The sequence below is a fragment of the Pan paniscus genome, chromosome 19 (assembly GCF_029289425.2).
Source record: "Pan paniscus chromosome 19, NHGRI_mPanPan1-v2.0_pri, whole genome shotgun sequence".
In the NCBI taxonomy this organism is placed as follows: domain Eukaryota; kingdom Metazoa; phylum Chordata; class Mammalia; order Primates; family Hominidae; genus Pan; species Pan paniscus.
This window is the reverse complement of record NC_073268.2, coordinates 19,909,194-20,048,598: the sequence shown is the minus strand read 5'-3', so window position 1 is coordinate 20,048,598 and position 139,405 is coordinate 19,909,194. Positions and strand designations below refer to the sequence as shown.

Genomic DNA, 139,405 nt, shown 5'->3' with positions numbered 1-139,405 from the left:
GCATGGCCAACATGGCGAAACCCCGTCTCTACTAAAAATACAAAAAAATTAGCCAGGCGTGGTGGTGCGCACCTGTAATCCCAGCTACTCTGGCGGCTGAGGCAGAAGAATCGCTTGAACCCAGGAGGCGGGGGTTGCAGTGAGCCGAGATGGTCCATTGTACTCCAGCCTGGGTGACAGAGCAAGACTCCGTCTCCAAAAAAAAAAAGAAGAAGAAGAAGGCAAGAGACAAGTCAGGCTGATGTTGGCAGGATCAAGGAATTTTAACTTAATCTAGAGTGAGAGACCTAGATTTATCCTGCCCTGAAAGGGGCTCTGGCTCCCAGGAACTTGCTTTAGGCAAAAGAAGATTTCTGTCAATCTTTCCAGAAGATCAGCAGGAGAGAGAAGCAGCTCCAGCCCAAGGCTTCATGCTGAGGAAGATTCTTGAAGACTTTCAGCTGAGCCCAGAAACCCAGTGCCTGCGGCCTAGGCTCTTCAGGCCTTTGGTGTTGAAAGCAAAGGTGGGAAATAAACACCAGTCAGTGGATCATGTCCTCTAAGAGGCCAAAGCCGTTACAACCTGGAGACCACCCCTGGCGACAGCTCCTGAAATGTGCCCTGACAGCCCTTGCCATGCGCAGGAGTCCTTAGGAGGCCTGTTCACCACCGAGACTTCGCCGAGTCCCCATGAGGTTGATGAGGCCATGAAGCCATGCCCTCCACCTCAGTCACAGGTGGCATTCCAAGTCAGCTATCAGGACTAAGTGCCACTTGGCTCCTCAGAATGCTGACAGTGTGGCCAGGCACAGTGGCTCACACCTGTAATTCCAGCACTTTGGGAGGCTGAGGCAGGTGGATCACTTGAGCTCAGGAGCTAGAGAACAGCCTGGCCAACATGGTAAAACCCCGTTTCTACTAAAAATACAAAATTTAGCTGTGCGTGGTGGCTGGTGCCTGTAATCCCAGCTACTCGGGAGGCTGAGACAAGGGGATTGCTTAAACCTGGGAAGGGGAGGTTGCAGTGAGCCAAGATCACGCCGCTGCACTCCAGCCTGGGTGACAGAGGGAGGCTCTGTCTCAAAAAAAAGAACACCCCAATGCAAGAGGCCCAGGGGCCTTCAGAGCGTGGAGAGCAGCAAGGGGTCCCCAACAGACACCTTTGCTTTGCACAAGGCTATTCACGTGGCCCATCTGACTACAGGAGGAGACCAAGCCTGGGCCACCACTGGGTGCAGGGGCTAGGACAGTTATCACTTACACTGGCTCCATATGGCCCCAGGGGCAGCCCAGCCTGAGGTCTCCACTCGCTACACTCAGTCCTCCAGGCCTGGCTACCTCCTTAGGCCACGCTGGTGTTGGACCCCGAAGGGTTAATTGCTGCTGCCCTCACCCCCACAGACCCCTCTGTTCAGCCCTGGCCCTCCGCCACCTGAACCCCTGCCCGCTTGGCAGCCTCAGGCTTCCTGACAAGTGTCTGACCAACTGCCAATCTCCACTCTCCAAGAACCGTCTGCTTCTCTCTGGCAGCCGCGGTGCCCACTTGGGTTTAAAAATAAACTCGCTATCTGCCTTTCCTCCAGCAGAATCCCAGGCACTTCTTCCATGTGGAGCTAGATCCCAGCCGCCCCCGAAAGCACCATGTCGCCGTCATCTCAGCGGCCCCTGCGAGGAACACGTTCTACGACTCCATTGTAGGGACTTTGCTGCAGAAAACTCCATTTTATTGTGGGGCACCTGTCACTTCTCCCATCTGAGGGTCATTTCTGGGTGGAGGATATAAGTGCAGGAGTGGGGTAGAGGCATAGGGCTGCTCTAAGGGGTATGGGGGTTCCAGGATGGCTCAGACAGGTGTCTCTGCAAAACCAGCATCTCCAGCCTCAGTGGGGCACTGTGTGGCCTTCACACCCACAGTGCCCAGGGTTCCCTCCCCTCTTCCTGCCATTTAATTTCTCCTCCTCTGTTCTCTTCAGAACTCACCCTGTCCCACCCCTTTTCTCCCTGATGGCCTCTCCCCTCATGCTCCTAGGAGAAAGGCCAGCTCCCCAGCTCCCAGCTTGCTTCTTCCCAGCACCTTCAGGCTCTTCCCCAAGGGCTAATCCCTCCCACTTTGCTTCGGGCCCCTGCCCCTGGTACCACTTCAGGCCATGGTTCTGCCATTTACCAATCCTCTCCCCCATGTTTCCTGCTCCTTCCCATAACCCAGCCCTTTTCACCCTTAAACACAAACCACCACCCCAACCACCTCCAGCCCCAGCGCCTCCGCAGCCCCACTGCACCGTGGCATTGCCGCTCCCACTGCCACAGTTCCCACTGCTGTCCAGTCCTTGGGGCAAACACTGGGGGCTGCCAACTCCAAACCGGCCTCCTGCTCATGCCACCACCTGCTGCAGTCTTACAGGCTGAGCACCACAGACCCTCCTCCCAGCGTGGCTGTGGCCAGAGCTCTGGCTCACCTGCCCCTTCCCTGCTCGCCTCTCCAGCCCGTTTCAGCCCATCTTCCCCGCTAGGCTCCTGCCTTGGGAATTTCTTTCTGTTCCTGTTCCTTGAAAGCTGTCACCCTTGGACCTTCCCCCGCATTTATGATTTCCTCCCATTTCATTTATTTTTATTTATTTTTGAGATGGAGTCTCACTCTGTCACCTAGGCTGTAGTGCTTTGGCACAATCTCGTCTCACTGCAGCCTTCACCCCCCAGGCTCAAGTGATTCTCCCGCCTCATGTCCCCCGAGTAATTGAGACTACAGGCGTGTGCCACCACACCTGGCTAATTTTTGTATTTTTTGTAGAGATGGGGTTTTGCCATGTTGCCCAGGCTTGTCTTGAACTCCTACATTCAAGCAATTCAGCCTCCCAAAGTGCTGGATTACAGGGGTGAACCACCACTTCTGGCCTCCAGCCCACTTTATATGACTAACTCCTACTCATCTGTTAGGTGGCAATTTATCCATCTCTGCTCCAGAAAGCCAGCCTGGGTGAGATGCCTCTGCCCTGTGCTCCTGGAGCATTTTCTGATCAGTTCCCTGGGTCCAAGCACGCAGCACCCTGAGCCCTGACAGCCTGTCCATCCCCCTCAGCAGCGTCGGCCCCTTGAAGAGTGGGACGGGGTCTGCCTGTTACAGTGTCATAGTTCCAGGATGGAATCTGGTGCCTGCAACATGAGTGGTGCTTAATAAATGCTTGTGGAGTGAACTGCTCAGTGCTACACGAGACTAGAACAAATGGGCAAATGTAAAATGGGACCAGAAAATCCAGACTGGCTCACAACTGTTTTTACTTTTATTGGTTCTTTTATTTTTATTTATTTATTTATTCATTTATTTTTGAGATAGGGTCTTGCTCTGTTGGCCATGCAGTGGCTCCATCATGGCTCACTGCAGCCTCGACCTCCCAGGCTCAAGTGATCCTTCCACCTCAGCTTCCTGAGTAGCTACAACTATAGGCGTGCCACCATACCCAGTTAATTTTAGTTATTTGTTTATCTATTTTATCTTATTTTATTTTATTTATTTAAAGACGGAGTCTCGCTCTATCACCAGGCTGGAGTGCAGTGGTGTGATCTCAGCTCACTGCAACCTCCACCTCTTGGGTTCAAGCAATTCTCCTGCCTCAGCCTCCCGAGTAGCTGGGACTACAGGTGTGAGTCACCACGCCCAGGTAATTTTTGTATTTTTAGTAGAGACAGCAGGGTTTCACCATGTTGGCCTGGATGGTCTTGAACTCCTGACTCAGGTGATCCACCTGCCTCAGCCTCCCAATGTGCTGGGATTACAGGCGCAAGCCACTGCTCCTAGCCCCTATTTTATTTTATTTTATTATTTTTTTGAGACGGAATTTCGCTCTTATTGCCCAGGCTGGAGTGCAATGGTACAATCTTGTCTCACCGCAACCTCTGACTCCCGGGTTCAAGCGATTCTCCTGCCTCAGCCTCCTGAGTAGCCAGGATTACAGGCATGCACCACAACGTCCGGCTAATTTTGTATTTTTAGTAGAGATGGGGTTTCTCCATGTTGGCCAGGCTGGTCTCGAACTTCTGACCTCGTGATTCGCCTGCCTCGGCCTCCCAAAGTGCTGGGATTACAAGCGTAAGCCACTGCACAAGGCCTATTTTTATTTTTTTTGAGACAGAGTCTCATTCTGTCGCCAAGGCTGGAGTGCAGTGGGGCAATCTTGGCTCACTGCAACCTCCATCTCCCGGGTTTAAGCAATTCTCCTGCCTCAGCCTCTTGAATAGCTGGGATTACAGGTGTGTGCCACCACACCCACCTAATTTTTATATTTTTAGTAGAGATGGGGTTTCTCAAACTCCCGACCTCAGGCAATCCGCCTGCCTTGGCCTCCCAAAGTGCTGGGATTACAGGCGTGAGTCACCATGCCCAGCCCCAGTTAATTTTAATTTTAATTTTTGTGCAGACAGGGCCTCAATATTTGCCCAGGCTGGTCTTGAACTCCTGGGCTTAAGCAATCCTCCCTCCTTGGCCTACCAAAATGCTGGGATTACAAGTATGAGCCACCGTGCTTGGCTGACAACTATTCTGCTTAACTGGAGTTTAAACTGAAATTTCAGTTATCTTTGGGATGTGGAGGCAAGACAGTTTCATTTGAGACATACCCCATGGCACATGCACACTGTAGAAATGTCTTTTCTGGCCGGGCGCAGTGGCTCATGCCTGTAATCCCAGCATTCTGGGAGGCTGAGATGGGTGGATCATGAGGTCAGGAGTTTGAAAGCAGCCTGGCCAAAATGGTAAAACCCCATCTCTACTAAAAGTACAAAAATTAGCCAGGCGTGGTGGCATAGGCTTGTAATCCCAGCTACTTGGGAGGCTGAGGCAGGAGAATTGATTGAACCCCAGAGGCTCAGGTTGCAGTGAGCTGAGATTGCACCACTATACTAGCCTGGGCAACAGAGCAAGACTCGTCTCAAAAAAAAAAAAAGAAAAAGAAAACCAAGCCTAATGACCAGTGTTGTTGAAAAGAGGCTGGAGCCAGACGCGGTGGCTCACGCCTGTAATCCCAGCACTTTGGGAGGCCAAGGTGGGAAGATTGCTTGAGCACAGAGTTTGAGATGAGTATGGGTAACATGGCAAGACCTCATCTCCACATAAAATATAAAAAATTAACTGGCTGTGGTGGTGCGCACTTGTGGTCCCAGTTACTTGGGAAGCTGAAGTGGGAGGATCACTTGAGCCCAGGAGGTCGAGCCTGCAGTGAGCTGAGCTCACACCACTGCACTCCAGCCTGGGTAACAGAGCAAGACCCTGACTCAAAAAAAAAAAAATAAGAGGCCTTCATTTTACCTTGATTTGGGCTAAATCTGATAAAGTTACTTGGGCTAAATTTAATATGGCTTTCAGTTTTTCTGAAATTAAAAACCACATACCAATCCTTGTTCAGAGAATTACTATATGAGGACACTTGAAATTACTATCCGTGTTTACAGATGAGTAAGTGCATGTGTGCATTTATTTTTCGTTTTTATTTTTTAGACACAAGATCCCACTCTGTTGCCGAGGCTGAAGTGCGTTGGCGTGATCATAGCTCACTGCAGCCTGACCTCCTGGGCTCAAGCAGTCCTCCTGCTTCAGCCTCCCGAGTAGCTGGGACTACAGGCGCCCGCCACCAGGCCCAGCTAATTTTTTTGTATTTTTGGTAGAGATGGGGTTTCACCGTGTTAGCCAGGATGGTCTTGATCTCCTGACCTCGTGATCCGCCTGCCTCAGCCCCCCAAAGTGCTGGGATTATAGGCATGAGCCACCGCACCTGGCCAATTTTTTGTGTGTATGTGACAAGGTCTTGCTTTATTGCCCAGGCTGGAGTGCAGTGGCGCAGTCTTGGCTCACTGCAACCTGTTTCCTGGGTTCAAGCAATTCTGCTGTCTCAGCCTCCCGAGTAGCCGGGATCACAGGTGTGTGCCACCACGCCCAGCTAATTTTTGTATTTTTAGTAGAGATGGGGTTTCGCCATGTTGGCCAGGCTGGTCTTGAATTCCTGAACTTAGGTGATTCACCCGCCTCAGCCTCCCAAAGTGCTGAGATTATAGGCATGAGCCACCATGCCCGGCCTAAATTTTTTTTTTTTTTTTTGGAGGTGAAGTCTTGCTCTGTCACCCAGGCTGGAGTGCAGTGGCGCGATCTTGGCTCACGGCAAGCTCTGCCTCCCGGGTGCACGCCATTCTCCTGCCTCAGTCTTCCGAGCAGCTGGGACTACAAGCACCCACCACCACACCCAGCTAATTTTTTTTTTTTTTTGTATTTTTAGTAGAGACGGGGTCTCACCGTGTTAGCCAGGATGGTCTCAATCTCCTGACCCCGTGACCCGCCCGTCTTGGCCTCCCAAAGTGCTGGGATTACAGGCATGAGCCACCACGCCTGGCCCGGCCTAAACTGTGTGTGTGTGTGGAAATGGGAGAATTGCTGTGTTGCCCAGGCTGGTCTTGAACTCCTGGCCTTAAACTATCCTCCTGCCTTGGCCTTCCAAAATGTTAGGATTATAAGCATGAGCTGCCGTGCCCGGCCACATATGCTTTTAAAAAGACAATGCTAATAATGCCAATTTTTTTTTTTTTGAGGGATGGAGCAATTATTGATGTCTTTTGGTTTCTCTTTATTTTCTGAATTGTCTCTATTTTAAAATAAGGAACTTGTAGTATCTTCATAACCAGAAAACAATAAGTAATTAAAACAGAATAACCCCCTCAAAAGAAGGCAATGGTATTTACAGTGGAAAAAAAAAAAAGTCAGCTGGGTGCAGTGACTCACACTTGTAATCTCAACACTTTGGGATGCTGAGACAAGAGAATCACTTGAACCCAGGAATTCAAGACCAGCCTGGGCAACACAGTGAGACCCCCATATCCACAGAAAAATTTAAAAATTAGCCGGATGTAGTGGCATGTGCCTGTAGTCCTAGCTGCTTGGGAGGCTGAGGTGGGAGGATCAGTTGAGCCCGGGAGATCCAGGCTGCAGTGAGCTATGATCATGCTACTGCACTTCTGCCTGAGTAACAGAGCAAGACCCTTTCTCAAAAAAAAAAAAAAAAAAAAAAAAAAAAAAACAAAAAACTAATTGAACTCTATGTACTGTAAGCAGGTATATTTATTGTCTGTAAATTATGCCCCCATAAAGTTAATGTTTAGAAGCTAAAAATGCCTTTAGATGGCCTACATTCATTTCAAAATGTGTATTCTGGCACCTAAGTTATAATCTTTATGGAAGTCTAATTCATGTACACTGGCAGTAGGGGTTCCTGGTCAATTTGCAAGTGTTCTCTTCAAGACAAAGTAAGTTCTCTAATTTTGGTGCCACCAATTTAGGATCTGGAGGTCTGTAGCCTGCTTTATCAAAGACAACAATTGTAATTTGGCTGAATAAATGGTTTGCTAAGCAAAGAGTAGACATATGTATATGCTTGTATGTGCACATATTTCTGGGAAGAAACGGTAGACTGAACAGTGGTCACCTATGAGGAGTAAGAAGACTCGGGAGCATGGGGGGGACTTAATTTTCTTTTTTTTTTTTTTTTTGAGATGGAGTCTCCCTCTCTTGCCCAGGTGATCTGTCTCGTGATTCGCCTGCCTCGGCCTCCCAAAGTGCTGGGATGACAGGCGTGAGCCACTGAGCCCGGCCCGTGTTTTTTTTTTTTAAGACAGAATGTTGCCAGGTACAGTGGCTCAAGCCTGTAATTCCAGGATTTTGAGAGGCCCAGGCAGGCGGATCAACTGTGGTCGGGAGTTCGAGACCAGCCTGACCAACATGGAGAAATCCCGTCTCTACTAAAAATACAAAATTAGCTGGGTGTGGTGGCGCGTGCCTGTAATCTCAGCTACTCGGGAAGCTGAGGCAGGAGAATTGCTTGAACCCGGGAGGCGGAGGTTGAGGTGAGCCGAGATCGCGTCATTGCACTCCAGCCTGGGCAACAAGAGCGAAACTCCGTCTCAAAAAAAAAAAAAAAAAAAAAGACAATGTCTCACTCTGTCACTCAGGCTAGAGTGCAGTGGCATGATCTTGGCTCACTGCAACCTCCGCCTCCTGGGTTCAAGCGATTCTCCTGCCTCAGCCTCCCAAGTAGCGGGGACTACAGGCGCCCGCCACCACGCCCACCTAATTTTTGTAGTTTTAGTAGAGACGGGGTTTCACCATGTTGGCCAGGCTGTTCTCAAACTCTTGACCTCAGGTGATCCGCCTGCCTTGGCCTCCCAAAGTGCTGGGATTACAGGCGTGAGCCTCAAAATTCTTTTATTTGTTTGAATACATTTTTTAAATTTTTAAATTGTGGTAAAAAACACATAATACAAAACTTACCTTCTCAATGTTTAAGAGTACAGTTTAGGCCGGGCGCAGTGGCTCACGCCTGTCATCCCAGCACTTTGGGAGGCCAAGGTGGGCAGATCACCTGAGGTCAGGAGTTCAAGACCAGCCTGGCTAACATGGCGAAACCCCGTCTCTACTAAAAAATACAAAAATTAGCTGGACGTTGTGGCAGGCGCCTGTAATCCCAGCTACTCGGGAGGCTGAGGTTGCAGTGAGCCAAGATCGTGCCACTGCGCTCCAGCCTGGGCAAAAGAGCGAGACTCTGTCTCAAAAAGAAAAAAAAAAGAGTACAGTTCAGTGGTGTTAACTATATGCACGTTTGTGTAGCAGATCCCTAGAAGTTTTTCATCTTGCAAAACTAAAACTCTACACCCATTGACAACTGCCTATTCCCCACTCCCTCCAGCCCCTGGCCACCACCAGTCTATGTTGTTTTCATGATTTTGACTATTCTGAGTCTCATATAAGTGGAGTCACACAGTATTTGTCTTTTTGTGGCTGGCTTAATCCACTCAGCATAATGTCTTCAAGTCTCATTCATGTAGCAGATGTGAGGATTTCCTTCTTTCAAGGCTGAATAACTTTCTATTGTATGGAAGGACCACATTTTCTTTTCTTTTCTTTTTTGAGTCGGGGTCTCACTCTGTCATGCAGGCTGGAGTGCAGTGGTGCCATCCCGGCTCACTGCAACCTCCGCCTCCCGGGTTCAAGCAATTCTCATGCCTCAGTCTCCTGAATAGCTGGGATTACAGGCGCCCACCACCACGCCCGGCTAATTTTTGTATTTTTTGTCAAGATGGGTTTTCGCCATGTTGCCCAGGCTCGTCTCGAACTCCTGGGATGAAGTGATCCTCCCACCTCAGGACTCCCAAAGTGCTGGGATTACAGGAGTGTGCCACCACACCCAGCTTTTTAAAAAAATCTTTTATACTGTATATATTTTATCTTTCACTGTACCTTTTGTTTAGATATGTCTAGATATACAAATACCATTGTGTTGCCATTGTCTACAGCATTCAGTATAGACACACACTGGATGTGTTCGTAGCCTAGGAGCAATAGGCTATAGAGCCTGTGTGTGTAGTAGGCTACGCTGTATGGGTTAGTGTGAGTTCTTTCTATATTTGTACAATGACAGAATCACCTGATGTTAAGTGTTGCATGACTGTAACAGTTCCCACTCTGTACCATGTCTCTTCTAGGCCAAAGCCCCCTCCCCAGAGCAGACCCCTAGCACTCCACAGCAGGATCACAAGCTGGTCTCTGGTCCCAGACCCTGCGGATCCTTGTCGACGCTTCCAGTCTCGATCACTTCCCGATGGTTTGAATGTGAAGTCAACAATCCACGGAACAATTTGCACTTACTGTTTCTAGGGCTTTTGCAGTTAAAATGTCTTCAGTTTCCCCGATCTTCCTGCAGATGCCCCTGCAGTCAGAAGCTGAGTCTGTCCCTTCTCCCAGCAGCAGCTGGGTACAGGATCTAACATCAGTCTCTGCCTGCTGGGCAGAAGCCACAGCTGCAACGTGCTTTCAGAAAAATGGGCCAGGCCAAAGGAGCTCCCCGTCAGTGCTTTTCAGTGTTCCCAGCACAAAGATAAAATTACACCTCCATAGGAGTACACAAACTAAAAATAAAATTTAAAGAAAGCGATCTAGTTCTGTATCATTTTCCCCATGGTCGGGTCCCATTCGGGTCACTGGACATGCACTGAAATCGCTTATGAACAGCTGCTTGGTTCTGCCTCGCCTGGAGTTTACGGCTGTCAGCATCCCCAGCCCTCTGTGATGGCCCCAGGAGAGCCAGGCAGACAAAGATACTTGTGGCAGTTTGGCTGAGGGCAAAGACAAAGTCGGCAGTTCTTTCCTCCAGGCATGAGCAGGGGGCTTCCTTAGGTTTTTCTTTCAGAAGCCCCTATCTAGCTTAGAGTAGGCATAGCACGTCAAGGGCAGGGCAAGGAAATGCTGTGCCATTTCCTCAGGATCCAGGGGGCGGGAGAAAAAGTCAATTGACAAAGAATGCTTGTCACCATGTCATGTCAGCAGCTCTTTTTCTGGTGCTTCCCAATCCTGAGTCACTTCCTGTTTCTAAGTTCCTCCAAGATGTCATTAACTGTAGGAAGGAGAAATTTCTAAGTAATGACACCAACTCTTGCTTACATACAAGGTGAGATGATTCTTTTCACATGGGCCTAGTCATAGTCATGATCCAGAAGTGCTAAATGCATATTTTATTTTGAGATAGAGTCTCACTCTGTTACCCAGGCTGGAGTGCAGTGGTGCGATCTTGACTCACTGCAACCTCTGCCCTCCTGCCCCAGATTCAAATAATTCTCTTGCCTCAGCCTCCCGAGTAGCTGGGATTACAGGCGCCTTCCACTGCGCCCAGCTAATTTTTGTATTTTTAGTAGAGACGGGGTTTCACCATCTTGGCCAGGCTGGTCTTGGAACTCCTGACCTCGTGATCCACCCGACTCAGCCTCCTAAAGTGCTGGGATTACTGGCGCGAGTCACCCCTCCCGGCCACTAAATCCATTATTTCATGATGAAACAGGAAAAGTTCCCTTGTCCCCTTGCAGGGTGTGCAATGGGGGAGTGGCTCACTTCTTCAGTGCCCTGCTGCTCAAACCTCAAACTTCTAGGGGAGCATACAGATGGGCAGGCTGTGGGGCTCTGACCCCAAGACAGTGTCCAGGGGTGAATGTTTACAGCTGAAGCCCCAGTGGGCGTATGTTACAGTGTGTGCTTTTAGTTTTGCTCTTTTAGTTTAGCCGTCTATAGGCGGCTTGTGTTAGCTCAATTAGACCTCTGCCTCATTGCAAGGACAGAGGGCTTTCTGTATCCCGAGGTTCTTGCCTTAGTGTACTGGAAGAATCGGATCACACGTGGGCTTGGAGAATGAGTGCAAGGTTTTATTGAGTGGAAGTAGCTCTCAGCAGATGGGGGAGCCAGAAGGGAGATGCTTTTCCCCTGGAGTCCGGCCGCTTGGCGGCCCGGGCTCTCCTCTGACTGCCCAGGCCAAACTCCATGTCATTCTGCTTCTGCAGGTCGGTGGCCTGCCAGCGCACCAGTGCCTGTCAGTGTGTTCTTCCGGACATCCAGCCACCTGCATCTGCCTACTAGGGTCTAGGGAATGGGGGCGAAACATTTGGGCAGGAAATGCCAGTCCTCACCTAGGTCCGTGGGGGTGGAGCCCTAGCCAGGAACCATGCCATCCTCTATGCAGCACTTCCCTTCCCCCCTTCCATATCAATTAAAGGGACCACCTCTTCCCTTCCCAGCACTCCCATATCAATGATATTTTGAAACATGCTTAACATCTAGTCAAGGATGGCACACTCTTCCATCAACCCTGCCCCAACCTCAAAATCACTGATAGATTATTTGGCTGAACCCAGAGGAGTCCCTGGATCCTCTACGTAGGTCTCCCCTCCAGGGAGCCAGCAGTCATTCTGAGCTGACTGATGAGATGAAACTCATGTGCTATGCCAGGTCTAAACCTTCTTGAACAGAGGAGGTAATTCAAAACAATTCTCTTTCCCCTTTTATTTTGGCTACTTCAAACAATTTTTTAAAAATGAGTGGTTTTCAAACTATAATGTACATAAGAATCACCAGGTAATTTGGGGGTAATGCAACTATTATGCATCTTTCTGGTGTGGTTACTTAACTGTATGCATTTCTAACTATGCAACAGTTTTACTCCATGTAAATTATATCTTAATAAAAGATTTAAAAAAATGAATCCCCCAGAGAACTTGTTAGTTCTGATTATGTAGGTCTGCAATGGATCTAAAAAAAACACACACACACACACACGTATATATATAGAGAGAGAGACAGACAGACAGGGTCTCGCTCTTGCTCTGTCATCCAGGGTGGCGTGCAGTGGCGCAACCACGGCTCACTGTAGCCTCCACCTCGGCGGTCAACCGATCTTCCTGCCTCAGCCTCCCAAGGAGCTCGGACTACAGGTGAGTACTACCATGCCTAGCTAATTTTTTGCTTATTTTTTGTAGAGACAGGGTCTCACTATGTTGCCCAGACTAGGAATCTATATATCGCTATCTCTCTCTCTCTCTGTTATATATATTTTTTAATTTTTTTTTTTTTGAGACAGAGTCTAGCTCTGTTGCCCAGGCTGGAGTGCAGTGGCACAATCTTGGCTCACTGCAAGCTTCGCCTCCCGGGTTCACGCCATTCTCCTGCCTCAGCCTCCTGAGTAGCTGGGACTACAGGTGCCCGCCACCATGGCCGGCTAATTTTTTTGTATTTTTAGTAGAGATGGGGTTTCACCATGTTAGCCAGGATGGACTCAATCTCCTGACTTCGTGATCCGCCCGCCTTGGCCCAGGAATCTGTATGTTAATAGCATTCCTGTTACTTCTAACAAGTAGTCCAATGGTCCAATGGTTACATTTTGAAAAAGTACTGTAATAGACAGATGCAAGGTCCACCCAGCAAAGATGCCCCTAAACCCTTGTGAGCACCCGCTAACAGCTGCTTCTGGACCCTCCTCTTGCAAGAACAAAGGATACTGGATTGTACAGACCTGGATTCTGTTCCCAAATTTGCCTCTGCTTCCATATTCTTCATGCCGTTGTGCAACCTGCTTCCAATGGGAGATATCTAAAGGAAACAAACCCTAAAAGTATCATATAAGCCCTTAAAACCTTAAAAACAGTTTTCAAACTCTGTGTAGCAAAGAAAACAGATTTGATGCCACAGGTATTAGTCTCCGTTCTGATGGCAAATCTGCCAAAGAATCTACTTTCAAAACTAACAGATCCAGAGTGATTTAACTGCTCCAATAGCATTCAAATAGCTCACAAATTCATTACCAAATATGGTTGGCTGACCAGTTTACAATCTGTGCTGCTGAGGGTGAGCTGTTCGTGACCTACCAGTCGGCTATCCCGTGTCTGAGGGAACAAGAGGGCATTGCTGCTCCCTTCTCAGGAGGTGGATTAGGCTTTTCAACGACACTGCTGACTCTGCTGCCGCAAAGGGTCCCTTGCAGAAGGCACTCCAGGAAAGGCCTCCAGAACCGAGGGAAGTCAAGGGTGCATTCCCAGCTTTTGAGCTTAGACCCCAGCCTCCCCCGCCAGGCTACCTATATTCCCCAGATTGCGACGCCACGAATATGCTGACCTATTTAGCCACAGTAGTCCCAGAAGAGCTTCAAATCAGCTATGAAAAAAGGCATCTTTTAAGCCCAAACCTTTAGTTGGAAATTTCTCTGCTCAAGTATTCCCACCAAGATCAACTTACAGGTGAAACGTATGAGGAAGAGATCTTCATATTAGCTTTTCTGTGTATATCACTAAGCTCTTGGGTATTATCTTATATAAATAGGGTAAAATCCTCAATATGACATTTCCTGGCAGCTGATTTTCAGTTGGTTTCAAATTCTGAGAAAGGAAACACAAACCACAAATGAATCTTCAAAACTGTATTTGGAATTGACAAAATCTTCCTAGAGACAAGGCCCTGAGCACACAGAGTCCATCTCCACCATGAAAATATTACATAAGCTGTACAGAACAAAATTAGCAATGAGTGATCTTTGGCACTAGAACAGGTGATTCCTTAGCTGTTCATGCAATATCCAAACTGCACACCACATGACATTAGATTGCTGGTTAACCATTTAATTTTACATTTAAATTATCTTAAAAGGCTGGAAGTCCTAGCTAAGTTTTCAATATCAATATGCTACCCATGTCATAACACTTAGTGCCTGAGGTAGAGATTTCTGTAAGAGATTTTTTAAAACACAATTGAGAGTATAATACAGAAAAACATTTTAAATCTTGGAAGCATATAGCCTGATTCAACAAGCCAACTCTGAAATGCAGAACTAGTACCTTTTTTATTTGAGTCTCACTCCATCACCCAAGCTGGAGTGCAGTGGTGCAATCTCAGCTCACTGCAACCTCCGCCTCCTGGGTTCAAGAGATTCTCATCTCATGCCTCAGCCTCCCAAGTAGCTGTAAGTACAGGCGCGTGCCACCATACCTAATTTTTATATTTTTAGTAGAGACAGTTTTGCCATGTTGGCCAGGCTGGTCTCGAACTCCTGACCTCATGTGATCCACCTGCCTTGGCCTCCCAAAGTGTTGGGATTACAGGCATAAGCCACCACACCCAGCCAGAACTATTACTTCTTTTATCTCTGTAGAAACTGCACTGGATAACTTTTTTCCTCTTTTTTGGCGACAGTCTTACTCTGTCACCCAGGCTGGAGTGCAATGGCGCGATCTCGGCTCACAGCAACCTCTGCCTTCCAGATTCAAGGAAATCTCATGCCTCAACATCCCGAGTAGCTGGGATTACAGGTGTGCACCACCATGCCCGGCTAATTTTTGTAGTTTGAGTAGAGAGGGGGTTTTACCATGTTGGCCAGGCTTGTTTCAAACTCCTGACCTCTAGTGATCCACCCACCTCAGCCTCCCAAAGTGCTGGGATTACAGGTGTTAGCCACCACGCACAGCCGAGAACTTTCTTTTATTTGGACTCCTGATTTTAGAATACCATGGTTTCTTTTAAAAAAAAAAAAAGTACGATTATTAACACTGATTAATAACACATGAACCAAACCCACTTAATATCATTATTAAAAACAGGCTGGGCACAGTGGCTTATGCCTGTAATCCCAGCACCTTCGGAGGCTGTGACGGGAGGATTGCTTGGGCCCAGGAGTTTGAGACCAGTCTGGGCAACATAGTGAGAGCTCTGTCTCTACAAAAAATACAAAAATTAGCCAGGTGTGGTGGTGAGCACTTGCAGCCCAGCTACTTGGGAGGCTGAAGTGGGAGGATTGCTTGAGCCGAGGAGGTCCAGGCTGTATTGAGTTGAGATTGTGCCACTGCACTCTAGCCTGGGCTCAAAACAAACCCCAAAAAACAAAACCAAACATCAATAGAACTACATAGAGACAACAGCAAATACAAATCTTTAAACACTTCATGATGTGGCCGGAATGAGTACAAGTATGCAATTCAATGATTCCAACATTTGATGGTGACTGTGAATTATTACATATTTATTACATATAAATGAGTTTAAATTTTATTTCCAAACTGCATGCAGGGACTTTATTATTACTATTAATTTTTTTTTGAGAGTTTCACTCATTGCCCAGGCTGAAGTGCAATGGCACAATCTCGGCTCACTGCAACCTCTACCTCCTGGGATCAAGTGATTCTCATCTCAGCCTCCTGAGTAGCTGGGATTACAGGTACCCACCACCACGCCCGGCTAATTTTTGGTATTTTTAGTAGAGACGGGGTTTCACCATGTTGGCCAGGCTGGTCTCAAACTCCTGACCTTGTGATTCGCCCACCTTGGCCTCCCAAAGTGCTGGGATTACAGGCGTGAGCCACCATGCCTGGCCAAAACCTTTGATTTTTAAAAAGGCGTTTCTTGAAGTACCTTATTAAACATTTGATTTGAAGGAAACTGTGCATGTCTAACATACTTGCCTTTTACAGAAAGCTGGCTAGCCAAAAATGTATCATCAACTATCGATTTTATTTTCAGAAGTGGACTGTCTCTTAAATGAGACAGCATAAAGTATGGACTTGTAGAAGCTGAACGAGTAAATCATGAGTGTAACTGATAACATGTAAGTCCATTCTTCGTATAAACTGCTAGAGAGTGTTTCAGACCATCACTGATGTCTGTGATAAAGAGCACCAAAGCATCACAGTCCAACTTTTTTTTTAAGCGCCAAGTTCAAACAAGTGACCAATAATAATGGTTGGTCCTTGAACGTCTTTTACCAGAGGCCTTTTCTAATCACTTCGTAACACTTCTGAGATGTACATGGCTCCTGAAACTTGAAAACAAAGCCACAAAATGAACATTAACATTTCTTTAGGGGAAAATGCTATCTAATTTTCCCCTCAAGTTTGAATTAACCAAAAAAAAAAAAAAAAAAAAGCCTATTTCTTTTACAAATCTTCTGAATAACGGGTTTTAAGAACAGGCCAGGCGCGGTGGCTCACGCCTGTAATCCCAGCACTTTGGGAAGCTGAGGTGGGTGGATCACGAGGTCAGGAGTTCGAGACCAGCCTGCCAGCCTGGCCAACATGATGAAGCCCTGTCTCTATTAAAAATACAAAAAACATCAGCCTGGTATGGTGGTGGTGCCTGTAATCCCAGCTACTCGGGAGGCTGAGGCAGGAGAATCGCTTGAACCCAGGAGGCGGAGGTTGCAGTGAGCCGAAATCACACCACTGCACTCCAGCCTGAGCGACAAGAGCAAGACTCTGTCTTAAGAAAAAAAAGAGCAAAGGACACACCACATCTGCATAAATCCAAGTGTGTTAAGGAACATAATCATGTTGATTGTATCCTGATTCTAGCAGGTGAAGGACTAAGCACTCAACTTGTATTTGGAGGAGAAGCAAGTGTCATGATGGAGCATGTCTTATATGGCAATTCAAAACAGTATGATTCTGATGCGAGAGAACTAAATGTTGGACAGGCTTTTTATACAAACCCCACCTGCATGATCCAGAACAATATTCTTACAGATTCAATGCAGACTCCACCAATGGGTTAGCTAGATATCAACAGGCTCACTTTCTTTTTTTCTTTTTTTTTTTTTTTTGAGACAAGAGTTTCACTCTGTCTTGCAGGCTGGAGTGCAATGGTATGATCTCAGCTCACTGCAACCTCTGCCTCCTGGGTTCAAGCAATTCTCCTGCCTCAACCTCCCAAGTAGCTGGGATTACAGGCGTCCACCCAGCACTCCTGGCTAATTTTTGTATTTTTAGTAGAGACGGAGTTTCACCATGTTGACCAGTCTGGTCTTGAACTCCTGACCTCAGGTAATCCACCCGCCTGGGCCTCCTAAAGTGCTGGGATTACGGGTGTGAGCCACCGCGCCTGGCCCATTTTCTTAATGTAAGTCCACAATATGTCATTAGGGGAGAATGACTTTGGCAAACTCATATGCTTCAAAGGCAGAAAGACATGTACTAAGAAGGCAGTTAGAGCTGGAAAATTCTTGACATAATTACAACTTTAGCAAGAGAATAAAAATAGACTTTAAAAGTGTGTGCATGTGGGGAGGTGACAGAATATCTTTATATGTACTTTAGGAAGCTGACGCGTTATCCAGACACAAAAGATAACATTCTCATCAAAACAGGCCAAGATGAAACACCAGGGGCACTCTTCACAGAAACTAAGTGGATGCTTCTGGCGCCAAATGTCTTTGCCTGGTTCTTCCTGGCATTTCTGCTTGACTCCTTCCCCCTGTATCATTCTCAAATCCCCAACCTTTCCACTGGGCAAAGCCACTCTCTTCTCCCTCAGGCTCTGAAGAGATAACACAAATGTATGGACACTTTTTGTCCTTCAATTAAAAAACCTGCTGGAAGCTCCAGTGATGTTAAGAATTAACTGGTAGTTCTTTATCTTAGCTAGGCTTATGTATTCAAAATTTTGCCTGTTTTCTTGGAATTATATGAATTTCCTTATTAAACATTTGATTTGAAGGAAACTGTGCATGTCTATTAATTACCCATTATGTACATGTGTATTTCTGAAATTTCTCCTTCAGTCTCACCTGAGTTTAATTTTTGCTTAAGATGTTTAGAGTTCCTGAGGTGCTTCTCTAGGCTAAAATTTAAAGATTTTTTTTTTTAAAAAAGCAAATAAAAGTAAATGAATGGCTAAAAGATAAGGTTAAATTTTCTAGGCTGGGCATGGTGGCTCACGCCTATAATACTAACACTTTGAGAGGCTGAGGCGGGAGGATCACTTGAACCCAAAAGTTCGACACCAAAAGCTGGGTAACATAGTGAGACCTCGTCTCTACAAAAAAAATTTTTTAAAAAGAATTAGCCGAGTATGGTGGCACATGCCTGTAGTCCCAGCTAATCAAGAGGCTGAGGTGGAATGATTGCTTGAGCCTGGGAGGCAGAGGCTGCAGTGAGCTGAGATCATGCTGCTGCACTCCAGCCTGGGTGAAAGAGGGAGACCCTGTCTCAAAAAAAAATTTCCTTAAGTTTCTTTTTTTGGTGGGGGTAGGAATGCAGTAGAGAAACAAAAACACTGCACAAAGGGTGCAGTGTTCTACTATTCATCTAAATAATGGAGAACTGGCATTTTACAATTAAGATATAAAAAATATTCATACTTTCAGAATTTCCAAGTCAGAGGTGGCTTACAACAGCTTTCATTAGAAAAGGGTGAGACACCCAAATAAAATGCTCCCTGGTGGAACAAAGTCCCCTTTAAACCTTTACCAAGCTCTTTCTCAGAAGCTCACAAAACTTAAGACAATGTGAACATGATGAGAAAGCAAAGCTCTCCAACATAAGGCTGAAAATGACAATAAAAGACTGCAATAAAAGACTAGTGGGATGAACATGAATGCTTGTCAGTGACAAACACATTATGCCTACAAAGAATACATACTGCACTTCTCTTTAGGTCTATTTACAGACAGGACCCCATGACCTTTCAGGCATAAACCTCCACTGGCAGAAGTAAGAATTTAATCACAAAACTTCTATGGTAAATTATAAAAAATAAGAAATTTGGATTTAGGCCTTCTGCCGTTTCCAATACAAGTAGCTTTGAGTATTCTTGGTTGACAAGGGAATGTTTGCATTTCTAATGTTAACAAAGAAAATATCCACCACTGGCTTCTTAACCAGACGGAAGCGGGCAGGTTTCTGGATAGAGGCTTAAGGCAAATCAAACAGGTTCACAACTAAGCATCCTATTAGGGATTCCAGGCATGGCTTTGCTTTCTGAGGGACAGCTCCATATCATCTCTAGCCAGGTTTTCCACATTGCTACCAAACTGGGGACACGTTTCTGTATCAGGCTTTTGAAAGAACTTTAAGTTATATACATATACCATCAAAGCATATACTGGTGATGCTTGATATTTAAAGGAATCCAACAGTGAATCATTTATTTCCTTTGAAAATAAGGTTTTCAAAAATTGGCTACAACTCTGATCGCATGAATGAGATTCAAAGATTTCTCACATAAAAGAAAGATCTCAACCTCCTTCTACTGTGAACTTGCTTTCCAAGACTAAAAACTGGTATCTCCTCTTCAGTCTCCTTACACATCTGAAATCGTTCCTGCAATATGAGAGGCACTTTTATTAGGTGTAGCATCTATTAAAAACTCTAAAGCCAGGGTAGAATTTGCTGAACAAAGTAATAGCACTAGCCTAATAGGCATTATTTATAAGGACTTTTTCCCCTTTAATATAAAAGTATAACTACAGCAGTTCAATGTACAAATACAAAAAAAGTTCTCATACTAAAAAAAAAAGTACCATAATACTGTACATACAAAAACTGTTCAACAAGAATGATTTAAATATGTCTGTTCTTCTCCAGATCTGGAAGACACAAATGTAAAGTTCTGCAACTGTATTATTGCTAAGAACATGTGCCTGGGAACACTGTGTTTCCCTTTCTGTCCCTCAGCCCAGCCCCGCCTCCAGAGTCCCCTGAGCTTGGATCATGAGCCAACAGCATCCCTGAAGATAACCAGAGCCAAATGTTTACTCAATGGAAGTCATTATTCAGTGAGCTGCTGCTTACCATAAACTATGAAAAGCACAGGTTTTAAGCCCGCCAGGATTAAATCCAGACGGAGGTCTTCCCATCCCCTGATTTGCTACTGGCAGTGCTTTTGTTGGACCCAGCTTTGGACCCCACTTTGGCCTTCTTCTCCCGGGGACCATGAGGGTTGTTTTGGTGACTGTAGGCCTGAACTGCCAGATCCAAGCGTTCCTGAGCCATCCTGATCTCCCGCTGCAGAGCCTCCAGGTCAGCTGGGAGGTTCTCCTCATGGCTGCCATACTGCTGTTCCTGGGCTGTGTTGGCCTTGTTTTGCTTGTAGGCGATCTTAGCATTGGACAGTTCGGTGTACTGGATTTGATCTGGTTTGACAGCAATGTTATAGCCAGGGGGAGCAGATGGTGTATTCCAAGTGAAAGGATAATTATAAGCACCCGGATCCTCAAGTTCCCTCCTTTTACTGTTTAGTGAGTCTCGAATGGTCCCAAACCCTAAATGAAGCATCTCCCAAATGTTAAGCAAGAGGCAAAGGCCTGTAACACCATACATTATCAGAAGGAAGATGGTCTTTTCAGTGGGTCTAGAAATAAAGCAGTCTATCTTATGAGGACAAGGAAGTCTGCTGCACACATAAAACGGGTGGACTTGGAAGCCATATAGAAAATACTGCCCTATCAGAAAACCCACCTCAAACACGGTCCTTGCCAGCAACTGCAGCACATAGATTTTCATGAGCCCATCTTCCCGAATCCGTCGTCGGCCATCATGCTTAGGTTTGGGTTGGCTCTGCTCTTTATTTTCCTTATCACTTTCTAACTCCATCTCTGGATACATCATAGGATCCTCTTCGTTGTCCTCCTCCGTTTCTTCCAGAGCCCGGTGTTGTTTCCAGCGCATTGCATAGGGCTTGCTCCGAGCTGCCTTCTTGTCTGCTTCACCGTGCTCCATTTTGGCAATCTTGTGGATAGCATAGCCCAGGTACATCACAGAGGGAGTTGCCACCAGGATGATCTGGAACACCCAGAAGCGTACATGGGAGAGAGGTGCAAACGCATCATAACAGACATTCTCACAGCCCGGCTGTTCTGTGTTGCACACAAATTTGCTTTGCTCATCGTAATAGATGGATTCTCCTCCTACAGCTGTAAGGACGATCCGGAAGACAATCAGAACAGTGAGCCAGATCTTCCCCACAAATGTGGAATGGTTGTGAATCTCCTCTAGCAGGCGAGTCAGGAAGCTCCAACTCATGGTGATTGAATTGGTATGCCCTGATAAAAGTGGAAAAATACCAAAATAAAATCAACAAATATTAAATCTTAATTTAATTATTAATTATGATATCTCTAGGAACTACTGCTTTGAATACTTGAAATCTAACCTCAAGGTTCACAGTGGAACAAATGTTAGAATAAACAGCATCTCAGTTGGGTAGGGTGGCTCACGCCTGTAATCCCAGCACTTTGGGAGGCCAAGGCGGGCAGATTACTTGAGGTCAGGAGTTAAAGACCAGCCTGGTCAACATGGTGAAACTCCGTCTCTACAAAAATACAAAAATTACCCGGGCACGGTGGTGTGCACCTGTAATCCCAGCAGCTCAGGAGGTTGAGGCAGGATAATTGCTTGAACAGAGCAAGACTCCATCTCAAAAAAAAGAATAAACAGCATCTCACTCTCTACTATCTTCAAGAAGGTCAATTCACCTCAGTCAACACCTGTTGGCCCCACAAGGTCCCAGAAAGTATGGATTGCTTTCATATCTCCTCTGGTTTAAAAGGTAAACTTGTAGCTACTATTTATTGAGATATTTCTCAGACCTTGGTTCTTCTGTTTTTTTTTTTTTTTTGAGACAGTTTCCCTCTTTCGCTCAGGCTGCAGTGCAGTGGCGTGATCTTGGCTCACTGCAACCTCCGCCTCCCAGGTTCAAGTGATTCTTGTGCCTCAGCCTCCCGAGTATCTGGGATTACAGTCATGCACCACCATTTTTGTATTTTTAGTAGAGATGGGGTTTCACCATGTTGGCCAGGCTGGTCTCGAACTCCTGACCTCAGGTGATCCGCCTGCCTTGGCCTCTCAAAGTGCTGGGATTACAGGCGTGAACCACCATGCCTGGCCAGACCTAGGTTCTTTACATATACTATTATTTCATGAGACCTTCAGAATTTTGTGAGATAGAAATTTAAAAAACACACAGGTATAGTTATTCGGTCCAATCACAGAAAAACCACCACTGAGAACATAAAGGGGACATCTCGGTTGGACTCCACTGTGAAGGGGTGATTTATTAGGAAACTTAAATTTTAGACAAGTGCTAAAAGGGATTAAGAAGATGGTACAGCTACAAACTGCTGGCAATCATTAAGAACTAAAACAAAAGACAGAAGGGAACTAGGAAGATCTTCCCTAGCTAGGCTGCATCGCATACCAGATTTTGGTTTTACTTAGAAGCCCAGTAAATGGTCTTGCAATAAATATTGTACCCCTTTACTATATAACAGAATCTACAAATTATACTTCTGTACCTTATTTATGGTAGACATTAAAAAATGATTGCTAAACTGAACTGTGAGGACATTAAATCCAATCAACAGCAAATCCATTTAAAACAGCATTTTAAAGGACAGTTTCTTTCTGAGATTCCCAGATCTACATCCAGGATCCAGGTAAAAACCACCTAAATGAGGTAATATATGGGAAATCCCCAATAAAGCCCCGACACAAAGTAGACTTAATTTTTAACTTGTCCTCCTCCCTCTCCCAGTTTACTTCTGCAGATTACAGATGATTTGTCAGCACCACCAAAGTTTAAACACACTTTACCTGTTGTCCAGAACTTCGGTTACCCAAAATTTTCTTAGAGAAATGATGTTTTGATTGCAATTTTTCCAGATTCCCTCTGGAAGGGAAAAAGAAAAGAGCAGGTCATAAGCTTTCTCCCACAGAAAACAATGAATCACTAAAATGCCATTTTCAGAAAGAAACAAAGTTTTCTATGTATCATAAAAATCAATGAGAATAAGATAGAAACAGGCTTGAGTTTGAATACCAGTCTTCTCCTCCCCATACAGGTGGCAGGAGAAACCATGTAACAGGTGACCCAAAGATTCTTAAGTCACCACAGTCTAAGAATATACGACAGGAAGATGCGTCAGTAGTAAAAATATGAAGCAGATGAACTCTGGCACCTATAGGAAAAAGCCAAAGCAGAAGAATTGCAGCAAATTGAAAGCAGGTCACTGAAGGCCTTGCAAAAACCTTCACCCCATCTGCTCTATTCCCTGAAGCAGCCAATACACCTCTCAGGGGGATTTGAGCAGCTAACTAGGAGCAAGCTGTTTAGCTAAAACACCCAACAGCTGGCTCTCAGTCACAGGAACACCCGTCTCCATGGGAGGTGATTTACAGATACAACTGCTCACAAAAAGTCACAGAAAGAAAACACCTGCATCTGTACTGGATTAAACAGCAAAACAGAAAAGTTTCCAAGATGAATTATTGCTCATTATTAAGCTCTGGCAACTCTGCATAGCTCTGGCCAAATGTCATCCATAAGGCGCCCACATTTAGCAAATAAATTTAAAACAATTCCTGAATGTTATGTGTTTATAGTAACTTAATTAAAAGGGTGCTTTGTTTTGTTGTTTAAAGATACAGGAAAAAAAAAACTGGAACAATTTCCAAAGGAACAATGGAAAAAAAAAAAGTGAAGGCATGAAGCCACATAAAGATTTGCACATAGGCCCGGGCAACATAGTGAAACCCTATCTTTCCAAATTTTAAAAAAATTAGCCAGGTGTGGTGGCAGTGGTGGCCACTGCAGTCCAACCTGGTAGATAGAACAACACCCTGTCTCTTACACACACACACACACACACACACACACACACGCCCCAGCACAGTGGTTCTGGCTCACACCTGTAATCCCAGCACTTCGGGAGGCCAAGGTGGGGGGAATCACATGAGTTCAGGAGTTTGAGACCAGCCTGGGCAACATGTGAAACCTAGTCTTCACCAAACAACAACAACAACACACACCCCCAAAATTAGCATGGTGACGCACACCTGTGGTCCCAGCTACTTGGGAGGCTCAGGTGAAAGAATCACTTGAGCCCGGGAGGTAGAGGTTGCAGTGAGTTGTGATCGTGCCACTGCACTCCAGCCTAGGTGACAGCGAAACCTCAAAAAATAAAGAAGCAAAAAGATTTACATATGAAGAATCCAGGCCAAGCACGGTGGCTCATGCCTGTAATTCCAGCACTTTGGGAAGCCGAGGTGGGTGGATCACCAGCAGTCGGGAGTTTGAGACCAGCCAGACCAACATGGACTGACCAACTAACTAAAAATACAAAATTAGCCAGGTGTGGTGGTGCATGCCTGTAATCCCAGCTATTTGGGAGGCTGAGGCAGGAGAATTGCTTGAACCTGGGAGGGGGAGGGGGAGGTTGCGGTGAGCTGAGATTGTGCCATTGCACTCTAGCCTGGGCAACAAGAGCAAAACTCCATCTCAAAACAAAACAAAACAAACAAACAAAAGAATCCAGCTGGGCATGGTGGCTCACACCTGTAATCTCAGCACTTTGGAAGGCTGAAGGAGGAGGATCACTTGAACTTGGGAGCTTGAGACTGCAATGAGCTATGATCATACCACTGCACTCCTGCCTGGGCGAGAGAGGGAGACTCTAACACAATAGAATTTCCAGTACAGCTCCCATTTCTAGCCCTGTTTTCCAACTGAGCTCACCACCTCTTTTCTCATTGAATATACAAGTTATAAAACCTCAAAACAAGAAGTAAATAATATAAAATCTTTAAATGGTGATGTAAGCCAGGTTTCCAACATAGAACTCCATGATTCTCATCCACAAATTCTCTGCAGGCTCAGATTTTCCCCAAAGCCTGAAATTTCTATTTGTTCCAATAAGCCAAAATTATGAAAATACAATTAGTTAGAACTAACTCATCTGTTATATCTCCATCCACAAAGATAAATGTGTATCTTTTTTTTTTTTTGAGACGGAGTTTCACTCTTGTTGCCCAGGCTGGAGTGCAATGGCGCGATCTTGGCTCGCCACAACCTCCACCTCCCAGGTTCAAGCAATTCTCCTGCCTCAGCCTCCCGAGTAGCTGGGATTACAGGTATGCACCACCACGCCTGGCTAATTTTGTATTTTTAGTAGAGACGGGGTTTCTCCATGTTGAGGCTGGTCTTGAACTCCTGACCTCAGGTGATCCGCCCGCCTCGGCCTCCCGAAGTGCTGGGATTACAAGCGTGAGCCACTACGCCCAGCCTTTTTTTTTTTTCCAGACAGTCTCGCTTTTTTGGCCAAGCTGGAGTACAGTGGCACGATCTCGGCTCACTGCAAGCTCCGCCTCCCAGGTTCACACCATTCTCCTGCCTCAGCCTCCCGAGCAGCTGGGACAACAGGCACCTGCCACCACGCTTGGCTATTTTTTTTTGTATTTTTTAGTAGAGACTGGGTTTCACCATGTTAGCCAAGATGGTCTCGATCTCCTGACCTCGTGATCCACCCGCCTCGGCCTCCCAAAATCCTGGGATTACAAGCGTGAGCCACCACGCCCAGCTAATTTTGTATTTTTAGTAGAGACGAGGTTTCATGTTGGCCAGGCTGGTCTTGAACTCCTGACCTCAGGTAATCCACCTGCCTCAGCCTCCCAAAGTGCTGGGATTACAGGCATGAGCCATCGCGCCCGGCCAAATGTGTATCTTTTAAGTAATTATTGTTATGAAAGAATTTCTCAACAGTTGAGCTTTTCAATAAAATTTTCTTGGTGGGAAGAATTGGTGATAAATCCTTCAGAGCTTATGTAAGTTCTAAAGCAGCCATTTTAACACATCCATTAGTAAGTATTGTGTACTGATTAAGCTGCAGATGTGGAAAATGCTGAACCCTTACAGTCTGGTTTTCCATAGACAATCCTAAGAGCCACAGAGTATGGGTACTCTATACCCACACTCTGAAGTCTTCAGAATGAGTATCGCTACGGTCTATGCTCTTGACCACAAAATGTTGAGAAGATCCACAACAGCCAGGGGTTTTCTCCACAAAACTCGCTGGAGATCTGCAGACGGACTCCCCCCCATACCCCAGGTCTTCAGCTCTGATCAGTGCATGTGTGGGGAGGAGCGGGGATCTGGATACCTGATCTTCTCTATACTGGATGGACATCAATTAATTCATTTTTTTTTTTTTAAACAGGGTCTCGCTCTGTTGCCCACACTGGAGTGCAGTGGTGCAGACCTGTCACTGCAGCCTCAACCTCTTGTGTCAAGCAATCTTCCCACCTTAGCCCCCTGCAGTAGCTGGGACTACAGGTGAAGGAACACTACCATGCCTGGCTAATTTCTGTATAGATGAGGTTTCGTCATATTGCCCAGGCTGGTCTTGTACCCCAGAGCTCAAGTGATCTGCCCACCTCAGCCTCCCAAAGTGTTGGGATTACAGGTGTGAGCCACCACACGCAGCCAATATAATTTCTTTCTTTTTTTTTTTTGAGATGGAGTTTCGCTCTTGTTGCCCAAGCTGGAGGGAGTGCAATGGCACGATCTCAGCTCACTGCAACCTCCGCCTCCTGGGTTCAAGCGATTCTCCTGCCTCAGCCTCCCAAGTAGCTGGGATTACAGACATGTGCCACCACACCCAGCTAATTTTGTATTTTTAGTAGAGACAGGGTTTCACCCATGTTGGTCAGGCTGGTCTCCAACTCCTGACCCTCAGGTGATCCACCCACCTCGGCCTCCCAAAGTGCTGGGATTACAGGCGTGAGCCACTGCACCTGGCCTTTTTTCTTTTTCTTTTTTTTTTTTTTTGAGACAAAGTCTCTCTTTGTTATCCAGGCTGGAGTGCAGCGGCACCTGGGCTCACTGTAGCCTCAGCCTCCCCAGGTTCAGGTGATCCTCTCACCTCAGCCTCCCAAATACCTGAGACTACAGTTGCACACTACCATGCCTGGCTAATTTTTGTATTTTTTGCAGAGAAGAGGTTTTGCCATGTTGCCCAGGCTGGTCCTGAACTCCTGGGCTCAAGTGATCTGCCTGCCTCGGCCTTCCAAAGTACTAGGATTACAAGCATGAGCCACTATGCCCGGCCTCTTTCTCTTAATATAATTCTGTGGGAAAAAAAATAGGCCGGGCGCGGTGGCTCACGCCTGTAATCCCAGCACTTTGGGAGGCTGAGACAAGTGGATCACCTGAGGTCAGGAGTTCGAGACTGGCCTAGCTAACATGGTGAAACCCCGTCTCTACTAAAAATACAAAATTAGCCGGGCATGGTGGCACGTGCCCGTAATCCCAGCTACTTGGGAGGCTGAGGCAGGAGAATGGCTTAAACCTGGGAGGCAGAGGTTGCAGTGAGCCGAGATCGTCCCATTGCACTCCGGCCTGGGCAAGAACAAAACTCTAAAAAAAAAAAAAAAAAAAAAAAAAAAAAAAAAAAAAAAAAAAAAAAAAAAAAAAAACAAAAAACAAAAAAACCCAGCTGGGAGCAGTGGCTCATGCCTGTAATCCCAGCACTTTGGGAGCCCAAGGCGGATGGATCACGAGGTCAGGAGATCGAGACCATCCTGGCCAACATGATGAAACCCGCCCCTACTAAAAACACAAAAAAATTAGACGGGTGTGGTGGTACACGCTTGTAGTCCCAGCTACTCAGGACTACAAGCTGAGGCTGAGGCAGGAGAATGGCTTGAACCAGGGAGGCAGAGGCTGCAGTGAGTCGAGATTGCGCCACTGCACTCCAGCCTGGCAACAGAGCAAGACTCTGTCTCAAAAATCAAATCAAAACAAAACAAAACAAAAAACCCATAACATTAAAACCCATGTATGCCTATTGTTCCATTACTGGAACGCTACGCATGTGGGAGTTATTTATATCCTACTGTTCAAGATCATTGCCAAGGTCTGATTTTTTCAAATTCAAAAAATTGCAATCTCAGGCATAAATGGGTTAAAACAAACAAACACACACAAAAAAACCCATAATCACAGCTACTTACAAATGTTTTGGTTTTCCTTATGTCCTTCTAGTCTTTATCTAAATGAATACTCTTTCCAAATAACACTAATTTACTAAGGGATCTAGTAGTAAAAATGAACTTTTTTTTTTTTAATTGAGACAGAGTCTCACTGTCGCCCAGGCTGGAGTGCAGTGGCACAATCTCGGCTCTCTGCAACCTCCACCTCCCGGGTTCAAGCGATTCTCCTGCCTCAGCCTCCCGAATAGCTGGGACTACAGGCCCGTGCCACCATGCCCGGCTAATTTTTTGTATTTTTAGTAGAGACAGGGTTTCACCACATTAACCGGGATGGTCTCCATCTCCTGACCTCATGTTCTGCCCACCTCGGCCTCCCAAAGTGCTGGGATTACAGGCGTGAGCCACCACGCCCGGCCAAACTTCTCTTATACTTGTTTACTATTTGCATTTCTTTTTGTGTAAATGTGTTTACCAACTTAACTCCAACATCTCACAAAATGGGTGACGAGCAACTAACCTTCCTTCCTTCTCCTTTCCTCCCTTTCTCTTTTTTTTCTTTGAGACAAGAGTCTCTGTCACCCAGGCTGGAGCGCAGTACCGCAATCTCAGCTGACTGCAGCCTCCGTCTCCTGGGTTCAAGCAATTCTCCTGCCTTAGCCTCCCAAGTAGCTGGGACTACAGGCGCACACCACCACGTCCAACTAATTTTTAGTAGAGATGGGGTTTCACCCCGTTGGCCAGTCTGGTCTCGAACTCCTCACCTCAGGAGATTCACCCGCCTCAGCTTCCCAAAGTGCTGGGATTACAGGTGTGAGCCACCGCACCCAGCTGCAATTTTCTTTCTAAAATAAAGAACCATGAGTTTCCTAAAATGAATGGCAGTATCACCAATGTTTTTACCTATTGAGTCAGTAAGTTTTTCTTTGATACTCTTCCCTTTCCTCTCCTTCCAAGTTACTTTTTTTTTTTTTTTTTTGAGACAAGAGTCTCTCTCTGTCGCCCAGGCTGGAGTGCAGTACCACGATCTCAGCTTACTGCAGCCTCCATCTCCCGGGTTCAAGCAATTCTCCTGCCTTAGCATCCTGAGTAGCTGGGACTACAGGCACACACCACCACGCCCAACTAATTTTTGTATTTTTAGGAGAGATAGCGTTTCACCATGTTGGCCAGGCTGGTCTCCAACACCTGACCTCAGGTGATCTGCTCACCTCGGCCTCCCAAAGTGCTAAGATTACAGGCATGAGCCACCACGCCCGGCCACAAGTTACCCATTCTTACTCTCAGTGAAATGTCAAATAATTCCTGGGAGATGAGTGCAGTCTGGGAAACATTTTGAAAACATTAGTCCTCATTTCTGTAATGGGTCACTCATTCTCTAGGCAAGCCCCCTCCCTGGCAGCTATGTATTAACAAAGCATTAAGGATTGGCTTACAATGTTACAGAGTACAATACTCCTCCAGAGAAATTAAGATCATTTCAAGAAGTAGAATGAGTAGAAGGCAGGTTCTGGAATTAACATTTCTAAGCAGAATATGTCACTGCCAATTGTGGTCTCACTGTGGAGAAAAGTGGGTTCTTGCTCCACTGAAGTTTCCTTTCCCCTGAACCATTATTATTATTTTTTGAGACAGAGTCTTGCTCCGTCACCCAGGCTGGAGTGCAGTGGCCTGATCTTGGCTCACTACAAGCTCCACCTCCCAGGTTCATGCCATTCTCCCGCCTCAGCCTCCCGAGAAGCTGGGACTACAGGTGCCCGCCACCACGCCCGGCTAATTTTTTGCATTTTTAGTAGAGATGGGGTTTCACCATGTTAGCCAGGATGGTCTTGATCTCCTGACCTCGTGATCCACCCACCTCAGCCTCCCAAAGTGCTGGGATTACAGGCGTGAGCCACCACACCCAGCCCTGAACATTTTATCTATTTTTTCTTGAATGGCTTCTTAAATTTTTTTTTTAAAGAATGCTGCAATTCACGGAAGCACATAATTCAAAAGGATTCACTCACTCACACACAAAAAACCCTGGAGATCTGCAGAGGGGCCCCTCAGTCTTCAGAACTGATCAGTGCACATGTGAGGAAATGGTCTACATAAGGGACCTGAAAAGGTGCCTAAAATTCAGGACATAGGGCCGGAGCGATGGCTCACGCCTGTAATCCTAGCACTTTGGGAGGCCAAGGCAGGTGGATCACCTAAGGTCAGAAGTTCGAGACCAGCCTGGCCAACATGGCGAAACCCCATCTCTACTAAAAATACAAAAATTAGCTGGGCGTGGTGGCATGCGCCTGTAATCCCAGATACTTGGAGGCTGAGGCAGGAGAACCACTTGAACCCGGGGGGCGGAGGTTGCAGTGAGACGAGAAGGCACCACTTCACTCAAGCATGGGTGAAAGAGCAAGACTCAGTCTTAGGAAAAAAAAAAAAAAATTTCAGGACATAAGTCTTTTCTGGCTTCCCTGCTTCTGAAAACAAACTTGGTTATAGTGTAGGGGCTGAAAGTCTGAGATTCAGCTGTGAATGGCTCTCATGAATAAAAAATCATGTCTATACTCCATCTACAAATAGAAAACGACATGGAAGCACATGTCCAGTGGTGGAGATGGGTGGAGGCCAAATACCTCAATGTCTTTTGCTAATTAGTAAAGCACCAATTTTTTATTATTTTTTGAGGCTGGGTCTTGCTGTCACCCAGGCTGGAGTGCAGTGGCATGATCTCAGCTCACTGCAACCTCCATCTCTTGGGTTCAAGTGATTCTCCCACCTCAGCCTCCTGAATAGCTGGGGTCCAACTGATTTATATGTACTTTTATACTTAATATCTTCGTGAATATATCCTAAATGCCTTGAGTTTATATCTATAAATTCTAGGAGGTGGTATTATTAGATCACAGGCAATGTAAATCTGCATGGTTTTTGCTTTGTACTGTCATTTGGTTTTCAAAAAAGGCACTAGTAATTTACAGTGCCTGGCAATGAATGTATACTTAAAACAACTTCACCTCCACTTCTTCAGCACTGTCATTATGCTCCTTTACTAGATGCAAAATGGCATTTCAAAATCATGTCAATTTTCATGTTTCTAAGACAGTAGGATACATTCCCCCTCATATATCCAACCCCTTTGTGGGTTATTTCCATTCTTTTACCTATTTGTCTATAAAAGGTAATCTTGATATAGTATAGACATTGATTAATTGACATTTAATATAAACATCTCAGTTTATTTTACTGACTTCCTTCAAATTTTATTATTTTTATAGAATCGTATCAATTCTTTAAAAAATTAAAAGGTTGAAAAAGTTGGCTGGGCGCGGTGGCTCACGACTGTAATCCCAGCATTTTGGGAGGCCGAGGTGGGAGGATCATGAGGTCAGGAGATCGAGACCATCCTGGCTAACAAGGTGAAACCCCATCTCTACTAAAAATACAAAAAATTAGCCAGACGTGGTGGCGGGTGCCTGTAATCCCAGCTACTCGGGAGGCTGAGGCAGGAGAATGGTGTGAACCCGGGAGGTGGAGCTTGCAGTGAGCCGAGATCGTGCCACTGCACTCCAGCCTGGGTGACAGAGCGACACTCCGTCTCAAAAAAAAAAAAAGAAAAAGTTGCTTTTTTCTAGAACGGCTTCTATTTTAAAAGATACTGCAATTCATGGTAGCCCATAATTCAAAAGGATTCACTCACACAAAGAAAACCCAAATACTGAAGAAAATCAAGTTTGCTTATATAACATTTATTAGACAGAAACCAAATGTGCTATTTTTAGTCTATTTTCCAAATAACTTAGACACAAATCTACCTTGTCTTACACTAGAAAACAGAATTTAAAAAAATTAGCTGGCATCAACATGGTAATAAATTATGTAATTCTCTCTCAAATTCTTATCTCAAGAGTTTTCTATAGGTTATATCCAAACAGACTCAAATTAACACTGTTTTTCTGTAAAACATAATTCAGTTTGTTTTGTTTTGGTTTTGGTTTTCTGAGACAGAGTGTCGCTCTGTCGCCCAGGCTGGAGTGCAATGGCGAAGTCTCAGCTCACTGCAACCTCTGCCTCCGGGGTTCAAGCAATTCTCCTGCCTCAGTCAGCTTCTCGAGTAGCTGGGATTACAGGCACTCGCCACCAGGCCTGGCTAATTTTTCTATTTTTAGTAGAGATGAGGTTTCACGTTGTTATCCAGGCTGGTCTCGAACTCCTGACTTAACTGATCCCTCTGCCTCGGCCTCCCAACATGCTGGGATTACAGGTGTGAGCTACCGCGCCCAGCCGAATTAATAGGATTTTTGAAGATCAAATGTAATGAACATTATTTGAATTATTTCAGCAGGTAGATTCTAATAGTAAACTCATTTTAAAGATGAGGAAATCAGGTTTAAAAATTTATAATTTGCCTGCCAGGCGCAGTGGTTCACGTCTGTAATCCCAGCACTTTGGGAGGCCAAGGCGGGCGGATCACCTGAAGTCAGGAGTTCGAGACCAGCCTGACCAAGATGGAGAAACCTGCCTCTACTAAAAATACAAAATTAGCCAGGTGTGGTGGTGCATGCCTGTAATCCCAGCTACTCAGGAGGCTGAGACAGAATTGCTTGAACCCGGGAGGCGGTGGTTGCAGTGAGCTGAGATCGTGCCATTGCACTCCAGCCTGGGCAACAAGAGCAAAAGTCCGTCTCAAAAAAAAAAACCACAAAAAACAAATAACTTTATTATTTGCCTAAAATCATCTACTTATTAAGTAGTGAAGCCAGAATTTGAAGTCAGGCAGTCTTGCACTAGAGTTTGGACTCTTTCTTGACCACTCGCTAGTAAAGAATTACATTACAGATGGAATTATGTACAGGTTCTATGTGACCCTAATCCCAGTCTTTAGGATCAGAACTGCAAAAGAAAAGCACAAGGCCAGGCACGGTGGCTCATGCCTGTAATCCCAGCACTTTGGGAGGCTGAGGCGGGCGGATCACCTGAAGTCAGGAGTTCAAGACCAGCCTGACCAAGATGGAGAAACCCTGTCTCTACTAAAAATACAATATTAGCCAGGCGTGATGGTGCATGCCTGTAATCCTAGTTACTCAGGAGGCTGAGGCAGGAGAATCGCTTGAACTCAGGAGGCGGAGGTTGTGGTGAGCTGAGATTGTGCCATTGCACTCCAGCCTGGGCAACAAGAGTGAAACTCCATCTCAAAAAAACCCAAAAACCAAAAAACTTTATTATTTGCCTAAAATCATCTACTTATTAAGTAGCAAAGCCAGAATTTGAAGTCAGGCAGTCTTGCACTGGAGTTTGGGCTCTTTCTTGACCACTCGCTAGTAAAGAATTACATTACCGATGGAATTATGTACAGGTTCTATGTGACCCTAATCCCAATCTTCAGGATCAGAACAACAAAAGAAAAAGCACAAGGCCAGGCGCGGTGGCTCATGCCTGTAATCCCAGCACTTTGGGAGGCCAAGGTGGGCGGATCAGCTGAAATCAGGAGTTTGAGACCAGCCTGGCCACCATGGTGAAACCCCGTCTCTACTAAAAATAGAAAAATTAGCTGGGCGTGGTGGTGGGCACCTGTAATCCCAGCTACTCGGGAGGCTGAGACTGGAGAATCACTTGAACCCAGGAGGCAGAGGTTGCAGTGAGCTGAAGATTGCGCCATTGCACTCCAGCCTGGGCGACAAGAGCGAAACTCTGTCTCAAAAAAACAAACAAACAAACAAAAAAAAAAACGCACAAACACCAGAAAGAAAATACATTTCAGAGTTTAAGATCTTAAAATGTAAAATGGAATGAAAGTTTAAAAGTAAAATAAAACAGAACAAGCTTTCTTGGTAGCTGGGGAGGAAGGAATAAACGGTATCTTTGACAAAAATGATTTATTTATTTAAGAAGGACAATTTATTTGGGCATTGAGAATAGGGAGACCACAAAACAACTATTAACCCAAGAAATCACTTCCACATATATCTTTGGAAAAGTCTCTAATAGTCTCATGTTAAAAAAAAAAAAAAAAAGGCCAGGCATGGTGGCTCACATCTGTAATCCTAGCACTTTGGGAGGCTGAGGCGGGTGGATCACAAGGTCAGTTCAAGACCAGCCTGGCCAACATGGTGAAACCCAGTCTCTACTAAAAATACAAAAATTAGCCAGGCCTGGGCTACTGTAATCCCAGCTACTCAGGAGGCTGAGGCAGGAGAATTGCTTCAACCCGGAAGGCAGAGGTTGCAGTGAGCCAAGATTGTACCACTGCACTCCAGCCTGGGCAAGAGAGCAAAAGAGCAAAACACCATCTGGGGGTGTGGGGCAGGAAGAAGCTGGCTGGGCGTGGTGGCTTACTCCTGTAATACCAGCACTTTGGGAGGCTGAGATGGGCAGAACACTTCAGCTCAGGAGTTCAAGACCAGCCTAGACAACATGGCGAGACCCCGTCTCTATTTAAAAAAAGAAAACAAAAAAACAAAACCTCTCAAATTTTTCAAATCAAGCACTAAAAAACCCCCCCATTAACTTGTGTCCTGTTAAATTATTTTTATTATTTTACTGTGGTAGAATAGACATAAAATGTACTATCTTAAGTGTACAGTTCAAGTATTAAACACATTCATAGCATTATCAACCATCACCACTACCTCCAGAATTTTTTTCATCTTGTAAAACTGAAACTCTAGACCCAGAAACAGTAACTCCCCATTTCCCCTTCTCCCAGCCCCTGGCAATCACCATTCTACTTTCTCTATGGTTGTGACTACCTAATTATCTCATATAAATGGAATTATATATTTGTCTTTTTGTGTCTGGCTTATTTCACTCAGCATAATGTGTTCAAGGTTTATCCATGTTATACCATGTGTCAGAATTTCCTTCCTTTGGCCGGGCGCGGTGGCTCACGCCTGTAATCCCAGCACTTTGGGAGGCCGAGGCGGGCAGATCATGAGGTCAGGAGATCGAGACCATCCTGGCTAACACTGTGAAACCCCCCTCTCTACTAAAAATATAAAAAATTAGTCGGGTGTGGTGGCAGGCGCCTGTAGTCCCAGCTACTCAGGAGGCTGAGGCAGGAGAACAGCGTGAACCCAGGAGGCAGAGCTTGCAGTGAGCCGAGATCACGCCACTGCACTCCAGCCTGGGCGACAGAGCGAGACTCCGTCTCAAAAATAAATAAATAAATAAATAAATAAATAAAAAGAATTTCCTTCATTTTTAAGGCTGAATAATATATTCCATAGTATGTACATACCATGTTTTGTTTATCCATTCATCTGTTGACAGACACCTGGGTTGTCTACAACTTTGGCCACTGTGAATAATGCTGTTATGAACGTGGGTGTACAAATCATTCAATTCTTTTTTTTTTTTTTTTTTTGAGGCAGAATCTTGCCTCGTCACCCAGGCTGTAGTGCAGTGGCATGATCTCGGCTCAGTGCAACCTCTGCCTCCTAGGTTCAAGTGATTCTCCTGCCTCAGCCTCCCAAGTAGCCAGGATTACAGGCGTGTGCCACCACACCTGGCTAATCATTCAGTTCTTTTGTTTTAATATCCAGAAGTGGAATTGCTCCATCATATGGTAATTTTTAATTGGTTGAGGAACATTATCTTGTTTTCCACAGTGGCTAATTTTTTTACATTTTTAGTAGAAACAGGGTTTCACCTTGTTGGCCAGGCTGGTCTCAAACTCCTGACCTCAGGTTATCCGTCTGCCTCAGCCTCCCAAAGTGCTGGGATTACAGGCGTGAGCCACAGCTCCTGGGCGAAAAGTGATTCTTAACCTTGAATTTTGTGAAACTAAGCAAGCAATGGACTAGAAGGCAAGAGATTCTAATCCCAGAATGTAATCCATGCACTTCAGGAATAAGTTCTTTCCATATCCTAATTTCTGAAATAAATGAAGAATATCAAGTTAGATGATTTCTAAAATCTCTTCCATTTAACATTTGATGAAAACTATCTCAGAGTAAAATTCACCAAACTGACAAATTATGTGGAACTCAAAAGTCTAGGGATAGGAGAAAAGTAAAGTAACAGCAGTAAAATTAAACAATATAACAAGATGTCAAAATTTTAAAAAGGCACTTCCCAAACGATCATTTCAGAAAATTTGCGGTTGGACTAAATTAAAAAATTTCAATATTGACTCACTGTAATTCCAAAGTAGGTATTAACAATCTAGGCATCCCAGCTCATGAGCTGAGCAATCCACTAAGAATCGTGCTAGTGACTCATACCCCTGAACGCGACTGCTTTATGTGCAGAGACCAGGAATCAATTAAAGGGTTTACAATGAAGTGTTGTTTAACTGGAACGTTTTAAGTGGAAGTTAATTCCACATGAGTGATAATAGATGTTTAATAACTAGCTCGTGACAATTTCTAAGCAAAAGCATCACAGCAGCTAAGTAGCACATAGTAATCTATGTGCTACAAACATGAAAACAACTTGTTTTCAAAAGAGCTCTTGGCTATGAATATTTGAAAAACCTAAAATATAATTTGTGGTGAATCAAATTATAAAACCTCATGGAGAGTGAGTAGTTTGAGATCTTGGCTGTATCAACCAATGAGGAAACAAAAGGCACCATTGTGGGTTGAAGTGCCAATTTTCGCTGGCAAAAAGCCATTCTATTTGAATGTAAGAACCTTCAGGAACCAGCTGGAGAAGTATGAGGAACCTGGGATAGGGATAATATATTCATTCACAACATATCCTAAATGGAACTGTCTTCATGCAAACAGGACAATATTGGAACATTTGTCCAAAACAGCCTAAGATTAGGTCAAACCAACTGTTCTGAACAATGCTCAGTCTAGAAAAACGAACATGTCTAAGACAAAAATAAATGTATGATTTTCCAATATGACTACGTTTATGATACAAAATTTCTTTAAAAAAACCCAACCCATACCATCGGCTGGGTGCGGTGGCTCATGCCTGTAATCCCAGCACTTTGGGAGGCTGAGGCAGGCGGATCACCTGAGGTCAGGAGTTCGAGACCAGCCTGACCAATATTGGCGAAATCCTGTCTCTACCAAAAATACAAAATTAGCAGGCGTGGTGGCACACGCCTGTAATCCCAGCTACTCGGGAGGCTGATGCAGGAGAATCACTTGAACTTGGGAGGTGGAGGCTGCAGTGAGCCAAGATCACGCCATTGCACTCCAGCCTGGGCAACAAGAGGGAAACTCCGTCTCAAAAAAAAAAAAAAAAACCAACACCCATACCATCATACACCAATGGTGTCATCATCTGGTACAACTTTTCTGGAAGGCATCTTGGCAATAGTTATCAAGAACTTTAAAGTGCTTATATCCTTTGATCAATAATTCCACATTTAGTAATTTACCCTAAACAAATACAGGGCATTTATTATAAGAAACACATATAATTAGGTTGGGTGCAGTGGCTAACACCCGTAATCCTAGCACTTTGGGAGGCCGAGGCAGGTGGATCACAAGGTCAGGAGATCAAGACCATCCTGGCTAACACTGTGAAATCCTGTCTCTGCTAAAAATACAAAAAATTAGCCGGGCATGGTGGCGGGCGCCTGTAGTCCCAGCTACTTGGGAGGCTGAGGCAGGAGAATGGTGTGAACCTGGGAGGCGGAGCTTGCAGTGAGCCAAGATCGTGCCACTGCACTCCAGCCTGGGAGACAGATCGAGACTCCGTCTCAAAAAAAAAAAAAAAAAAAAGAAACATATATAATTTATGGTATAACCTCCATAATGGAATATTGTACAACCATTATGGGGGGAATAAGGAGGGAGTAACTGCTAACGGGTATCAGGTTTCTTTTTGACGGAATAAAAACATTCTAAAATATTCTAAAATTAGGGTGTGTTGGCTCACGCCTATAATCCCAGCACTTTGGGAGGCCGAGGCGGGTGGATCACCTGAGATCAGGAGTTCGAGACCAACCTGGCCAACATGGTGAAACCCTATCTCTACTAAAAATATAAAAAATTAGCTGGGCGTGGTGGCAGGCGCCTGTAATCTCAGCTACTCGGGAGGCTGAGGCAGGAGAATCGCCTGAAACCGGGAGGCAGAGGTTGCAGTGAACCAAGATCATGCCATTGCACTCCAGCCTGAGCAACAAGAGCGAAACTCCATCTCAAAAAAAAAAAAAAAAAGAGTCCAGCCTCAGTAAATTGTGTGATAGAGCCACTTAATAAAATAGAGTACACTGAAGAAAGTCTAGGTGTGGGGCCAAGATGAAGAGCTCACTTTGGACAACGCAATTCAAATTACCTCCTCTGGGTATCTCTGTGGAGATGTTGAACAGGCAGCCAGGATAAAAAAAGAGGTCTGGCTACAGATAAAAATGTGGCAGTATTCAAAATATATATGGTAACCGAAGCCACAGAATGGATAATTTCAGGAAGGAAAATTTTGAATCCAAATAAACATCTACTCTGGATGGGCAATTAGGAATTCCAAGTCCAAGAATGACTCAAGGGGAATTCCTAAAATAGAGTCCAGCTCTAATTTGAACGTTCCCAAAAGGAATGTTATAACTCATTAGTTAAGTAATAATAAATTAAGCCAAAACTAATAAATACTACAAACATGTGAATGAAAATAATCTCTATAACTATTGGGAGTTGAATATAGTTTAGAGATTAGAGGATAAGAATAGGGGTGTGTGAAGTTTATCCGATTTATATAGAGGAAAAACATCAAAACTTACTCTGAAACCCTATGCATTTCTTTCCTTTTTTTTTTTTTTTTAAGACGGAGTCTTGCTCTGTCACCAGGCTTCAGTGCAGTGGTGTGATCTCAGCTCACTGCAAACTCCGCCTCCCGGGTTCAAGTGATTCTCCTGTCTCAGTCTCGCAAGTAGCTGGGACTACAGGTGTGTGCCACCAGGCCCAGCTAATTTTTGTATTTTTAGTAGAGACGGGGTTTCACCATGTTGGCCAGGATGGTCTTGATCTCTTGACCTCATGATCCCCCCGCCTCAGCCTCCCAAAGTGCTGAGATTACAGGCGTGAGCCACCGTACCTGGCCTCTTTCCTCCTTTTTTTTTTAATTTCTTATTTTTGTAGAGACAGGGTCTCATCATATTGCCCAGGTTGGTCTTGAACTCCTGGACTCAAGCAATCCTCCTGCCATGACCTCCAGAAGAGCTGTGATTACTGGTGTGAGGCACCATGCCTGGCCTTTCTTTCCTTTTCTTTTTTTTTTTTTTTGAGATGGAGTCTTGCTCTGTCGCTTAGCCTGGAGTGCAGTAGCACAATCTTGGCTCACTGCAACCTCTGCCTCCCAGGTTCAAGCGATTCTCCTGCCGCAGCCTCCTAAGTAGCTGGGACTACTGGCGTGTGCCACCACACCTGGCTAATTTTTTGTATTTTTAGTAGAGACGGGGTTTCACGGTGTTAGCCAGGATGGTCTCGATCTCCTGACCTCATGACCTGCCCACCTCGGCCTCCCAAAGTGATGGGATTACAAGGCATGAGTCACTGTGCCTGGCCCTCTTTTCGATTTTTGAGATGGAGTCTTGCTCTGTTGCCAGGCTGGAGTGCAGTGGCACAATCTCAGCTCACTGCAACCTCCACCTCCCGGGTTCAAGCGATTCCCCTGCCTCAGCCTCCAGAGTAGTTGGGATTACAGGCGCGCGCCACCATGCCCGGCTAATTTTTTGTATTTTAGTAGAGATAGGGTTTCACCATGTTGGCCAGGATGGTCTCGAACTCCTGACCTTGTGACCTGCCTGCCTCGGCCTACCAAAGTGCTGGGATTACAGGTGTGAGCCACCGCACCCGGCTTCTTTTCTTTTTTCAAATAGAGACTGTCCCACTCTGTTGACCAGGGTGGAGTGCATGGTGTGATCACAACTCACTGTAGCCTTCAACTTCTGGGCTCAAAAAATCCTCCTGCCTCATCCTCCTGAGTAGCTGAAACCACAGGTGTATGCCACCACATCCAGCTAATTTTCAAATTACTTTTTGCAGAGACAGGGCCCTCACTATGTTGCCCAGGGCGGTCTCAAACTCCTGGGCTCAAGGTATCCTCTAGCCTCAGCCTCCGAAAGTGCTGGGATTACATGTGTGCCACTGCACTCCAGACTGGGTGACACAGTGAGGCTCTGTCTCAAAAATAAAATAAATAAAATAAAATCAGTCAAATTAGCCAGGCGTGGCAGCATGCGCCTGTAGTCCCAATTACTTGGGAGGCTGAGGCAGGAGAATTGCTTGAACCTGGGAGGCAGAGGTTGCAGCGAGCCGAGATCGCACCTCTGCAACTCCAGCCTGGATGACAGAACGAGACTGTCTTTAAAAAAAAAAAAAAATTAGTCAAGTGCAATAGTGAGAAGGGGGGGAAAGAAAGAGTCCAACTATTTTTTTTTTAATCAAGTGCTTATATGTTTTGGGGAAGAAAAAAAAAAAAAAAAAAACGTTGGGATCCAGGTGCCTTGGCCTGTAATCCCCATATTTGAGAGGCCAAGAGGACTGCTTGAGCCCAGGAGTTCAAGACCAGCCTGGGCAACAAAACAAGACCCTGTCTCTTCCAAAAAAATTTTTAAAATTAACTGGGCGTGGTGGCGGTGTGGGCCTGTGGTCCCAGCTACTAGGGATGCTGTGGTGGAAGGATCGCTTGAGAGCACCACTACACTTTAGCCTGGGCTACAGAACAAGACTCTGTCTCAATTACAAAAAAAAAAAAAAAAAAAAGGCTGGGCGCAGTGGCTCACGCCTGTAATCCCAGCACTTTGGGAGACCGAGGCAGGTGGATCACCTGAGGTCAGGAGACCAGCCTGACCAACATGGAGAAACCCCGTCTCTACTAATACAAAATTAGCTGGGCATGGTGGTGCATGCCTGTAATCCCAGCTACTTGGGAGGCTGAGGCAAGAGAATCTTGCCCAGGGGGCAGAGGTTGCGGTGAGCCGAGATTGCGCGACTGCACTCCAGCCTGGGCAACAAGAGCAAAACTCCGTCTCAAAAAAATAAAAAGGGCCAGACACAGTGGTTCGCGCCTGTAATCCCAGCACTTTGAGAGGCTGAGGCAACCTGAGGTCAGGACTTCGAGACCAGCCTAGCCAACATGGTGAAACCCTTTCTCTACTAAAAATACAAAAATTAGCTGGGCGTGGTGGTGGACACCTATAATCCCAGCTTCTCGCGAGGCTGAGGCAAGAGAATTCCTTGAACCCGGGAGACGGAGATTGCAGTGAGCCAAGATCGTGCCACTGCACTCCACCCTGGGTGAAAGAGTGAGACTCAGTCTCAAAAGAAAAAAAAAAAAAAAAGTTGAATGACTTAATGGGCACCAGAATGCTTTTGTCCAAATTGTGCTTGTATTACAAGCATTATAGCCTCAAAGAACAAAGCTTCAACTGAGAGCTGGAGAAGAATTCATTTACCAGAATACTTCATTTCTTTCTTTTTATTTTGAGACAGAGTCTCGCTCTGTCGCCCAGGCTGGAGAGCAGTGATGCGATCTCGGCTAACTGCAACCTCCACCTCCCAGGTTCAAGCCATTCGCCTGCCTCAGCCTCCCGAGTAGCTGGGATTACAGATGACTGCCACCACGCCCAGGTAATTTTTTGTACTTTTAGTAGAAATGGGATTTCACCATGTTGGCTAGGCTGGTCTTGAACTCCTGACCTCAGGTGATCCACCCGCCTTGGCCTCCCAAAGTGCTGGGATTATAAGCATCAGCCACCACTCCTGGCCCCACTTCATTTCTTTAGAAGTAAAATGCTGGCCGGGCACGGTGGCTCACGACTGTAACCCCAACATTTTGGGAGGCCGAGGTGGCCGGATCATGAGATCAGGAGATCGAGACCATCCTGGTTAACACGGTGAAACACTGTCTCTACTAAAAATACAAAAAATTAGCCGGGCATGGTGGTGGACGCCTGTAGTCCCAGCTACACAGGAGGCTGAGGCAGGAGAATGGCATGAACCCGGGAGGTGGAGCTTGTGGTGAGCAGAGATCACGCCACTGCACTCCAGCCTGGGCAATGGAGCGAGACTCCGTCTAAAAAAAAAAAAAGAAGTAAAATGCTATCTGCAAAGAGATCATCATATCCTTGTTTTAGGAAAACTCTTTGGGCAATATATTCCACAGGTCTGAAAGATAAACCTTTATTGCCAAGGAGTGCTCTCAGCCAACTACAGTACTTGTAAAATTCAAGAATGTATAACTGTATGCCAGCCAGTACTGACTAACAGGTCATTCACTCTTTAGAGTTGCAGTAAATAGCAATGCTCAAATGCCCAGCTAGTTTTTTGTATTTAAAATTTTTTGTATTAAATCTTAAAAAATATTTTTAAAAATACATCTTACTAGGTTCTTATTTCAACACAAACTGAACTCATCAGCTGTAGCAGTATGTTGAAAAACAACTGTTGCCATTCAGCTGATATTAACAGCTCAGAACTGTTTTCTATGTCTAAATTTCAGGTTAACGATATCAGCCAAAATCTATCTTCTCATACCTATTCTCAAAGGAATGGTCTTACAAAACTAATAATCTGGTCGAGTGCGGTGGCTCACACCTGTAATTCCAGCACTCTGGAAGGCAGAGGCAGGCGGATCACCTATGTCAAGAGTTGGAGACCAGCCTGACCAACATGGTGAAACCCCGTCTCTACTAAAAAATACAAAATTAGCTGGCATGGTGGGGCGTTCCTGTAATCCCAGCTACTTGGGAGGCTGAGGCATGAGAATCACTTGAAATCGGGAGGCGGAGGTTGCAGTGAGACAAGATAGCACCGTTGCAGTGAGACAAGATAGCACCATTGCACTCTAGCCTGGGCAATAAGAGCTAAACTCCGTCTCAAAAACAAACAAACAAACAAAAAAAATTCCTGCTTTTTCTTTGCCTAAATTTTTATCAAATATTTTGAACAGGAGCCACATGTATTTCTACACTACAAGAAAAGCATAAGTTCAGAAATAAGTAATCATACCCCCTAGTCAAACTTAACTATAGGAAGGAAGGACAGGACAGGACAGGAAAGGAGGGGAAAAAAGAAATTAGCTGGGTATACTCAGGAGGCTGAGGCAGGAGGATGGCTTGAGCCCAGGAATTTGAGGCTGCAGTGTACTATGACAGCCTGGGCATCATAGCAATGTCTTTGAAAAAAAAAAGGATGGCCGGGCGCGGTGGCTCACGCCTGTAATCCCAGCACTCTGGGAGGCCGAGGCGGGAGGATCACAAGGTCAGGAGATCGGGACCATCATGGCTAACATGGTGAAACCCCATCTCTGCTAAAACTACAAAAAAAAATTAGCCGGGCGTGGTGGCGGGTACCTGTAGTCCCAGCCACTGCACTCTAGCCTGGGCGACAGAGCAAGACTCCATCTCAAAAAAAAAGGAAAAGGAAAAAGAAAAAAGAACACACCTCACCAATTTTGAAATGTGAACAAACAGCAAATAAAGCAATAGTTTTTTGGAACTCATCACTTTGCATTGAATTAGGCATGGAACAAACACTAAGCATTTGTTAAGAGAACGATGCTCTGGATTTAAATTATATATCCTGTATTCTAAAATCCTCATTACTCAATTGATAGGCAAGCCTGGACCTGGGGGGAAGTGGACTAATCAGAAACACAACCCTGCATTCCTTCCCTTTGGCTGACTTATACAAATATAAGAATAAAATTTAACTGACAAAGGATAACAGCATTTATAAGTAAGATTGTTATGCTGGAGATATGTTAACTCTGGATTAAAGGCTAAAACTCAATTTTACCTTCATGAATTGATTACAGAGAAAATTACCAGGTCCTTTGCTCCTTTTTAAGAGAACTGTGGTAGAACTTTTTAAGAGAACTGTTTCTGGTAGAAAACAATTCTTAAGTCACACAACCTCAAAAGTTAAAAGTGCTGGCTTTTGAAGAGGTTGTTTGAAATGCTTTGGAAAAATGCACAACAGTTTAAGTAGTAAATAATATTAAGCCATTACAAATCAGGACAAATATTAACAGACCTTCCATACAACTTCTATGTATCTCTTCAATATGCCCTTTGCCTACAGCACTCTGGGCACAAAAATCTGGGGAAAACTAAGATCTGTTTATTGGAGCTTTTCACCTTCTACCCAGAAAAATTAGTTCGTGTTTAATTCTGCCATTACACAGTACTTAAGACATTCAAAGCAACTCCAGTGATACAACTCTATGCTAAGTTTTTTTTAAATCAGTAAACTTAACCCACAACTCACAATATTTTAATCAGGAGCTCTGGAAGTAAGGGTATTTTTCTGTTTTTTTCCATACCCTCTGAGGTTGAAATTTTTTTGCTCTTTTACTCTGAATAATACCTAAACCCTCTCTAGGGAGAGAAATATTTTATTCCTAAATGACATTATTAACGCATTTTTCTACAGATATTAAAGTACTGGAGATATGCTGTTTCCTGCTTATCAGGAAATTAAAATCCCTTTCATTTATGTAGTTTGATTTTTTATAGCGCTTTCACATATATTCACTTGAACGTGTACACGACACAAACATATAACAAATTTAGACTTATCAGGCATACAAGATGACCCTCAGCCTGAACTTATTCAAACTTAACTTACTCGATTTCACATCGTCTTGATGCTAACAAAATTAAGCATGAGCATAATGAAATCGGTATCACTGCCAGTTCTCAATGAACAAAAAGAAAACCAAATTCGCCCATTTCGCAAAGGAAAAGTACTCCCAATCAGACAATCGCAAAAGAAAGAACAAAATCTAAACCATACATTCACGTACATCTTTTCAACTCAGAGCTCCAAACGCAGCCGCCAACCACACAACTGCCCACAATCACAGCGGTAGCGCCTACTCTTAATTTTGAAGCTAGAGACTTAAGGAAACACACACACACACACACACACACACACACACACACACAAACAGTTCTCAAGTTTGACAAAGTGGGGGAAAAGTCATTTTAAGTAAAGACAACGAGTTAATCAGGAGGCGATGAGCCCAGTCCTTCCGCCCCGCTTTCCCGCTTCCAGCCCTCGAACGAACCCTCCTCTAACCCCCGGGAGGCAGGAGTTCCAGCGGGGAGATGCGGAAAGCCTCAGACGAGCCCGCACGCCGCCGGAGACGCAGGGACCGAGGTCGGGGAGACAAAGAGCAGCCCGCGAAGAGCCCGGGCGGCGAGGGGCGGCCCGGCTCCGCCCTGCGCCCCTAACCGCCCGGGTAGTTGTGGGCACCGCCGGGGCGCCGCCGAGTGCGCGCCGCTTCTGCCCGGGCTCCCCGACCGTCCCCCGACACCTCCGCGGCCCAGGACACCCCCGAGCCGTTTCCCTCCCGATTTGGGAGCCGTGCGCCTGGGGACAAAGAGGGAGGGTGCGCCGGGGACAGTGGCAGGACGCGGGCCGGCGACGCCCCTCCGGACTCGGCGGGAACCCCTCGGCGGCGCCCCCCTCCTTCTCCCGCTCCGGCCGCGCTCCTCCCCGGACCTCCGAAGGTTCTCCTCGGCCCCTCCCCGGGCTCCCCAAGAGTTCTCCCGCCTCCCCCTGGGACCCCGCCCCTGGCCCGCTTCTCCTCAGCCGGCCCTGCGGCCGCCCCTCACCCGGCGGCGGGTTCCCCCGGAGCCGCCTCCTCCGCCGGGCCTCGGCCCGTCCCGCCGGTCGCGGCCTCATGTGCCCAGCGTCGCCATCGCCTTCACCCTCGCCTCTCCTCCACCTCCTCCGCCGCTGCCGCCTTCGCCTCAGTCTCCAGCCGAAGCAGAAGCCGCTCCCGCCGCTGCCGCCGCCGCCTCCCGCTCCCGCCGCCGCGACCCGCGGGAAGGCGCCTGCGCACTGCGCGCTGCGGTGGGGGCGGGGGCGTCCCGCCGCCGCCCGGGAGCGGGGGGCGCGCAGCACGTGGCGCTCGAGTGGGAGGGGGCGCCCCAGAACGCGCGGGAAGCGACGCGAGCGCCAACTTTCCGCGGTCGAGTTCTCGCCGCGCTCTCGAATAGTCCGGGACGCGGCGGAGGCGCGGCGCGCGTGGGAGTCACCCGCGTGGAGTCTGGACCCCGGGTGGGCGCAGACTTCGCTCCGGACAGTTCGTTCCTCCAAGCTGATTTTCGGGCGAGAGTCCCCCGCCAGCCGCGCCTCAGTTTGAGCGGGCCGCTAACGGCGCCGTGGGTTCTCGCCTTACCTGGGTATCCTGGGTTGGTTTAGCGGGCCCAGAGTTGTCTTCTGCGCGCTCCGCCGAGGCCTTGGTCCATTGTAGCACGGGATGCTAATGTCTCCTCCTAGGTTCTGCTCTACAATTCCTCGAGGATCTAGCGGGCCCTGCGCGCATCTAGCTAGAGTCGGGGCTCTTAGCAGTGCTCTAGATACTTTTCAGGTCCTGAACTTCTCGGATTAGCAAGACCCTAATAGGCTATTTCCTCTTAACTCTTTGCATTCAGGATCCCATTCAGAGGACTTGGGAAAAATTTTCATGCATAGGAATCCCCAGTTTTAAAATGCCCAGTAGGAAACCGAAAATTCTCCAAATGCTTTAAGTAGAGTGAGACTTTGGGTAATAAAGGAAGGCTCAGTAAAGAGATGGGCGACCTCTGGAATGATCTCATCTGAGCATCAGAATGCCGATGGATAGGCTTTTATTATTTTGCCCTTTTGACCAGAGGGGAAATTAAGCGCTAACAAGTGAGGTTACTTGCTGCAAGTCAAACTCCCCCACCCAAAGCCAAGCCCTAAGGGGTAGCCCCAGAGTGGAAATCTTGAAGGCTAGGCATCTAATGCACTGACCAGTTTTGTGTGGCCAGTATGTTTTCCAAAAATATAAATTAGTTACCAAAATATTAAAATCCAGATTTCTGGCCTCCCTAAAAAGTCAAAACCTGCTTACTTTGAGCTTCTCTTTTCACATGGCAGCTCCTCTTGAGTCACCTTGTCCGGGTAGGCAATGTCCCCACTCAGCTGCTTAAATCATTTCATGACCTGCTTGGCCTCGGAGCATTTAAGTACTTCTCCCTGTGATTGCTGTAGTCTGTCCCCACGCCTTATCACATTGCCTCTCTACAGATGTATTTAAAATGACAAGTGTGGGATGGGCGCGGTGGCTCACACCTGTAATTCCAGCACTTTGGGAGGCCTAGGCAGGCGGATTGCTTGAGCCCTGGGGTTCCAGACCAGCCTGGACAATATGGCAAAACCCCCATCTCTACAAAAAATACAAAAATTAGCCGGGTGTGGTGACGCGCACCTGTGATCCTAGCTACTCCAAGCATGAGGTGGGAGGATCGCTTGAGCCCGGGAGGTCAAGGCTGCAGTAAGCTGAGATCGCGCCACTGCACTCCAGCCTGAGCGACAGAGTGAGACCCTGTCTCAAAAAAATAAATGAAAAAAAAAAATGACCAGGGTGAAAACTCTGAAAATATCTGGAAATAATAAATAACATGTAACTAAAATAACACAGGAAACAACATCATTGTACCTGTTGAATAAAATATTAAAATTCTCACAGCCTGCAACTGTAAACTAGTACAAATAACTTTTTTGTTTTGTTTTGTTTTGTTTTGAGGGAGAGTCTCACTCTGTCGCCAGGCTGGAGTGCAGTGGCGCCATCTAGGCTCACTGCAAGCTCCACCTCCCCGGTTCAAGCAATTCTCCTGCCTCAGCCTCCCGAGTAGCTGGGACTACAGGCGCACGCAACCACGCCCAACTAATTTTTGTATTTTTAGTAGAGACAGGGTTTCACCATGTTGGCCAGGATGGTCTCGATCTCCTGACCTTGTGATCCGCCTGCCTCGGCCTCCCAAAGTGCTGGGATTACAGGCATGAGCCACCGTGCTTGGCCTAAATCACTTTGTTGTTGTTTTTGCAACAGAGTCTCACTCTGTCGCCCACGCTGGAGTGCAGTGGGGTGATCTCGGCTCACTGCGATGTTCGCCTCCCAGGTTCAAAAGATTCTACTACCTCAGCCTCCGGAGTAGCTGGGAATACAGGTGCCCGCCACTATGCCTGGCTAATTTTTGTATTTTTAGTAGAAACGGGGTTTCACCATGTTGGCCAGGCTGGTCTCAAATCCTGACCTCAAGTGATCTGCCCGCCTTGGCCTCCCAAAGAGCTGGGATTATAGACATGAGCCACCGTGCCCAGCGGACTTTGTAAAACTGGCAATATCTACTGTTGAGGCTCAGAAAATGATTTCCCAGGGCGTGGTGGCTGTAGTCCCAGCTACTCAGGAAACTGCAGTGGGCTATGATTATGCCACTACACTCCAGCCTGGAAGACAGAGCGAGACCCCATCTCTTTAAAAAAGAAAGAAAGAAAACAATATCCCAAAGTATGGAGCTTTGGTGTGCTGAGTGCTTTGAACTAAAGGAGACTGGAAGGCCTCAGAAGCAAAGTCTCTCTCTGACCTTCTCCTGCCCTCCTGTCTCCCGCCCCTTTCTCCCCTGAAGCGAGTCATAGAAATAAAAATTCCTCTTCCCCAAGGCGGGTCATAGAAACTAGAACCCCTCTCCCCCAAAGCAAGCCATAAAACCAGAAAGGTCACTCTCCCCCTTCTCTCCTCCCCCTTGAAGACCCTCATTCCAGAGGAACCAGGAAGGAATACCCTGGAGGAAGGAATGTTACACTGGGAAGCCAAGAAGAATTTGAACCGACAAGCCTTGTTGGGTTCCCCGCTCAGTCTGTTAAATTAGATCATACCCCTTTTGTCTGATCACATTCTGCTTGTCCATTCTGCATTGAACCTAAGCATAAAAACAATTGTCCTAGGGTATTGAGGGTTTGTGTGTGTGTGTGTGTGTGTGTGTGAGAGAGAGAGAGAGAGAGAGACCGGGTCTCTCTCCATCACCCAGGCTGGAGTGCAGTGGCGTGATCTCGGCTCACTGCAACCTCCGCCTCCCAGGTTCAACTGATTCTCATGCCTCAGCCTCCCAAGCAGCTGGGACTACAGGCGCACACCACCACGCCTGGCTAATTTTTTTTGTATTTTTAGTAGAGACTGGTTTTCACTATGTTGGTGAGGCTGGTCTTGAACTCCTGACCTCGTGATCCACCCGCCTAGGCCTCCCAAAGTGCTGGGATTACAGGTGTGAGCCACCGCACTCGGCCCTTTGAGGTCTTAATTTCCGAAGTCTCTTGTGTTACATAAAACTGGTTAAATAACTTGGTTATGCCTTTCTCTTGTTAATCTGGGTTTTGTTATAGGAGTGTCAGCTGTGATCCTTATGATGGACGAGGAAAGGTGTCACACCTTTCCGCCATTACACTACTAAAGCTGAACCTATGAATACACTATGCCTTTGGAATTCCATGGCAATTCCACGAAAATGTGTACAAATGTTCACCAAAATACTTGTACTAGAGTATTCATAGCAGCACTATTTATAATAAGTCAAAAAACTAGAAACTACCCAAAATGCCTGTCAACCGTAGAATGGCTAGATAAATTGTGTTACGTACATTATGCTGCAATGAAAATGAACAATCTACATTTACACATAAGATAGATCTCACAAAAGTTTCCATTTACAAAAACTTCAAAAACAGACAAAACTGGCCAGGTGCTGTGGCTCACGCCTGTTATCCCAGCGCTTAGGGAGGCCAAGGTGGGCGGATCACTTGAGCTCAGTAGTTTAAGACCAGCCTTAGCAACATGGCAAAACCTTACCTCTACAAAAAATACAAAAATTAGCCAGGCATGGTGGCACGTGCCTGGAGTCTCAGCTACTCCAGAGGCTGAGGTGGTGAGGTGGGAAGATCACTTGAGCTGGGGAAGTTGAGGCTGCAGTGAGCTGTGATTGCGCCACTGAACCACTGCACCACTGCACTCCAGCCTGGGTTACAGAGCAAGACCACGTTTAAAAAAAAACAAAACAACAACAACAACAACAAAAAAACAAGCAAAACTAATCCATGCCGTTAGAAGTAGGGACAGTTGGCCAGGTGCACTGGCTCACGCCTGTAATCCCAGCACTCTGGGAGGCCGAGGTGAGCAGATCACCTAAGGTCAGGAGTTCAAGACCAACCTGGCTAACATGGTGAAAACCCATTTCTACTAAAAATACAAAAAATTAGATGGGCGTGGTGGCGCATGCCTGTAATCCCAGCTACTCAGGAGGCTGAGGCAGGAGAATTGCTTGAACCTGGGAGGCAGAGGTTGCAGTGAGCTGAGATCGTGCCATTGCACCGCAGCTTGGGGCAACAAGAGCAAAACTCAAAAAAAAAAAAAAAAAGAAGTAGTAAGGTGCAGTGGCTTACGCCTGTAATCCCAGCACTAAACCCCGTCTCTACTAAAAATACAAAAATTAGCTGGGCGTGGTGGCGCATGCCTGTAATCCCAGCTACTCTGGAGGCTGAGACGAGAATTGCTTGAACCAGGGAGTTGGAGGTTACAGTGAGTGGAGATTGTGCCACTGCACTCCAGCCTGGGTATAGAGCAAGGCTCCGTCTCAAAAAAAGAAGAAGTAAGGCCAGTGGGCTGGGCACAGTGGCTCACGCCTATGATCCCAGCACTTTGGGAGGGTGAGGCAGGTGGATCACCTGAGGTCAGAAGTTTGAGACCAGCCTGGCTAACATGGTGAAACCCCATTTCTACTAAAAATACAAAAAATTAGCTGGGCGTGGTGGTGTGAGCCTGTAATCCCTGCTACTTGGGAGGCTGAGTTGGAGGTTGCAGTGAGCTGAGATTGCGCCACTGCACTCCAGCCTGGGGACAGAGCAAGACTTGGTCTCAAAAAAAAAAATTAGAAGTAAGGATAGTGGGCTGGGCACAGTGCCTCATACCTGTAATCCCAGCATTTTGGGAGGATGAGGCAGGTGGATCACCTGAGGTCAGGAGTTCGAGACCAGCCTGACCAATATGATGAAACTCTGTCTCTACTAAAAATACAAAAATTAGCTGGGTGTGGTGGCATGCGTCTGTGAGAACTGCTTGAACCCAGGAGGCAGAGGTTGCAGTGAGCCAAGCTCCCGCCACTGCACTCCAGCCTGGGTGACAGAGTAAGACTGTCTCAAAAAAAAAAAAAAAAAAAAAAGAAAGAAGTAAGGAAGGATAGTGGTTACTTGGCAGGCAGGACAGTTACTGGAAAGGAGCATGAGGGGTTTTTGGGGGGCTGGCCTTGTTCTGTTGAAACTGCCTTTGCAAAAATCATGACAGTGAGAAAAATCTGACACAGGCTGGGGACGGTGGCTCATGCCTGTAATCCCAAGCATTTTGGGAGGCTGAGGTGGTGGATCACCTAAGGTCAGGAGTTCGAGACCAGCCTGGACAACATGGTGAAACCCCGTCTCTACTAAAAATACAAAAAAACCCCGGGTGCGGTGGCTCACGCCTGTAATCCCAGCACTTTGGGAGGCTGAGGCAGGTGGATCACCTGAAGTCAGGAGTTCGAGACCAGCCTGGCCAACATGGTGAAACCCCATCTCTACTAAAAATACAAAAAATTAGCCGGGCGTGGTGGTGGGTGCCTGTAATCTCAGCTACTCGGGAGGCTGAGGCAGGAGAACTGCTTGAACCCAGGAGGTGGAGGTTGCAGTGAGCCAAGATTGCACCATTGCACTCCAGCCTGGGTGACAGAGCAAGACTCTGTCTTAAATAAATAAATACATAAATAAAATAAAATAAAATAAAATACAAAAGAAGTAGCCGGGAGTGGTTGCACATGCCTGCAATCCCAGCTACTTGACACGACAATCGCTTGAACCCAGGAGGCGGAGGTTGCAGTAAGCAAAGATCTCGCCACTGCACTCTAGCCTGGGCAACAGAGAGAGACTGTCTCAAAAAACAACAACAAAAAGAAAAATCTGACACAGGAAAATTACAACAGTGAAAGAGATCTGACCTAACTGACTCCATCTTACTTTTAACCTCCAAGCTGCCCTTGTTCATTCCTGGGAATAGGCTGAGTTCTCCATGGGAGGAATTGACTTTATAATTTAATTTGGAAACAAAGATGATAAGAGTCCCTTCCCAAAATAAATCCCTTCTGCCTGGGGACCAGACTGCCTTTGTAGAACTAGCAAATCAGCTATAAGATTAGAAATTAGGGGCCAGGCCGGTGGCTCACACCTGTAATCGGAGCACTTTGGGAGGCCGAGGCAGGCGGATCACCTGAGGTCAGGAGTTCAAGACCAGCCTGACCAACATGGAGAAACCCTGCCTTTACTGAAAATACAAAAAAATTAGCTGGGCGTGGTGGCGCATGCCTATAATCCCAGCTACCCGGGAGGCTGAGGCAGGAGAATCGATTGAACCCAGGAGGCAGAGGTTGCGGTGAGCCGAGACCGCACCGTTGCACTCCAGCCTGGGCAACAAGAGTGAAACTCCATCTCAAAACAAAAAAAAAAATTAGAAATTAGGGCTCAGGAGTCATGCAGCCAGAGGCCATAAGATTCCTAACCTCAGCCGGGCACGGTGGCTCACGACTGTAATCCTAGAACTTTGGGAGGCCGAGGCGGGTGGATCACGAGGTCAGGAGATCGAGACCATCCTGACTAACAAGGTGAAACCCCGTCTCTACTAAAAATACAAAAAATTAGCCGGGCGTGGTGGCGGGCGCCTGTGGTCCCAGCTACTCGGGAGGCTGAGGCAGGAGAATGGCATGAACCCGGGAGGTGGAGCTTGCAGTGAGCCAAGATGGCGCCACTGCACTCCAGCCTGGGTGACAGAGTGAGACTCTGTCTCAAAAAAAAAAAAAAAAAAAAAGATTCCTAACCTCTCCAATTGCTCCTTTGCTCCTATGGATGACATTACTATTATAAAACCCGATATTGGCCAGCATGGTGGCTCACGACTGTAATCCCAACGCTTTGAGAGGGTAGGGTAAGTGGAGCACATGGGCCCAGGAGTTCGAGACCAGCTTGGGCAATATGGTGAAACCCTGTTTTTACTAAAAAAAAAAAAAAAGAAGTAGCTGGGCGTGGTGGCACACATCTGTAGTCCCAGATACTTGGGAGGCAGAGCAGGGAGAATCTCCTAAGCCCAGGGAGGCTGAGGCTGCAGTGAGCCATGATCACATGCTGTACTCCAGCCTGGGTGATAGAGTGACAGCCTGTCTCAAAAAAAAAAAAAAAAAAAAAAAAAAAAAATCCTGAGATTGGTATGAGATATTTTTTCAGATCCTGCATTCTGAGGCACCAGCTGGTGCCACCCAGATCAGTAAACTGGCTCAACTAGTTCTGGATGCCACCCAGGAATGGAAGACAGCTTCAACCCCCTATGATTTCATCCCCAACCCAACCATCAGCATTCCCCACTCCCTAGCCCCCTGCCCGCCAAATTATCCTTAAAAAACCCTAGTCTCTGAATTTTGGGGGAGACTGATTTGAGTAATAAACTCTAGTCTCTCATGTAGCCACCTCTACATTCATTAAACTCTTTCTCTATTGGGAAAACCTGCTGTTTGCAGTGCATCAGCTTTTCTGGGTAGCGGGCAAGATGAACTCTTCAGGCAGTTCACTGTTCTTGAGCTGGGTGCTGAATACACAGGTGTGTTCAGTTAGTACACTGACCTGCATACTTGGTTGATTTGTTTTCTTTTTCTTCTTCTTTTTTTTTTTTTTTTTTTTGAGATGGAGTCTCATTCTATCGCCCAGGTTGGAGTGCAATGGCGCAATCTCAGCTCACTGCAACCTCCGCCTCCCAGGTTCAAGCTATTATCCTGCTTTGGGCTCCTGAGTAGCTGGGGGCTACAGGTGCGCACCACCACACCTGACTAATTTTTGTATTGTTAGTAGATGAGGTTTCACCATGTTGGCCAGGATGGTCTCAAACTCCTGACCTCAGGTGATCCACCTGCCTCAGCCTCTCAGAGTGATGGGATTACAGGCATGAGCCACCGAGCCTGGCCTGTTTGTTTTCTTGAGACAGAGTCTCACTCTGTCACCCAGGCTGGAGTGCAGTGGCACCATCTCGGATCACTGCAACCTCCATCTCCCGGGTTCAACTGATTCTCCTGTCTTAGTCTCCTGAGTAGCTTGATTACAGGTGTGTGCCACCACACCCGGCTAATTTTTGTATTTTTAGTAAATACACGGTTTCACCATGTTGGCCAGAAGTGATCTTCCCCCTGCCCCACCGCTGCCCCCCCTCCCAAAGTGTTGGGATCACATGCATGAGCCACCACCCCTGGCTGAGCTGCATACTTTTGATGGTGTGCTTTTCTGTGGCATATTAAGACAAATGAAAACCTTTAGGCCGGACGTGGTGGCTCATGACTGTAATCCCAGCACTTTGGGAGGCCAAGGTAGGCAGATCACAAGGTCAGGAGATTGAGACCATCCTGGCTAACACGGTGAAACCCTGTCTCTACTAAAAATACAAAAAAATTAGCCGAGTGTGGTGGCGGACGCCTGTAGTCCCAGCTACTCGGGAGGCTGAGGCAAGAGAATGGCGTGAACCCGGGAGGTGGAGCTTGCAGTGAGCCAGCCTGGGTGGCAGAGCGAGACTCCGTCTCAAAAAAAAAAAAAACCTTTAAGGTCAGGCACAGTGGCTCATGCCTATAATCCCAGCACTTTGGGAGGCCAAGGCGGGTGTATCACATGAGCTCAGGAGTTCAAGACCAGCCTGGCCAACACAGCAAAACCCTGTCTACTAAAAATACAAAAAAGTTAGTCAGGCATGGTGGTGCATGCCTGTAGTCTCAGCTACTTGGGAGGCTGAAGCAGGAAAATGGCTTGAACCCAGGAGGCAGAGGTTGGTTGCAGCGAGCCGAGATCACACCACTGCACTCTAGCCTGGCAAGAGAGGGAGACTCTGTCTAAAAAAAAAACCTTTAAAATGGTATTAAAACATTTGATTATATATATATGTGTGTGTGTGTGTGTGTGTATATATATAAAACTATAAATATATAAATGTATTTTTATATATACAAATGTTCATTAGGTATTATTTTCCTATAGATTCATGAATGAATCTGGAAGGGAAAACTCCCCATCTTTTATTGTTGCCTATTTTTTTTTTCTTTTACTTTTTGTTTTCTTTGAGACAGGGTCTCACTCTGTTGCCCAGGCTGGTTGCAGCAGCGTGATCACAGCTCACCACAGCCTCAACCGCCTAGGCTCAAGTGATCCTCCCACCTCAGCCTTCCGAGTAGCTGGAACTACAGGCATGCGCCACCATGCCGGGCTAATTTTTTTTATTTTTAGTAGAGACAAGGTCTCCCTATGTTGCCCAGGCTGGTCTCGAACTCCTGAGCTCAGTCAATCCTCCTGCCTCCCCCTCCCAAAATGCATTGCCTATTCTTTCTTCCTAGAGATTGGGAACAATACATTCATTTACTTTCCTTTTTTTTTTTTTTTTTGAGACGGAGTCTCACTCTCTTGCCCAGGCTGGAGTGCAGTGGCGCGATCTCGGCTCATTGCAAGCTCCGTCTCCCGGGTTCATGCCATTCTCCTGCCTCAGCCTCCGGAGTAGCTGGGACTACAGGTGCCCGCCACCATGCCTGGCTAATTTTTTGTATTTTTAGTAGAGATGGGGTTTCACCGTGTTAGCCAGGATGGTCTCGATCTCCTGACCTCATGATCCGCCCACCTCGGCCTCCCAAAGTGCTGGGATTACAGGCGTGAGCCACCGCACCGGGCAATACATTTACTTTCTAATTTGTTACCTTATTACCAAGCCACCAAGCCTGCAGCTCTGTCTCCCTTTTGATAGAGCAACGTTTCTTTTTTTGTTTGTTTTGAGACGGAGTTTTGCTCTTGTTGCCCAGGCTGGAGTGCAATAGCGTGATCGCAGCTCACTGCAACCTCCACCTTCTGGGTTTAAGCGATTCTCCTGCCTCAGCCTCCCTAACATCTGGGATTACAGGCACGAGCCACCACGCCCACTAATTTTGTATTTTTAGTAGAGACAGGATTTCGCCATGTTGGCCAGACTGGTTTCGAACTCCTGACCTCAGGTGATCCACCCGCCTCAGCCTCCCAAAGTGTTGGGATTACAGGCGTGAGCCACCATGTCCGGCCACTTGTAGATACTTTAAAAAACAAGTAGGCTGGCCATGGTGGCTCACGCTTATAATCTCAGCACTTTGGGAGGCCAAAGTGGGAGGATTGCTTAAGCCCAGGAGTTTGAGACCAGCCTGGGCAACTTAGTGAAACCCTGTCTCTACAAAAAATGTAAAAATGAACAGGTTTGGTGGCCTGCACCTGTAGTCCCAACTACTTGGGAGGATCGTTTGAGCACAGGAAGATGAGGCTGCACTCTAGCCTGGGGCTGTACTCTAGCCTAGGCAACAGAGCAGAGCAAGGCCCTGTCTCAAAAACAAACAAACAAACAAAAAAAACCCCCCAAAAAACCCCAAAACCTAAAATATAACCTAAGGCTCTTGTCTTCTAGTCAAGACTTCTTTCTCTCCTCTACCACCTTGGCAGCTAGTGATTTCCTTTAATCCCATTACTGGTGGGAAAACTGAGGTCAGAATTCCAGGGTAGAGGCTCTTGGGCCCAGGCATTCGCCAGGATATGGAGCAATCCAGGGTGTCTGCTACAACGTGAGCTCCCCGAAGGCAGGGGCGCTGTGTCCCAGCTCCTGGAACAGAGGCCAGCAAATTGTAGGTACTTAGGAAGTATATGCTGAGTGAATAAGTGAATGAAGGCTCACCATCCCTAGAAGAAGAAAGACCACTGCTGGAGGGAAGGGGAAAAAAGCTGTAAGTTTCAAACAGGGAAATGGATCTCATTTCCAGCCTTTGGCAGAGAGTGGTACAGCTGGGTGCTATGAGAACCACATCATTTTTAATCCACATGGGGCTCAGGCAGGAAAGGATCAAAACCCAATTTGAGAACTTGAGAGTCGCCCTGGGGCTCTGTGGTTTGGGAACAGTAGGGTCAATCTGAAGGCTGCAATGTGTCACTATTTCCATTACACACTTTCCAGGGTCCCCACTTGGCTGGTAAACTCAGAGCAGATTCTTCTGTCTTGGAAGATGGAAAGAGGCCCAGAGAGGTAAATTTTTTTTTTTTTTTGAGATGGAGTCTCGCTGTGTCACCCAGTCTGGAGTGCAATGGCGGATCTCGGCTCACTGCAACCTCTGCCTCCTGGGTTCAAGCGATTCTCCTGCCTCAGACTCCTGAGTAGCTGGGATTACAGGCGCACACTGCCACGCTTGGCTAATTTTTTGTATTTTTAGTAGAGATGGGGTTTCACTGTGTTCTCCAGGCTGGTCTCGAACTCCTGAGCTCAGGCAATCCACCCGCCTCAGCTTCCCAAAGTGCTAGGATAACAGGCGTGAGCCACTGAGCCCGGCCCAGAAAAAGTTTTGAGAATGCTGCTTGTTGGGAACAGGGGAGTCCTGCCTGCCCCAGACTGGCTGGATAGTAAGAACTGTTAAAGAAGTTATTGATTACTCTTGCCGGGCGCGGTGCTTCATGCCTGTAATCCCAGCACTCTGGGAGGCCGAGGTGGGTGGATCACGAGGTCAGGAGTTCGAGACCAGTCTGTCCAATATAGTGAAACCCCATCTCTGCTAAAAATTGAAAAAAATTAGCTGGGTGTGGTGGTATGCACCTGTAATCCCAGCTACTTGGAAGGCTGAGGCAGGAGAATCACGTGAACCCAGGAGGCGGAGGTTGCAGTGAGCTGAGATCACGCCACTGCACTCCCGCCTGGGTGACAGTGTGAGACTCTATCTCAAAAAAAAAAAAAAAAAAAAAAGAGAGAGAGAAGTTATTGATTACTCCTGCTAATGGGAGAGAGGTATTAGTGGGAAACACCACCCTCCCTCTCCACTAATCCCAGCAGTTTCAGTTAACCTGTGGGACACATTATACTGCTTCTCCCTGCCCCTGCCCACAGGGATGTTGACTGAACCAGATTTTTTTGTTGTCAAAAAAGTTCTTTTGGCCAGGTGTGGTGGCTCATGCCTGTAATCCCAGCACTTTGGGAGGCCAAGCCGGGTGGATCACCTGAGATCAGGAGTTCAAGACCACACTGGCCAACATGGTGACCGTCTCTACCCAAAAAGACAAAAACTAGCTGGGTAGTCCCAGCTACTCGGGAGGCTGAGGCAGGAGAATTGCTTGAAGCCGGGAGGCGGAGGTTGCAGTGAGCACCACTGCACTCCAGCCTGGGCGACAGAGTGAGACTCTGTCTCAGAAAAAAAAAAAAATTAAATTAAAAAATATGTGAAGTCTTCTCAGAAAGATTAGTGGATACCAAAGGTACTTTCTGGCTTCAGGCCTGTGGCCCTTGGGGCTGTCCTTGGACAAATGCTAGGAGGTCCTTGGAACTCAATGCCTGTTTATAAAAGGGTGGGGGGTGGGGGTGTTACAGACAGCCTCCACCAGGAAGCGGCCTCAGCCTAGCCATATTATCTAGAAACTTCCACTGCCTGTTCCTGCTACTCCACTCCTTACCCTTCAAGTGCCCCAGACACAACTATATCCCCTAATGTTTTCTCCCCTCTGATTCTCCCAGCCTTTCAACCCCATTTCTTCCCATTCCAACCCCAACTAGGAGCATCCTCTGTCCCCTAGTCTATTCTCCATCATGCCCTCACTTACAGCTCCCATTAGCTCAAGGCAAAAGCTGCTTGTCCCTCCCCTCCCAGTCACTCGCTCCCTTGGGCTATAAATAGCATAGCTGTGCCTTAGATCGTGTTGAGAGCTTTAAGACTTAGTCCCCCTTCCCCCCATCCCTTCCCCTTTAACACAACAGGGAGAACAAGCCTAAAGCTTCCAGTTAGGGTGGGCAAGCCCAAGAAGGAGGGGGTCCGGGGGAAGGGAATGAGAAAAGCTGTGCTGAATTCGGAACCACACAGAATATGGTAACTTTGCCATCTGTTGTCAGGGACTCTCCGCTTTTCCCCCAGCCTGCTACCCATTCCCTGCCACTTGCTCCTGGAGGAAGAGGAGCAGCAGGAGTTAGCAGAATTCTAACAATTCTCTTTTAACCCTTGCGATCATCCTATGGGCAGGTGCTACCTTGATTTTACCAACGAAGCCAAAGACTCTAAGAGATTAAATGGCATAACCCAATATTTAGAGTGGTTGGTCTGTGGGCTAACTGATCCCACGTCTGACTTTTGCCTATGCTAAGTCTGTCCGCATCATTGATTTAGGCCCCTCTAAATCAGAATTTCTATTGATGTGACCTGATTTGGAAGAAAAAGAGGTCTACTAAACAAATTACTAATGTAGCAATGCATAAATGGAAAACATTAAAGACTCGGCATGTTCACAAAAATGATGCTATCATAATTTTATCTTATCTGTTTACTAAAGCAGGACTCTACAAAAATCTGTTCCTTGAAGTTTTTTTTAGTTACTGTATGTTCTCAGAAGTTTTTGAAATACAAAGCAATTTTACTTCTTCTATTTCAAGATTTCCCCTCCACTTTACATTCTCTCAGGTTAGTCCTGAGTAGTGAGTTAGAAGTCTGGTCTTTTTTCTGTCACTTACTGTTGGGCAAAACGCTTAATGGAGCCCCAGTTTTTTGCCTGTGAAGTGCGGATAATAATAGCACCTACCTCATTGCTATCGTGAGAATTAATCTACACAAAGGAGGCCGGGCATGGTGGCTCACGCCTATATTCCCAGCACTTTGGGAGGCCGAGGTGGGTGGATCACTTTGAGGCCAGGAGTTCGACACCAGCCTAGCCAACAGGGTGAAACCCCATCTTTACTAAAAATACAAAAATTAGCCAGGCGTGGTGGCATGTGCCTGTAATCCCAGCTACTCAGGAAGCTGAGGCTGGAGGATCCCTTGAGCCCAGGAGTTCGAGGCTGCAGTGTGCTTTGATTACCACCGCACTCCAGCCTGGGTGACAGAGTGAGACTCTGTCTCAAAACAAAACAAAACAAAAACAAAGCAATTAGCACACTGCTTGGCCCATAGAAGGTGCTCAGTAAATCACAGCAATTATTATTATTTCTCAGCTGTGGGAACATCACCATCATTTCAGTAGGGAGAAGCTGAACTTCACTATCCGTGGTTTGGCTCCTGTTCTTCAAAGGACTTGGAGTTGATCCTGTTTCCTGCCCTGTCTTATCCAGACATTTTCATCCCCCTTTTTCTGGCCTAGACCAGTAAGGGAATATACCGTCCATCTCCTGAGAATTCAGGCCACTGCTGGAACCTGGAGAGGCAGCAAAGGAGGGTGTGTGTGAAAGGCTGGGAGGAGAGTTCCCATGGACACTGGGGACATGTGAAGGCCCTGGGGAGTTGCTGTGACCCTGGGTCTCTGCCTAGAGCAGTGAATGCTGGGGAGAGAAAAGGACATCATCTGCCAAACAAATTTCCAGTGCTGCAGAGCCCCTTTAGGATAAACACACAGGGCTGAGTAATCTAGGGAAGAAACAAAGGCCTGGGATAGAGTGGGATCTCCCTAGCACACCCTATCTTTTTCCATTTGCTTAGCACATACTTTTTCTTCTCCTAAACAAGGGTGCCAGGATATACTAGCATTCCTAAGCTTCAGTATTCATCTGGAAAGGGCTTCCGTTTAACCAGCCCCCTGGAGGTTAGTATTGCAGTTAGGAGTGCAAACGCTTGAGCCAGCCTGACCTGGGTTCAGATGACAAAACTGCCATGTACTAGCTGTGTATCCTCAGGTAAGTCATTAAGCCTCTCTGAAGCTCCATTCCTTTGTGAACAACTGCTACTTACCATATAGAATAGCTGAGAGTTTTGAAATATGCTGAGTACAGGGCTGGGCACGGTGGCTTATGCCTGTAATCCCAGCACTTTGGGAGGCCGAGGTGGGCGGATCACCTGAGGTCAGGAGTTGGAGACCAGCCTGGCCAACAAGACGAAACCCCATCTCTACTAAAAACACAAAAATTAGCTGGGCGTGGTGGCAGGCGCCTGTAATCCCAGCTACTCGGGAGGCTGAAGCAGGACAATCACTTGAACCCGGGAGGCAGAGATTGCAGTGAGCTGAGATCATGCCATTGCACTCCAGCCTGGGCAACAAGAGTGAAACTCCGTCTCAAAAAAAAAAAAAAGAAAGAAAGAAATATACTGAGTACAGAAGAGCCCTAATCCTGATCACTGTCATCCCTGCAACCTGAATGAGCATCACCCCATAGGTAGTATAAAGAGTTCTGGAAGCTGGGCCCTGTAGCTTCCACCTGTAATCCCAGTACTTTGGGAGGCCAGTTCTGAGACCAGCCAGGGTAACATGGTAAAACTGTCTCTACCAAAAATACAAAAATGAGCCAAGTGTGGTGGTATGTGCCCGTGGTCCCAGCTATTTAGGAGGCTGAGATGGGAGGGTTGCTTGAGCCTGGGAGGATGAGGCTGCAGTGAGCCAAGATCACACAGCCTGGGTGACAGAGGGAGACCCCATCTCAAAAACAAAAGAAAACAAAAAACCCCAAAAACTAGCTGGGTGTGGTGGCTCATGCTTGTAATCCCAGCACTTTGGGAGGCTGAGCCGGGTGGATCACAAGGTCAGGATTTCCAGACCAGCCCGGCCAACATGGTGAAACCCCGCCTCTACTAAAAATAAAAAAATTAGCTGGGTATGGTGGCACATGCCTGTAATCCCAGCTACTCGGGAGGCTGAGGCAGGAGAATCACTTGAACCTGGGAGCGGAGGTTACAGTGAGCTGAGATCGTGCCACTGCACTCCAGCCTAGGTGACAGAGCAAGACTCCGTCTCGGAAAAAAAAAAAAAAAATCCCAAACCAAAAGACAGCCTAGAGAGTCTGTCTCTCACAACTAGGGTATTTTATTTACATCCCACATTGTTCATAAGAGTATCCGAGGGAGTGTAACTTGGGGGACCCAGGCTTTCTGCTCATCCTTGTTCCTGTATCTCCATCTCCGTTCTCCTCATCAAGCCTGTCTCTGATCCAGCCACTTAATTCCATGGGAATTAAAAGACTGAATCTAGTTAGGGGCTCCCCTCCATTTGGTCTTTCCTTACTTTCCAGTGCCTGGAGCTTTGGCTTGGGACTCAGCAGATTGGGGGTTAAGACCGATCCCCTGTCCTTTCCCCTCCCCTCTCCATCCCTGACTTCAAAGTTTTCATAAAGCCCAAGTCACTGCTTCCCTGACCCCATAGTGGCAGCTCCATCTCAGCTTTTGGTCGGTTCAAAACAGCAGACGCTGAGCCCTGGCCTGGCCGCCCGTTCTCCTCGTTCTAGCCATCTCCTAGGGTAAGCACCAGCATGCCAACGACCTGGGGGGCCACCAGTCCTTGCTCCTCCAGGAGAGGAGGGCTAACTAGGATAGAAGCTGACTCAAGGGCAGGCACAGTGGTTCATGCCTGTAATCCCAGAACTTTGGGAGGCTGAGGTGGGCAGATCGCCTGAGCCCAGGAGTTCAAGATTGGCTGGGCGGCATGGCAAAACTGTCTCTACAAAAAATACAAAAATTAGCTGAGCATGGTAGCATGCACCTGTAGTCCCAGCTACTTGAGAGGCTGAGGTGGAAGGACTGCTTGAGTCTGGAGGGTCAAGCTTGCAGGGATTGACACTGCACTCCAGCCTGAGTGACAAAGTGAGACCCTGCCTAAAAAAAAAAAAAAGAAGAAAAAGAAAAGAGAGTTTGCCGTATGGTTAGGCTTAGAAGGCATCCCATTGGACAGGGCATGGTGGCTCATACCTGTAATCCCTGCACTTTGGGAAGCCGAGGTGGGCGGATCAAGAGGTCAGGAGTTCAAGACCAGCCTGGCTATCAGGGTGAGACCCCGTCTCTACTAAAAAAATACAAAAAATTAGCTGGGCATGGTGCACACCTGTAATCCCAGCTACTTGGGAGGCTGAGGCAGAATTGCTTCAACCGGGACCTGGGAGGCGGAGGTTGCAGTGAGCCGAGATGGCACCACTGCACTGCAGCCTGGGCTACAGAGCGAAACTCCGTCTCAAAACAAACAAACAAACAAAAAAACAACAAAAAAAGAAGGCATCCCATTGGCAGAACCCTTGTTTCCAGCCCAGGGATGAAGGTAGCCAGTTGGTAATTGTGAAGAACCTGCCTGGAAAGAGATGGACCTGGAAAAACGGAGCAGCTCAGGAACCAGAATGTGTTCCTTAGTACTCATGTGCAAAATATATGCTAAATTACATGCAAATCAATGTCCAATCATTATAATCTCTGGCAATTTGGTAACTAATGCTGTGACACTATCTGGTCTAGGACGTTTCTGGCTCCCTGGGGCCAGATCCTGCTCTGTAGCTCCCACAGGAGAAACCATCACAGACCAAAGGCCAGCGGGGGCCCCAGCACTCAAGGACTGTTTCTCCCACCACCATCTGTGGACTTTTCCAGCTGTTTTTCTTGGCCCAAGGATCACACCCATAGGGATGCAGATGGGGGAAGGGGAAGCTGAGAAAGCAGTGAAGACAGAATGAGCTGGGGAAGAGGCAGATGGTAGGAAATGGAGACGGAGAAATGGCACTAGTGGCCCAGCCACCTGAGATGGGATACCTGGGAGGGACATCTTTTCAAGTAGAGGCTGTGTTGGGGCATGGTGAGAGAGGGTCTTAGCAGGTAACCTTCCTTTCCTCTCCAGACTGAGGAATCAGAGTTCTGATTGTGGAGTGCCTCTCTCTAGGACGGGGCTGCAGCATAGGAGTCTCAGCTGCTTACATCCAGGTCCAGGATTATGTCTGCTAACAGACGCTGGTGGGTACCACCTGACGACGAAGACTGTGTGTCTGAGAAGCTCCTGAGGAAGACTCGGGAATCTCCGCTGGTGCCTATAGGTAAGTGAAGAAAGGAATGGGGTGCCGAGTAGGAGGCCTTCTCTGTCATGTCTCCTGGTACCCTCCAAAGAGAATGAAGCAGAGGTCAGAAAACTCAAGTGGTCCTACTCACGGAACAAGGGAAACAACAGCAAAGGTGCCAAGGGGCAAACCCTTACAATGAAATCAGGACGTCTGGATGGGTGGAGGTGGCAGCCAACTGAGTACATGGGATATGAGGAACCTGGAGCACCAACACCAAAGTGGGAAGGGTCAGAAGAACACCTTGGGGTCCCCCAGGGCTTCCTTCCTTATGGCCCTGGTAGAGTAGGAAAACAGCTGTACCAGGAGGTGGGAGCCAGCAGTGTGGCTCAAGGGCCCAGGGCGGAGCAAATTGGTGGGGAGGGGCTGAGTCGTGGTGATCAGCTATTTGTATCTGGGGGAGGGGCATCACTGGTGGTGATCAGCTATTTGTATATGGGGGAGGGGTGTCACGGGAGGGAGGCAGCCACTTTGAAAATGCCATTGAAGGGCAACAACTCAATATATATATATTTTTTTTGAGATGGAGTTTCACTCGTTGCCCAGGCTGGAGTGCAATGGCACAGTCTCGGTTCACCACAACCCCTGCCTCCTGGGTTCAAGTGGTTCTCCTGCATCAGCCTCCTGAGTAGTTGGGATTATAGGCATGCACCACCACGCCCGGCTAATTTTGTACTTTTAGTAGAGACTGGGTTTCTCCATTTTGGTCAGGCTGGTCTCAAACTCCCAACTTCAGGTGATCCACCTGCCTCAGTCTCCCAAAAGTGCTGGGATTACAGGCATGAGCCACCATGCCCCGGCAACAACTCAATATTCTAATGATCCCCCTAGGTCCCCCGCAACGCCCACCCCCCGCCACCAGATGCTGCATAAAACCAGCTGTTTATCTAGATGCCCAGCCTGCCTGGTAAGGTATCTCTCATCAGGGGAGTGCTGTGCATTGTGGCTGTGGTCCAGGGGCTGTGTTCTCTGCCCACAGGCTTAGGAGGCTGCTTGGTGGTAGCAGCATACAGGATTTACCGGCTGAGGTCTCGTGGTTCCACCAAGATGTCCATACACCTGATTCACACCCGAGTGGCAGCGCAAGCCTGTGCAGTGGGTGCAATCATGCTAGGTGAGTAGCTTTGTGGGGTCGCAGAATGAGGGCAAAACCGATTATGCAGTTTGTAGGTCTTTAAGTCCCAACAATTAAAAGGACTGTGCTTGGCTGGGCGCGGTGGTTCACGCCTGTAATCTCAACACTTTGGGAGGCCAAGGCGGGCAGATCATGAGGTCTGGAGAGCGAGACCATCCTGGCCAACATGGTGAAACCCCGTATCTACTAAAAATACAAAAATTAGCTGGGCGTGGCGGCAGGTGCCTTTAGTCCCAGCTACTCTGGAGGCTGCGGCAGGAGAATTGCTTGAACCTGGGAGGCGGAGGCTGCAGTGGGCTGAGATCCGCCACTGCACTCCAGCCCGGGTGACAGAGTGAGACTCTGTCTCAAAAAAAAAAAAAAAAAAAAAAAAAAAAGGACTGTGACTTAAGTTCTCCTGTTCTGGGCTCCACATCACATGCTTGGTGAAGCCCCTATACTGAGCCATCTTCCCTGTTTAGGCTCCTGTCCCAGGCCTGTGGGGACAGTGTCTCATGACAGTTTGCCCTAGGGGTGAGAAAAATCATGCAACAGAACATATGTTGAATTTCTCTTCCTCTTGAGATTAAAAAGCAGACAGCCACTTGCTAACTGTGTGACAGTGGACAAATCTTTCTCACTGAGCCTCAGTTTCCTGATGTGTAACATGACAATAACCACCCCTGGCTTGCCTACCTTGCAGGCTGCTGTGAGGTTTCTCAGATACACAATACATGTGAAAGTGTTTTGTGAACTGTCAGATAAGCGGTTTCCCCAGGGTGTGTGGTCAGATGCTTGAAGCAGCTGTTGGGACCTGGGGCACAAAGATGAGCGGGAAGCTGGACTCTCAAGGGAGCAGCTAGAGGTGAACCCCTGGGACGCCTGAGAGCCAGAGGACGGGTGAAGGGTTTGATGCCAAGGGGCATTATTTCTTTTCTCTCACACAGGTGCTGTGTACACAATGTACAGCGATTATGTCAAGAGGATGGCACAGGATGCTGGAGAGAAGTAGAACTCCTATAGGAGCCGGGGCTGTCCAACTCCCCTAACTCAATCCCTGGTACATTCCTAATAAAGCAGTTTTGAGGAAAATCAACAGACTCTTTTTCACTGGGGGAGAACAGAGTAAGGGACTGGTGGTAGCTGGGGAGAGGACTTGGAGTAAATGGCTGGAAATCAAAGTGCTCTGGCCCCCTACTCCAGGGCAAGGAAGATTCTTAAGGGAGGCAGCAGTTTCCTGAGGAGGTCGTGGGGTAGACCTCTGATCGCAGGAACCCAACAACTCCCAAGCCATCTTAGGTCCCACCCAGAAGCAGCATGGAGTGGGAGCAAGGGGGCAATAATGGGGCCTTGGCGCTCATGGGAACACTGAATTAAAAGGCAGGCGGCTTCCCTGGGGACCCAGGCAGGAAGGAGGCTGCAGCTGGAAGCAGAGGCAGTGAAGCCTCTTGGGAGATGACATATATTCAGAATGTAAGCACCAGACGGGGCAGGGGAGACGAGGATGAAAGGAGCAGAGCAAGACAGAGGTCAGAATGTTCTGTTCACTTGCAAACCATGGCTAAGGTCAAACTTGTAGAAAATAAAATTCCATGTAAATCCCAAAGATAGGGCCCCTTGGGGTTTCATCCCCTTCTCTTTCTGTGAGCCCAAGCTCCTCTCTTTTCCTTGGGAATGGAGCCCGGCAGAGGCCACAGAAGGAAGCAGGAGGCCAAATGCTCCTCTCTCACTGGGGCTCTGGGTTGGAGGTTGGTGAGTTGTTCAAGATGGCAACAGCAGCTTCCAGACACTCTCTGACAACACGAAGGCCACGTCATACGAGGTCTCAGCTTCAAGTACAGGAGTTGCAGCCCACTGTAGGGAGCAGGAGCTCCCAGGAGTCCATGCACTCACATGGGGTAATTGAGCACAACATCCTGTTTGGCAAGTTCCAGCAACATAGGATCATCGAAGAATTTGCTGATGCTCACATCTTCACTGAGGCCCTGCAGGGAATGGGGCAAATATAAGAAAGCCCGAGGTGGTCGCAGACTAAGCAAGGAGACTATCCAAGACCTGTGTTCAGTGGGGAGGCTAGTGGTGGCTGGAAGGTAGGTGGTGGTGTTTCAGGAGCCCTGCCTTTAGGGTACTATCACATGGGAGGATAAGGCTCTCCTTTCCCAACGAGATTGGGGCCCAGGTTTGGTTGCCTAAGGAGTATACAGATCATATCTCTACATTGGAAAAGTGTCCCTTAGGAAAAGGGGCCAAAAGAAAGAGAGAGATCCTGCTTCTGAGAGTCCTGGGGGGTTGAGGGATGGCAACAGGCCCAAGGGAGACATACCTTCCTACGGCGGGTTTTGATCATGAATTCCCGGGCCAGGTGAGGAGCTGGCTGTGGCTCCAAGGGGCGGATGACAATGCTCTTGTCCAGGGGATCACCAGGCACAATCTAAAAGGCAAAGGAATTTCAGATGGCCCAGGCAGAATTCCCAGAAGATTCAGGCCCAGAAGCAGGACTCTTCTTATTTATTTTATTCCTAAATTTATTACTTATTATTATTATTATTATTTTTTTTTTTTTTTGTAGCCCAGAGGTCCTTTATTTTTTTTTTTTAACACCTATGATGCCATGAATTCATAGGGAATAGGTTCCAGCAGCTCAGGCTCCTTCCCATTGGTTCTCACAAAGTGTGCTTCTCTGGGTGGAGCAGGCTGGCGCTTTAGTTGAACCCAGGTACCTTTCTCTTTGGCTTCTTTCTTTTTCTGATCATTTTCCTTCACACGTTTCAGGAAGCTATCTCGGCTCTTAGAGTGCTTAATGTGCTCAATACGCACATTAATTCTCTTGGCAAGAATCTTGCCCTTAACTTGTTTGTTTACAACAATGCCAACAGCATGCTGGGTAACATTGTAGACTCTTCCAGTTTTGCCATGGTAACACTTGTGGGGCATTCCTTTTTGAACAGTACCCATTCCCTTGATGTCTACAATATCACCTTTCTTATAGATTCGCATATATGTGGCCAAAGGAACAACTCCATGTTTTCTAAAAGGCCTAGAGAACATATATCGGGTGCCTCTCCTCTTTCCCTTTGTGTTCGTCATTTTGGCGAATTACTGGAAGATGGCGGTTCCGGCCGAAAGGCTACTTATTATTTTTTTGAGATGGAGTTTCGCTCTTGTCTCCCAGGCTGGAGTACAATGGCGTGATCTCGGCTCAATGCAACCTCCGCGTCCCGGGTTCAAGCGATTCTCCTACCTCAGCCTCCCAAGTAGCTGGGATTACAGGCATGCACCACCACGCCTAGCTAATTTTATATTTTTAGTACAGATGGGGTTTCTGCATGTTGGTCAAGCTGGTCTCGAACTCCTGACCTCAGGTGACCTGCCCGCCTCAGCCTCCCAAAGTGCTGGGATTACAGGTGTGAACCACCATAGCCGGCCCTATTATTTCTTTTTTTTTTTTAAACTGAGAGACACAGATTCAAGTTGCCCTGAATATATGCTCCCCAGAGGAGGACTCTTCTCCAGGATGCTGTACACCTCACTTAGGGCTTGGAGAGGGATCAGGACAGAAGGGGATGAGGCTTGCAGAGGTGGGAAGCCAAGTCCGCCAGCCTGCTTTGCTTTCTCACCTGCCAGTGGTGGAAGACAGACAGAGAAAAGGCTTGTCCCTGGGTGTGAGTCCGGAGATCAGTCTCAAAGCCAAAAGAGTCAATGGCCGGGATAAAAGCTTTGATGGTGTACAGAGGGGAGCCTGGGATGGGTGCATCCTGAGTCACGTGCCCCCTGAGACAGAAAAACAAAGGCTGAGCCTCTAGTCAAACACAGGCCAAAAGCCAAGAAGCAATCCAGCATTTGCTGTCCCCAAATGCATTCCAGCCCAGAGTTACCATCAAAGAAAGAGTAACCAAGAATGTTCTACAAAAAGCAGAAAAGGCTCAGGGCTCTCAGTATAATTCCCTGTGGAAGTCAAAGTGGCAGCAACCTCTGGGCAGAGGACAGGAGTGGGATGGTGAAGGGACAAGGGCCCAAAGACGTTCCCATCACTGACTTGCCTCAGCACTGCCTCCAACAGCTCTGTGAGGAGGGGATCCCAAAAGAAATATCAATTTTTTTTTTTTTTTGAGACAGAGCCTCGCTCTGTCGCCCAGGCTGGAATGCAGTGGCGCCATCTCGGCTCACTGCAAGCTCCGCCTCCCGGGTTCACGCCATTCTCCTGACTCAGCCTCCCAAGTAGCTGGGACTACAGGCACCCGCCACCACGCCCAGCTAATTTTTTGTATTTTTAGTAGAGATGGGGTTTCACTGTGTTAGCCAGGATGGAGAAATGTCAAATTTTAATCTGCAGAAAAGCGGGGGCTTGCCTCCCTCCGCTCCTACTTCTTTCTGGAAAATCAGCTCACGGGGTTTCCAGAGAGAGGAGGGTAGAGAAGGCCAACCTCTCTTCCCTGTAGGAGCCGAGGTGACTCTTGTTCTGCTCTTGCTCTCAGCACTCTCCCTAATACGCCTGGGGCCGCTCACCTGCGCCTGGCCAGGACGGTATAAACTGCAGAGACGCAATCTGCAGGGGCCTGGACCTCTACAAAGTAGTAAGGCTCCATCAGACGAGGAGTAGCCTGCAGCAGAGCAAGAAGAAAGGCCCCTCAGCTTGGGGAAGGCTGGGGGCCTATAGTCCCACTTGCTCCTTCACTTAGTCCCCTGTCCAGTGAAGCAGATGGTCCCCTACCGCCCCATTCTCTTACCATGAGGAAGGCAGAGTAGACGACTCTCCTGGCTGTGGGGATGATCTGGCCCCCGCCCCGGTGCAGGGGCTCCTGGGCAACCACCGCATCCAGGATCTTAAACTTGACATTCCGAATCACTGTAAAGGAGGTGGAGGGAGTGACTGGGGAGAGGTTCTGGGCCTGTCATGGGGCCATGGCAGAGTAGCAGTCTCCTGCAACACTGCAGCTGTCTTGCAGTCATGAAAGACATGGTACAGAAATCAAATGGGAGGTGGGCGTTCTAACTGAATAAGCAAGGCCCATGGCAGAGGTCAGAAGTTAAGCATATGTTCTTAGTGTTTGCTTCAGACCATGCTCAGACTTAGAGCTTTCCTAGAAGTTTATTTCCTTCTTCTGCACATATTTACATTTTTGTGGATGTAGAATAAATTCCAGAATTGTACATTTGGTCCATGAAGCCCAATCAGGGTCTATAAACCATTCCAATCTCATCATCCTCTTGATATCTCTTCTCAAATACGTCCAACGCCAAACCCTTCTCAGAAATGAGGAGCAAATGACAGTTTAGAAATGACTTAAATTTCCATTTCCAGGCTACACCACCAGGATAAGGAAGGAAAAGGGAAGAAGCTGGCCCAGGACTTGGGATGGTCCTGTGTACCCCAAGCTGCTTCTCCTGCCGAATCCTAAAGATGGTGAGCCCATCCCACTCACATGCCTGGCTGCAAGGACCCTCGAGGACTGGGGTCGGGAGTGCTGGTGGACTTACATTCATCACAGAGGGGGCCCTCCCTGGTTCCCCACTGGAAACCTTGAACGATGCTGTCCTTCACTGAACCAAGAAGAGCCTTGTCCACCTATAGAGAAACATGAGGCCTCCTTAGCAGTCGCCCTGGCAACGGCTGAAGCGTTTAGAGGGAGAAGACAGATGTGCCTGTAAGGGGATACTGTCCTTCACCAGAGGACACAAGATACTTTTGGGAAAAGAACACTTTGTAGTTTCTTCCACTCCAGAGGTAAGAGACCGCCACCCAGTTCCCATCAGTTCTGCTGTACCTCAGAGGGCAGAGTATCATCCACCAGAATGTTGGGGCCGGTCGCATCAGGGCCAAAAGCCCAGATGGAACGGGCAGCCAGCAGATCCCAATCGTACTTGGTCTGGAAGAACTCTCCCAGCTTCTTCCTGGGGAAAGGAGGAGACAATGGAGCTGTCAGCCAGCTCTGTGATTGCCGGTCCTGGAGCCACAGACCCTCCCTTCCTGGAAGACAGTCACTTCATCCTACCCACTGTGCCCAGAACAAGAGCAAAGGCAAAGACATAAATGCTCCCCAGAAAGATGTGTGCTCTTAGAGACCCGGCAGTTAAACTGTGGCATCCCTGCCTCCTTTCGACCCTGGCGTCAGAGCCCTGTTCTCACCTGTTCCACGTAATCTGGACCACCTCATTCTCTATGTCCTCTGCCAGGCCCTTCTCAAGAGGCTCAGCAATCATGGTGATCTTGTTCCTGGTCAGAATGGAAATGGGTGATAAGGACAGCTAACAGAACAGCAGAAGAGGCATTACTAAGAAAAGGGTAACAAGATGGACAGCTGAGGAAGTGACATCAGTGAAAGCCACAGGGGCCAAGCGTGGTGGTTCAGACCTGTAATCCCAGCACTTTGAGAGGCCAAGGCAGGAGGATCACTTAAACCCAGGAATTTGAGGCTGCAGTGAGCTATGGCTCACACCACTGCACTCCAGTCTGGGTGATACAGCAACATATTGCCTCTTAAAAACAAACAGCCAGGCGCGGTGGCTCACCCCTGTAATCCCGGCATTTTGGGAGGCCGAGGTGGGCGGATCACAAGGTCAGAAGATCGAGCCTACCCTGGCCAACATGGTGAAACCCCATCTCTACTAAAATACAAAAAATTAGCTGGGCGTGGTGGCGTGCGCTGGCGCATGCCTGTAATCACAACTACTCAGGTTGAGGCAGGGGAATCACTTGAACCCAGAAGGCGGAGGTTGCAGTGAGCCGAGATTGTGCCACTGCACTCCAGCCTGGCGACCGTGCAAGACTCTGTCTCAAAAACAAAACAGAACAAAAAAAAAACCCCAGACAAACAAACAAACAAACAAACAGAACCTGGGCAACAAAGCAAGAGACCCCATCTCTATAAAAAATTAGCCAGCCGGGTGCGATGGCTGATGCCTGTAATCCCAACACTTTGGGAGGCTGAGGCAGGCAGATCATGAGATCAGGAGTTCGAGACCAGCCTGGCCAACACAGTGAAACCCCATCTCTACTAAAAATACAAAAATTAGCTGGGTGTGGTGACACTCACTCCCTGTAGTCCTAGCTACTCAGGAGGCTGAGGCAGGGGAATTGCTTGGACCCGGGAGGCAGAGGTTCCAGTGAGCTGAGATCGAGCCACTGCACTCCAGCCTGGGCTACAGAGTGAGACTCTGTCTCAAAAGAAAAAAAAAAAAAGAAAAACAAACCCAGGTGTGGTTAGCACACCTGTAGTCCCAGCTACCTGGGAGGCTAACTAAGGTAGGAGGATCGCTTGAGCTCGGGAGGTTGAGGCTGCAGTGACCCATGGTGGCACCACTGTACTCCAGCCTGGGTGATGAAGTGAGACCCTGTCTCAAAAAAAAAAAAAAAAAAAAAAAAAAAAAGCCACAGTATCAGGGGCAAGGTAGAGCAAAAAGGGCAAAGGGCTCATCTTTCTTTCATTTCAATCTACTGGTCTTTATGAAAGTAAGGTTTAAGCTGGGCGTGGTGGCTCATGCCTGTAATCCCAGCATTTTGGGAGGCCGAGGCGGGCGGACTGCCTGAGGTCAGGGGTTCGAGACCAGCCTGGGCAACATGGCGAAACCCCATCTCTACTAAAAATACAAAAAAATTAGCCAGGTGTGGCGGTGCGTGCATGTAATCCCTGCTACTGGGGAAGCTGAAGCACAAGAATTGCTTGAACCTGGGAGGCAGGGGCTACAGTGAGGCGAGATCATGCCACTGTACTCCAGCCTGGGCGACAGAGCGAGACTGTCTTAAAAAAAAGAAAAAAAAAGTAAGGTTTAAGCTGGGCATGGTGGCTCACACCTGTAATCCCAACAATTTGGGAGGCCAAGGTGGGAGGAACACTTGAGCCCAAGAGTCCAAGACCAGTCTGGACAACAAAAAATAAAAAAATTAACAGATGGCCTGGTGTGTGCCCATAGTCCTAGCTGCTTGGGAGGATTGCTTAAGCCCAGAAAGTTGAGGCTGCACTCCAGCCTGTGTCAAAAAAAAACAAAAAAACAAAAAGTGAGTAAGATTTGGAGTAAACTTTTAAGATAGTCATTTTATAGAGACAAAGTGGCAGTTATGAAATTCCTCTTGGGAATACCCAAGGCGAATAATCCCATGTCGTTGTGTTCAAAGGCAGAAGGGCTGAGAGGGCTGGAGTGAAACTCAAGTATTGTAAGCACCCCCCATTCTGAGCTGTAGAGGTCTCTATGTGCATAGTGCTCACGGTGGGGGTGGAGGTGGAAGATAAAGGAGAGAGAGTGTCCAGGAGGCTGCAGTCCCGGGGACACTGTGCTCCCAGCTTACTTCTTATTAGGCGTTTCAGCAAAGCACTTGAGGGAGGATGTTTCCACCACCGTCTCACAAAACGTGACAACTGGGTCAGCCACCTGGGAAACAGAAAATAAATTACTGAAGCGAGGTCTAATTTTGTTGGAAGGGCAACCATTTACCTAAGGGAATTCAGAAGCTCCCTTGACACTACCTCTGTGAAAACCCCAACTGCCTTAATCAGCACAAGTGATAAGTACAACAGCAGGTTAAAAGAGCTGTCCAAACCATCACCAAAAAGCCCAAGAAAACTTACTGTAGTAAAGAAATTAGATTCCTGAGCCAAGAGTAAGTGGGGTATCAAACTAGGGCCTTAATTCTAGTCTTCAAAGGTAGCTCTCAGCATCCATTCAGCCGTCTACCACCATTCACTGAACAACCCCCATGGGTCTGACAGAGCTGGTGCTAGAGACCCACTGGTGTGCACCCATGTCATTCTCAACCCACAGCATCTGAGTGAAGCTCTGCCCTGAAGCCCCAACATGGTCTGCTGCCCAGGAAACCCAGTGTTTTCTATGACACCAATCCTTCCTCCTTCCTAGATACATCAGTAGAGGAGTCTAAGAGGGGTATTGAGGGTCTCCACAGGGCCTTGGAGAAAATACGACTCAACTAGGACAAGGAGGCCAAGCAACACATGGTTTGAGGGGCTACATCAAGGCTTGACAAAGAATCTGGGAGAGACAGTCCCCACCCTCTCCTTGAAACCACCCACTCTGAGACCTAATCACCACCCATGGGTTAATTGTTTAATTGTGCAATTATTTCCCTAACAAAGGACCAAGAATAACTTTGGCTTGGGAGCCTTTATTTTCTTTTTCTTTTTTTTTTTTTTTGAGACAGAGTCTCGCCCTATCACCCAGGCTGGAGTGCAATGGTGCGATCTTGGCTCACTGCAACCTCTGCCACCCGGTTTCAAACAATTATCCTATCTCAGCCTCCTGAGTAGCTGGGATTACAGGTGCCTGCCACCATGTCTGGCTAATTTTTGTATTTTTAGTAGAGACGGAGTTTCACCATGTTGGTCAGGCTGGTCTTGAACTCCTGACCTCAAGCAATCCAACCGCCTTGGACTTTCAAAGTGTTGGGGTTACAGGTGTGAGCCACCGTGCTTGGCCTGTTTTATTATTTTTCAATGCATTTATTTTTTGAGACAGGGTCTTGCTCTGTCACCCATGCTAGGGTGCAGTGGCATGATCGTAGCTCACTGCAGCCTGGAACTGCTGGGCTCAAGCAATCCTCCTGCTTCAGCCTGCGGAGTAGCTGGGACTATAGGTGCAAGCCACCACACCTGACTAATTTTTATTTTTTAGTTTTTTGAGACAGGGTATGACTCCATCTCAAAAAGGAGAGCAATGGCACAATGATTGCTCATTGCAGCCATGACCTCCTAGGCTCAGGTTGGAGAGCGATGGCACAATCACAGTTCATTGCAGCCTTGACAGTCTAGGCTCAGGTGATCCTCCCACCTAAGGCCCCCAGTAGCTGGACTACAGGTACATGCCACTGCACTGGGCTAGTTTGTAGAGACGAGGTTTCACTATGTTGCCCAGATTGGTCTCAAACTGGGCTCAAGCAATCCTCTCACCTCAGTCTCCCAAAGTGCTGCAATTACAGCAATGGACCACCATGCCCAGCCTGGCTATTTTTTTTATTTTAATTTTTGTAGAGGCAGTGTCTCACTTTGTTGCTCAGGTTGGTCTTGAATTCCTGGCTACAAGCAATCCTCCCACCTCGGCCTCCCAAAGTGCTGGGAGTGAGCCACCAAGCACGGCTGAGCCTTGATTTTAAACGTATGACACAGCAGAAGGGAGCAAACCAGTTCTCAAAAACCTTCCCATATAAGGAGCAACAGATCATGGTTTTCACAAACACATGTACTCTCTCTTCCCTTGGAGCTTCCCAGGAATTCAAGGATTTGGTCACTTGTGAAAGTCTGGACCGTGAACCCAGCTCCCGGCAGATACTGCTGTACCTTGATGTCTATCTCTGAGTACATCTTCCGCAAATCATGCATCACACAGTCCAGGTAGAGCTCCCCGGTGCCCAGGATCACATGCTCGCCAGACTCCTCCACCTGAAACACAACAGGCAGTCACAGCCTGGATTCTCTTATGCCAGCAAAGGCACACACAAACAAAATCAAGGCCAGAGCAGACAAGAAGGTGCCTATCAGAAACAGCTACTACTTAGCATCTGTTCCAGCCTCTTCAAGAAGGTTCAGTGAGGAGCATCTGCCTATGAGTGGGTCCTCAAGACACCAGGACCACTCAGCATGGTGCTACTAGGTGTGAAGTCAATGATTTAATTCCCATCTTAATGATTTAGGTCAAACTCTACCCTATACCCATGGACATAAGCTAGCCCTTTAGCCCTCCTGGCCTGCTACCTGGAAAGGTACACTGGCAGGCTCATAGTGTACAAGGATCAGAGTAACAACTCACTTTTCCTTCTCTTCTCGAGAAAATCAATTCAAAGTATACTCATTAAGAAATGTATTTTTTTCTAGATAAAGACATCTGGGGAACACAAATACGCGCACACACACACACACACACACACACACAACCTTGTCCTATACCCCCCATCACTGCCCCCTCCTACACAGGTCTTGTTTTAACACACACACACACACACACACGGGTCTTGTCCTGCCTTGACATGACAGCCATAGGCTGGGCTTGCTCCTGACACAGCTTCCTGGAAGCAGCAGATCATGAACACCTGATGGATGGGAAGCGGTGTGCAGCTCTGCCCATTCAGCTGGGGATAGTGGGGCTTGGCGGCTGCTGCAGGCCATGGGCATACCTTGGTGGTGAGGGATGGATAGCTCTTGTTGACCTTGCGCAGGCCATCAAGCATCTTGGGCAGCTCTGAGGGGTTGACTGGCTCCACAGCAATCTTGATAACAGATGTGGTATTGAACTTCAAGGGTCGGAAAATCTGAGCCTGAGATCCAAAGCACAAAGGACTGAGGGCAACTGGCATGAGCAGGCACAGAAAGTGCAGAGGTATGAGAAGAGAAGAGGACTTGCTTAGGATCAGACTATGTATTCCCCAACCAGGAGCCTGGTGCTGAGTGGGGGTAACCTGAAGGGCCATTTCTTCCCAGGTATTCTGGCAGAACAAAGAGAGGAGGAAAATAATAAAAGGCACCCGTCCTAATTCCTCGCATCTGAACTGAGTACAGGGAGAATCCAGCAGGGTCATATCTAGAAGGCTAAGCCTGAAACCAGGACATGGCAATGACTGTGGATTAGTCCCGTTTGTGCTCATGTGTGTCCCTGGGACCATCTAGCTTAAGCCAACCCAGTTGGTCTCTTCAGAAACTCTACCTCCTCATTGCCTCGGGGTTCGGTTATGGTTGCTGTCTTCACAATTGGTTGATCAACACCTTCAATCAGAACCCAGTTGCCAGCAGGAACACGGTTCACCTCGATGTGGTACCTGAAGCAATGTCCAATAAGCAGCAGTGAAACTTAGGCAGAGCATTCCCTAATTTTTTTTTTTTTTTTTTTTGAGACAGGATCTCACTTTGTTACCAGGCTGGAGTGCAGTGGCACAATCTTGGCTCACTGCAGCCTCGAACTTCCAAGGTTCCAGTGATCCTTCTGCGTCAGCCCCCCAAGTAGCTGGGACTACAGGCACACACTAACATGCCCAACTAATTTTTGTATTTTTTGTAGAGACGGGGTTTTTTCATGTTGTCCAGGCTGGTCTTGAACTCCTGAGCTCAAGCAATCCTCCTGCCTCAGCCTTCCAAAGTGCTAGGATTACAGGTGTGAGCCACCATATCCGGCCTATTCCACAAAAATTTACTGAGTACTTGCTGCATGCCAAGAGCAGGGGTGAGCAAAACAGATACATTCTAGCAGGGGAGACATACAGTAAACAATCATTATCCACACATGTATGTGGTTACAAACTGATGGGCATTATGAAAGAAAAGTACAAGGTGTTTCTGTGAGGACATAAGAGGAAAATCTTATTCCAATTGCAGGCTCATGGTAAAAAGCTGCCCAAGGTGTCAACTGTAAGGGGCTAGCAAAAGCATCAAAGAAGGCCGGGTGTGGCGGCTCACGCTTATAATCCCAGTGCTTTGGGAGGCTGAGGTGGGTGGCTGGATCACCTGAGGTCAGGAGTTTGAGACCAGCCTGGCCAACGTGGTGAAAACTATCTCTACTAAAAATACAAAAAATTAGCCAGACATGGTGGTGCACACCTATAACCCTGGCTACTTGGGAGGCTGAGGCAGGAGAATTGCTTGAACCCGGGAGGCAGAGGTTGCAGTGAGCCGCAATCACGCCATTGCACTCCAGCCTGGCTGACAGAGAGAAAAAAAAAAAAGGCTGGGAGCGGTGGCTCATACCTATAATCCCAGCACTTTGGGAGGCTGAGGCAGGTGGATCATGAGGTCAGGAGATCGAGACCATTCTGGCTAATACGGTGAAACCTGTCTCTACTAAAAATACAAAAAAATTAGCTGGGCATGGTGGCGGGCACCTGTAGTCCCAGCTACTTGGGAGGCTGAGGCAGCAGAATGGCATGAACCCAGCAGGTGGAGCTTGCAGTAAGCCGAGATCACAGGCACTGCACTCCAGGTTGGGCGACAGAGTGAGACTCCATCTCAAAAAAAAAAGCATCACAGAAAACTTCCACTTTCCCAGCTCTTCAATATTCCGCCTTTTGGCATTTAGGGTGGATTTAACAAAAGGGGCCACCATTGAGGCAGAGTAGCCACCTTAGGGAACACAAATGCTTTGGTTTAACTTGTCAACTGGGAAATCAAACTCATAAACTGACAAGTAGCCCAGAGGCCCAAGCTAAGTTTGACTGCAGATTGGGATGCTACAAGGGATCCAGTGAAGCCTTCTCTCTTGGTCAAAGAGTAGACAGTGGAGTTGGGGAACAATTTCTTTTGGGAAGAAACACAAAGATTATGACTTAAGGAACACAGGAGAGGAAATGAAAAGAGGATTAAGATGAGTAACAATGGAAATCCTCCTACAAAAGTTCATACAAGCTTCATGCTTTCAAAAGGGCTTTAAGATGGTGTGTGGTGGCTCACACCTGTAATCCAACACTTTTGAGAGGCTGAGGTGGGAGGATCACTTGAGCCCAGGAGTTGGAGACCAGCCTGGGCAATATAGTGAGACACTGTCTCTACAAAAAATTTAAAAATTAGCCAGACATAGTGGTGTGTGCTTGTAGTTCCAGCTACTCGGGAGGCTGAGGTGGAAGGACTGCTTGAGCCCAGGAGGCGGAGGCTGCAGTGAGCTGAGATTGTGCCACTGCACTCTGGCCTAGGAGACAGAGTGAGACCCTGTCTCAAAACAAACAAACAAACAAATAGGGCTAAAAAAAAAAGTTCACACGAGCCACCCAAAGTGCAAAGGCGAAGCTTCTGGCACTATTCCAACAGTAGCTGCCTTTGGCCCCAGCAAACCTGGGACAGGAAGAACTTGAAGTCAATAGCCCTGCGGAGGGAGAGCCACTTTATCCCCTCTTGCACAGAGCCTTGCAACTACTTCCAAGGAGGATCACTCCTTCCAGCTCCTTGGGGGCAGCCCCTGGATAGACACCAAGGCATACTCCTGGGGCTCTGGTTGGCAGTACCTGGCCACAGAGATCCAAAGGCGGCCCACGGTGCATATCTGGGAGTCTTCCTCATCCTCCAGGGTGTAGTTCTCCCCCAGTACCTTCACAGGCTGCCCAGCATGAATGGTGCCACTCAGCACCCGGCCAAAGGCGTGAAACTGGACTCCATCATCTGTGCTGTACATCTTAGTAGTGTGGCACATCAGGGGGCCCTGGAAGAGGGGACAGGGTGCAGCTTCAACCACATCTATGCTCCGGGGAAGTACTACTCCCCGCCATCTTCCTTGACAGCAAGGACATGAGCTCTATGAGGAGCTAGAGAAAGATGAGGTAGTCTCATCTCCAAACCATGTTCTACCCCATCCCTCTGAGAAGGATGAATAGGAGACATGGCAGAGCAAAAATATTCTCCTCTTTTTTTTTTTGGGAGGATAAGGGCATTGAGGAAGAGACACAGATTTAAGATAGCAGACAGGCACTATTGGCAAGATTACTTACTGTCCCAAATTTCCTCTTAAGATGTAACTCAATTCTCAACTGGCTGTGTATTTATGATAAGAAACTAGACGGCCTAAGAAATGGCTGGGAAAGATGTTTTTAAAAGCCAGGACTGACAAGATTAGCTACCATTTGTTGAATCTTTAGTATCTGCCAGGCAACATGCTGAACACAACCGTAACACTTCCTTAATCTTATTTAAATCTCATAACAACCGCTCACATTTTATTATGCTCGTGTTATAGACCAAGGCCTTGAGGCTCAGGAAATGTGAGTAATGTTCCCAAGGTCATAGCACTAGCGGTGGCAACATCAGGCTTTGCATTCAGGCCTGACTGTGCTCATGGGGATGGGGAGGCAAGGGTGGGAAAGTGGGCATTACTCCTGTGACCAGAAATCAGTATCCCCACACAGGAAGGGGAAAAAAAGACCAGAGAACCAGGGAGCCACATGCCCTTACATCAGGGTCACAGTCACTCATAGCCTCGCCGAGGTCGGAGTCCACACCACCGGTGTAGGTGTGCTCAATCTTGGGCTTGGCGCCCACCTTTGGAGAAGGGATATGCTGCACACACATGTCCACAAAGCCTGTAGATGGAGAAGAGAAAGCCATTAATACATGCCTTCCCAGGGAGCACGAGCAGGAGTTACTGAACCATTCACAATGGTCAAAAAGCTTAAAGTGCGGGGACTGATTGTTAGCTCTAAAAGCTCTGGCACTATAGATAGTGATAGCCTGCTTCCTGGGAATGTGCTGCTAGAAGATTTGGAGTCACCCTGATGCCAGAAAAGAGCAAGCAGCAGGTATCAGTGGTACATGGTTCCTTGGAACTCAGCTGACAAAAAGTTTAAAGTACATCGATCTATGAACTTTTATTGGCTATACGCATTTACGTGGAACAAAATAAGCACCCCATCTAACATCTACTTAAAACAATTCCCGACCTGACTCCCATTGAGAAACACTGCATGCATCTCTATTCAATAAGTTACCCCGTTTTCTGAACACATTAATAAACCACATAAGAGGGAACCCCCATGAGCACATTGGGATAGGCCTGTGTGCCTTCAATGGTATCTGGTGTGTCAGATTGATGGGCAGACCAAAATAAGCTATTAAAACTACGCACCTTGGGGGCCCAGACACCTAATTCCCACCGGACTTAGAATCAGAGACTGCTGAGAAGACCCTCAGCCATCACCCTTTCCACTTCCCTGATTTTACAGATAACAAATCAGAGTCATGAAGAATTAGGTGGCTGGCCCAGGGTCATCTCATGGAATGGCCAGGGCAGGATCAAGACAGACTCAGGTGGTTTTTTCAACCAGTCCAGTGTCTTTCTGCTGTATCACGTGCCTTCTGTGTAACTAACCAAGTCTCCCAAGTCCTAGCCTAGTGCTTTTTGCACTATTTCACACTACCCAAGCATCCACCTTCCCGGCTGCCCCCTGGAAAATATACCAGAACCACAGAGCCTGCCTCCCCATCTCATTTACTTGAACACTCCTCCTGGCAGGAAAATGTAATTCCTTTTGTTTCCCAAGATAGAATGTGTGCCATCATCCACTAAGGAAAGCAGCTAGGAAAAACACCAGTGTTCTGCATCTGAATCTGTGGTTTGTTGAAAAGATCCTCAGATTTCTGACCTCCATCGCTGGGTGAGAAAAAATTGCTGTGATACCTGTGGCAGGGCACGAGGATGACAGAGTTAAGGGGCCACGAGCACATTATTACCTGTGAACTCGCCAAAGAACTTTTTGCAGACCAGCCTGAGCAAGGGGCGGATGTTCAGCTTCAGCTCCTCCTTCGTCAGGTGGATGCCAAGCTCGTCTAGGGTCCGTGGGAGGCTGGTGTCCACGTCACCTACAACCTGTGAGAGTATAAGACACCATGTCAGCTGTAGTGAGAGCCTGAGCATGGTGCTAGAGGGAGACAAGGGAAGTCCAAAGAAATATCTGAAGAACTCCTTCACAAGGCTCTCTTCTATGGAGACAAAGCTCTTGGCAAGGACAAAAGTTTGGTTTCAGCGGCATCTCTGCTACCTACCCTTCAAACCACAGGCAAAGCCAACTTGGTTACATCCCCATCCCAGCCAATAAACCAAGCACTCAGATTGATTACTCCCAGTGCTGCCCCCTGGTGTCTGAAAAGCAGCATCTCATCCCACTCAGAAACTCCCTCACCTATTAAATAGAAGTCTATTTACAGACTTCTCAGATTTAGAGGATCATTGTGAACTGGAAGGAACCAAAAAAGGTCACCTCGCTGTGGATCCTGTCAGGGCAGGGCCAAGCTAAATCACCCTCAGTAGACGCAAGGTCTCTACTGAGGCAGGCTCTATAAATTTTTTTTATTAATCCATTCCAGTCTGACATAAGATACTAAGTATTTTTCAGCACTAATAAATTTTAATTGTTATTTTATCTTGTTGCTAGGTTTTGCTGTTTTGTCCACCGGAATGGCCACACACATTTTGTGTATGTGTGTGTCCACTGTGCTTATTAAATACCTGCATGTTTTATTACTGTCTTGGGAGAAAGGTCTGTATGAAAATTCCTATAATTTTTACCCTTTTAGTCCCATCTTTTAGGGAGTACAAATTCATACAAACGTCATGCTATATTCCCTTTTTTAGAGACAGGGTCTCACTCTGTCACCCAGCCTGGAGTGCAGTGGTGTGATCACGGCTCACTGCAACCTCCACCTCCTGGGCTCAAGTGATCCTTCTGCCTCAGCCCCCCAGGTAGTTGGGACCACAGGCACACACCACTACAACAGCTAATTCTATTTTGTGCGGAGATAAAGGGTTTAGCCATGTTGTCCAAGCTGGTCTTGAACTCCTGATCTCAAGCGATCTGCCCACTGGGACCTCCCAAAGTGCTGGAATTACAGGCGTGAGCCACCACATCCGGCCATGTTATATTCTTTGCTTCTCAGCATTCCACATGCTTAATTAAATCCTTACCATCTCCTGACAAATGATTTCAATCTGACAAGCATCACATATTGTGCAAACAGTTAAGAAAGCAAAGTTCATACGAACATGCTTTGTTTTGTTTTTTTCTGAGACAGGGTCTCACTCCATCACTCAGGCTGGAATGCAGTGGTGTGATCATGGATCACTGCAGCTTTGACCACCAGGGTTCAAGCAATCCTCTGCCCTCAGCCTCCTGAGTAGCTGGGACCACAAGTGCACACCACCAGTCCCAGTTGATTTATTTTATTTTATTTTTTTTTGAGACGGAGTCTTGCTCTGTCACCCAGGCTGGAGTGCAGTGGCACAATCTCAGCTCACTGCAGCCTCTGCCTCAAGAGTAGCTGGGATTACAAGCATGAGCCACCACGCCTGGCTAATTTTTGTATTTTTAGTAGAAATGGGGTCTTGCCATGTTGCCCAGGCTGGTCTTCAACTCCTGGACTCAAGTGATCCTCCCGCCTTGGCCTCCCAAAGCGTCTGGATTACAGGCCTGAGCCACTGTGCCCAGCTCAGACATACTTTAAGTGGTTGCAAAGCAGTTCATTTTATGGGATGTATCATCACTCATTTAATCAGATTAAAGAGCATAACTGACAAACATTTAACTTATTTCCAGTTTTTTCCCTTTTCCTGATGTTACAAACAATGCTATAAGCTGAGGTGGTGGACTCCTGCCTGTAATCCCAGCACTTTGGGAGGCCAAGGCAGGAGGATCACTTGAGGCTACAAGTTTGAGACCAGCTTGGGGATAATGGCAAGACCCTGTCTCTACACAAAATTTTTTAAAAGTTAGTCAGGCATGGTAGCTTGCACCTGCAGTCCCAGCTTCTCAGGAGGCTGAGGTGGGAGGATTGCTCAAACCTAGGAGTTTGAAGCTGCAGTGAGCTATGATCGTGCTATTGCACTCCCACCTGGGCGACAGAGTGGGACCCTATCTCTAAAAAACAAAAACAAACAACCAAAAATGCTATAATAAACACTTTGACTTATATGAATAACCAGGAGGACTTTCACAATTATATCTGTAAGTTAAATTTCCGTAACTGAAATGATTAGTTCTAAGTGTCACATTCCTCTCAATAGTCAAGATCTGTTCATAAACCTGCTCTAGGAGAAGTCTTTTCTTTCATACCTTTTCCCTTTCCTTTGATTTTTTTTTTTTTTTTTTGGTGACAGAGTCTCGCTCTGTCGCCCAGGCTGGAGTGCAGTGGTGCAATCTCGGCTCACTGCAACCTCTGCCTCCCGAGTTCAAGCAATTCTCTTGCCTTAGCCTCCCGAGTAGCTGGGACTACAGGCGCCCGCCACCATGCCCAGCTAATTTTTTGTATTTTGGTGGAGACGGGGTTTCATCGTGTTGCCTAGGCTGGTCTCAAGCTCCTGAGCTCAGGCAATCTGCCCACCTCGGCCTCCCAAAGTGCTAGGATTACAGGCATGAGCCACCGGGCCCGGGCCCCTTTCCTTTGATTTTAATAACACTTAGAGTAATGTAGTGTTCTGGATCCAGAAGATTACTTCTGGAACAATTAGTGACCAACAACCACCCTTATACTTGACATAAAACTGAGCAGGTTTAGGGACAGAGGGAAGTGTGAGTTCACCAGCTCTTCCACACTGTGCTTATAAGAGCAGATCTGCCCAGTGTGACCTGACACACTCACCTGGGCGAGGATCTTATAAAGGGGCTCCAAGATAAACTCCACGAAACTTCTCTGGGAGCTGCTAGTTGGGGCCTTTTTGGTGAACTTTCGCCTAAAAGGAAAAATAAGTTCTGAGTGACCCGGGGGAAAAGGCACTATCACTGATCCCAAGAGGCATTGTCTAAGTGCTGAATCTGAACAACAGCCCAGGGGAGGAATGTGTGTGTGACTGTAAAGTTTCCAGAGACAGATTCCTGGAAGGATACATGGTTATGACCCTCCTGGATGCCTGAGCTGGGCTATAAAGACTTCAGGAGAAACAGCTTCTCGCCAGATCAGAGCTTAGGAAGCCAACCCATTTAGGGGAGGAAAGACGGTAGTTTACGTTAAAAAAAAAAAAAAAAAGTAGGTATTTAATCTTTGAACTCAGAGAATTTCACTGTCCTCACTTACTGGGTAAATGATCACCCCTCTGGAAAGTCACGTCCCATACTCTACTTACGTCTTAGGGTTGAAGTAGATGTCACCCCAGAGTCTTTTAGCAAATTCTTGGTAATTAATGTCACCTATGGGAGAAGCCACACAATTATAATCTACCTAGCAAAGTGTTGTTCAAAATTCTGTTTCAGGTGCCACAGGTGGTTCATAGCTGAGAACTTCTAGCACTTTCCTTTCCAGGGTCCAGGCAGTTCCTTCTAACCAGAGAGGAAAACGGGGACACTGAGGCACAAAGAAGGACAAGACTGGTCCAAAGTTGACAAGGCTGTGCTGGAGCCAAAATGAGAACCCAAGCCTCTCCATCTCCACCAAGCACTAGGATTGAACTATGGACAAGAGCATGGGTTACATGTTTTCCTTCGATGGAACAGGGTCACCTACTGTGTGGCATCCTCTATCTGCATCTAAACCCTGTCCCTTCTGGAAGGGGAATTTAATGGTTCTTTCACCCTTTCCTGATGTAGACAAGCTCGACTCTGCTGCCAGTGTGGGCCACCTTCCAACTGCAGTGTCACCATAAGGTTCTGGCTAGCCCTAGGCCTCAGGTAAGCAATTACTCAGCCCTCTCGAGAGAAAACACCAAAGCCAACCTTTGGCTCATCTTTCACCAATTAATATTTTTAATTTGACTATAACTGCTAATCCTGGTCAGACTGTACCAAACAACCATAGCTTTTAAAAGTCAAGACGTTGGGTGACATCCAATTAGATAACTGATAGCACCAACCACCTCCTGGATATTTCTACCCAGATGTCAGACTGTCCCCTCACCTTGTATGGGATAAAGGGAATGCACTGGCTTTTCCCGAAAGTCACATTCCCCTTCAGACTTCTCTGTCTCCATCAGTAAGGTTACCACCAAATTTTCAGCTAAACTCAAAATCTTTTTCTTCCCTACTCTGTTAATTACCAAATTCTCCCCTTCTTTCCCACATTGTTAGTTACTGAAACTTTCCTTCCTCTGAACCACTGAATGTTTATGCCCTCTGTTAATGCACTTACCATGCAGTATAATCACTGAACTTTTTTTCTTTGAGATGGGGTCTTGCTTTGTCATCCACACTGGAGTGCAGTGGCATAACCTTGGCTCCCTGCAGCCTCAACCTTCCTGGCTCATGCAATCCCCCCACCTCTGCCTCCCGAGTAGCTGGGACTACAGGTGTGCACCATCACGGCCAGCTAATTTCTAAAATTTTTTGTAGAGACGAGGTCTTGCCATGTTGCCTAGGCTGGTTTTGAACTCCTGGCCTCAAGTGATCCTCTACTTTGGCCTCCCCAAGTGCTGGGATTACAGGCATGAGCCACTGGACCTGGCCTGAACTTGAACTCTTCTCCTTGGTTAAACATTCCACTGTTACCTGAACAGGCCATGACTAACACCACCTGCCTCTGTGCCTCTTTCTCCAGCCCTGCAAGTCTGGAATTCTTGGCTTTCTACTCTTTATTTGCCCAAGCCCCATCTCCTTCCCTCGGCTTTACCTGACTCCAAGCCATTGAGGCTGACCCCTTCCCCACCCCTAAATTCTCTCAGCTGTATCTGCCTACAGCACTCAGCTCACACTATCACCTCACATTGCCATTCATCACTCTGTGGGATTCTGTCCATCCACTGGATGAAGTTTCTAGAAGTCCGAAGTTGTTCATGATGCCTTATTGTATTATATTCCTAGTGAGAGCACATGGTATCAGTTTTGGTACTAAGGTGTAAATGGATTCTAGTTCCTACTCTATTAGTAATTTCTGTGACCATGGGCATAGTTTCCCCTCACGTAAAATGAAGAGAAGGACTCAATGATCTCTTCAATATTCCCTTCAGTGCTGACTTTACAGAAGTCTACACATGGCTTTCCATGATAACGCTGCTGCAGCCCAGCCCATAGCTAGCTCTGGCATAAACTAACAGTGGGTTCAAAGGATGAACAACAATCTCGCCCAAGGCTGAGGATCATTTTCAATCAAAATTGGAATCATCTCTGCATTATAATTACGAAAGGGTTTTGGATTTTGCTTCACATGCTCATACAATGGACATTTAGAAACACAAACTTCTACTGGAACCCTGTTCAGTTTAATTTCATTTATTGTTTAGCTACCCATTTTTAAAAAAGAGCCATCTGGAAATAACTGATATATACATCTAATAACAAGAAAATGGTCAATGGCCCAATGCTGTTTGAAAAACACAGATTACATATGTATACAGTTGACCCTTGAATAACATGGTTTGAATGTCTCGGTTCCAATTATACATGGATTTTTCTCCTGCCTCTGCCACCTGAGACACCAAGACCAATGCTTCCTCTTCCTTAGCCTGCTCAATGTGAAGATGACGAAGATGAAGACCTTTATGATGATCCACTTCCACTTAATGAACAGTAAATGTGTTTTTTCTCATGATTTTCTTTGTAACATCTTCTTTTCTCCAGCTTACTTTATTATGAGAACATAGTACACAGGCCGGGCACAGTGGCTCATGCCTGTAATCCCAGCACTTTGAGAGGCTGAGGTGGGCGGATCACGAGGTCAGGAGTTCGAGACCAGCCTGACCAACATGGTGAAACCCCATCTCTACTAAAAATACAAAAATTAGCTGGGCATGGTGGCATGTACTTGTAATCCCAGCTACTCAGGAGGCTGAGGCAGGAGAATCACTTAAACCCAGGAGGTGGAGGTTGCAGTGAGCCGAGATCGTGCCATTACACTCCAGCCTAGGCAACAGAGTGAGATTCTGTCTCAAAAAAAAAAGAAAAAGAACCAAATTTTTCTTTTCTTGTTTTTTGAGACAGGGTCTTGCTCTGTTGCCCGGGCTGGAGTGCAATGGTGCAATCACGGCTCACTGTAGCCTCAACCTCCTGGGCTCAAGTGATCCTCCCGAGCTGGGACTACAGGCCAGTGCCATCATGCCCACCTAATTTTTTGTATTTTTTTGTAGAGATGGGGTTTCGCCATGTTGCCCAGGCTGGTCTCAAACTACTGGGCTCAAGTGATCCGCCTGTCTCAGCTTCCCAAAGTCCTGGGATTACAGGCGTGAGCCACTGCACCTGGTCAAAAAAGACTGAACTTCAATTTTTTTTTTTTTGAGATGGAGTCTTGCTCTGTCGCCCAGGCTGGAGTGCAGTGGTGTGATCTCAGCTCACTGCAAGCTCTGCCTCCTGGGTTCACGCCATTTTCCTGCCTCAGACTCCCAGTAGCTGGGACTACACGTGCCCGCCACCACGCCTGGCTAATTTTTTTGCATTTTTAGTAGAGACAGGATTTCACCGTGTTAGCCAGGATGGTCTTGATCTCCCGACCTCGTGACCCGCCTGCCTCAGCCTCCCAGAGTGCTGGGATTACAGGCGTGAGCCACCGCGCCTGGCCAAAAAAGACTGAACTTTAATCCCTCATTTTTTTTCACAAGAGCAAAGGGCTCCATGCTAAGAGTGCGGCAGGACAACTGACTGGCCAGAATAGAAACGCTGATGCTCCACCGCCTACTGGTCATGAGACATCTCACGGAGCCTGTCTGCTCGACTCTAAGAACGGGATAACAGTGACTTCCCTCTAAGGAACTGTAACATTGAACACAGAAAAGACTCTCAGTGCACGATTCCTATTGGAATCTGAGGTAACTGGGGAAGTGCAAAGATGAAGAGCCAGGGAGTCTCTCACAGTGGGAATCTGGTCTCAAGGATCTGGTGTTGAGGCTCCAGGAACCCATGATATGATGCGGCTGGGCATGTTAGCAGAGGCCTGTAGATGCTGGCTGCAAGGTCACCATGAGTTCTCAATTAGACCCATGAAATTGATGTCTGCCTCCATACGGCTGGCTAGAAGCACTAACAGTGAGGGAGACGCCACCTGTGAGAAGGTCTGAACGTGCCTGTGGGCATGGATGATTCCTGTTTTACAAAACCTGTCTCACTCTAGGAGAGACTTTTATTCCTAAAATGACCTCCTTCTTCTCCCATGTCCTCCTATTCACTTTTATTTTTCTATTATTTAGAAACCACTTAGCCTGAAGAAAGGGTCTCAAGGCCAGAAAGACCCCCAAATGTGATAATAACAGGTGATAAAATGTTCCCCCAGCAGGGTGCTGATACGAAGCCAATTTCTGAGTCATTCAGCAGGAAAGGCACACAGGACTCAGGGGAAGCTGGTGAGACAGACTGCCAGCCAGCGCTTACCAAAGGTGTCGGCGTAGATCTTGGCAAAGGAGCCCAGCGTGAAGCAGATGCTGTACTGGGAGCTGGAGAAGCAGACGTTACCCAGGAGTGGGGAAAGGATCAGGTTCTCATCAGTGGAATACATGCTGAAACAGAGACAGTGGTGAACACAGTGCCAGGCTGCAGCAGCCCGGACGCACTGCCAAGGGGAAGGGCAGGAACTCGGTATCACAGCCACTCTCCAGCCCTCAGAAGGGACTTGTGCAAGACACTCAGTTTTGCCAACAGCCTGGTCCAAGAAAGTGACATGATGGAGCTGTTCCCTAATTCCCAATAACAAGTTGATTTCCCAGAGCTGGGAACATTCTGCACAATCTTGGAAAAGTTAACTGCACCAGACAGACAAGGGGAAACCTACAGGACAGAGACAAAAACCTTAGAACACAGGAAATGAATCTAATGTGATAAGACAGAAATACAGAAATACATTTGACGAAAAACCTCAATTTCACAAATACAAGCAGACATAAACATCATTTAAAAAAGAGAAAAGAAAGGAAATGAAGAAAAGCAACTCTGCTCTTTACCCTCACTGCCATACTCTTTATTCTTTTGTGTTTGGCTTTTACAGTGTTAAAACTTTCAATCTTAAAAGCCATGCAGAAACCACGAGCATCTGAGTTCACTAACATTTATAAGAAAACGAGTTGTACAAGGGGATCAAATCCACAACCCTAGCCTTACTGGCACATTATCTTATGGAATGTCCCAATATAGAAATAAAGGTATGGCTTATAAAGAACAGCCCTCTACCCCATTGCACTCTACCCCCAAGTTATCCTCCCTAGAGGCAACTGCTTTCAACACTTTTAAAGCTGCTTTTAGAGTATTTACCTTCAGGTTTCTAAGTAATATGTTTATGTTACTTTTTCTTGCTTAGAGGTTCTTTTGCTTTTGAGACAGGGTCTTGCCTTGTTGCCCAGGCTGGAGCACAGTGGTACAATCACCATTCACTGTAGCCTCGATCTCTCAAGCTCACGCAATCCTCCCTCCTCAGCATCCCAAGTAGCTGGGACTGCAGGCATGAACCACCAAGCCTGGCTAATTTTTGTAGAGATGAGATACAAAAGCCATGTTGCCCAGGCTTGAACCTTGAACTCCTGGGCTCAAGCAATCTCCTGCTTGGCCTCCCAAAGTGCTGGGATTCTAGGTATAAGCCACTGTGCCTGGCCTCTTGTTTAGAGGTTTGAAACATGACCTCTTGACTTCCTATTTTAGTAAATCAGGTTAAGTTCAGCCCTATCCCACTTCCTACTTTTTTTTTTTTTTTTTGAGATGGAGTCTTGCTCTGTTGCCCAGGCTGGAGTGCCGTGGTGCAATCTCGGCTCACTGCAAGCTCCGTCTCCCGGGTTCACGCCATTCTCCTGCCTCAGCCTCCTCAGTAGCTGGGATTACAGGCGCCCGCCACCAAGCCCGGCTAATTTTTTTTGTATTTTTTAGTAGAGATGGGGTTTCACCGCGTTAGCCAGGATGGTCTCGATCTCCTGACCTCGTGATCCGCCCGCCTCGGCCTCCCAAAGTGCTGAGATTACAGGCGTGAGCCACCGTGCCCGGCCTCTCTTTTTTTTTTTTTTTTTTTAAGAGGATCTCACTCTGTCACCCACATTGGAGTACAACAGCACAATCATAGCTCACTATAACCCTGAACTCCTTGGCTCAAGTGATCCTCTTGCCTCTGCCTCCCGAGTAGCTAAGACTACAAACACATGCCAGCACGCCAAGCTAATTTCAAAATTATTTTTTGTAGACACAGAGTCTAGCTATGTTACCCAGGCTGGCCTTGAACTCCTAGCCTCAAGGGATCCTCCTGCCTTGACCTCTCAAAGTGCTGGGATTACAGGCATAAGCTATCACGCTTGGCCTTTTTATTAAAATATATTTGTCATTTCATCCTTTGGACTCATGATGTCACACTGGGCTCTAGTCATTCTCAGTCCTTGCGGAGATGGGGTGAAGATATTCCTTTTGAAAAGTAGTGCTACACACTGGGAAGGCTCCTGAAGGTATCCGTCTCTAGCCACACAGGTTCCACCCCCAATCCTTAAATGGAGAGGCATTCTTTCAGTTGGAGAGGCCTCCTCACAGGCCCATTTGAGGGGCTGCAGGAAGTCATCTAGCACATCTTTCAGCCTGTAGTAAGACTGTCTTTAAGATATATTTAACCTCTGTTTCAAAGGCCCTTTGATATTATATTCTAAGGTATCATAACCATCACTCATATGTATCAATGCAAGCCCTAAATCCATCTTGTTGAGAAGCAGGTATATCCACAGAAACACAGCAAACAGTTCTTAATTTATTTAGACTGTGTTAATTTTAAGATAATAGCAGCTAACATTATTCAGCACATCAGCTGCTACATTGCAAGCACTGTGCTGTGTTCCATCAAGTATCTATTTAATTTCTTATAACATCCCTTGTAAGTTATGTTAACTTATACTATAAATGCCTAATAATATTTGCTACTATTGCTGTTAGGCAAATATTATTCCTTTTTTACCGAAGCAGAAACTGAACTTAAGTAATCTGCCCTACTTTACATGGTTGGTATGTGGTGAAGAGGAGGCTGATTCTAGAGCCCAGGCTGGGTGCAGCAGCTCAAATCTGTAATGCTAGCACTTTGGAAGGCCAAGGTGGAAGAATTGCTTGAGGCCAGTTTAAGACCAGCCTGGGCAACATAGCAAGACTCCATCTCTACAAAAAAAAAATAAATAAATAAAAAATAAAAATTAAAATTAAAAAAAATTGGCCGGGGGTGGTGGTTCACGCCTGTAATCCCAGCACTTTGGGAGGCCGAGGTGGGCGGATCACGAGCTCAGAAGGTCGAGACCAACCTGGCTAACACAGTGAAACCCTGTCTCTACTAAAAATACAAAAAATTAGCCGGGCGTGGTGATGGGTGCCTGTAGTCCCGGCTACTTGAGAGGCTGAGGCAGGAGAATGGCGTGAACCCGGGAGGCGGAGCTTGCAGTGAGCCGAGATCATGCCACTGCACTCCAGCCTGGGCGACAGAGCAAGACTCCGTCTCAAAAAAAAATAAATTAATTAATTTAAAAAATATATAGCCAGGTATGGTGGCACATGCCTGTGGTCCCAGCTATCAGGAGACTGAGGTGGGAGGATTGCTTGAGCCCAGAAGTTCGAGGCTGCAGTGAGCTGTGATTGTGACACTGCACTCTAGCTTGGGTAACAGAGATCCTATCTCTAAAAAGAGAAGAAATTAATACAGCCCAAGTACTGATCATAATAGTAAAATGAAGATGTGTTAAAGTATGAAGTCAACCCCTGCAGAGTCCCAGGATGTGCCTCTAGTTTTGCCCAACAAACTCATCAACACACGCTTAGAAATAAATCACAGTTGTTCCCAGAGGTATTCAGGGTTAAAACCCAGAGCCTCCGAGGACAGGAAATCCACTCCCAGGGGTTTTCTACCTTATTAATCCATTGACCTCATCCACAATGTGGCGCAGCTTGTAATAAGCATCAGTTGGAGGCAGCTTCAGCTCCAGGATCAGCCGGTCAATCTTGTTGATGCACACAGTGACTGCCAGCCTCTCCTGCACCGCATGCTTGATCAGCCGCTCTGTGTTCAGCATCACCTGAGAAAAACAAGGCTCAGAAGGTGGTAAGAAGAACAAGGAGGGCAGAAAGTTCAAAGCAGAACCAAAGAAGGCACTATTTCAAACCATGAAGCCTGGGGAGAAAAAAAGACCTGGGGAAATATTACTGGGTGGAAGCAGAGAGCATCCTGCCCGAAGATAGACACAGGAACTTTAAGAGGGCACCTTGCAGGATTGAGAAATGAATAAACCCATGAACAATGATGTTGGGAGCCAGGTTTCTCAGTGCTAAAGAAGGAACTAAGAAGGCTGGGAAGAGCCAGTGGTGCTGAAATGGAATTGGGGGTATTAGGATTAATGCATGATTTTTAATATATGTGTGTAGAAATAGTTACAGATATGTATGAGTGTATATAACCTAGCTGTGCTCAGTGAGAGGGCCTAGAAGCAATGTACCCCAGTAGCAATGAGCACATCCAAACCTTTGTTTCTAAATACTAATCCCCACTGGCCGGGCACAGTGGCTCATGCCTGTAATTCCAGCACTTTGGGAGGCTGAGGCGGGCGAATCACGAGGTCAGGAGATCGAGACCATCCTGGCTAACACGGTGAAACCCTGTCTCGACTAAAAATACAAAAAGATTAGCTGGGCGTGGTGGCAGGCACCTGTAGTCCCAGCTACTTGGGAGGCTGAGGCAGGAGAATGGCGTGAACCCGGGAGGCAGAGCTTGCAGTGAGCCAAGATCGCACCACTGCACTCCAGCCTGCTGGGCGACAGAGTGAGACTCCGTCTCAAAAAAAAAAAAAAAAAAAAACCGACTCCCCACTATGAGCCAGAGCTGCTAGGCTAGGTGCAGTCACTCACACCTGTAATCCCAGCATTTTGGGAGGCCAAGGCAGGAGGATTGCTTGAAGCCAGAAGTTCAAGACCAACCCCGGCAACAGAGCGAGACCCCATCTCTCAAAAAAATATTTAAAAATAAGCTGGGCATGGTGGCACATACCTGTAGTCCCAGCTATTTGGGAGGCTGAAGTGAGTGAATCACTTGAGCCCAGGAGCTCGAGGCTGCTGTGAGGTATAATTGTACCATTGCACTCCAGCCTGGGCCAGAGGGCAAGATGCCATCTCTTTGAAGGAAAAAAAAAAAAGCCAGAGCTCCTTGAAGAAATGGTTGAGTCCAGGATTGGGACAAGGAAAGATAACGTCTAGAACATCTTTTTGTGCTTCAAAGTAAGGAAGTGCTCAAAAAACGATGAGGCGTGAAAAAGATGATGGAATCAGCCTGAAGGAGCTCTCAGTAGCCAAATCTGGGACGAGAGCACTAGAGCACCGGAATCCATAAGGACAGTAACAGATTATAACTCACTGAATAAAATGCAAACCCAAATATCCACAGTGATAATAAGCAAATGGGGGAGAAACAAAAGCACTTCTTTACAACATAATTCCAACCAATAGGCCAGGCGCAGTGGCTCATGCCTGTAATCCCAGCACTTTGGGAGGCCGAGGCAGGTGGACTACTTGAGGTCAGGAGTTCAAGACCAGCCTGACCGACATGGTGAAACCCCATTTCTACAAAAAATTCAAAAATTAGCCAGGTGTGGTGGCAGGCGCCTGTAGTCCCAGCTGCCTGGGAGGCTGAGGCAGGAGAATCACTTGAACCTGGGAGGCAGAGGTTGCAGTGAGCCAAGATTGCGCCACTGCACTCCAGCCTGGGCGGAAGAGCAAGAATCCATCTCAAAAAACAAAACAACAACAACAACAACAAAAAAAAAACAACAATGGCTGGAAGCGGTGGCTCACGCCTGTAATCTCCACACTTTGGGAGGCCTAGGTGGGCAGATCACTTGAGGTCAGGAGTTCAAGACCAGCCTGGCCAACATGGTGAAACCCTGTCTCTACTAAAAATACAAAAATTATCCAGGTGTGGTGGTGTGCACCTGTAATCTCAGCTATTTGGGAGGCTGAGACAGGAGAATTGCTTGAACCCAAAAGGCAGAGGTTGTAGTAAACCGAGATCGCACCACTTCACTCCAGCCTGGGCAACAGAGCAAGACTCCATCTCAAAACCAAAACAAAACAGAAGGAATAAGAAGAGTTAGAAGACTCACTATTTGCAACTATTGTAGGAATAAGCCAAGAATCATCAATAGATGACAAAACTAGTAGATAAAGTTTGATAAGGAGAAGAATAACCAGATTCTAATAACTAGAGCTTAATCACGAGGAAGTATTAGACAAACCCAAATTAAAAGACATTCTACAAAATAAGTGCCCTGTACTCTTCAAAAGTGTCAATGTCATAAAAGACCAAGAGAGGCTAAAGAACAGCTTCAATTCAGAGAGACTTGAAAATCATGAAAACTAAATGTTATGCATCACTCTGGATTAGGGGAAAAAATTCTATAACGGAAATTGTTGGTATGATTAATAAAACTGAATAAGGTCTGCAAAAAAAGATCTGTACAACAGGACTGTATCAATGTCAAATTTTCTGATTTTGGCAACTGCACTGTGGTTACGTAGGTGAATGTCCTTATTCTTAGAAAATACATTCTGAAATATTTTACTTTCATACAGTTCAAGGGGAAAATGTACACACCTGTCTTTCTGTGTGTGTCTGAACGTGTACAGAGAGAGAATTACGAAGTAAATGAGGGTGGGTTCTTTGAACAATTCTTGAAGCTTTTCAGTTTGCTGCTATTCCAAAATGAAAAGTCAGTTTAAAAAAAGACAATTCTGGCTCCCTCTGCTGGCTGTCTCACCAATGATAACACGAATAAGGTTAGCCAAAGCGTTCCATCTCTCAATTGAGGAATACAGAAGACACCCTGGTATTTTAACTCCAATCTCTTGGAAAAACGCAACTAATATTAAAAATCCACTTACAAGAACATACACTCCTCCCTTCCTTTTATTTACATTTGTCATTTTATCTTTGTGTTTTCTGAATAGCAATGAGTCTTATCATTTTGAGCTTCACTGAGCAGGAAGCAAGGGCACCCACACTGATAATTTTTTTTTCTTCGTTTTTTGAGAGAATGTCTCACTCTAGCACCCAGGCTGGAGTGAAGTGGTGCAATCTCGGCTCACTGCAACCTCCAACTCCCAGGCTCAAGTGATTCTCCTGCTTCAGCCTAATGAGTAGCTGGGATTACAGGCATGGGTCACCACACCTGGCTAATTTTTGTATTTTTGGTAGAGACGGGGTTTCACCACGTTGGCCAGGCTGGTCTCGAACTCCTGACCTCAGGTGATCCACCCACCTCAGCCTCCCAAAGTGCTGGGATTACAGGTGTGAGCAACCACACCCGGTGAGAATTAATTTTGAACTTCATTTGCTGCTTTAATTTTAGAGCAAATTTGAGCCTTAATCCCAGAGAGTTTCAAGTTCTCTGGCTCCCAGCTCACTCAGTGCTCTGGGTATTGTTGGGGGGGGGGGCAAACATAACAGGTGGATGAGATTCTGGGAGCTGAGTCTGACTCACCCCCTCAGCAGCATCAATGAAAAGGACCACTCCATCTGAGATGCGCAAGCCAGCTGTGACCTCATCAGAGAAATTCACATGTCCTGAAAAGCAAATACTAAGTAAGTCATCACTTGGTGCAGGATAAAGCACAATTAACTGGTAGGGTGAACTGAGGGGGCACTTCAAAGCCCGTGAACCTCCGAATATCCCCTTTCCCTCCTCGCCATAACCCCCTACAGGGTAAAAATATCCCCCATTAGTGTCATATCCTTGCATTAAGCTTTCCTACGGGAGGCTCCCTACATAAAAAGAGGGAAGTGCCCAGGAGAGCATGAGTCCACACACACAGACCAGCTTAGCCTAATCAGCAGTAAGTAGAGTTCTGTGGGATTCAAGACAATCTGGAGGCAGGAGAAAGGGCAAAGCAGGGCCTGGAGCACAGTGTGCTGCTCGAGGAAGGCAGTTCCTGGCAAGGTGCTATGGGGGCAGGGGCTGAGAGTTATCAGGACACTGGGCATCAGATGGTGCCAAGAAAGCAAATTAGCCAAAACCTAAAACCTTCCAGTTTTTAAAAACTCTGCCCCAGTTGGTCCTTTCCATAGGAGGAAGGGTCAGCCAAGGTGCGCTGCTCCCAAGGTCATCAGGATGTTCGCCAGTCTCCTTCAAAAGACTGAGAGTACTCAAGGCCAGGGACTGGCTCTGACTCACCTTTAGCTCCCCAGCAGATAGCATGGGGCCTGACAGGCTGAAATGAATAAATGAATACAATTCCCTAACATTTTAAAATATTCGAAAGAGTAAAGACATGAATAGAAGGCCTGGAGTATGATGCTTGCTAAATTAACAAGTTAGAAACAAAGGAGAGAGTCAAAACGGAAAATGGTTTCAATGAAGGTGAGGGAATGTAAAAACAAAGATGCACTGCTCTGTTCTGCTCTGGAAAGTGAGAGGACACACGCAAAACCAAGACAAGGTTCTAATAATCAAAAGCCAAAGGATGTCCTACCTGGAGTGTCCATGATATTGAAGAGATAAGATTTTCCTTTGGTGTCTGGCAAGACCACTGTCACAGGAGTGCTTTTGATGCCTACACCTCTCTGAAAGGAACAAAGAGTGGTCAAGACCTCTTCCTATGCAAGAGGGGTTCATTTTGTTTTTGGGGCTCCCCAGTTGCTAGTAAATTACACTGATGCCTCTCCTTATAGTGGGTGATTTTTATCTAGGCCTCTAGCCAGCATGACCTTGAAGATAAAATATCTTGGTGTTAGACACCATTTTTGGGGGACTTGTTTCAAATGTGAAAAGATGAAAATGAATTACTGCAAACAAAACAGTATTAAGCCTTATCAGAGAATCCAGGGTCCTAGAATCTCATCCTCTTTATACATTAGAAACAAAAACAATAGCTGAGCACCTTGAAAGTAAAAAGAAACAATCTGGGGTATTTTAGTTTTTTTTAAAAAAAGAAATATAAAAGCTATGACAGAAATAAAAATTTTTTTTTAAAACTCCAAATACATAAATACATTATAAAATAATAACAGCTAACGTTGATTGCCTATCTATCTTTACTAATTCCAAGTGCCTTTAGTTAACCATACTTATTATACTTAAAACTTCCATTAGGAAAAAGGGACAGAAATAAGAGGGGGGAAACAGAAGGGGTCAGAGATTAGAGAGAAAGATCCGGAAGGAAAGACAAAAAGAGGAACACAAAGATATAGGAACCCATTTTCAAAGAGAAGCTACTCCTAGAAAGAGGTCATCATATGGATGGACTCATCCTGCGGATTTTTAAAGGATGATGTCATTTTAAAAAAATCACGTTGAGCTTCTGCGTAACTTATAGCACAAATGCAGACATCGCCTCTTAGTACTTCTCCTATATTAGGCCAAATTTAATCTAGTCAAGAACAGGAGGGTTCCCCTCCTAACCTACAGCTTGCCTACCCAGTTCAAGTTATAACCCTGGAGTAACTGGGGGAAGAAGGAGATGGGATGTGAGAAGTGGAGAGAGAGGAGTAGGATATGAACTAAAATGCTATCATAAAGGCTCCTCTACATTCCCTACAAAACTATTACTGGTGGGTCTGGTGTAGGCGACAATCAGATTCCCCAAGGCATGCTTACCTCTTGCTCTGTGAAGAGGATGTCAGTATAGCACAGCTGAAAAAAAATTAACTGTTGTTACCACCTGAGTTGAGACTGCTCTCCCACAAACGAACCATCAATCACTTTCCCTCACTACCTCCCAGCTCAAGGGTTTCTTTGAGATTAAAGAGAGAGAGAGAGCAGGGTGTCCCCACAGCAATTACAGACAATGAGACCAGTGCCCTCCCAGCTGGAAATGCTCCTGGGTGTGTGGAGGGATTTTTTTATTTTTACTTTTTTGGAGACAGAGTTTCGCTCTTGTTGCCCAGGCTGGAGTGCAATGGCGCGATCTCAGCTCACTGCAACCTCCTTTGCCTCCAGGGTTTAAGAGATTCTCCTGCCTCAGCCTCCCAAGTAGCAGGGATTGCAGACGTGCGCCACCATGCTCAGCTAATTTTGTATTTTCGGTAGACACAGGGTTTCACCATGTTGGTCAGGCTGGTCTCGAACTCCTGACCTCATGTGATCCCCCCGGCTCAGCCTCCCAAAGTGCTGAGATTACAGGCGTGAGCCACCACACATGGCTGGGTTTTTCTTTTTGGTTGTGATTTTGTCTTTTTTTGAGACGGAGTCTCACTCGGTCGCCCAGACTAGAGTGTGGTGGCGTAATCTTGGCTCACTGCAACCTCTACCACCCAGGTTCAAGCGATTCTCCTGCCTCAGCCCCTTGAGTAGCTGGGACTACAGGTGCGCACCACCGTGCCCACCCAGCTACATTTTGCATTTTTAGTAGAGATAGAGTTTCGCCATGTTGGCCAGGCTGGTCTCAAACTCCTGACCTCAAGTGATCCTCCTGTCCTGGCCTCCCAAAGTACTGGGATTATAGGCATGAGCCACCACTCTTTTTGAGTTGGGGGAGGTCACTAAAGACCAGGTATAGCTGAGAGATAATTTATATCAAATGCACAGAATTCTTAGTGTGGTAAAGGGAGACACATGTCAGCCTTAATGCTAAAGTGTTAAAACAATCAATCTGGCAGGGTTTGAACATTTATTGCACTGAGACTTGCAGACACAGTTGGCCTCATTCACAGGCATTTAAATTTACCATGAAAACCAGGTACAATTGTACCATATTTATAGAGCAGGCTATTAATACTATGACAGGAAAGAATAGACTATAAAAGTCAGGATATATCATAACAGAGGAGGGATCCCAAGTGCAAAATGGATCATCCAAAAATACTGCAGCTCAATATTCTCTATGCTCCCGAGAAAGTTGAAATTATTTTCTTACAGCCTATTAATAGAGATCACAATTATAAAGCTGCACTTTGGAGGCGTCATTATTTATAAAGAACAGGAAGGGTGAAGGAAGGAGGAGACAGACATCTCTATCTGTTCTGAATGGTTCATCCTAAACCCTCAACAGAAGTTCTACTTACATCTTGGTCATAGCGCTTTCTGATTTCCGGGTGAGTCTGTTCAATTAAACAATCCACAAAACATGTCTAAAAGGGAAGAAACAGTTAACATCTGCCAACCACAGAGGAAAATTTACTGTGCCCTTCCCCCAGCTCCCAATATACCACATAATTTAGGGATAAGGAGAGAAAAAGGAGAGCAAGGAGGGTTATGGGACAGCAAAGAATTAACACTGAAGCCACAGGATTATTTTCAAATAAAAGATGAAATCTTTCTTAGACAGGCATCCCTCAGGAAATGAAAACTTATAAAAATCAGAGTAAGGCTCAATTTCCCATCTTCTGTCCAGATGTAGACATAAGGCTCAGGCATGCAAGTGGCTTAGGAACAGGCTCCACCTGCTGCTTGGGAAAAGCCAGAATTTCACAGTATGACTTCGTAACAGGCATGCAGCACCCCCAGTCAGGAGGTTGAGCCTTGTGACCTCAAACCTCAACCGCTGTGACTCTAAGGGCTAAAACATGAGCAGGTACAAAAGAGAAATCCTGTTCCAAGTAGCTGAAAGTTCTGTCTTACCTTGCCATGGTGGAGATGTCCACAAAGGGTCACATTTCTGATGAGCTCTGAGTTATCCATCAGATCCGCCAAGAAACTGAAAGGACAAAGGAAAAGAGAAAAGAGAGATTGGCAAACGTTTCCAAATGAGGAGTGGTGTAAAGGTGTTTCAGGTATTTTTTGTCCAGGAACAACTTTCAGACCAACTGGAGAGTGCTCAGGCAGATGTGAATGTCTATACTTACATAGCTCTGGCTTTGGGAATGCAAGAAACTTATCTAAGAGGTAACACAATCTGTGAATGGACTATCACGGGGATTTCAATAGTAAAACAGCAAGACTAAAAAAGGAAGAAGAGGCTGGGCATGGTGGCTCATGCCTGTGATCCCAGCACTTTGGGAGGCCGAGGTGGGTGGATTACCTGAGGTCAGGAGTTCAAGACCAGCCTGGCCAACATGGTAAAACCCTGTCTCTACTAAAAATACAAAAATTAGGCTGGGAGCAGAGGCTCACGCCTGTAATCCCAACACTTTGGGAGGCCGAGGCCACCACGACCAGCTAATTTTTGCATTTTCAGCAGAGACGGGGTTTCACCATGTTGGTCAGGCGGGTCTCGAACTCCTGACCTCAGGTGATCCACCTGCCCTGGCCTCCCAAAGTGCTGGCATTACAAGCGTGAGCCACCACACCCAGCCAGGACTTCCAACATGGTGAAACCCCATCTCTACTAACAATATAAAAATTAGCTGAACGTGGTGACATGCGCCTGTAATCCCAGCTACTCAGGAGGCTGAGGCGGGAGAATCACTTGAACCTGGAAGGTGGAGGTTGTAGAGAGCTGAGATCATGCCACTGCACTCCAGCCTGGGCAACAGAGTGAGACCCCGCATTGAAAAAAAAAGAAAAGAGAGAGAGAGAGCACCTAAATGATCCTACACATATATCTACCTGCTTTTGCTCTCCTTTTCAAAATAAAGAGTTGAGGGCCGGGCATGGTAGCTCACGCCTGTAATCTCAGCACTTTGGGAAACTAAGGCAGGAGAATCATTTGAGCCCAGGAGTTTGAGACCAGCTTGGGCAACATAGTGAAACAGTACAAAAAACACAAAAATTAGCCAGGCGTGGTGGTGTGTTCCTGTAGTTTCAGCTGCTCAGGAGGCTGAGGCAGACACATCTATTGAGCCTGGGAGGTCAAGGCTGCAATGAGCCGTGATTGTAACACTGCACTCCAGCCTGAGCAACAAAACGAGACCTTGTCTCAAAATAACAACAACAAAAACAAAATAAAAAGCTAATATATTCCTAAAATACTCAGCAGTCTTATTGAGTCCAAACAGGCTCTGGTGGATCCAACAGCGATAACTGCAATACCCAGATCTCTCTTGAAGGCTGGCTTTCAACATCAAACTAAAGATCTGGAAGAGGAAACAGCTAACATTTGGATGAACACCAAGAGAAAAGTTAAGATTGACCCCAAATATCCCCGCAGCCACACAAGCTGAAGGAGAATTTGAGAGCTATGTACGGCCACAATTTACTAGCTATTTCAGCCAAAAGCCACCTCTTATCTCTACAAAAACATGAACCCACAGCATTCCTGCAGAGAAGCTGAGAAACCTTGTAACTTACTCCATCTCATACACCGTAACAGGTAATGTCTGCTCCATCAGAGTGAATTTCTTGGTTTTCACTGGCTTAATAATGGGTTCTAGAAGAAAAAAAAAAGGTAGTGATGTGTAGGTGGGCATAAAACATAAAAATACGGAACACTATTCCATCAGACTGACCTTTCAGAATGCATGATGTATGACATCAATTTATTTTACTCTCAAGGATCACTCATATGTTGAGAAAGTTTTGGAAATGCTGTTTGGCATGAGACAGTGAAGGACCTTGAATTGTGGAAAGAGGAGTCTGGGCTTCATTTTGAGGGACAGTGGGAGGGAGGGAGGGGGAATGGATGTAGGTTGAGGTCAATGTCAGTTCAGGATCTTTCCTTGCATTTATAAGATGCAATCACTTTCCAAAAGATCAATGAAAACTTTTTTTTTTTGGGAGACAGGGTTTCACTGTTACCCAGGCTGAAGCGTACAAATGGTGTGATCAAGTGATCCTCCTGCCTCAGTCTCCCGAGTTGCCAGGAGGCATCTACCACCATGCCCAGCTAATTTTTGTACTTTTTTTGTAGAGATGGGGTTTCACCATGTTGCCCAGGTTGGTCTCGAACTGCTGGGTTCAAGCGATCCTCCTGCTCCGGCCTCCCAAAGTACTGGGATTACAGGCATGAGCCACCGCTTCCAGCCTATGAAAACTATTAAATGGAAAATAAGGCTGGTTGCAGTGGCTCACGCCTGTAATCCCAGCTCTTTGGGAGGACAGGGCAGAGAGATCACTTGAGGTCAGGAGTTCAAGACCAGCCAGGCCAACATGGTGAAACCCCGTTTCTACTAAAAATACAAAAATTAGCCAGGCATGGTGGCAGACACCTATAATCCCAGCTACTAGGGAGGCTGAAGCAGAATTGCTTGAATCAGGGAGGCGGAGGTTGCAGTGAGCCAAGATTGTGCCACCGTAATCCAGCATGGGCGACAGAGCAAGACTTCGTCTCAAAAAAAGAAAAAGAAATGGACAATACATATTATGAGAACTGGTTAAAAGGGTTGGAGATATTTGGATGGAAAAACATATCAGGCCACAGGGTAAATAAACTTAACGACAGTCTTCATGCACCTAAACTGATAGCAGATAAATAAGAAATAACTCTTATTTGCTTAGAAACTAGTTAAGAACTTTACTGAATATTAAAAAAGGATTAACTAAATCTTAAACCAGAAACAGTACCTGAAGGTAGTAAAGAAAAACTGATCAATTCATTCACTGCACTTTTAAGGTTTGCTGAGAGCTATGAAGTTTCCAGGTTTCAATTTCACTCCGCACAGCCCAGCTCCTCCTGACGTACCTGTGAGAGGCTGAGTGTCTTCCTCTTGAACTATGGTCTCCACCTCAGGACCATATACCTCCTCGGCTGTTGGGTAGTACTTCTTGTCCTCATGCAGCACCACCTCCATCCCGGGGTGGTCATCGTCATGATCTCCTACGTCATCGTCGTCGTCATCATCATCCATCTGAAAGCAAGAGGGAGAAGGAGAATCGAAGAGGCACACGCTTTTCCTGTTTGATGTCTGACTACCTCCGTGAGTGACAGCACTGACTGTACATGCTGGCCAGCTTCTTATTCTGAGTTCTATGCCAGTGGGGCAGGTTCCACTCCTTTGAGACCCTTCACAAAGAGAAGACTCTAAGCCGAGGCCATGGACAGTGCTCCTGGTTCAAACTTGCCCCTTTCTGAATGTGGGCCACTGGTCACAAGTGGGTTGAGACTGAAGAAAACAAATCACAGCACAGCCCTTTACGGGGGAAAAAAGCAACTTTCTCCAAAGGCAGAAACCAAAAGCCAGAGGTAAAAACTGGAGATAAGCCCATACCTTTAAAATTTTCACTTATATCCACAGAATTGTTTTTGGAAAATAACTTTGTGATAGATAATAACAGGTGCTGGCAAGGATGTGGAGAAACTGAAACCTCCCACACTGCTGATGGGAAAAAGGTGCAGCTGCTTTGGAAAATATTTTGGTAGTTCCTCAAAATGTTCAACACAGAGTTACATATGACCCAGCAAGTCCACTCCTAAGTATATACCCAAGACAAATGAAAACTTATGGCCACACAAAAACTTAGAAATCAATGTTCATAGTGGCATTATTTATAATAGCCAAAAAGTGGGAACAACCAAATGTCGATCAACTGATGACTGGATAAATGAAATGTGGTACATCCATACAAAAGATTATTTGGCAACAAAAACAAACAAAATACCTATACTTGCTATAGGTATATACATGCTACAGCGTAGATGAGCCTTGAAAACATGATGCTGAGTAAAGAGGCCAGACTGAAAAAGCTGCATATTATATGATTCCATTTATATGAAAATATTCAGAATAGGTGAATCTATATAGACAGAAAGCAGATTGCCCAGGGCTGGCAGGGTAGGTGTGGGTGGGAGGGCAATGGGTAAGGGGTGTGGAGTTTTTTTCTGAGATAATGGAAATGTTCTAAAATTGATTGTGATGACAGTTGCATGACTCTGTGAATACTCTAAAAGCCATTAAATTGTACACTTTACAATTAAATAACTTCAAATCTGCCTCCTTACAAATTAACCCATAGTCATATGCAACATTAACGAAGCCATTCTCACTTCTGCTAAAAAGTCTTCCAAATAATCTAAGGTGGCCACCAGATCACCCTTTAAGTCCTAAAACACTTACTGAGCACTTAATATGTGCTAAGCACTGTTCCAGGTGTTAGTAATAAGGCAATCAAGGAAAAAGAGGTGCTACTGAAGCAAAAAATCTGCAGACAGAGAATAAGCTCTACAGGTACCTGGGGAAGAGCATTCTAGTCGGCTGGTGAAACAGCGAATGCAAAGGCCCAGAGCCAAGAGCATGTGGCAACTTTGAGGTTTAGCAAGGAAGCCAATATGGTGAGAATGGAGCGAAGGATGGGGGAACAGGAAGCTGCGATCACATGGGAGGCAAACAGACAGGATCTTCTGGACCGCTCTAAGAATTTGGACTTTACTTTTACTCTAGAGCAAAAGTAGGCGGGGAGGTGCCATTAGCATCCAGTGGGTAGAGGCCATGGATGCTGCTAAACATCCTACAACACACAGAGTCCTCACAGAAAGAATTATCTGGCCCCAATGTCGACAGTGCTGAGATGAAGAAACTCTGCACCAGGGGTTTGGAGCAGAGAAGTGATATGATCAGACTTCTGTTTTAAAAGAACCACTCCAGCCCCTATGCTGAGAATACACTAGAAGCAAGAAGATTAGTTAGGGGGCTACTGCAGTGATTCAGGAAAGAAATAACAGTGGTGGTGGCTTGGAGTAGACAGAGTGGGAACTGGGAAGGTGGTGAGAAGAGGCTGAATTCTGGACACATTACAAAGGTAGAGTCAAAACTGTTTTCTAATGAATTGAAAGGAGGTGTGAGAAAAAAGAGAAGAAGTAAGGTTTTTGATCTGAGCACCGGAAAACAGCCTTGCCTTTATTGAGATGAGGAAGAAAGACTGTAAGAGCAGGTTGGGGGAGCAGGGCGGGGAAAGCTCAGTACTTAGGTGTGAGTTAACTAACGCCAGGCTCGAGATTCCCTATTAGACATTAAGTAGAGATGCCATGTAGGAAGGTGGACATACAAACGTGCCATTCAAGGGGAAAGTCCAGATTGGAAATACAAATCTGAGTCGTTATAAATAAAGTTATTTGATAGACTGGATGAGATCCCCAGAGGAGTGAGTGTAGACAGAGAAGACGTCTGAGGAATGGAGCCCCGGGCCTGCTGACATTGGGAGGTCAGGGAGATAATGAGGAAGCAGCAGCAAAGGCTGAGAAGGGATGGTCAGTGAGGAGGAAAACCAGGGGTTCTCTGAAAGCCAAAGGAAGAGAGTATTTTAAAGAGGAGGGAATGATCGGCTGGGACAGACAGATGCAGGCAGGTCATGTGGGCTGAGGACTGGGAACTGACCTTGGGATTTCGCAAGGCAGAGGTCAGTGGTGACCTTGACAAGAGCAGTCTGTGGAATGCGAGAGGCAAAAGGATGGAAGTGGGTTTGAAGGACAATGGGAGGAGAGGATCTGGAGACAGCAACCATGACCAACTAATTCGGGATGTGCTGCATTGGAAAGCAGGGAAAATCTGGAGGTAAATGAAGGGGGATATGGGGTCAAGAGAGAGTTTTAGGATGAAATGACATTTTATCTGTGTATGCTGATGGGGATGATCCTGTAGACAGGGAAAACTGATGGCGCAGGAGAGAGAGGGCAGAATTGCCAAAGGTCTTGAGTGGTGAGAAGGGATGGGGATTAGTTTCTAGTAGACAGAAACATGAACAAATCATTCGTAAGAACGGAAGGGAAGGCATTGTATATGAGTACAGATGTAGGCAGGTGGGCAGAGGGACTGCTGGGTGCTTGTTTTCCTTCACACAAATTCCAGCATGCCAACCTCTTCCTTAAGAACACAAAACCCTCCAGTGGTGAGACCGGCTACCTCCTACCATCTTACACTCTACTTCTACTAAAGTGGCCTAAGATTACATTAGCTCTTTTGGCAGCCACATATATCCTACTGGTGGTGGCTCCAAATAGCTATCAAGCCAGTTTTCTCCTGCCCCATACTGCTGAATATATTATGAATCTAACTGCAGGATTTTATATAATAATTTCTGACTGCCTGTAATTATCTCTACCCGAGTCTACAGTAGCTCAACAAGTCTAAACAAATAAAACTAAACAAATATTCTTTTATCATTGCTTTTTCTAATTTTTAATTTTTTTATTTTTTTGAGATGGAGTTTCACTCTTGTTTGCCGGGGCTGGAGTGCAGTGGTGCGATCTCAGCTCACTGCAACCTCTGCCTCCTGGGTTCAAGAGATTCTCCTGCCTTAGCCTCTGGAGTAGCTGGGACTACAGGCGCATGCCACCACGCCCAGCTAATTTTTGTATTTTTAATAGAGACAGGGTTTCATCACGTTGGCCAGACTGGTCTCGAACTCTTGACCTCAGGTCATCTGCCCACCTCAGCCTCCCAAAGCGCTGGGATTACAGGCATGAGCCTTCTACAGGCATGAGCCTTAGAAGGGACATCTTTCTTTCCTGTCCCCATTACCAAAATCTATGCATCTCTACTGTTATATACCTCAATATAATTTTTTAAAAAATCTGTCCAGGTGCAGTGGCTCACACCTGTAATCCCAGCACTTTGAGAGGCTGAGGCGGGCAGATCACCTAAGGTTGGGAGTTCGAGACCAGTCTGACCAACACGGAGAAACCCCATCTCTACTAAAAATACAAAACTAGCCGGGCGTGGACGCACATGCCTGTAATCCCAGCTACTCGGGAGGCTGAGGCAGGAGAATCGCTTGAACCCGGGAGGTGGAGGTTACAGTGAGCCGAGATCATGCCATTGCACTCCAGCCTGGGCAACAAGAGCGAAACTCCATCTCAAAAAATAACAATAATAATAAATCTATGCATCTTGTGGACTAGGAGGCTATAACCCTCATTCTGCTGTTAAGAGGGTAGACCAGTACAGCCATTTTAAAGGGCAATCCGACAGTACTTAGTATAAACATATTAACTAAGTATAAATACAATAAGCATATGTAGATAGAGATATATATAATATCCTACAACCAGCAACTCTGCTCTTGGGAATATAACCCAAAGAAATTTTCCCACATTGCATAAAGGGACACATATGAGAATGTACACTGGATTATTAATTACGGCGAGGGAAGGCTGGTGACAGGTAACCTTGGTGTCTATCACTAAGAGAGGAATGTCACCAGGGCAAACCGAGTAGCAGTCAGTTCCCACAGACTAGATGTACACAGAGCAACAGGGAGAAACCCTAAAATGCACCACTCATCATGATGCTGAGTGGGAAAAGAAACAGAACAATGCAGACAATGATACCATTTACTTAAAATACACACACACTATGCAACTCATAGAAAAAGAAACATACATAAATTACAAAGAACTGTGGTGGCAGGTATGGGAATGAGATAAATGGGAATTAACAAATTAATTAAATAACAGCAGAGCTCTGCACAGCAATGACACTGAGGAGTAAGAACTAAAGAGTATGAGTGACTCAACTGTTTGTACTGAGGTAAAAACCTTCATAGGGTCTCACTCTGTTGCCCACGCTAGAGTGCAGTGGCATGACCATAGCTCACCACTACCTCAAATTCCTGGGCTCAAGCCATCCTCCCGCCTCAGTCTCCTGAGTAGCTGTGACTACTGGCATGTACCACCATGCTTGGCTAATTTTTAAATTTTTTGTAGAAATGGGGTCTCACTACATTGCCCAAGCTGGTCTCAAACTCCTCGGTTCAAGTGATCCTCCTGCCTTGACCTTCCAAAGTGCTGGGGTTATAGGTGTGAGCCACTAAGTGTTTAGCCCATTATTCTTTATTTAAAAAATTTTTTTGTTAATAGCTTTATAGAGATATAATTCACATTCCATACAATCTATCCATTTTAAGTGCATAATAGTTTTTAGTATATTCACAGAATTGTGCAACCATCACCATGATCAATTTTAGATCATTTTCATCACCCTAAAAAGAAACTCTGTTACTTACCAATTCCACCTGCCCTCACTCCCAACAAAAAAATCCTGCCTCAGCCTCCTGAGTAGCTGGGATTACAGGCGCGCACCAGCACACCCAACTAATTTTTTGTATTTTTAGTAGAGACGGTTTCACACCACGTTGGCCAGGCTGGTCTCGAACTCCTGACCTCAAGTGATCTGCCCGCTTCAGCCTCCCAAAGTGCTGGGATTACATGTGTGAGCCACCACGCCTGGCCTATTACTGGGTTTTTAGTCCCAAATTCAGGTATGTTGGGATCACTTTGAATTTAGATTCTGTTATCCAATACATTAGTTTTATGTCATGTGCAAATTAGATAAACCTCTGTTCTCTATCTTTACCCAAGTCACTAATAGGCTGAATGACGGGGCACAATGGTTCCCCTATGTAATTTCAGCATTTTGGGAGGCCAAGGCAGGCAGATTGCTTGAGCCCAGGAGTTCAACACCAGCCTGAGCAACATAGTGAAACCTTGTCTCTATTTAAATATATTTTAAGTTGAAAAGGACAAGACCAAACACAGATGCCTAGGACATGTCACAAGAGCTCTGCTGGTGACCCATTAATCAAAAATCTTTGTGTCCCACTGTTCAACCAGCTGTGACCTCCTCTAATTGTATTATGATGCAGCCCATGTTCTTTTCACTAGGACATCATGAGTTACAGAGGTTAACTGGGGAAGAAGAGTGAATGGAATGAGAACAAAGGAAACCTTTCTATCAACATGGTTTGAATGAGAATGTATTCATGAATTACCTATATAATTAAAGAAAAACACACTGTAAAACCTTTTTTTTTTTTTTTTTTTTTTTTGAGATGGAGTCTCGCTGTGTCACCCAGGCTGGAGAGCAGTGGCTCGATCTCAGCTCACTGCAACGTCTACCTCCCGGGTTCAAGCAATTCTCCTGCCTCAGCCTCCTGAGTAGCTGGGATTACAGGCATGTACCACCACACCCAGCTAATTTTTGTATTTTAGTAGAGACGGGGTTTCACCATGTTGGCCAGGCTGGTCTCAAACTCCTGGGCTCAAGCGCCTCAGCCTCCCAAAATGCTGGAATTACAGGCGTAAGCCACCACACCTGACTGTAAACCTTATTTTCAAAAAGAAAAAAAAATGCTGGTTTATAAGACATCAATAAAAAACTTCAAATGTCTTGCCCAAATCAAGATACATCATGTCCACAGCATGCCCCTGACCTGTGGCTCAACCTAGTAATCCTATCAAGAGAAAATTATTTTTATAAAACTCATGCTAGCTTCCTAAGTACTCAACAGTCATTTTTTTTTTTTTTTGAGACCGAGTCTCACTCTTGTTGCCCAGGCTGGAGTACAGTGGCACAATCTTGGCTCACTGCAACCTCCGCTTCCCGTGTTCAAGTGATTTTCCTGCCTCGGCCTCCCAAGCAGCTGGGACTACAGGCACGCGCCAACAAGCCTGGCTAATATTTGTATTTTTAGTAGAGACGGGGTTTCACCGTATTGGTCAGGTTAGTCTTGAACTCCTGACCGCGTGATCTGCCCACCTTGGCCTCCCAAGGTGCTGGGATTACAGGCATGAGCCACCATGCCCGGGCCCTTTCTATTGCTTTTATGCATCTCTGAAAATCTGAGCTTGTGAGGGAGCTCCCAGTGCAGCTGCAGCTGGAAGAGTTGAGTATCTTTTCCAAGTGGGAATTATTCATGACTGTTAAAAGACACTTCAGGGAAATGGAAGAACTAATGATCAACTAGAGCTCAGATTACAAAACCATCTCATCAATGAAACTACATATTCCCTTTTGGAACCTTAGTAGCGAAGCTTTGCTGGAGCAGTATGAGATCCCACTAAGTCATGTTACAAAAAGGACAATCTCAAGAGACGTACCCAGGGTATCACTGGAACACAGAGGATTCAAAATTTCATTGTTTTTTAAAAAAAGGTGGGGGGGGGGGTGGGGGGGCAGGCATGGTGGCTCATGCCTATAATCCCAGCTCTTTGGGAGGCCGAGGCAGGTGGATTGCTTGAAGTCAGGACTTCAAGACCAGCCTGGACAACATAGTGAAACCCTGTCTCTACTAAAAATACAAAAAATATTAGCCGGGCATGGTGGCACACACCTGTAATCCCAGCTACTCAGGAGGCTGAGGCATTGAGAATTGCTTGGACCTGGGAGGCAGAGACTGCAGTGAGCCAAGATGGTGCCACTGCGCTCCTGCCTGGGCAACAGGGTGAGACTGTCTCAAAAAAAAAAAAAGAAAAATGAGGGGGCTGGGCATGGTGGCTCATGCCTGTAATCCTAGCAGTTTGGGAGGCCAAGGCAGGTGGACTGCTCGAGCTCAGGAGTTCAAGACCAGCCTGGGCAATGTTTCATCTCTACGAAAAAAAAAAAAAAAATTAGCTGGGCATGGTGGTGCATGCCTGTAGTCCCAGCTACTTGGGAGGCCAAGGTGGGAGGATCACTTAAGCCCAGGAGGTGGAGGTTGCAGTGAGCTGAGATTGCGCCACTGCACTCCAACCTGGCAACAGAGTGAGATCTTGTCTTAAATAAAATAAGAGTGAGATAAAAGAGCAATATATTTGTTTTACCTCATCAAGATCTTTGGTCTCTCTACCCAATTCATCATCATCTTCATCAGAATCAAGCTCTGGTCCAATATAATTCCCAAACTCATCATATAAGTCGGTATCCATGATGCTAAAATTCAAGGAGAGAAGAGTTAGATTCTGACAAGGTAATCAAGGCCTCCATGTGGTGGCTCCACCTGTCTAGTCTTAGTCTTATGGTTGGCCATACCCCTTTCACATGCCTCCTCTCCCCAAAGCCCAGTACTTTCCCCAAGTCTCTGCCTTACTTGTCTCTATTTATGTAGTCTTCCCTCCACTTTTCTTGTTTTGGGTTTTAAGGAGCAGAGAGTTGAATAGGCAAGAAGGAAGAAAGAAGACAGAAGGAAGAAGCTCCGCCGTACAGAGATGGGGCGTGGGGGGTGCTCCAAAGCCGAAAGAGGAGGTCCCCCTCCCTCCACTTTTTTAATACTAAATTTAATTTTAAAACAACTCAGTATCAAAAAATGGCAAGAACAGTACAAATAACTTACTTTTTCCTAAATTATTTGAAAGTGAGCTGTTGACACAATGGCTCATCACCTCCTAATACTTTAGTGTAAGGGTGGGCAAACTCTGGCCTGTGGCCAAATCTGGCCCCTCCAGCTGTTTTTACATGGCCCTCAAGCTAAGAATGCTTTTTCACATTTGTAAATTGCCAGGGAAAAAGTCAAAAGAAAAATATTTCATGATACATGAAAATTAATGATAAGGAATTCAAATGTCAGTGTCTATTTAAAAAGTTTCATTGGGAGGCCGGGCGCGGTGGCGCATGCCTGTAATACCAGCACTTTGGGAGGCCAAGGCAGGCAGATGACCTGAGGTCAGGAGTTCGAGACCAGCCTGGCCAACATGGCAAAACCCCGTCTCTACTAAAAATACAAAAATTAGCTGGGTACGGTGGCTCACACCTGTAATCCCAGCTACTCAGGAGGCTGATATAGGAGAATCCCTTGAACCCAGGGGGTGGAGGTTGCAGTGAGGCGAGATGGCGCCACTGCACTCCAGCCTGGGAGACAGAACAAGACTCCATCTCAAAAAAAAAAAAAAAAAAGTTTCACTGGAAAACAGCCATGCATATTCATTTGCATCATTTACAGTTGCCTTCACACTGTAATAGCAGAGTTGAGTAGTTGAGACTGAAACCATATGGCTCACAAAGCCTAAAATATTATCCAGTCCTTAATAGAAAAAGTTTGCCAACCTCTCCCTCACCATGTGTAATTCCTACAAACAAGAACATTCTCCTACATAACCACAATACAACCATCAAAATCAGAAAATTGATATTCACACATTACTACCACCTACTTTACAGATCCCATTCAAGTTTCACAGATTGTTCCAATAATACCTTACACGCCTAAGGATCCAATCCAGGATCATGTTTGCATTTGGTTGTCATGTCTCTAGTCTCTTTGGATCTACAATCTTCAGTCTTTGGATCTACAATCTTCAGTCTTTGGATCTACAATCTTCAGTCTTTCCTTCCAAGGACTGTCATGAATCCTTAAGGATGTCCCTTGATTTGAGGTTGTCTGATGTTACCTTATGATAATATTCAGGTTATGCGTTTTGGGCAGGAACATCATAGAAGTGATGCTGTGTTCTTCTCAATGCATTTCGTATCAGGTGATACATGATTTCAATTTGCCCCATTAGTGGTAACGTTAACTTTGATCACTTCATTAAGGTGATGTTTGCCAGGCCTCTCCATTGTAAAGTTACTCATTTTCCCTTTGTAATTAAGTAGTCTTTTGTGGGTTTTCTCCACTTCAATTACTGAAATTCTATTCAAAGAAACAGTTCAAATGCCACCACCTCCTTCAAGCTTTCCTAGCTCCTCAATTTCTCATTCCTCTATCCTACTAGAGCTTTTTGCACCTTTATCAGTATTTAATTTTGTCTTAAATAGTAGTTAACTGGCTGGGCACAGTGGCTCATGCCTGTAATCCCAGCACTTTGGCAGGCCAAGATGGGCGGATCATGAGGTCAGGAGATAGAGACCATCCTGGCTAACACAGTGAAACCCCGTCTCTACTAAAAATACAAAAAATTAGCCAGGTGTGGTGGCACACACCTGTAGTCCCAGCTACTCAGGAGGCTGAGGCAGGAGAATCACTTGAATCCAGGAGGCAGAGGTTGCAGTGAGCTGAGATCGCACCACTGCACTTCAGCCTGGCTGACAGAGCGAGACTCCGTCTCGAAAAAAATAAATAAAATAAATAAACAAATAGTAGTTACTAATTACCATCACCAACTATAGTTTATAAGCAATAAATAACAGACTAGAGCATCAGGGCTCTGGAGTTGGAAGACTTAGATTCAAATCCTAACTTTGTCACCAACAACTATGTAACTTGAGGTAAGTTACTTCATCTCTTCCAACCTGATTCTTATTATTCAACTGGAAAATGGAATGAATAATCCTCACTGAATAAATGGTTATGAGGATTAAATAAAACACCCTGTGTAAAGAATTTACCAGAGTCCAGCCGGGTGCAGTGGCTCACGCCTGTAATCCCAGCACTTTGGGAGGCTGAGGTGGGTGGATCACGAGGTCAGGAGATCGAGACCATCCTGGCTAACACGGTGAAACCCTGTCTCTACTAAAAATACAAAAAATTAGCCAAGCGTGGTGGTGGGCGCCCGTAGTCCCAGCTACTGGGGAGGCTGAGGCAGGAGAATGGTGTGAACCCAGGAGGCGGAGCTTGCAGTGAGCAGAGATAGTGCCACTGCACTCCAGCCTGGGTGACAGAGAGAGACTCCGTCTCAAAAAAAAAAAAAAAAAAAAAAAGGAATTAAAGAATTTACCAGAGTCCTAGGCTCAATAAACGTTAGCTAGCATTATTTTTTGCCATCCTTGATCATGAGAACCCTGTGTTCCATGCACCTGCTTCTTCTCTTCACTTCTTTTATGATACTAAATTTAATTTTAAAATAATACCAAAAAGTGGCAAGAACAGTACAAATAACTTTCTTTTCCCCAAATATTTGACAGTATGCTGCTGACACAATGCCTCTTCACCTCCTAATACTTTAGAGCAAGAGTTGACAAACTCTGACCTGTGGCCAAATCTGGCCCCTCCACCTGTTTTTGCATGGTCCTCCAGCTAAGAATGCATTTTACATTTTTATTTTTTTATTTTTTTGAGACGGAGTCCCGCTCTGTTGCCTAGGCTGGAGTGCAGTGGCACGATCTCGACTCACTGCAACCTCCGCCTCACAGGTTCAAGCGATTCTCCTGCCTCAACCTCCCAAGTAGCTGGGATTACAGGCACCCGCCATCACACTTGGCTAATTTTTGTATTTTTAGTAGAGACGGGGTTTCACCATGTTGGCCAGGCAGTCTCGAACTCTTGACCTCAGGTGATTAGCCCACCTCGGCCTCCCAAAGTGCTGAGATTACAGGTGTGAGCCACCGCACCCGGCCACATTTTACATTTTTAAATAATTGAGAAAAAAGTACCAATGCTAACACAGCCAATAGCCAAGACAGCACCTTGCATAAGTAGGAACTGGATAAATGTTAACTGAATGGGATGTTTAATTTTAAGATGCTGATATTTCTTGGATTAGACTGATACCTCCAACTCCCTCAGTGCCACCTGCTGGGTGCTGAATGTAGAGAGAGAATTGGAGCTCCAAGGACCAATAATTAAATGTAAATTATTATGGAAACTTTCACATGCATATTCTTTTTACTTCTAAAAAGCTATTATCGCATTTATGCTTATCTCATTCTCCCAAGACCCCAGTCAAGGGATTGAAGAAATTATTTATTTATTTTATATATATTTTTTGAGACAGAGTTTTGCTCTTGTTGCCCAGGCTGGAGTACAACGGAACGATCTCGGTTCACTGCAACCTCCGCCTCCTGGTTTCAAGCGATTCTCCTGCCTCAGCCTCCCGAGTAGTTGGGACTACAGGCGTGCACCACTACGCCTGGCTAATTTTTTTGTATTCTTAGTAGAGATGGGTTTTCACCATGTTGGCCAGGCTGGTCTCGAACTCCTGACCTCAGGTGATCCGCCCGCGTCTTTCTCCCAAAGTGCTGGGATTACAGGCGTGAGCCACCGCGCCCGGCCGATTGAAGAAATTGTTATAGAAAGCTGTTCATGGAACAAGCCAAACTCATTTCTGCCTCAGGGCCACTGCACTTGCCTTTCTCTTTGTCCAAAACGCTCTCCCCTTTGATATTTTTCACCTTGTTCCTTTATTTCAATCAAGTCTCCACTAAAATGTCATCTTCTCTGTCACTCTAAAAAGTCCCCCATACATACTCTCCAACTTCCCACTTTCACTGTTTTATTGTTATTCACAAATGTTATACATTTATCACTAGCTGACTTGTATCTAGTTGTTTACTGTTCATTTCCCCAACTACAATTGAAGCAAAGACTTTGTTCACTTAGTACTGTGCCTAGCATAGACTAAGCCCTCAATAAGTATTTACTAAACTAATGAATGACTCTAACAAGGTACACAGAATATAGCTGATTTGCCCACAGTTACACAAAACTAGCGACTCATGGTAACAAACCTCACTGCCGCTTCCCGCTACAATGCAGGAGCTCAAAGAGGACTTCGGAGGGAACTTGGCAAAGAACGGCTGAAAGCGGCACGGATAGAAGAGGGAGTGAGCGAGGGGACTGGACAGTTAGAGCACCACTCCTACCTAGCGATACGATTTTACGGATTGAGGCTATAGAGGCAGCCCCGAAATCGAGGTGTGTGCGTGTGTGTGCGCTTCGGAAGCCTTGGGGAGGCACGAGGACGACAGGGTCTTCCATTCTTTTTCCCGCTCCAGGCCTCAATTTACCGATCCGTAAAGCGAAAGGGGCCGATAGCATATAAGGCCCCTTCCAGATCTGACGCTTTTTAATTTCCTATCCCACCTGGAGCAACCCTTCCGTGCCGCTGACCCGCTTCAACTTACCTCTCGCCTGCTCAGCTAAGAGTTCCCAGGCCGCTGCCGGAGATCGTGCTTCCGCCCCACGCCAAGGAAACGCCTGCGCCCGCCGCCAGGAAGGACCCCGCAGACGCCGCTGTCGCCTTTCTGCCCGGGAGGACAACCCTCTGCCTGAGGACCAGTTCCGAGGTATGCCCGCCGCGGACCGGCAAGGCGGAGTAGCGGGTCCCCAAGACGAGTAGCCCAAGACGTGGGCTGCTCCAAAGAGGGTGAGAGCTGAGGATGAACGAATCTGATCAGGCGCCTCGGGACCACCCTGAAAATGGGGGGAGGGGGCCTTCGGGCAGATCACGTGGTCAGGCTGTTAGCGCAGTTGCTGGGCAACCACAGCTGCGGGCGTGGTCTGCGCGGGGTTGCCCTCCTGTTCTGGCTTATCAGGGGATCCCCAAAGAAAGCAAGGGGACCAAGGCCGGGACTGCTGGGGTGAAGGTCCGGGAGGCTGATTAAGGGGACGGAAGGGTTAGTTCTATGTATTAAATGCCTGGGGAGGGCTGAGAACTGGACACCTGATTTCGGTTACTGGCCAGCCCAGCCCCTTCTTGGCGTTCAGATTCCCTACGTTGGGGTAGGGTGGCTATGGGATTGGTTGGGGACTTCCTGCTTCCTTGCGCTAGGGCTGTTGGTGATGACCCCGCCACAAAATCTAGCTCAACTCACTAGGAGTTTGCAGTTCAGAGAGGTCCCACAAGTAAATGCCAGAGCCACGACTAGAACCCACGTAGAGAATCTCTCTGCAGTGGCTCACGCCTGTAATCCCAGCACTTTGGGAGGCCGAGGCGCGCGGATTACTTGAGGTCAGGATCGAAAATTGCTTGAACCCCGGAGGCAGAGGTTGCAATGAGCCAAGATCGCGCCACTGCACTCCAGCCTGGGCAACAGAGCCAGAAAAAAAAAAAAAGAAAAGAATATCTCTGTAGAAATGATCAGTCAGCCTCAGATATGCAGAAACTGCAGAAGTACAGTGATAGAACTAAAGGCATTGCCCAAGTACCTAGGGACCTCTGTTCCAGCCCTGGGCTGGACAGAGGGATTTGGGGATGGGGTCATTGAGCTCCTTCCTTTGCCCCTTCTACTGGATTTCCTGCTCAGTCATTGCATCTGGTTTGGGTGAAAGTCTCCTTCCTCATTAAAGACATTCAATGAAGAATGAAACTTTATCCCCGAGCTCAAGGATAACTAACAAGAGTTCTGCCTTTGTGTGAGGTCCCCTGTCGAAACGACTTGCTGTAGAACAATCCTATGGGGGAAGAGTGAAGAAACTGAATTCTGAGGTCCAAATGCCTCCTCGACTGAAGCACCAAAATTAAAAATATTTTTAGAGGCAAAGAGCAAAATTAAGACAGAACTCCAAATTGAAAGTCAGGACTCTGTATTCTATTTTCAGGGACAAGTCTTGTGTAAGTCCTCACTGTGAAATTCAACTTGTCTTTGTAAAATAGAAAACCAGATTTTTGTAACACCTCCCAATCTGAGTGACATGATGTCCAGAGTGCTTTGGGGTCATTTTGTGTTCTGGTGAATAATTCAGAGGTACCCTCTTTCCCCTGATATTGACTGTCCACTAACATGTATTCCCTTTGCCTTCCCAGGCACAGGCCATGGAAAGGAATGACATCATCAACTTCAAGGCTTTGGAGAAAGAGCTGCAGGCTGCACTCACTGCTGATGAGAAGTACAAACGGGAGAATGCTGCCAAGTTACGGGCAGTGGAACAGAGGGTGGCTTCCTATGAGGAGTTCAGGTTGGCTCACTGCCATTTTTCTCAGGCCCTCCTGTTATGGTGGACTATAGTAGTTAACTCTGAAATCAAACCATTCTGGGCTTCAGTCCTGGCCCCACCGTCTACTGTTTGATCTTATGCAATTTCCTTAACTTCTCTGAGTCTCAATTATTTATCTGTAAAACAGTAACTGTTACAATTAAATGAGTTCTTGCACATAAGACTGAGCAAGTGTCTGACACATGTGAAGTGCTTGAAAGCAGTCAGCTATCGCTGTTGTTATTATTATGGTCATATTGGTCCGTAACAGGTTTATCCTATACCATGCAAAGTCTAGCTGCCTCACACCCACAGACACAGCATTAAGTCCATTGCCTAATTTCTGTCCTTTGCCTACAGGGGTATTGTCCTTGCATCACATCTGAAGCCACTGGAGCGGAAGGATAAGATGGGAGGAAAGAGAACTGTGCCCTGGAACTGTCACACTATTCAGGGAAGGACCTTCCAGGATGTGGCCACTGAAATCTCCCCGGTAGGTGAGGCCCTGCCCCTTTAGTCCAGCAGGATTCTCTGCCCTAAAGCTTCAATCCTGTTTTTTCATTTTGTTTTGTTTTGTTTTTTTAACCACACATACCTCTTCTTTATTTGTCGTGTTAAACCAACAGAGATAGGTTTCTGCCTCCAATCCCAGAAAGAAAAACAAACAGCAGATGGCGAAGCTGAGTTGAAGTGGGCAGAATGAGTCAGAAAGTTGGGCTAGGAAGGTCGGCTTCCCTTAGTCCTTTGACTTTCATTCTCACATCAGAATTGGGATGCTCTGCCTCTGGGTTGTATGGTGTCTAGTGTAATGATCCTGTGGCAGTGTTGAGAGAGAGACCCCAACATTCAGATCCTTGAGTTCCTTTCTCTCTTCCTGAGATTTCCAATCAACCCATCCACCCGACTTACAGTAAACCCTGACTTACTCTTGAAGACCAGAGCTATGTCTCCATTCATGAGTAGGAAAATTCCAGTATAAATGAGAATCTCAAATCATGGCGTGGATTCCTTGGGGCCCTCCCTGTTTCATCCCCAGTTTCCTCATCTGAAAATGAGGGCACCAAGGACCACAGCTTTCCCAGTGCTCAGACAGTAGTGAGATGAAGACAGTAAGATGAAGAGCTACAGGCTCTCCTCACTGTCACTGTTGCAGAACAGCTGGAAGAGCTCCTGACTCCCTTTCCTTCCTTTGTGATCCAGGAGAAAGCCCCCCTCCAGCCCGTGACGTCTGCTGACTTCTATCGTGATTGGCGACGACACTTGCCAAGTGGGCCAGAGCGCTACCAGGCTCTACTGCAGCTTGGGGGTCCAAGGCTCGGCTGCCTCTTCCAGACAGATGTGGGATTTGGACTTCTTGGGGAGCTGCTGGTGGCACTGGCTGATCACGTGGGGCCGGCTGACCGGGCAGCGGTGCTGGGGATCCTATGCAGCCTGGCGAGCACTGGGCGCTTCACCCTGAACCTAAGCCTGCTGAGCCGGGCAGAGAGAGAGAGCTGCAAGGGCTTGTTTCAGAAGCTGCAAGCCATGGGCAACCCCAGATCCGTGAAGGAGGGGCTCAGCTGGGAGGATCAGGGTCTGGAGGAGCAGTCTGGTGGGCTCCAGGAGGAGGAGAGGCTCCTGCAGGAGCTGCTGGAGCTGTACCAGGTTGACTGATGCGGCAAGCTACCCTCAGAGGTCCCAGTGGTCACTGGAGGCAGTTTTTTGGTTGTTGTCTTGGGGGTTCTGCAGGACCATAATAAGAAACCCACACCTGGTTCCCTTCTCAACTTGGAATTTTCAGAGCAAAAACAGGAATCAAGTCTTTCCCACTTCTCCAGTCCCTCAGTGTCTCGCTATTTTGAACTGTGTGTATCCATGGACAGTCAAGAGCTCAGGAAGTTGAAAGCGGTTTTGTTTCCCACCCTTAGAGTCTGCCAAGCCTCTAGCCCACTGGCCTTGAGAGATGAGTGTGTGCCCAACCAAATGCTGGCTATACCAGTTACAGCCTCCACTCAGAAAAAGGAAAAAGCAAAATCTTTATGGTAAACAAACACTGATCTCCACAGCTCTTAACAAGAATGTTTATAACCCCAAACCAATGAATGGACATGTAATCAACAAATGATCAAATACTACATCATTTGAGGTGTTGAATTTTCCCCTAGAGACTCAGTTCTTGTGCAGGTTGGGCCTGGGAAAGTCCCAAGCCATCAGCTCAGGTCCAGCCAGCCTCCCGGATGGCCAGATATGCAGGAGGGTGGGTTTCCTTCATCCCCCAGGTTGATGAAAGACTTTTCCACCAGGCTGGCAGGGCAGGGCCTGGAGCACTGAGGCAGAGATCTCCCTGCCCGAGCACCTCAGCCCGCCCTTCTCATTCCGGTTTCCTTTGACCCATTCTTGGGTGAGCGCCAGTGTTCTAGAAAGGGGAGTAAAGGCCAGGTTCTAGAATGGCTTTCCCCCCGCCGAGATCAGGTCTGGAATGTTAGAAGGGCATCTTGTACATCCACTGGGAATAAATTGCCTTGCACTTGGCGGCTTCCTCTGCAGATTGTTGCTGCTTTTCCTGGCTGCATAATCCTTTCCTCATCCAGAGGCTTCCGCTTAGCAGTGCTTTCTAGGAGCCCTATGAGCCTTTAATGCCCTGGTTTTGCCCTGCCCCTCTGACCCCTGCCTCCTTCAGGCATGCACCTGGCCCTCACCACTGTGCTCCTGTGGGTATGGGGGAGTCTCCAGGCCTTTGAAATTGTGGAGAAGGAAAACATTTTTCAGAAGACCCCCTGCCCTGCTTTCCTGATGTTTGAAAATGCAGCCTACCTGGCCGACATGAGCTTTGAGCTTCCCTGTCACTGCAAACCCGAAGAGGTGCCAGCTGTAGTCTGGTTCTACCAAAAGCACCTAGGTAGCAGCCACACCAAAGTGCTGACGGACTTCGATGGGCGGGTGCTGACGGAGGCAGCCCAGGTACGTGTGGGCAGCGACATGCTGACCCGCTTCAGCATCCGCATGTTCAGCTTGTTGGTTTTCAGGGCTCAGCCTGAGGACTCAGGCCTGTACTTCTGCGGCACCCGCAGGGGGGACTACTTTTACGCCTACGATGTGGACATCCAGAACAGTGAGGGAATGGTGGCCACTTTCCAGGACGAGGGCCAGGAGCCCTTCACAGATGAATACTATGGGCACCTCCATGTCTTCACCACCTTCTGGGAATGGACCCCCTGTGACCGCTGCGGAGTGCGTGGGGAGCAGTGGCGCATCGGCCTCTGCTACCTGCAGAGCCCAGACCTCTCCCCACGCTACCTCAAGGCCGTGCCTGATGTGGTGTCTTGTGGCTCAAGGGCTGTGCCAAGGAAGCTGCGGACCAAGGCCAGGGACCACACGCCTGAGGTGCTGGTTCGGAGCTGCTTAGTACCCTGTGAGAAGACAAAGACCATCCGGGAGGGCGTGCTGGCCATCATTAACTATGTGTCCAAAGTGGGCAGCCGGCCCTGGGTGCCCCAGGTGCCCATTCAGTTCCACCAGCAGAGACTGGGCCATGGACTCATCATCTCCTGTCCTGGGGCCCGGCCAGAGCATGCAGTGGCCTGGGACAAAGACCGCCAGCACCTCTACCGCACACAGTACCTGAAGGGTGTCAACAGGTCCATGAGGGTGTTCATTGACCACGGCAACCAGCTCCACATCCGCTTCACCCAGCTGGATGACCGGGGCATCTACTATTGCTGGAGGCAGGGTGTGCTAGTTGCTGGCTTCCGGCTGGGTGTGATATCTCGTGGGCGCTACCCAGCCTCGTTCTCAGATCCTGAGACTCGCTCAGCTGTGGAGCTCACCCTGATAGGCTACCTGCTCATCACAGCAGTCTTTGTCACCATTCACCTCTGTCGTTGCTGCTGCTACTTATTTCACTGTTGTCCCAACTTCTCCCCCTAGGAGCTCTCTTCAGCTCTGAAGACCAGTTGTCCTTCAATATGTTTGTTAAATGATACCAGATGTCTCTGGGTGGGTACCCTGGGTTGGGACAGGTGGTAGGAACATGTGGACAAATCTGTTACAGCTTGCTCCCCATTTTCATGGGCAGGTCTGGGACCTGATCTGAGAAGTGGAGGGGCCTGAGGCTGGTGGGAGATTGGGGACTGAGCTCAGGATGGAAGTAGGGCACATGTGTTTCCTGACTTCACATTTAGGTCAGAGAAGGAAAGTGTGAACTCAGATTTATCCAATGGTAAACACTGATCAGTGTTGAATCATGTTTGAGCTGCTTTGCTTTCTTGCCTATGAAGATTGTGCTGGTTGAGTTGCAGGTAGCAGGGAGAGGAAGGAAGAAAAGAGTGGAGGGAGCTGGTGTATGTCCTCTTTGGCTGCGGGTGGAATTTGGTGAGGGCATGGGCCCCAGAGATGATCAGTAATAAGAAATGAGTTGGTCTTGTCAAAGGCTACATCTTGGCCCCAGTCCCGCCCTCTCATGAACAGATCAGAGTCCACTCTGGGGAAGGGCGCAGCATTTGTCTTTATTTTTCCTCAGCGACTAAAGGCAGCAGCAGTGCCCTGAAGATTAGCAGCAGCAGCAGCAGCAGGTGGCAGGAAGGAGTGGAGTGAAAGGACACCAAGTCTTGGGGAGAGGGAAGGACCCTTCTTCGGCCTTAGAGGGGAGAGGAGAACCCTGAAGTGGGCCCTCCCAGTCCCGTCTCTGGGCACAGATCCCACCAGTCTGCTCACCAGTCTGCTCAGTCAAAGCAGAGTGGGTGCACTGGGGTGGACGTGTCAGCCCTGAGCACCCGGCCTCCAGGCTGCAGGAATATGAGCCAGTGTCTTCACTTTGCTCGTGCCTCAGTTTTACAATTGTAAAATAGGGCACTACCTAGAATACTGGGTACATTTTGTGTGTGAGTAAGAAGGGACCGCAAGAGGCCCTTGGCTTAGGGAAAAGCAGCCGGTCACTATGGAGTGGAGAGGGTCAGACGTGTGGCAGTGGCTTACTGGGGTTAAGAAGCAGCAGTCCCAGGGGCTTAGAGGCTGGGGCGGCCTGGTATGACACAGCAAGGAAGAGGCCTTTAGAAATGGGACAAAGTCATGCCCTGCCCCCATGGATACATCCCCTTTCTCTCCTGTTTCAGCATCTTCAAGAGGATGAGTCACTTCCTTAATTCCCACAATCCAGAGGCCAAGTGCAACTGGTCACCCACAACCCCTACTTGTATGCCTAGCGCCATCCCAATTGCCTCCTCCTCCATCTCTACCAGCGTCCCCTCCAGTCTGCACGGGGCAGTCCTCCTGGGCTTGACCTCTCTGTACCCACAGCTGGGGGCCAGGCAGCCCCCCTCTATCCCTCCCAGCACCTCATCCCTCTCCACGTACACAACAGATCCCCCAAGTGCTGAGAATCAAGCTCCCACCTGCCCACAGTGTGCCCACAGATGGCATCCCTGGATGGCAGCTCAGGTGGACTGAGACACTTGAGTCATCGCTCAGGAGGTCCTTCTGGGATCTGGGCAGGTGACTGCCCCAGGTGGCAGGACGTCCCCACCCATCTTAGACTGATCAGGGTCAGTCTAGAAGAACAACCCTCTGAGCTGGGCATGGTGGCTCCAATCTATAATCCCAGCTACACAGGAGGCTGAGGTGGGTAGACTGCTTGAGCCCAGGAGTTCAAGGTCAGCCTAGGCAGCATAGGGATATCCCACCTCATAAAAACCAAAAGACAAAACAAGCCTCTGGCCAGGGCTACCTTGTCTGTGGGGCCTTCCCTTTCCTGTCTGAGTCTCAGTTTTCCTCCAGCAGCCTGAGGAAACTCAAAGGCACAGTTCCCAGATACTCCGAGAGAACCTCCATCTCTGGCAACAGTTTCCATAACAACAGGAATCAGGGATGTGGAGGGCGATGTAGTAGGTACCCCCCGCCCTCCTCCCCTTCTCTCCTTCCTCCTCATTCTAACGCAAGCTGCTGGCCATGCCCCTCCAGACTGCCCCTTGGGGGTGAGTTTCTTGTTAGTTGGAGTTGCTGGGTGCTGGGTGGGTGCCATCTGGCAGGCCTGATACTGACGGAGCCTAGGGCAGCAAGCTGACCTAGGGACAGAGGAGGGAGGGGAGCAGCTGGGGTGGTGGGGAGCTCAGGTCTGGGGAAATGTGCCAGCAGAGGCGGAGCAACTATCCTGCTTCTGCCCGGGCCCCTCATGAGACGGGGCAGAGGCCACCAGGTGGGTCCTGCCTCACATCACATCCTTGTGCTCCTGCTTGGACTCCTTAATGACCTGCAGGGGACAGGGAACGTGCACAGTGCAACAGTTAGGAGTTCACACAGACCCCAGGTCCACCACCACGAGGCTGTGTAACCTTGGGAAGTCCCCGACTTCCCAGGTCTTTCTTTTCTTGATAGTAACCACAGCTGCCTTGCGTGGTGGTCAGAGGGGGTGGTGAGATAACACTGGGAAAACATTTAGCGTCATGCCTGGTGCGTGGTAAGCTGCTGGAGTAAGATGAGCTCCCACTGTGGTTGGAGTGGCGTGGCGGATACGCCAAATCCCCTCTTCCCATTCCCCTGGTAGTTTCCTTTTACCAAGCTGGAAATGGAAAGCCCTCCCCATCCCCAACTGTGTCTGCTAGAGTTGGAAGTGAAAGCTACTAACTTTAATTCTCTTTCTCTCCCTGGCAAGCAAGGCCCCTGAGTTTGAGGGTGAGAAAGAGAGAGTGTGTATTAGGATCCCATCTAGTGGCTTTGGTACCAAGGCTCCCCTTAGAACAGCCTATGGAGGGACTGAGGAAACGGAATTACATTCAGTTTCCTTGCGCTCCTCCAGAATTCCCTGGGGAGCTCCTGGGAGTTGCTGGGGACCTTCTATGTGCCAGCCCCAGGCTTTCCTCCATGGCCTGGCCTTGAGAATCCCTGGGGCCAGCCAGAGCCTGACTGGGCCCAAATCCCTCCTTACCTCTCCATCCCGCATCTCCACGGTCTTCACCACGATGTTCCTCTTGAGGTGGCCTTCTGACACAGACTTGGTGTCCAGGCTGGTTTCTGCAGATGTGGGGAGAGGAGGCCTCTCATGGACTTTCAGGGCATGAGCCATCCTCTCCCATGCCCGGCTTCCCCATCGCACCCCCCCATCATGAGTATGAGAACCTATGCAACCGGGCAGAGAGAGCCTAGGCTCTTCCAAACGGGCTGGAGAGCCCCCAAATCCCAATAGTGCTGCTGCCCAAGTCCTGGCTGTTCTGTCCAGTCAGAGTCCTGGCTGCTCTGTCTTCTGGCCTGGCTTCATTTCAGCCCCTCTGCAAGCCCTGGCCTGGCACCTGGCTTTCTGAAAACCCAGCACAGTATTGAAATCAGGAGACCAGGAGGGGCGCAGTGGCTCACACCTATAATGCCATCATTTTGGGAGGCTGAGGCAGGTGGATTACCTGAGGCCAGGAGTTCGAGACCAGCCTGGCCAACATAGTGAAACCTCTACTAAAAATACAAAAAATAGGCCAGGCATGGTGGCTCACACCTGTAATCCCAGCACTTTAGGAGGCCGAGGCAGGTGGATCGCCTGAGGTCAGGAGTTTGAGACCAGCCTGACTAATATGGTGAAACCCTGTCTCTACTAAAAATACAAAAATTAGTCAGGCATGGTGACAGGTGCCTGTAGTCCCAGCTACTCAGGAGGCTGAGAGAGGAGAATCACTTGAACCTGGGAGGCGGAGGTTGCAGTAAGCTGCGATCACGCCACTGCACTCCAGCCTGAGCAACAGAGTAAGACTCCGTCGAAAGCAGGCAAGCAAGCAAGCAAGCAAGCAAGCAGGAAAGAGGAAGGAAGGAAGAAAGAAAGAAAGAAAAAGAAAGATTAGCCAGGTGTGGTGGCTCGCACCTGTAATCCCCGCTACTCGGGAGTCTGAGGCACGAGAATTGCTTGAACCTGGGAGGTGGAGGTTGCAGTGAGCCAAGATTGCACTACTGCATTCCAGCCTGAGTGACAGAGGGACGCTCTGCCGAAGGAAGGAAGGAAAGAAGGGAAGGATCAGGAGACCAGAGCTCAAGAAGTCCCAACTTAGCCACATGACTCTGGGCAAGTTAATTGACCTCTCCCAGCCTCAGTTTCCTCATCTGTAAAATAAGGATGATGGGGCCTACTTCTCTAGGTGGGAGAGAGGAGACAATTAACTAAAATAAAGGCTGTTAAACATGTGGCACATATTAGTGCTCAATACACATAGGTCCCTTTCCTGTCCCCTTTCCTCTTTCCTACTTCTCTCTGCCATTTATCTGTGCTTTAGTGACCTGTGACTATCTAGGATTTGGCAGTATTACCTCTACTAGTCAGCCTGGTTAGCCTTTCTGATGCTGAATTAAGTCCTGAGACATGCATATCTAGTGGTCCTAAATATTCTAGTCCAGAAGAAGAGGAATTTTGTTCCTTAGCTAAGAATCATTTCAGGGCCAATGCAAGTAAAAAGTAATTTAGCTCTTCCCCCCCCCCGAGAGAGAAAAATATAACACGTCACATTCACTAATATTTAACATTAAGAGCAGGGAACATAAAACTTTATTCACTGCAAGAGCTGCGGTCCTGAGGGAAGAATCCTCTGAACTGAGTCAGCACTGAGCTGAGCGATGGAGCCTCAGGGATGAAAGAATAAAGCAGAGAGCCTGGCCCCCAGGCACAGCGAGACCCAAGGGGCCCTCCCAGTGACGGGAAGAGGTGAGACAGAGGCTGCTGCTTGCTCAGAGGCCCCAGAGCAGCTCCGCTGCGCACCCAAGGACTCACCACCTTTACCACTAACGAGCTCTGCCAGTTTAATGTACAGTTACTCTGTACCACGTCCTGGGCTGGGCACTGCAGTTCCTGGGAAAATGACGCAGTCCAGGCCCTTTAGGGGAAGCCTGGGAGGAGGGAACTCAGGGGGATTGGGAGGATGGGGTGGGTGAGGCTCACTCCCTGTCAAGCTGGGCAAAGCGCCGTGTCTGAGAGGCAGGCAGCTAACCGCGAGCCGGCGGCGCTCCATTTACAATCTGGTGAGCCTGTATTGGTATAACTCGTATTGTGAGGCTTTTGAGATATCTTGTGACCTTGTGATTTTCCCCGTCTTTGGTGCTTTTGCCCCCTGTAGTGACAAGCAGTTAAAAAAACAAAAACAGAAAACACTCAGAAGGGCAGTGCTTGCTCAGGGATCTGCAGACAGGGCAGATGTCAAGCTCTCACCCAGTTCTGCTGTAGAATGGGGTGCAGGGAGGGGAAGAGGGACCCAGGGCCTAGCAGGACAGGGGCAGCTGCAAGCCCCACCTAGAAGTACCCTGGTATGATAGGCTCTGGCTAGGAGTGCTGCAGTGTCACGAAGGCCCCCAGGGAGAGCTGGATCCCTTTGCCCTGATCCTCAGTCCCAGTCTGGAGCAACCTACAGGCCCTGGAGGAGGGGGCAGGACTCCAGTGCCCTTTCCACGAGGCCCTGCTGTACTGACCTCGAATCTGCAGGTTGGAGAAGGTCTGCACGGGAATGGTGATCCTGAAAGAAAGCAGAGGGAAAGGGCTGCCCAGGCTGCCTGGGACACCCCTAGGCTGGGTCTTGGTCTGGGGCCATCATGACAACTTGAATGCCCTTTTCCTTGCCAGGAAAGTCTAACTCCATCTCCTAGCTTTTTCCCCAGCAGCCAACGTGCTATCTGGAGTTCCAAACGTCTGCAAGGGGCTTGAGTGTTATCTGGGAGGGGCGCATGTCTATCTGAAGGAAGATGGAAAAGGGAGGGGAAAGTGGTGACGAAAGTTCCAAGGAGGCAGAAGAGATGGGTGAGGTGAGGAGTCCAATCTTGGCTGGGAAGATGGGGAGTATGCCTCTTAGTTTGGAGGGTGACCCAAGTCCTTGGCCTTGAGGCCTAATCAATATTGGTTGAATCCATCCATCCATTCATTCATCAAACATCTAGTGACTGCCTGCTATGTGTGAGGCAGGCACTGTGCTGGGCATTGAGGTGGGAAGGGATCTGCACACAAGGCTGAAAAAGACTCAGTCCCTGAAGGGAGCAAGGTGAGCTCTACCGTGAGGCAGCAGGGAGACTTCCCCAGGGGCTGTGATGAGGGCTCACCGGTTCTCCTCGCCCTCTAGCAGCTTCCTGTAGGTGGCGATCTCGATGTCCAGGGCCAGCTTGACATTGAGCAGGTCCTGGTACTCCTGCAAGTGGCGGGCCATCTCGTCCTTGAGGCTCTGCCCCTCTTCCTCCAGCCGCGCCAGCGCCTCCTGATAACTGGCCGCCTCCCGCACGTGGCGCTCCTCCTGCTCGCGCATCTGCCTCTCCAGGGACTCGTTCTGTGGGATGGAGCCGGCCGGTCCCGCGGAGCCCCGACCCGACTTGGGGAGGTTTCGAGGCCCGGCCCCCGGCCCCAGGCCCCGCCTCTAGCCCGGAGGTAACGTTCAGGCCCCGCCCTCGACCCAGGTCTTCGCCCCTGGCCCTTCTCCCCTGGCATCTCCTGGGGTGGCCGTCCCTGCTCCGCCCGTCCCCGTCCTGCCCTGGCCGCGCTCACCGTGCCGCGCAGAGACTCCAGGTCGCAGGTCAAGGACTGCAACTGACGCCGGTAGTCGTTGGCTTCGTGCTTGGCCTGGCGGAGCAGCTCCGCGTTGCGGGCAGCAGCGTCTGTCAGGTCTGCAAACTAGGTGGGGGACACATATGGGGGGCTGTGTGGGCCCATGGGCAGGCACGGGCTCTGGGAAATCAGGGAGGTGAGCAGCACCCCAGTTAACCCCAGGACGTTGGCCCTGGCTGGGACTTTTCCCAACAACTGTGACCCATGGATGCGGGCAGGGTAGCGGGCTGCCAGACCTCAGCACCTAGCACAACACCTGGTCAGCAAGCGAATGAATGAACAGTGCCACAGAATCCAGAACCTTCCACACTGACAGCTGCATCTGCGGGACTGAACACTGTCATCTGCCACAGCGGACAGCGGGTTTAGGCGAGCGGAGGCCTGGGTGTTTTGTGTGTTTTTGTTTTTTTGTTTTTTTTGTTTATTTTGAGACAGAGTCTTGCTCTTGTCGCCCAGGTTGGAAGTCAGTGGCACAATCCCGGGTCACTGCAACCTCTGCCTCCCAGGTTCAAGCAATTCTCCTGCCCCAGCCACCTGAGTAGCTGGGATTACAGGCATGCGCCACTACACCCGGCTGATTTTGTATTTTTAGTAGAGACGGGGTTTCACCATGTTGACCAGGCTAGTCTTGAACTGCTGACCTCAGGTGATCCGCATGCCTCGGCCTCCCAAAGTGCTGGGATTACAGGTGTGAGCCACCGCGCCCGGCCTCACCCTGGGTTCTAATAGCCCTTTCTCCCCTGCCTGCAGGGAGGTCCTCCCAGCCCCATCGGGCCCTCACCCTGCTCAGACACCAGTGGCTTCTGCCACTCACACTCCTCAGCTAGGTGCCCTGGCTAGGCTAGCATCTTGGGGCCCTGCCTCTCTGTGCTTTTCTGCCTCTAGGCTCTGTCCTCCACCAGGAATGGCCCTCCCTTCTTCTCTTCCTGTCCACAGCGTGCCTGTCCTGCCTAGCCCAAATGCCCCCTCTACAGTGTCTTTCCTGGCTCCCACACTACATATAAGCTCTGAGCTGTGGTGTTCTCTACGGGCACTATGTTTGGGTGCACGTCAATATCACACCTTCCAGGTCAGACACCTCTCTGTGTCCTGGGGGGTGCCTGGCATATGGTAAAGGCTCAGTAACCCAAAACAGACTGGCAGAGGCATGGAATGCAGGCTCCCAAGTGAGATGTGCTAGAGTTGGATTTCCAACTCTACCACTTAGGAGCTGTGTGACTTTGAGCAAATTAGTTAACCTCTCTGGACTTCGGCTCTCTCATCTGTCAAAGAACAGCACCTACTTCATAGTAAGGTAATCCATGAAAAGCACAGGGCTTAGAACAGAACAGTGTCAGCTACTACTAATAATAGCAATAGTAGCAGTAATAATAATGGGTACTTTTGAAAGCAATAGTGCCTGTGTGACCCTGGGCAAGCCATCTCACTTCTCTGGTGAAAGTCAGTCACCTGGAGAGGATATTCTCCCAGCTTCCTCCACCCTCCTTCCCCCATTCTCTTGTACAGAGCAAGAAGGGCTGCCTGGAGGAGGCAGGCTGGCCCACAGGCAGGGCTACCTTGGAGCGGTACCACTCCTCGGCTTCATGCATGTTGCTGGACGCCATTGCCTCATACTGCGTGCGGATCTCTTTCAGGGCTGCGGTGAGGTCTGGCTTGGCCACGTCAAGCTCCACATGGACCTGCTGTCGGGCCAGCTGCTCCTGGAGTTCCCGAACCTCCTGACCAGGGTGAGAGAAGCGGTACCAGGGCTCAGGGTGCAGGCCGCAGCTGGGGTTCCCCACAGCATCGTGTCCTCTTCTGCCTGCCCCTCGGCCAGGAGTTCGAATGCTCTCTTGTCTCTTTCCGTCTCCCTTAGTGTCTTTCTGTTTGTCTTTCATTTCCTGTCTCTACCTGCCAATCTCTGTTTCTCTCCTCTCTCTGAGTGTCTCTCTCAGTCTCAGCTTCTCTGTCTCTGTCTCTCCCTCTCTCAGTTGCAATCTCTGTGTTGAGCTTTCCTCCCTCTGCCCTGGCCTCACCTCCTCGTGGATCTTCCTCAAGAACCGGATCTCCTCCTCCAGCGACTCAATCTTCCTCTCCAGATCCAGACGGGCCAGGGTGGCTTCATCTGCTTCCTGGGGTGGCAGGAGGGGTGAGGAGCAGAGGGCCACTGGGGCCCCAGGCTCCTTCTCCCCATTCCTCAGCCTTGCCTTACCCCTCCTTCTGGGGCAGTGGGGAGCAGCACATTGCTCTGGTGGGCTGAGCTTGGGGGCTGTGTTTGGGTGGGTGGCCATCAATCCTTTCCTCCCTCCCCTGCCCCTCCCCTCCACCTCCCTGACCTGTCTATAGGCAGCCAGGTTGTTCTCGGCTTCCAGCCTCAGGTTGGTTTCATCCTGGAGCCTGGAGTGGGGGGACACATTCCTGGGTCCAGGCTCTTCTGAGGACACTTGGATACCTGCCTCAGTCTCCCTTGAGGCAGCTGTCACAGAGACCACCCCCACCCAGGACCAGTAGAGCAGCAGGAGGATTAAGGGTTGGGGGGCCTTAGACAGAGGACTTGTCTGGAGGATGAGCAGATGTGGGCTTTTGCCTTAACTCATTACTAAGGTGCCTTATCAGGGTTGGTGCACCTGCTTCTGCTCACACAGGCGCATCCACAAGCATACACTCACTGTTGCGCACACACACACACACACGCACATGTCCTCCTGCACTTGAAGGCACACATGCATGTCCTGTCAGCTCAGCGAAGCGCCATGCCCCTGGGCATTCCTCTGATCCCAGGTAACCACCTTTTGAAATGAATTTTATTATGAGCACCGCTTCACAGCTGTGCAAGTCAAAGTAACTTGATGGGGGTCACAAGCTGGTGGCAGGCAGTCACCTGTGCTTTGCGCCCAGACCTGCCTGCTCTTTCCCTCACTTCCTTCACCCCAGAATCCAATCTCCCTCATGGACATCAACCTTCTCCGCTTCCAACTCCTCCTTTATATGGACACAGGCGCAGAATAGGTGAGCTCGCTGCCCACAGTCACAAAGCCCAGCCATGAATGAAACACAGGGGCCCAGCTGCTCCTGCATTGCTTTCCCCAGTACGGAGGTGCTGAGGGGACCCTGGACTCCTGGCAGAAGGCATGCGAGCATCAGATCCCCGGGGCCCTGGGCCTGTTTCTGGTCCCTCCCATCATGTTGGGGGGCAAGGATAGTGCCCCATCAAGAGGTAGGGAGGCCCAGGGAGCAGGGAGGTTCGGCCCCTGCCTGAGACTTCTCGGGCACTCCCTCTTGGGGATTCAGCCCCTTCTGCTCACAAGGCCCCCCTTCCCCATCCCCTCCTCACTTCTGCCTCACAGTGGCCAGGTCCTGTGCCAGATTGTCCCTCTCAACCTCCAGCCGGGCGCTGTTGGCGGTGAGTTGATCGAGCTGCAGCCGCAGCTCTCGCAGCTCAGCCTGGTAGACGTCTGCCAGCTTGGTGGGCTCCTTGGCCCGCAGCTGGTTCAGCTCAGCAGCCAGCGCCTTGTTTTGCTGTTCCAGGAAGCGAACCTTCTCGATGTAGCTGGCAAAACGGTCATTGAGCTCCATCATCTCTGCCCGCTCACTGGCCCGGGTCTCCTTGAAGCCAGCATTGAGTGCCCCGGCCAGGGAGAAATCCACCCGGGTCGGGAGTGGAGGGGGCATTCGAGCCAGGGAGAGGCGGGTGCCAGGACCCAGACGGCGGCCAGGAGCCAGGCCCCCCACCATCATCTCCCCTGAGGAGACGTAGGAGCGGCGAGCAGCGGAGGTGATGCGTCTCCTCTCCATCCTGCTCTGGCTCTGCTCGCTCCTGGGATGCGAGGGCTTTATGAAGGAGTGGGCTGGACTGGCGATGCCCGGGTGCCCCTGGCAACACCCCCTGGCATAGCCTGAGGGGGTGGGGTTGGGCCGCAGCCCAGCTATGGGGAGAGCTCCCCTCACCCCACTGAGGTCACTGTGCCCAGAGGCAGAGCTTCCTGGGCACGCCAACTCCTGCATGAGGCAGGTGGTGCCTGGAGCCAGACCATGGGTCTGGGGCCCTGACTGCTGAAGCAAGAGGACCCTCTCTCTAGGAAGGTGGGTCAAGAAAGGGTTGGTTGGACCATGATGAATACTTACAATTATTATGCATCAATTAAAAAGGAAGGAAAGGGCTGAGTGGGGTGGCTCATGCTTGTAATCCCAGCACTTTGGGAGGCTGAGGCTGGAGGATTGCTTGAGCCCAGTAGGTTGAGGCTGCAGTGAGCTGTGTTTGCGCCACTCCAGCCTGGGCAACAGAGAGAGACCTTGTCTCTCAAAAAAAAAAAAAAAAAAAAAAAAAAAGGGAAGGAAGGGCTGTACCAGATGACCTCTGACCTGCTTTCCAACTTTTTGATTTCATAACCCAGGCATTATCTCACTCAGCTGTAAGTGCCTGCAAGGTGCTGGGAATTTGGCGAAGAATGAACCTGTTCTGTACCCTCAAGGGCCACCTCATTTCCTACTAGGCCTCATTCCCAGCAGACTCCTGGAGTCCTTCCCTCGAACACAGATGTCCCACATTCCTGCTCTCTGCCCATTCATTCCCTGGAGTTCTGGGGCTGGGGCTGGGATTGGACACCAGCCCTTTGTCTAAGGGTCAATCATGGCCTCTATGTGGCAGTGGAGGTCCTGATAGGGCAAGAGGGGGCCGGCACTCTCTTGCCTTATCAGGACTTTAGCCCCTGGATCTGTCCCTCCAGGTCACCCCTTCCTTGTCTGGCCTCCCTGTGCCTCTCTCCCAGAGACCAGGCCTTGACAGCTCCACAAAGCAGTTACGCATGAGCTGGCTGTGCTGGCTCGTCTTTATTCCTGCAGCGCCCCGTTTCCCTGGCCACCCCTCCGTCTCCCACTGGAGATTTATTTCCTCGAGTTCCCACACATCAGCCTGGAGAGATGGGAAGAACCTCTGGGGATGGATGGGTTTGGAAACGCTGGAGCCACTGGGCCCAACTAGGAGCCTGAGACCTGGGCCCTGTTGTCCCTGGAGACTTCAGGTCCATCTACGCCCTCCACTCTGGTCCCACAGGGTCAGAACCCTGCCCAGTCCCCTCACCCATTTGTGTCCTTGGACTTCTGGGAAGCAGACAGCCCTCCTCTCCCCCCCTGCCACCCACTGTCCATGCCTGGGCGTCCCCTGATCCCCTTTCCTGGGCACAGGCTGAATAGAGCCTTGTTCTCCACCGCCGGTGGCGCCACACAGCAAGGGCAGCCCCTAGGGGGCTGTGCTGCTTTTATCCCAAGATGCCAGGCTGTCAGGCTGGGGTGCAATGCAAGCCCCCTGCTCAATGGGCTTCTCGGAAGGCATTTGAGGGGGGCTGGGGTGCGGCGGGAAGCAGGCAGTGTGCCCACCCCGAACATTGTGTCTGTGCCAAGGTGAGTCATTCACTGGGCATGAAGAGGAGGCCCTGGGGGGCGGCCAGCCCAATGCTGCCAGGTCTGCTTGCAGACAAGGCCTGGCTGTCTGCCTCCTCCCCAGCTCACAGAGCCAGCTCAGGCCCCCGAGCCTCTGTCAGAGCAACGTCCCCTACTCCACACCAGGATATGTTCTTTTTTTTTTTTTTTTTTTTGTCTTTTGAGACAGGGTCTCACTGTTGCCCAGGCTGGAGTGCAGTGGCGCAACCACGACTCACTGCAGCCTCAACCTCCCAGCCTTAAGTGATCCCCTCACCTCAACCTCCTGAATAGCTGGGACTACAGGTGTGTGTCACCACACGTGGCTGATTTTTTAACTTTTTTTGTAGAGATAGGGTCTTGCCATGTTGCCCAGGCTGGTCTAGAACTTCTGGGCTCAAGTGATCCTTCCGCGTCAGCCTCCCAAAGTGCTGGGATTACAGTTGTGCGCCACTGCGCCCAGCCCAGGGTATGCTCTGCATTTGGACATGTGATGGACAGACTGCCTCCTGAGGTCTCCCTCTGTGAGTCCCAGCACAGAGAGGGAGGTGGGAGCTCCTTAGGCTCTAGTCACATCTGACCTGGGCGTAAGCAGTGACATAGGGAAGAGCATCTTGAAGACAGGGTGAGCGCCCAGTGACCTTTGATCCTGCTATGAACTGGGGACCTGGGGAAGGACAGGAGGCTTTAAAGGAAGAGCAAGGCTGGGCATAGTGGCTCATGCCTGTAATCCGAGCATTTTGGGAGGCTGAGGTGGGCGGATCGCTTGAGTCCAGGAGTTCGAGACCAGCCTGGGCAATGTGGTGAAATTTTGTCTGTACAAAAAATACAAAAAAATTAGCCAGGTATGGTGGTGCACTACTGTGGTCCCAGCTATTCGGAAGGCTGAGGTGGGAGGATCACCTGAGCCCAGGAGGTGGAGACTGCAGTAAGCCAATGTCGCATCACTGCACCCCAGCCTGGGTGACAGAGACTCTGTCTCAATAAATAAAAAAATAAAATAAAATAAACAATATAGAAAAGGAAGACTGGGGATAAGCTCTTGTCTGAACTCTGTCTCATCTCTGTGGCTAGGAGTGGCCCACCTTTCCAGGCTGCCCAGCAAGTCACAGCATGTAGCCTTCCCTTTTGGTTCAAGGGAAGTCTAGTTAAAATAAGGGCAAAGCTGTCCTAGAGAGAAAAGATGTAATGAGCAGGAGGTGCCTGTCATTGAAGCTCAGTGAACTGTCCCTGTGTATGTGAGACACAAGCTTGTTTCAGCATCAGCAGTTGGAGTCCCCCAGCTTTTGCCATCAGCCACCTCCGTGGACCCCTGTCATAGGCCCAGGTGCATCCTCCACCCCTTCTCAACCCTCAGACCTCTCCTCACACTCAACCCTTAACTATCTTGTTTTTGTTTTTTGAGGCAGGTCTTGCTCTGTTGCCCAGGCTAGAGTGAAGTGGTGCTATCACAGCTCACTACAGCCTCAATCTCCCTGGCTCAAGCGATCCACCCACCTCAGCCTCTCTAGTAGCTGGGACCACAGGCATACACCACCATGGCCAGCTCATTTTTGTATTTTACTAGAGACAAGGTTTCGCCATGTTGCCCAGGCTGGTCTCGAACTGTTGTGCTCAAGCGACCCTCCCACCTCTTCCTCCCAAAGTGCTGGGATTACAGGCATGACCTATACAACAGGTACATATAGATCACGCCTGGCCAACCCTTAACTATCTAAAGTTGTCTGCACAGAGAACCAAAGATACAGACAGATTTGGTCGTGGTTGTGTTCCAAACTTTCATTATCTTTTTAATTAAATATTCATTGTAGAAAGGTCAGAAACTATAGATAAGCAATACAAAAAAATGTAATTAGCCATCATTTTGCCATCTGGAGATAAACACTACCAGATTTTTTCCACACATATATAATCATTTTTTTCAAAATGGGCTCATGCCGTACAAATTATTTTGTAATTTGCTTTTCTCACTCAACAATATGTTGTGAACATCTTTCCACATCAATAAATATTTGTCTGCATCATCATTTAACAGCTGCATGATTTTCCACTATATGCATTCATGTACCAAGCCCTAGTGGTGGACAGTTTGACAGTATGTTCTCTCTTTTTTTTTTTTTTTAGAGACAAAGTCTCACTTTGCCACCCAGGGCCAGAGTGCAGTGGCACCATCATAGCCCACTGCAGCCTCAGACTTCTGAGCTCAAGCAATCCTCCTGCCACAGCCTGCCAAGGAGCTGGGACTACAGGCACATGACAGTGTACCCAAATAATTTTTTTTTTCAGAGACCAAGTCTTGTTATGTTGCCCAGGCTGGTCTTGAACTCCTGGCCTCAAGTGATCCTCTGGCCTCAGCCTCCCAAAGTGCTAGGATTACAGATGTGAGCCGCTGTGACTGTCCTCTCTCTGTTCTAAACCACACTCTGATTTGCATCTGCTGCAGGCAGACACAGCAAACAGAGAAGGGTAGGCCCTCAGCCCGTCCAGCCTCCACCCAAACCCCCCATCCTCCTAGCCTGGCTCAGGCCCCATTCTCTGGGGTGCCTCCTCTCCTGCTTCCCCAAATGGAAGGCCCCAACTTCTAAAGCCTCTGGCCAAACCCTAGACTGGCTTCTAGACTGCACAGCAGGATAATACCAGCCATGGAGAGAGAAGTCTGGATGCCCTTTCAAGGAGCCTACAGTCAAGCTGTGCCTGCTTCAAGCTGAGGTGGGGACAAGATGACCTTCCTGAGCCCCTCCCTCACATCAGAATCTGCTAGATGACCTTCTGCTTACAGGGTAAAGCCCAGATGCCTCCTGGGACAGACCAGCCCCACATGTGGCATCAACCCACACACAGGGTGCCTGGTGTTTGCCAAATAGGCCAGCCTCTAATTCAAACGGCAGTTTTGCCACATGACTGCTGTCCACTGGTTCTGCTTGGGCCCTTGGCCCTGGCCCAGTGCCTGGCACAGCGTGGTGGTCAGCAAGCTGGGTGAAGAGAACACAGTCTCTCTGGCTGAGCCTTGGTGACCAGCAAGTCTGTTCATCCATGGCCTGTCCCGAGGAAGGGAACTGAGCCTGGTGGCCACTAGATGGCGGTGCTCAGCTGGTCAGGTGTGAGCCGCCACAGCCACCGCAGTTTAGAGGCAGGGAGAAAGCTGTAGGCGGAGTTTTCTAAAACCCAAATTTGTTTCACCCAGGGGCATCACCCGCTTTGTTCTCTAGACTTGACTCTGACTGCTATAGCACTGTCCTCAAGGAGAGGGAGCAAAGCCTTGGCCACTCAGTAGCTGTGCAGTCTTTGATGACTTTAAGAACCTTGCCTGAGTCTTCATTTCCACGTCTGTAAAATGGGGATTCAACCATGCCTGCTCCCCAGGTAGTTGTAAGAATAAAATCAGTGAAAGCTGAACACAGCAGGTGCTTGACAAATTAGAGCTTCCATTTCATAACACCTACCAGGAGCTTTACCTATCGACATGTTAGCGGATCTGCGATGGGGTTGGCGGAGGGGCAGGAGCTGGGAACTCTGAAGGGGCTTCTGTATCCTGTTAACTCCTTTGGGAGTATGTGGACATCCCTCCCCCAAGGGCAGTTACTTGGCAGTGTGGACAGGACAGAGAGCAGCAGCTAGTGAAGCATGAGGGAGAGCCAGCACTGTCTACCCTCAGACCACGAGTTGTTGGTGGCTTCATCTCCCAGGGGACACAGGCAAGTTATCTCCGCCGGCCCTGGAGACTCAGAGTAGAGATTGCTTTCCCACCTGCTTTCTTGGCTCTCTGACTCCCCCAATGGGTGCTGTTTTCTCCATCCTCACCCCTCCCCATCCCTAGACTTGAGCCCCACAACTCTATCCCGTTTGAAAAGCTCTGTGTGTCACCCCCGCTTGGGTGTGGGTCTCATTTGCATCTCAGCCTGAAGCTTTACAAGGAGAGGGGCCATGCCTTTCCCCCAACAGATGGGGACTTCCTGATGCTAGGACCTATGTCTTCCCAGCAAACTGGGGTCTCTCTAAGGACAGTGTTTCCCCCAACCCCAGGCTAAAGCACCCACAGGACAGGAGTCATCCTCTTCCCTTGGATAGGGGCTCCCCAATGCTAGAACCCATGGCTCATTGTCAGATGGGAGCTCCTTGAGGGCAGGAACTGTCTCCCATTCCATTGGAGAGGGGGTTGCCTCAGAGTAGGGCCCATTCCTTACCCCCATCCTCAGCCTGTGCCCAGCCAGGCTCTGCTGTCTAGAACTGACTCCTGTGGCTGCAGAAAGGTTCCTGGCTGAACCCCAAGTCCCTTCCCCTTGCTCTTCCCTGGCCTTCTCAGCATTGGTTCACTAACCTTCACAGACCCCAGGCTGCTGCGCTGGGGTTAATAAGCTCAGGCCCGTTCTTCCTTGCTTCTCCCCACCCCAGCCAGGGCCCACTGTAGCCTGCCCCCCGCGTCCCAGCCTGTAACCCCGAGAGCAGCTTTTTAATTGCTTTCCCTGATCTGCTCTGTTCCCCACTCCCCTCTGCCTCCCTGATTGGCTCCCTCTGGAGGGTGAAAGGCGAGGACCAGATGTGGCCCTGGTGGGAGGAGCGGACTGGCGGGTGGCCTGTTATTTCCAACCCATTAGTCCTCCAAATGGACAGGATGAACCGGAGAACGGAGGCAGGAGGGCTGCATGCGAGCTGTGGGAAGCCCTCAGGGTGAGCTGGAAAACACAGCCACCATCTCTAGGCCCCTGGGGTGATTCCCCTGCCCCACATTCTTTTTGTTTTTTTTTTTGTTTGTTTGTTTGTTTTTTGAGACGGAGTCTCACTCCGTCGCCCAGGTTGGAGTGCAGTGGCATGATCTCAGCTCACTGCAGCTTCTGCCTCCCGGGTTCAAGTGATTCTCCTGCCTCAGCCTCCCGAGTAGCGGGGATTACACCATGCCCAGCTAAATTTTTGTATTTTTAGTAGAGATGGGGTTTTACCATGTTGGCTAGGCTGGTCTTGAGCTCCTGACCTCAGGTGATCCGCCCGCCTCAGCCTCTCAAAGTGCTGGGATTACAGGTGTGAGCCACCACGCTGGCCCTCACATTCTTTATCTCAAGCCCTCCTGGATCCTTCTTCACAAAGAACCATGGAAGAAGGGAAGATGACTGTGAACCAAATTCTAGCTGGGAGCCAGGATCCCCCAGACATGACCAAGAGCCAAGGGGACATTCCTGGGAGAATCTGGGGGTCTGGGAGGCAGGACTCCTGAGTTAGTAGCCACCACGGAGGCTCCCCAGGTGGTGACGAAGTCCCCTTTGTGGGCCAAGCTGATGACCGTGTGTAAGGGGTACCCAGAGAGAAAACCCAACCCCTTCTCCTTGGCAGATACCAACACTGATGGAGATTTTGGCTTACACTCAGGTGATAGGAACAGGTGCCATCCTGATTCCGTGCATGGAGGGACCATGTCTTATTCTGTTTTCAGCCCCTGGCACTGAGCCTGATTCTCTGAACTGGGCAGGATTTGTACCCCAGGGTGGGGGCCCAGGCGTGAGCCGTGGGTACTGAGTCAAGCAAGGAGGTGGGCATAAAAGGCCTGGGGCATGAGGATTTCTAAACTCATAGAGGTGGAGTGAGAGGCTTTTCCAGGCCTTTGAGGTGGAAGAGGCAGGATGAGGCAGGGAGTGGGGGGCGTTAGACCAGGCTGGGCCCTCAGCAGATGGGGAGCCATCGATCGCCGCGTTTCGTGGATGACTCTCTTTATGTAAGAACAATCCAATCTGAGTCTCATTGCCGCTCACGGAGGTCAGCTGGGAGCTGGCTGTCAGCTTGCTGCCCCCTGGATCCCCTGCCAGCTCCCTGCGAAGCTCAAAGCTCAGACCAGCCAAATTGCCTCCTGGCATGGGGACACCACACCGCGAGTGAGCACTCTCAGCCCGACCTCCTGTGATTGAGGGCAGGAGCCCCATGTGTTTGACTCCATCGGCACAGAGTCGTTGTGAATTTAATGGGTTACCTGGGAGCACATTTTGCACCACGGAGCCACAAGTGTTTGCCAAGTGAATGACCGGCTGTAGAACATTCTTGTCAAGAGTGACCTCTTCCACTTGAGCTGCCCCCGGCCCAGGCAAAATTCTGCCTCATGCCACGGACCCTATTGGGTGAAGGTTGCCCTCCTGGCCCTCATTACCAGCTGCCTTGCCCTGTGCCTGCTGCCTCTGCACTTGCAGGGGTGATGGTGATGATCAAATAAGATAATATATGTGAAGGCCCCAGGAAATGGGGGATGTTATTCAATTTGAATCCAACCAACACTCAGTGAGGCCTCCTGAGGTCAAGGCACCATGCCAGGGCACTGGGGGCTACGATGATGTGAATCTGTGACTGCCTCTCTGGAAATCATGGTACACAGTGGGGGAAAACTTCATTAAGACTAATTGGAAAGGAGGGAACCCCAAGCACATGAAATGTCTGTCCTTTTCACTTCCCTCTGGAAGTGAACAGACATTGTTCACTTCTGGAGGAAAGCAGCTTGGTGTGATGCAGAGAAGCAGACCTCAGATCCAGAACGCTTGAATCTAACTCTGGGCAAGTTTTGTGACCCTTTTGGAGCCTATCATTATCTCCCTTATGAGGTGGCGCAGCTCAGTGAAGGGCCTGGCAGCCAGTGGGTGCTC

The 139,405-nt window shown here is 47.9% G+C and overlaps 7 protein-coding genes across 25 annotated transcripts; 3 read left to right on the top strand and 4 right to left on the bottom strand.

Annotated features, from left to right (window-relative positions):
- Positions 1–8,273: 8,273 nt before the first annotated feature.
- Positions 8,274–46,105, bottom strand: GJC1 (gap junction protein gamma 1). Of its 10 annotated transcripts, none has more exons than XR_010110538.1 (6): positions 45,916–46,094; positions 22,672–22,747; positions 19,873–21,122; positions 13,559–13,698; positions 12,840–12,916; positions 8,274–10,400 (listed from the first exon to the last, which is right to left on the bottom strand). XR_010110538.1 is itself a non-coding variant. In XM_063598656.1 (4 exons), the coding sequence occupies exon 3, from the start codon at positions 21,100–21,102 to the stop codon at positions 19,912–19,914; it is 1,191 nt and encodes a 396-aa protein (XP_063454726.1). In that variant the 5' UTR covers positions 21,103–21,122; positions 22,672–22,747; positions 45,347–45,521; the 3' UTR covers positions 11,181–13,698; positions 19,873–19,911. The 10 variants fall into 10 exon arrangements, 5 of the variants coding, with proteins under 5 accessions (XP_063454726.1, XP_063454727.1, XP_034797567.1 ...); XR_010110536.1 differs by lacking the exon at positions 45,916–46,094 and adding an exon at positions 45,347–45,521; XR_010110537.1 differs by lacking the exon at positions 8,274–10,400 and having other exon boundaries at positions 11,181–12,916.
- A 15,613-nt stretch (positions 46,106–61,718) lies between these two features.
- Positions 61,719–65,602, top strand: HIGD1B (HIG1 hypoxia inducible domain family member 1B). Of its 5 annotated transcripts, none has more exons than XM_008954623.4 (4): positions 61,719–61,824; positions 63,183–63,375; positions 64,376–64,510; positions 65,458–65,602. In XM_008954623.4, exons 2-4 carry the CDS (start codon positions 63,276–63,278, stop codon positions 65,520–65,522), a joined length of 300 nt encoding a protein of 99 aa, XP_008952871.1. In that variant the 5' UTR covers positions 61,719–61,824; positions 63,183–63,275; the 3' UTR covers positions 65,523–65,602. The 5 variants fall into 5 exon arrangements, with proteins under 5 accessions (XP_008952871.1, XP_008952886.1, XP_008952881.1 ...); XM_008954638.4 differs by having other exon boundaries at positions 63,225–63,375; positions 65,458–65,595; XM_008954633.4 differs by lacking the exon at positions 61,719–61,824 and adding an exon at positions 62,012–63,040 and having other exon boundaries at positions 63,225–63,375; positions 65,458–65,595.
- A 438-nt stretch (positions 65,603–66,040) lies between these two features.
- Positions 66,041–115,208, bottom strand: EFTUD2 (elongation factor Tu GTP binding domain containing 2). Of its 3 annotated transcripts, XM_003806509.4 has the most exons (28): positions 115,078–115,208; positions 110,124–110,232; positions 102,294–102,459; positions 100,964–101,042; positions 99,356–99,431; positions 98,800–98,865; positions 97,394–97,429; positions 96,270–96,360; positions 95,282–95,364; positions 91,665–91,831; positions 88,194–88,318; positions 84,032–84,095; positions 83,551–83,641; positions 80,650–80,785; positions 79,375–79,502; positions 78,435–78,628; positions 76,154–76,265; positions 75,627–75,767; positions 74,794–74,895; positions 72,795–72,877; positions 70,638–70,724; positions 70,276–70,402; positions 69,989–70,076; positions 69,238–69,356; positions 69,017–69,111; positions 68,128–68,281; positions 66,834–66,941; positions 66,041–66,495 (listed from the first exon to the last, which is right to left on the bottom strand). In XM_003806509.4, the coding sequence occupies exons 2-28, from the start codon at positions 110,226–110,228 to the stop codon at positions 66,400–66,402; spliced, it is 2,919 nt and encodes a 972-aa protein (XP_003806557.1). In that variant the 5' UTR covers positions 110,229–110,232; positions 115,078–115,208; the 3' UTR covers positions 66,041–66,399. The 3 variants fall into 3 exon arrangements, 2 of the variants coding, with proteins under 2 accessions (XP_003806557.1, XP_063454721.1); XR_010110534.1 differs by lacking the exons at positions 66,041–66,495; positions 69,017–69,111; XM_063598651.1 differs by lacking the exons at positions 66,041–66,495; positions 66,834–66,941; positions 69,017–69,111 and having other exon boundaries at positions 67,247–68,281.
- On the bottom strand, positions 67,076–67,655 carry LOC117976466 (large ribosomal subunit protein eL21). Its single transcript, XM_034941671.3, has one exon. The coding sequence runs from the start codon at positions 67,595–67,597 to the stop codon at positions 67,112–67,114; it is 486 nt and encodes a 161-aa protein (XP_034797562.2). The 5' UTR covers positions 67,598–67,655; the 3' UTR covers positions 67,076–67,111.
- CCDC103 (coiled-coil domain containing 103) lies at positions 115,143–121,093 on the top strand. Of its 2 annotated transcripts, none has more exons than XM_034941669.3 (4): positions 115,143–115,239; positions 116,700–116,851; positions 117,230–117,362; positions 118,070–121,093. In XM_034941669.3, exons 2-4 carry the CDS (start codon positions 116,709–116,711, stop codon positions 118,520–118,522), a joined length of 729 nt encoding a protein of 242 aa, XP_034797560.1. In that variant the 5' UTR covers positions 115,143–115,239; positions 116,700–116,708; the 3' UTR covers positions 118,523–121,093. The 2 variants fall into 2 exon arrangements, with proteins under 2 accessions (XP_034797560.1, XP_003806564.1); XM_003806516.7 differs by lacking the exon at positions 115,143–115,239 and adding an exon at positions 115,389–115,539.
- Positions 118,121–121,093, top strand: FAM187A (family with sequence similarity 187 member A). Its single transcript, XM_055101727.2, has one exon. It carries the CDS (start codon positions 119,531–119,533, stop codon positions 120,773–120,775), a length of 1,245 nt encoding a protein of 414 aa, XP_054957702.1. The 5' UTR covers positions 118,121–119,530; the 3' UTR covers positions 120,776–121,093.
- A 241-nt stretch (positions 121,094–121,334) lies between these two features.
- On the bottom strand, positions 121,335–131,194 carry GFAP (glial fibrillary acidic protein). 3 transcript variants are annotated; one of them, XM_003806514.5, is made up of 9 exons: positions 130,705–131,192; positions 129,707–129,767; positions 129,407–129,502; positions 128,948–129,109; positions 127,332–127,457; positions 126,896–127,116; positions 126,275–126,318; positions 123,768–123,853; positions 121,335–123,092 (listed from the first exon to the last, which is right to left on the bottom strand). In XM_003806514.5, exons 1-9 carry the CDS (start codon positions 131,163–131,165, stop codon positions 123,051–123,053), a joined length of 1,299 nt encoding a protein of 432 aa, XP_003806562.3. In that variant the 5' UTR covers positions 131,166–131,192; the 3' UTR covers positions 121,335–123,050. The 3 variants fall into 3 exon arrangements, with proteins under 3 accessions (XP_003806562.3, XP_063454723.1, XP_063454722.1); XM_063598653.1 differs by lacking the exon at positions 121,335–123,092 and having other exon boundaries at positions 123,775–125,919; positions 130,705–131,194; XM_063598652.1 differs by lacking the exons at positions 121,335–123,092; positions 123,768–123,853 and having other exon boundaries at positions 126,114–126,318; positions 130,705–131,194.
- Between the last annotated feature and the right edge of the window lie 8,211 nt (positions 131,195–139,405).

What these genes read in the sequence shown, in the direction of transcription:
- GJC1 (XM_063598657.1), bottom strand. Translation starts at nt 21,102, where the DNA reads ATGAGTTGGAGCTTCCTGACTCGCCTGCTAGAGGAGATTCACAACCAT.
- HIGD1B (XM_008954623.4), top strand. Translation starts at nt 63,276, where the DNA reads ATGTCTGCTAACAGACGCTGGTGGGTACCACCTGACGACGAAGACTGT. An exon ending in ATCTCCGCTGGTGCCTATAG is followed by an intron (nt 63,376 to 64,375) that starts GTAAGTGAAGAA and finishes CTCTGCCCACAG; the next exon opens with GCTTAGGAGGCTGCTTGGTG. An exon ending in AGTGGGTGCAATCATGCTAG is followed by an intron (nt 64,511 to 65,457) that starts GTGAGTAGCTTT and finishes TCTCTCACACAG; the next exon opens with GTGCTGTGTACACAATGTAC.
- LOC117976466 (XM_034941671.3), bottom strand. Translation starts at nt 67,597, where the DNA reads ATGACGAACACAAAGGGAAAGAGGAGAGGCACCCGATATATGTTCTCT.
- EFTUD2 (XM_003806509.4), bottom strand. Translation starts at nt 110,228, where the DNA reads ATGGATACCGACTTATATGATGAGTTTGGGAATTATATTGGACCAGAG. An exon ending in CAATATCATGGACACTCCAG is followed by an intron (nt 95,365 to 96,269) that starts GTAGGACATCCT and finishes TTTGCTTTTCAG; the next exon opens with GACATGTGAATTTCTCTGAT. An exon ending in ATCCATCCCTCACCACCAAG is followed by an intron (nt 74,896 to 75,626) that starts GTATGCCCATGG and finishes GTTGTGTTTCAG; the next exon opens with GTGGAGGAGTCTGGCGAGCA.
- CCDC103 (XM_034941669.3), top strand. Translation starts at nt 116,709, where the DNA reads ATGGAAAGGAATGACATCATCAACTTCAAGGCTTTGGAGAAAGAGCTG. An exon ending in GCTTCCTATGAGGAGTTCAG is followed by an intron (nt 116,852 to 117,229) that starts GTTGGCTCACTG and finishes CTTTGCCTACAG; the next exon opens with GGGTATTGTCCTTGCATCAC. An exon ending in TGGCCACTGAAATCTCCCCG is followed by an intron (nt 117,363 to 118,069) that starts GTAGGTGAGGCC and finishes TTTGTGATCCAG; the next exon opens with GAGAAAGCCCCCCTCCAGCC.
- FAM187A (XM_055101727.2), top strand. Translation starts at nt 119,531, where the DNA reads ATGCACCTGGCCCTCACCACTGTGCTCCTGTGGGTATGGGGGAGTCTC.
- GFAP (XM_063598652.1), bottom strand. Translation starts at nt 131,165, where the DNA reads ATGGAGAGGAGACGCATCACCTCCGCTGCTCGCCGCTCCTACGTCTCC. An exon ending in CTGGCCACTGTGAGGCAGAA is followed by an intron (nt 129,768 to 130,704) that starts GTGAGGAGGGGA and finishes CCCCCACTCCAG; the next exon opens with GCTCCAGGATGAAACCAACC. An exon ending in AGGAGTGGTACCGCTCCAAG is followed by an intron (nt 127,458 to 128,947) that starts GTAGCCCTGCCT and finishes TCCCCCACCTAG; the next exon opens with TTTGCAGACCTGACAGACGC.